The sequence below is a fragment of the Cyprinus carpio genome, chromosome B24 (genome assembly GCF_018340385.1).
Source record: "Cyprinus carpio isolate SPL01 chromosome B24, ASM1834038v1, whole genome shotgun sequence".
Lineage (NCBI taxonomy): Eukaryota > Metazoa > Chordata > Actinopteri > Cypriniformes > Cyprinidae > Cyprinus > Cyprinus carpio.
The window spans coordinates 21,632,824-21,777,002 of record NC_056620.1 but is presented as its reverse complement, the minus strand read 5'-3'; the positions used below and the strand labels follow the sequence as shown (position 1 = coordinate 21,777,002).

Below are 144,179 nucleotides of genomic sequence, written 5' to 3'. Positions count from 1 at the left end.
ATATAAATACTACTAAAATACAGCCTGTTTTTGGATGCAAGATTTGTCTCTCATGTGTCTGGCGCAGGGTCTGATCGGAGGAGTGCGTGTTCGAGAGCGCTGTACAAACTACACCTGAGAGGAGACTGATGAACTCTCGTTCAAAGCAGGTGATCATGAGCTTCTGCTGTTAAACTGTATATCTGTGTGCAGAGCTGTGGAGGTAACAGATGCAGTCTGTCTCACAGGGGAAGAGTTCCTCAAGGTGGAGGAAGAGGACGATCAGGGCTGGTGCTGGGGCGTGAAGGAGGGCGGAGTCGAGGGATTTTATCCTGCCAATTACGTGCTGCCTGTCAAATGATGTCATGAATCTGAGGCACAACAATTTCTATTCACATTTATGGAAAACATACAGTGGCCATAAAAAAATGAAATAAATGTGAATGTCATCGCATTAGAAATCGCTAAGAGCTAACTTTTTCACGTTTCTTTGACTTTTTTCAACAATATCTGTTGTTTTATCATTTAAAACCAGAATTTTTTTTTCTTTTTCTTAAAAAGTGTGTTCGAGTTTCATTTTAAGTGACACTTAGTTTGATATTTCATCTAAATGCAAGACATTCAGCTGTTTAAAGTGTCCAAATACTTTCGGTCCACCACATATCTTTTAGTAAAAACAGCTACAACTGGTGTTTCTACCGACCAAAAATGAAAATAAAACATTAACGCTCTTTCACAAATCAAAGACTTACCTCTTCATTTAATAGTAGGCCTATGGGATGTCATTCATTTTAAATAACACATTTTTTTTTCCTCCTATGCTTTTGGGAAAACTTCCAAGAAAGCCAGTGACTAGCAAATGATTCAAGCAGAGTCAAGAAATGCATCCTTTGTAATTTATATATGCTTAATGAGGGGTTGTTAGGAAAACCAGTAGGAGCTTGTTAGAAAGATTACGGGGCAAACTGGAGAAACAGCCTCCATTAAATCATCCGATCGCAAATCCATATTATTGATTTCACCTGGACTGAATGAATCTATAAATAACCTTTTCTGTGCACTGACCACTTGATCATCAGGCTCTGAAATACACAACACTGCAACACATCCAGGACCGAAGCGGCAAGGGAGGAAATTTTAACAGGTATCCAGATAAACAACAAGGAACCGGTGTGTAACTATGGCAACCAGTCATTAATCCAGGAATGACAGGGACCTCTCTGGTGGTGGATCTCTCAATCTGTTTTAAAAAATGCTGTTTTCCAGTCAAGAGATAAGACACAGAGCTTGTCTGTTTTTGCCTGTATGCATAATTTATTTTTTATTTTTTTTAATTGTGCATTTGAAATATTATAAATGCAGCTCAGTTACACTACTCATTTAAAGGCTTGTGGGTCATTACAATTGTTTTTTTTTTTTTTGTTATAATATATATTTGAATAAAAAAGTGTCTTAGTGTCTTAAACAGTAATATTCTGAAAATATATTACACTTCAAAATAACTTTGGTATTTGAATATATTTTAAAATTCAATTTATTCCTGGGATGCAAAACTGAATTTTTAATTACTAATTTCTCCGCGGGTCGTTGCTAGTGTCACATGATCCTTCAGAAAAACATTCCACGAAGTCCTGTAATGTCTTTACTCTCCACTTTTAGTCAAAAAATTGTAATGCATCCTTTGCTGAAATAAAGCATTGATTTCATCCAAAATAATTTTGAATATTCAAAAATCTTTTAAATTTTTAGTGTTTCAGGAATGTTCCACTCACTCTTCATGAAGATGCTAATTTACTTACTTTTTTACTTGTGTATAAATAAATTATTACTCTACCTAAGCCTAACTTGATAAAAAATCCACAATTCTCGTAGCATCATTCTGTTTTACTACAGACTGCTTTTAATTCGCAAATGTTATTCTGTAGCCATGCATAAAGTCTGAAGCCATTTTGTAAGTTAATGAGGCCCGTCCAATAACTGGATAATATTTTTGTCTGGCCTCACGTACTTGTTATTCGGGGTCTGATCTATGTTTTCTGGGGCCTTATATTAAAGTTAATACTGACTGGTAATGGTAAAGCTATTAAACAGTTTTCATCTGGATGAGCATTAGCATCTAGCCTAAAATCACATCTGATGCATAACTGTTACGTAAAATTTTCTTTAGAACTATTTGAAGCATCGATATGAACTTTTAACTTTCGACATACTATGATTTAAGAATAGCCTACATTCTAATCTTTGCATTTTGGACATGAAGTCCTGAAACTCTGGGACGTACCCTTATGAAAATTAACCATGGTTTTATTATAGTAAAATGTTTTTAACCGCATTGATTACCATTTGTATACCAAGGTTTTTACTACAAACCATGCTTAAACTATGGTTAGTGTAGCCACGACAGCAAAGACCATAGTAATTTTTGGTTGTTTATAGTAACCATGTTTTTTTTTTTAAAGTAAAACCATGGGCTAACTTTTCGTTAAAGGGAACGAACAAACTGTTTTGGTATTCAGTTTTCTGATATCATTTTATCACAACAATAATTTGTGCAAAAAATGGTTCGTGCAGAACAAGTTCTTGAGGTTATAATGGTTGATAATATCAGTGTCCAGCTAAGCGAAACATGTCCCATATGTAGCAGGCCATCGCGTCAGTATTAGTAACAGAAGCACATCGCGTTTCGCTGAGGCAGATACAGAGAACTCATTAACACCACAAACACAGTCCTCCACATAAACGCGCACACATACATACATGAGAACCCACATCGACAGCCTCAGAGAGAAGAAAACGCACACAATAGGCCTCAAGATATTGATGCACAAATGCATCGAAGTGAGGATCCACATACGCGCCGGACCGTGACATTGAAAACAGAAAGACCACCGCCACACGACAGCGTCTAAGACGTCAACAAAAACTGATGATACAGCTCAGTTTGGCCTTAAACGAGAGGGAGTGATATAGACTGCAGGAAACTTGGAGAGTCGTTTATTGTTTGTGTTTGTTTATATTTTGTGTGCGCGCGCGTCTGGGTGCGCGTTGTACGGAACGAGTGGAGGTGAGTGAAGGCAGAATATCCACTAGCACCACTGTGTGACATGATTCTTAATGGGAGGGGGGGGATGGAGAGAGAGATCCGAGAGAGAAGAGGTAGATGGCTTATCATTAAGTCATAATACATACTGGAGCACACAAGTGTGTGGTGACGCAGACAGAGTTTCAACACAGAAGCAGAGGAGAGATCAAACAGTCTCGCACGCTAATATGAACTAACTACCACAAGCATGTTCAACATGCAGGCCAAGCACCATTACGACAGCTAGATCTGTTCAAGACGGCCTGTTTATTCATGTATTCCTATACTGAGAGAGTCAGTATTACTAGTGGTCATCAGCCTTTACTAGGGACCGCAAAGATACCACCACCACCAGAAAAAAAAAAAAAAGAAGAAGAAGAAGAAATCTAACTGTGGTGCATTTTAAAATTAATTGGTGCTTAACACAGAGCTAAACATCAGCGTAAACTATTTGTGCATGTTTTTAGGCCTGCCTATATGAATTCAGATTATGCATTATGCATTCCTGGCTTCCCCCGGAATGTTTTTGTAAAAATAACTTTCATTAATAAACGTGAACATATATCATGCCCTCTAAAGATATAGTTCAGCCCAAAAAAATTAATTTGCTGAAAATATACTCACCCCTCATGGCCACCCGAGATGTAGGTGAGTTTGTTTTTTTTGATTTTCATCAGATTTGGATAAAAACATAGCAATAAACCACACTTGCTCATCCTCTGCAGTGAATGGGTGCCGTCAGAATGAGAGTCCAAACAGCTGATAAAAACATTGCAATAATCCACACCACTCCAGTCCATCAGTTATCGTCTTGAGAAGACAAAAGCTGCATGTTTGCAAGAGCTAAATCCATCAGTATGGTGTTTTGACTTTAAACCATCTCTTCTGGCTAAAATATGGATCTGTAATCCATAATAACACTTCAACCATTAAATCCACCCTCTGTTGTCCTCTACTCACATCCATATCCAAAAATGTATTTTTTTTTCAGAACTGTTTTGCGGCTTGTAAACTGTGCTTGATCTGTGCAGATTTCTCTCCTGAGTCAGATGAGATGCCTTTTTTTCACTGAAAAAAAAGAGAAGTATTATGGATAGAGGACGCATTTTAGACAGAAGCAACGGTTTAAAACTCTAAACACATCGTAATGATGGGATTGTTTCCTTACAAACAATTGATGGACTGGAGTTGTGTGGATGATTGTTATGTTTTTATCAGCTGTTTGGACTCTCATTCTGACGGCACCCATTCATTGCAGAGGATCCACTGGTAGGCAAGTGATGCAATGCTACATTTCTTCAAATCTGATGAAGAAACAAACTCACCTACATCTTGCATGACCATACATGTGATATGTTAAGAAATATACCCTATATAAAAGATATATGTATGTGTATATACTGTATAATGTCTGCCCACACGCAGGACCTTAGCGCACCACTGATTGAAAACCCTGGAGCTGAACTTCGAACAAACAACTTAAACGACTTACTGCATCATGCTGTCATCTCTGGCAAACATTTAGTGTGAGTTTTCTATTACAAACACATAGATATCAACATCTAATGATAACAACAAATATAAATGTTGTTTATATGTAGCTCAAGTTACAAAACTAGCAATTTAAACATCATTTAGATAAGTGCTTTTCAAAGGGTGTCTCATTATGGGGCCTAATTTTGTGGATGAAATTAATTTGTTTCATGTCAAAATGCTGTTACTTACTAAAGACATTTTGTGAACTAAATATTCATCCCATGAAAGCGATATTTATTTTGCCCTGTCTGAATCACAGAGTGAATTTGGTCCAAAAAATTTAATGGCGGGGGCACACAACAGTTAACAAAACCAGGAGCTACAACATGGTGGGTGCTAGCACACATCAAGGCTATGATTCAAGGCTATGATTATTTACTTAAGATAAGGTAATGATGTAATGTCCAGGGTGAACTCTGAACCACTGCTTTAGACAAACAGCATTACCATCTTAAATCTTTATGTTAAGCTTTAGTTGTGTATAATTAGGATCTCGAATCCACCTTAAATGATCTGAGTGTCATCCTGCAGATGAAAGCGAGGATGAATGCATGGACCGATGCACGGATTGATGTGTAAATGCATGGCTGTATGGAAACAGGCTTCAGCAGGTGTGTTTTGTGCATGTCTCAGTGGTCCGTTCTTCAGCGTTCTGGTCGCTGTATTCAGGACCGTCGCTACGGACTTTACGTAAGATATTGCGTTGGGTGCAGCATCCGTCCCTCTGTACGGCCACGACGCGCACGATCTGCCTGCATACACTTAGAAAAATGCGCCAGTAGGTTTGTACGCCTCATACACCGGATAAACAAATTACATTCGATTTTCACACTTTACGGCGAACGATTGCATCGTATTTGTTCCAGCAGTTTTATGATCTGTTAACTATATATTCACCGTTATTCACCGTGTCGGCGCGCACTGACGCGCTCCGGATCTGTGAGAGACACCAAATCAACGGGGGAAAAAAATCATTAGAAGAAGATCCGTCGTGGAGAAAGGAAAAGGTACGACATGCATTTGATCTGATGCAAGATATCAAATGCTGTGAATTGCATTTGATCATAGTTCATGCTGAATGATTGACGCGCATTGATTTGATTTAATAGGCTTCCACATGGTTATGATGTGTATGATTCATTAGAAGTGGATCCGGATGATGATGGATGCATGAGAGAAGAACGGTAAGATCTTTCATTCACTGTTCGTTTTATTTCTTTAATTAGCTAAGTTTATTTATTTCGATATTTATTTATAGAAATGCATCTGACCGTTTGGAATTACGGCGATTTGGCTGTTGGCGATGTAAATGACGGCTCGGCTTGATTTGCATTTTTCTTTCTTATTATCCGTGAATTACACAGACACCCGTGTGCCATTTTGTTGCGCGTCTTCGAGGGAGCGAGCGCGCCTGTGTGTGTGTGTGTGTGTGTGTGTGTGTGTGTGTGTCAGGGCCTCACTTGTGTATTTCACACGCGTACGACGGTCTCCGTTAAGACGCCGCAGTCACTAACGCATTCAGATGCACCGATTTTCTCTCATATAAGAGCAACAGACCCACTGCGGACGCGGTCTGTCATGATGGAGATCGCCGCGTATGACGTCCTATGAAGGTTAATTAACAATCAATATAAAGGCTTATGAAATAGATGTTTAATTTGTGCATTCGACTCGGTTTTTTTGGCCTGTGGCTGGTTTTAACGAAGCCGTAGTGCAAACAGAGCGCCGCCACCCAACCGGATTCCGACACCCAGCATCTGCAAATCAATTTAGCGTTGTCATGGTTACAGTGAAGCTGCACCACCGCACCTGTGACACACACACACACACACACACACACACACACACACACACACACACACACACACACACACACACACACACACACACAAGCGAGATGCGCCTGGACAAAGATGTTAAAGCCATATTAAGAGACCATCTTATTTAGAATTCTGTATGATTTTCTTTGTGTTTTTTTTAAATAGATTTTTCCTGATGTAAGACAACGAGCGCGTTTACACGCACAATCCTACTCTGGTTTTACTTAGTAAGTGTTCTTTTATCAGCTAAAGGTTGTTTTTTTACACAGTTTTTTTTCTCTCTCATTACCTCGATCTGCATGTAAATACCCTCACCGGTGTTCTGAAAGCTTTTCAGTATGCGCATGTGTTCTGCGCATGCCTGATTATGCTTTGATGTCAAAATGGATAAAAAAAAAAAAAAACATGATAATTTCAAATCTCACGTAAATATGTTTTTTCCTGTGCCTGGGGTTTGTAGTTTTTTTTTTTTTTTTGCACAATTTTGGTCATGTAAGGTGTTTTTTGTAATTTGATAAATGTCATAAATAGTTTAAAGAAAAAAGACATATATCTGTACACCTACATTTTTGCCTATTACCCCAATTTTGCATTGCATTGCAAAATTGCAAAAAAAAAAAAAAAAAAAAAAAAAAAAACCCTTTACTTGTGTTCCCAAATTTTTATTTTTACTGTTTGCATTATAAACGAGAAAAACTGAATAATTTCAAATATCATGTAAACATGTTTTTCTTGCTTTGCCAGGATTGTTGGATGAGTTTATTTTTTTATTGTAATCAGCATATTGTGGTAGATGTAAAGATGATATTTGGCTTAGAAAAATGACCAGTACCAGGTCTCACCCTATAATAAGGGTCTAATTGCCTACTTTACATCTAGATCTAGATCTTAACTTTTTTTCTTTGTAGAATTTAATAAAAAAGTGAGTAGAATTCAGGGAAAAAAACAGCATCATTTATTTAAATATAAGCAGTATTTACTGACATTCTTGCATATTTATCGTCTGTTAGAATATGCTAAAACAACATTCTGCCTAAATGTTTATTTGTAAGGCTGTTTATACAAACAAATTCTGCTGCTATTGCATTACTGTCATCCAACATTCGTCATGGGTCATTTGATATCAGCATTATTCTGTATTTATTCATAGTAAACATCAGTGTTCAGACATGAGAGTTGTTTTCCTCTTCAGTTGTAGAACTCATATGCACAGCGGTTGCATGCACAGATTTCTTTGTAATGAATGTCTGTTTCCTAGTAACAATGTAAATGCTGTGTTATTGTATATTAGCATTTTTCTCTCTAATAATCTATTTTTATATTTACAATACCACAAATCAATGCACATTTGATAAAGAAAACTTATTTGCAAATATGAAAACCTGTAGCCTTCAACCAGTCTGAACCACTAGTTAAATAAACATTAAAACCCAAGGCCAGACCAGTCCAAATCTGGAAGTTTTTTTGCATGGACGTGAAGAAATTAATACGTTTTGTGTTACAATTATGACTACCTATACTAAAATAAGCAGAAAAAAAAATAGTGGAAATTAACTGAAATTAAATTCTACTCCGGTTGGGCTAGAGGTCACAACATTTAATTGCACAGGTCAGAGTTTTAATTTGCTGATGTACTGACCCTCACACCCTTAGCTATATGAAATACGATAAGCTGTACATATATGCAGTTTTTGACCCCTCTCGTCCTTTTTCTCTCTCGTTCCCCCTCCAGTGTATTTTCTTTCAGTAAGCAAGACCAGTGCTGACTGTGATGATTCTGAGCAGAAGACTCCCGTAGCAGCATCCAGTTCTGTTGAAGACTGTGTGGATTACACTTTGATGCCACAAGATACCTGATTCCACAAGTTAATCGTAAAAAAAGTTAATTCTCTCTCTTGTTTTGTGGATGTCATTATTGAAAATACACATTCCATTTAAGAAGTTCTGAGGGTTTTTGGCACTCACTGTTTGCCTTTTTTTTTTGTTTTAGGAAAGGGGCAGGACATGACTCAGTTGCCATGCAGGCTGCTATTGTAACAGGCTTTTTCAGCCCCTCCCCCCTCATCTGGTTGGTCCAGCTTTTGTTGTGGCCACACCTCCTTGGACCTAGATTGGCCGAAGCCAGTCCTGCCTGCCCTTCTCCCTGTAGCTGTTCCAATCAAGCCAGTCGAGTGATCTGTACCAGAAAAGGCTTAAATGAAGTTCCACAGAGTATCTCGTCCAATACTCGATACCTCAACCTCCAGGAGAACTCCATACAGGTAACCTCCCTGATACCCTAAATAGGTCTATAGGACATTTTCTCCAAGAACTGGACATAAACGCATCCTTCTATCAAAAAACTACAACTGAAATTATATAGAAACAACCATGCAGCCACCATTTAATTGTTAGAAAAAGGGACTGATTAAAATTGAAAGAAAATCAATTATGGACCAGTTTACTCCCTAAAAAGTTGCTCCAAAAGATAACCATCTCATTGGTGTGCTGATCCTAAAACTTCTAACCAATCAACCAGGGGTGATAACGCAAGAACCCAAGATATTCACTGAACTGCCATATTTGCTATTTCTATTCAAAATGGAACACAAATTTAGCCCTTGTGCTAAAGATACTTGGTCAACGAGCTCTGTTAGTTAGCACTGTAAACCAGTCATCTTCAGTCGAACACAGAGTGACAGATGGTCATGCATACGCATATACTGAAATAGCAACAAAATAACAAAGATGCACCTTTCCTGTGTATGTATACTAACACAAAGGCATTCAGCAATCTTAATCGCTCATATTGCTGCAGAACAAGCAAACCTGTAGGAGTAGTGATGCAGTAACCCAGTTCATTAATTTGTAGGCTGTTATAACTTACTATATTCTCTTCCTCTCTTTTTCTGCAGGTGATCAGGTCAGACACCTTCAAGCACCTAAATCATCTGGAAATCTTACAGTTGTCTAAGAACCAGATTCGTCAGATAGAAGTGGGAGCTTTCAATGGCCTTCCCAATCTTATCACCCTGGAGCTTTTTGACAACAGACTACCACTGGTACCATCACAGGCGTTTGAGTACCTGAGCAAGTTGCGTGAACTCTGGCTAAGGAACAACCCCATAGAGACACTCCCGGCGTACGCCTTCCACCGCGTGCCGTCCCTGCGACGGTTAGACCTTGGCGAGCTGCGCAAACTCAGTTTCATCTCAGAGGCTGCGTTCGAAGGGTTGCTGAACCTACGTTTCCTGAATCTGGGCATGTGTGGGCTTAAGGATGTACCCAACTTAACGCCTCTCGTGAGGCTAGAGGAACTGGAGCTGTCCGGAAACCAGCTGGGAGTGGTGCGTCCCGGATCTTTCCAAGGCCTGGTGTCTCTACGCAAACTGTGGCTCATGCACTCTCGGATATCTGTCCTTGAGAGGAATGCCTTCGATGACCTCAAAAACCTAGAGGAGCTCAATCTGTCCCATAATTCTCTGCATTCGCTGCCCCACGATCTCTTCACTCCACTGCAGCAGTTAGAGCGTGTCCATCTGAACCACAATCCTTGGGTTTGCAACTGCGACGTTCTGTGGTTGAGCTGGTGGCTTAAAGAAACTGTGCCTGATAACTCCACTTGTTGTGCACGTTGCCATGCCCCACCAGGTACTAAGGGCAGGTACATTGGTGACCTCGACCAGCGAGACTTCACCTGCTACGCACCTGTGATCGTGGAGCCACCCACCGACCTGAACGTGACGGAGGGAATGGCAGCCGAGCTGAAATGCCGCACTGGGACATCCATGACTTCCGTTAACTGGCTGACCCCCAATGGAACCTTGATGACCCATGGAGCATACAAGGTCCGGATCTCGGTCCTTCATGATGGAACCCTGAATTTCACCAACGTGACCATGCAAGACACCGGGCCCTACACCTGTATGGTCACCAATTCTGCTGGCAACACCACAGCAACTGCTGTGTTGAACGTCTCTGCACCTGACTCAGGCAATGGCTACAGCTACTTCACAACTGTTACCGTTGAGACTGTAGAGACTGGGCAAGATGGCCACGGTTCGGCACGGCAGTTTGTCAATGAAACGTTTATTAGTTTTCCAGGCCCAACGGCTGCATCTGCATCAGTGGGTCCCACTGGCTCGATGCTGTCCTCCTTGTCGCCTCGAGCCACGCGTGCACCCGATCGCCCGTTCACGGTCTCCATCACGGACGTCGCCAACTTGTCGGGTCTTGAGGATGTAATGAAGACGACCAAGATTATCATCGGCTGCTTTGTGGCCATCACCTTCATGGCGGCAGTGATGTTGGTCGTCTTCTACAAGCTTCGCAAGCAGCACCAACTCCACAAACATCACGGCCCGGCTCGCGCCATCGAGATAATCAACGTCGAGGATGAGATCGGATCTGCCGGTGGAGCTAGCGGCATCACGGGAGGGAGCACCGTCCACATGGGAGCAGGATCTGGTGGAGGAAGTGGGCAGAGTCAGAGAAATCATGATCCTGAGATCATGACCCTGCCAAGCGTTGGGCAAGCAGACCACCTGAACCACTACTACAAACCGCACCACTTTAACAACAACGTGCTAGGCTTGAACATGCCCTCTGGAATGCTCAACAACAAACCCAACCCTTCCTCCCAAAACCAGGCTTCGACCATGAAAATGGGGACTTCCGGTGATCCCTCCAACCCTAGCTCGACCTCACCTCCCCTGCCAATTCGCATCCCAATGGCGATGACCATCCATGGAACTCTGAAAGGTCTTAGTCACGTTCCCAACATGCAGACTGAGCCACTGTTGCTATCGAATGGCTCCAAGGAGAGCGTTCAGGAGACCCAGATCTGATTACCCTCGCATACACGTGCACACGCAGGAAGGGAAGTAGACTGACTTTTAAGGCAGTGTGACTGTCGAGTCTCTGCGGTCTTTGACTTTTGGAACTCCATCCCTTTCCAACAGATTATATGGAATATTCCGTTCGATGGAGAGAGAGACAGGCTTTTACTAATGAAGTGGACAAGGCACTGTTGAGTACATACGTGCCAAAGCAAGCCTCTTTTTTGCAGTTCTTATGAGTTGTGTCCGCATATAAAAAAAAAAAAAAATAGTCTATATTGAAGTAGTGTAATTACTTAAGTGTTGGTTTACCACAGTCCAGCGACACCGAGTACACACACCGATGTACAGCAGCTAACGGACCTGTATAAAAGCATACACACATTTACACTTCCCAGAGGTTGACATCATTATACATTGTACTCACCTCGGTAGGTAGTGTACCTGTGTGTGTGTGTGTGTGTGTGTGTGTGTGTGTGTGTGTGTGTGTGTGTGTGTGTGTGTGTGTGTGTGTGTGTGTGTGTGTGTGTGTGCGCGTGTGTATGTGTGTGAGTGTGTGTGTGAGTGAGTGTGTGTGTAAAGGACAGTATTACCTGAGACTAATTCAGAAATAAAGACTTAAACTGCTGTGATCCAGAACACATGCTCATGTTCACTCTGCGTCATGATGACTTTCTGAATCTTGCACAAGTAAGGATCAGTTCATAAGCTCAGAACTCTAACGACACCAGTTTCAGGGTGACATACACTTTCATCATACCTAGAGGAGAGGGCAGAGAGAAGAAGCCTTTCCATGTGAACAATAAGAGTACTTGGCTGCTGTCCTCAGCAAAGGTACCACAGTACCTGCCGCAGTAGTGCAAACTCTTTGTGCATATCTGCGTTCGAAGAGATCTTGAGTGTCATATGTTTGTCTTTTCGCCTGAATTGAAGAGTAAAAGTGTGTAAGGGCTATTTTACTGGCATTTGATGTGTGCAGAACGTCTCTGGACTTAAAGTCAACATGAAACGCAACATTTAACTACTGTAGTATGAAACAGGATATTCAATGGACGCAGGGTGGGACTTGACTCTATTCTTCAGGAATTGATTGGATCGTGAAAAGCAGGCATACCGGAACGGAGTCAGGAGGGATTTGAGACGCTAGCCGAACCGGAAAGTCATTTCAGAGGTGGAGCAGGTTACATTTTGATAAAAGATTCTGAAGATATTTTTTTTTTACTTGGCATAACGTGCACAGATGACTCGTGCACAGTAAGAAATGTGCGTTAACGTAAACAGCGTCCATTTTGAGTTCATGTTGACTTTAAAATAAGCTGTATTAAAGCTTTGAAATATACTGGGATACGCAGCACAGGGGATTTCGCCGACATTAAAAATTTTAGATTTTTAACAGAGAGAGAATGAAAGACATTGTGAAAATGTCCAGATTTTTCTGATGAAAGATTTTGCAATATGACATGTAATCTAATGTAAAGATTTTCAAGTATACTGTTTATAGACCAAATCGCTGGGTTTGGGAATCAGGGTTCAGGGAATGGGAATAATACCGCTCTTGAGCCGCTTCAAATTTAACGTTAGTCAACCATTTGAGGAAAAACTTGTCTGCCTCACTTTCAGAGAGTATTTTCTTTGAAGAGATTCGTGGACTGACAGGTCCTTCGTGGGAGCCATGCGACAACTGCTGACTACATAAAGCGTTCTATTCATCCTTGAATGGTCTTGAAGAAGTTGTATAATAACAATGTGCAATGTGCCATTATTGGATTAAGTACAGTATACGTGTATTATTGTAACTGCTGCATTAAACTTTACTCGGTTTTTAATTTACAAATTCATTATCTTTTATCAGATTGTTGGTGTTAAAAATTGATTCATCCCTTTTCAAATGCTGGGAAAATTCTTAAATCAAACCGGGCAATTGTTTTCTGCTTTCATTTGATCACGTTTGATTAAGGACACAAGTGCTATACATAGTTTTTCCATTATATCCCACCAGTCCTTCAGATGTCTCCGCTGCTAGTCTTCATAATGGAATTATAGGGCGAACTATATTTTTTTTCTGCTGCTTTCATTGCTTTCCTATATTTCTCCCTACAGTATGAAAGCTGATTGTGAGTTTGTTGAATATCCAGTGGAGTTGCTTAGCAAACAACATAAACACGCTTAGCAGGAAATGCTCTTAAAAGCTTATTGTAGCACCTGACCCTCATCTGCTGATGCAGAACATAAGAACATAATAACTACATCATCAAAAAATAAAAAAAATAGTTAATTAAAGTAAGGAAAGCATTCTCCGTGCCTCGCTTTGTGTCCTCGACACCAGAAAAGACTGAAACGCGCATATCTTGAGGTGTACATATTTGCATTGACCTCGGATCGAATATTTGAACATTTAGGCTATTTAACGTTAGCAAATTGAATGATTTTGTCAAAACACATCCGTATAATTTTAAATGCAGTCCTAACGCTTCATGAACAACCGGTTTCTACAAACAAGTCTCAGTTTGCTACATGAGTAAGATTCTTATTCTAGAGTATTTTATTGCACATGAAACTGAGTGCAGTCGGTTCATTTTCCTGAAAGAGACTGTCTGAAGTTTTTTGTAAATGCATATGTACCTGATCATTTTGGAGATTTTTTTTTATAAGTACACCAGCATATAGCAAACATCCACTAAAAGCCACAAATGGAGTCTTTGCTTGAGTCCAGACTTGCATTTTGAGCCTTTCCATACCTCTTTTTTTATTATACAAGCAAACTTGTGAAACGTTAAATGTCCAAATGCTTACCTGCCCAAGATCATGAGGCAGTGAATCAGTACATCAACGTTCAGATGTGTGTCATCCCGTAGCAGGTTGTTCTCATCTATGCATCCTCTCTGTGGCCAGCAAAAACACATTACCCCTTATGGCTACTGAGAGACAATTCAGCTAAACCTTTCCCCATTTTCGGAAGCTGCTCTAAGCTGATTTCACTGGCTGTGAGATGAAGACACTGGGGCTGAGACCCGTGTTGAAGCTGTTTCTGAATCAGCACAGAAAGATTGTATTAGGAGTATTAAATGAAGCGGTGTCATCACTGTAGACTCTTAATGTGGTGGCTCTCTCGATCACCTTCTCACACTGACCATGTGTTCATCTATTGCCATGTATATAATCTAAAGATGTAAATATTCTCTATTTTTTGACTTGCCATTAGCAGAACATGTGTTCTTCAGGATTTGAAACAGAACAAAGCTTTTTGGAAACTGTCTGCATTTCTCTTTCCCTCTATTCATGTGTGAATCTCATGAAGAAGGGCCATATTTCACCACACAAGCATCTAATGAACAGAACTGTATTTTGCATATAGAAAAAGAATCCTTGTATTTGGACAATTAAGATTTTTTTTTTTGTTTGTTTGTTTTTTTTGTGACATTTCATTTTATGATAATCAAGGTAATTTTACCACTAGTGCAGTATGGATATTTTATTTGTAATTTTCAAATTGTATTGTAGATTCTCATTACTGTGTATAATACAGGAAAGTAATATAATTTTTAATATGTAAATTTGCATAAAAAACAGTGTGTACATCAAACAGTAACATTATATTACACTTTTTTTTTTTGCAATTTTGAGAATGATTTTCTTTTGTTGCAGTTTTTTTTTTTCTGATGAAATGTCACATTGCTAAAAAAAAAGAAGCTCAAAATAGGCTGAATAATAAAATTTTGTGGTGTAATTTCACCAGTTTTTAGCCATTTTTTTTGAGATTCACTCGTATGTTTCTCTGTATCTCTATCTTTAGGACAACACACTCCTCAAAAAAAATAAAAAAAATAAAAATAAAGTTCATCTTTTTGCATTAAGAAAAAAATATTCAATTACAGTACCGCTGATATCAGCTCTGTTCCAATTAGATCTGTTCTTCATCTGTTTACCTATTTATTTGTACTGAGTATTTTGAGTTCATTTGCTTTCTTTTCTCAGTTGATGCTGTGTGGTTTGGTTGTGGAGAGCTAGTTGATTGGTCAGCAGTTCCAGGTCAAAGGTTGTGGCAAATGCTTAATTGTGCGTGTGAGCCTCTGCACTATGCTATTCGCTACACAGATGCTCTTTATCAATAAAACATGGACATTTTTGGCTTTAGAACTCTGACTACGTGTCTTTATGTTCGCCTTTTTTATAAAGGTGTTGTAAATAAGATATTTTTGAAGTGTAAAAGATTCTGTGGCCTGTGCAGTTTTTTCATAGCCAATCAGTAACACTGTCTGCATGTGACACGTGTCTGTAGAAGGCGGGGTTTTGGAAAGGGGGTGTGGTCTAATTTAGCAATGGTCTTTTGGAAGTTTGGAAAATGGTAAAATTGCTTACAGCACTGTTGATATTCAATCTATCTGTCTGCAGAAGGATTAAATTAGTGGTACTCAAATGTTTAATAGCTAGATTATATGTCGGACACTGAGCTCAATTATTTATCATACAAGTAAAAATAAGCCCTTAAAAATCAACATTGATTTTTTTTTTTATATAAAAAACCTGCCTGAATAAGAAAATACTTTGCTATCCTAACTGTGCATGTTTATAGTGAGCATTTTATTATTTGCAAACAACTAATGTTCTCATGACCTTGTGCAAACCCAGCATTTGGGAACCCACATCAAGCTGTTTTGATTTTCACTCACTAACATAATGTACAGTCAGTCGCTCATTACAGCATAACACACCTGACAGGCTGATGTGGTCTTGTTTGTGATAATGACCGGATGAATGTACATCATCCCACTTATTGCAAAGCTACTAAAAGAAGTAAATAAATCTATATACAAAATCAGAAAACAAGTATGACCTGTAATGTATGGAATATATGACATACAGTATATTACAGGTCAAAAGTTTGGGATAGTTACGATTTATTTAATAAAAGAAGTCTCTTACACTCACCAAGGCTCCAGTTATTTAATCAAAAATACAAGAAAAATTGTGAAATATTTTTACAATTTGAAATAACTGTTTGCTTTGTGAATATATTGTCACATATTTTATTCCTGTGATAAATTTTCAGCATCATTACTCCAGTCTTCAGTGTCACATGATCTTCAGAAATCATTCTAATATGCTGATTTGCTGCTCAAGAAACATTTCTGATTATTATCAGTGCTGAAAAGAGTTGTGCTGCACAATATTTTTGTGGAAACTGATACATTTTATTTTTCAGGATTATTTGATCAATATAAGATTTTTTTTTTTAAACGGAATCTTTTGTAACAATATAAATGTCTTTACTGTCATGTTTGATCAATTTAATGCATCCTTATTGTTAACTATTTTATTGTTATTTATTTTATTAAATCTTACCTACCCCAAACTTTTAAGTGTTTCACCGTTTCCACAAAAATATTGGGCAGCACGAGTGTTTTAAACACTGATAATAATCAGGAATGTTTCTTGAGCAGCAAATCATCATATTACAATGATTTCTGAAGATCATGTGACACTGAAGACTGGAGTAATGATGCTGAAAATACAGCTTTGGTCACAGGAATAAATTACATTTTAACATATATTCACATAGAACAGAGTTATTTTAAATTGCAATAATATTACAGCTTTTACTGTATTTCTAATCAAACAAATGCAGCTGAGGTGAGCAGAAGAGGCTTTTCAGAATCACTAAAGATCAGCGTGTAGCCACTGAATATTCCTGAAAACTGTATGTGGGAAATCTTGGTTTGGTTGCGGCCTCACCTAAACGCCACACACTTCCTGCATACACTCCCTGTTCTGGTTGCAGCGTTTCCATAGCAACTGTGAAATGTGGGAAACCCTCTGTCCTTCAGAGAGGAGTGAGTGAGGGGGAGCTGCTAATCAAGCGATGTAGAACAACAACATATAGCTCTTTCTCTCTTAAAAAACATTCATCAACAACACCGGTCGCTGACTGACTGACTGTATGCCTTACTGTATTTTTCCACTTTCTCGTGTCCCACTGACAGACAGACAGACACGTTCGGCTGTGTCTCTTTACCATCTGTAGTGACTGCGTACTGTTTCCAGAGCTCTGAAGGTTCAGGTCACTGTCTTTATGTTGGCTTGTTATATTTGATATATATGGGATAGTTATCGGCAGTTGTTGTTAATCAGATTCGAGCATCTGTGAGCATTGAACGTCTGCATCAGTAGCGAGGCCTCTGTTTCCATGACAACCAGGGTCTGAAAATAGCCCCCTCTCTCTCTTTCTAACATGCATGTATTTATTGTCTCTGAAGACATGCCAGTGTTTTTTCCCCCTCCTTTTCCCTGCTGTCTGACTCTCCCCTCCGCTCCCCTCATTGGCTTTCCCCTCCCCTTTGCTTTCCAGAGCTCACCTCTCTGCTCCTCTCCTCCGCTCGTCTCCCCTGCATCTCGGCTGATATATAGTGGCTCAGTTGCCATGGAAACCTGCAGAAACTATGGTGATGGTCTTACAGCATTGCCTCAGCAGCACTGAGTGGCTGAGCACAACTGCATGCAATGATTTATGCAAATTAATACAGTAAATTGGCCAAGTCAAACTGAAAGGTTTGTTTTTATTATGATTATTATTATTATTATTTTTATTTATTTTTTTGCTGTCAATATTTGGATATTAAAATTCTAATTATTTATACATAGAACTTTAACAATTTTAACAACAGTGTCCAAAACACATATGTACATATATGTTTAATAACACACATATCTATCTATCTATCTATCTATCTATCTATCTATCTATCTATCTATCTATCTATCTATCTATCTATCTATCTATCTATCTATCTATCTATCTATCTATCTATCTAATAAATATGACCTGGGCTTTGTCAGACTCCAAAAATTTTAAAAACCATATCCCAATCAATACTAGGTGACAAAATCCTCATTTTCACATCATCACATTTTTAATAAAATACGTCTTGGCCATTAAAATGAATTGCCAATTAATATCTTCCAATCAGCATCATTTGGGTAAACTGTTTATATTATAAACCGATAATGCATCTATGATATTGTGTAGAATATGAAGTTTATGGGCTTTAGACATCGTTTGTGAAGACTAGTGGATCGAATGATTAGTAAATGGTGAAATATCCTCTTTAAGTGCTTCAGTGTGTGCTTTATCTTCACCTGCAGATGTGTTGTGAAATCGGTGATGGTGCAGTTGTCATAAAAGTAGTTTATTTTCTGCTGCACAACACAACAAATGCAGATACAGGTTACACATACAATGCAGTTTGGGCTGCAGATATTCTAGTAAAATGAAAGCATTAGGCAATTTGAGACAGCATTAAGGTATGTAACCAGTTCATATTAAATTCAATCACCTGTTTGAACCTTAAATCATTTATGAAGAGGAAATATGTCGACTACATGTTGAAAGGAAGGATCTGTGTTTTCAGTCCCTATTAAAGCCATTGTTTTTGAACATGCATAATTGTCCATAGCACAACGTCACCGGTTGCTATAGTTTTGATAAAAATACTTCTCACTGGGGCTTAATGCAGTCAACCGAGCGTTTATTCAAAGCCTTCAAAAGCTACAGTACAAAACCAGAGCGAGAGTTTAAGACCGTGTGAGCCGGCGTCACTTATTTCATTCACACGGAGAGCCTGGCAAACACAAATGACTTTAGAACATAAGTTTATGGTGGATCATACTCAGTCGATGTCATTTCTCATCCGTTTCATCTCTGCTGTTAACGCTGCTGTCATCTGTCCTAGTCCTTCTTCTCTATCGGTGCAGCTGCGATCAGGAGAGAGAGAATGTGTTTGTGAGAAGAGATGAGAGATGATATGCTGTGTATTTGTAGTACTCATAAAACAATAATCATATACAGTAATGATATACATCACAGTAGTATCTGTTGTACTCAATTTATGCTGATGTTAAGAGTATAATAAGAATGGATTTTTTTTTTTGCATTACCGTAATGAGAATTTGAGGGATAAATGTCCAAATGCAATGATAATAATGTAAAAAATACCCCAAAATAGGCTAAATATAATACATATTTAAATATTTTTATGGATAAATCTCCTTAAATGCCATGACAATAATGTAAAAATACCCAAAATAGGTTAAATATAATACATATTTAAATATTTTTTAGGCATAAATATACTTAAATGTCATGAATGTAAACATGCAACCAAATTAGCAATATATATTACATTTTTAAAAAAAAAAAAAGGCTTAAATGTCATAAAGACATTAAATGTCATAAAAGACTAAATAAAATACATACTTTTTTTTTTTTTTTTTTTTTGTTTTTTTTTTTAGGTATAAATGTTTTTAAGTACCATGAAAATAATGTACAAATTCCCAAAATAGGCTAAATATAATACACTTTTAAAAATTTTTAGGGATAAATATCTTTAAATATCATGAATGTAAAAAATGCCACAACATAAGCAAAACATATTACATATTAAAAAAAAAAAATAGGGATAAATATACTTAAATGTCATGAAAGACATGTAAAACATTTTAGGGATAAATGTTCTTAAATGGCATGAAAATAATGTAAGAATGCCCTAAAATAGGTTAAATATTATACATATTTAAATATTTTTAGGGATAAATGTCCTTAAATATCATGAAAGAAATATAAAAATGCCCTAAATAGGTTAAATATGACACATTTTGAGGAATAAATTACCTTAAATGTCAGGAAAATAATGTAAGAATGCCCAAAACAGGCTAATATAATATTTTTAAGTATTTTTATTGATAAATGTCCTTAAATATCATAAACAAAATGTAAAAAGCCCTAAAACAGGCATCTCAATCAATGCAAGGAGACAAGATTACATTTGAATGCATGTTGTCTTGACCATCAAAACAGGTCAGCTAATGTCTTTTATATCATCAATGCTGCTATGGCCTTCTGGGTAAACTACTATTATAAAAATATTAACGGATCTATGATAGTGCAGACAATATTACCAAGTTAGCTGGATTTGGATATCTAACTGTAAATTGTGAAGATTAGTGGATCGAATGAGCAGAAAATGCATAAAATCTACTTGATGTGTTCTGTGCACAGATAATGTGATAATGTGCTATGATCCAGTGGCATTAATACAAAGACAAATGTGAAATTAAGCATGACTTTCCTGCTTAAATTATCTTCCTGTAACATGTTGCACAGTTGGAAACAACCCATAAAGCATCTGGTTTTGCCTGTGTGTTGTCAGTATGACACATATACATTAAATCAACTTAAATGTATTAATCCTCCTCCGGCGATGATGTGCCTAAGAAGCAAACTTTGTTTGTTCACATTCTTTGCCTGTGACAAGTAACCAGGTTTTCCTGGTAATAGTGTTCAACTGGTGACACAAGCATATGACACAGCAGCAGTTTAATTAAAGAAACCGCTGTACTACATGCGCCCTCTAGTGAATCACTGAAGTACTGCGTTTAAAACAATCAATTCTTGTTCCCATATTTCCTAGCATCTAACCCTACCCATAATCCTTTAGATTTTTATTAAGTAATCACAAAGTGTTTATTATGCCGCTTGCCTCATAATGTTCCAAATACACTGTAACAGAGATTTGTAAATAAAGACTATGTTTTACGAGAAAATACTATTGAAGTTTTTCTATTTCAAAATTTCACACTTAATTCAGTGCATTACTTGCTGTTTCGATGTAATTAGTTGTGAAATGTGTTAGCAATTTCTGCTTGAAAATGGTTTCTACATCCGTTTCTTTTCAGTGTACTTGTAAATTACCTTTGATTTCCAGTTTGCACTCCACCACATCTTCTCCGAGATCATTCACAGCCTTGCAAGAGTACTTCCCGCTGTCGAAGGTGCTGGGTTTGCGGATGTTTAGAGTCAAAACTCCCTGGTTATTCTGCATCAGGAACTTTGGATCGTCACCTATTATCATCTTGTTCTTCATCCAGATGATCTTCGGCTGCACAGAAACACAGAGGTCAAATTGTTCTGCTCAGAAGTGAAATCTACTGTTTATTTATTAATTCAGTACATCTCGTGGCATTACAGCATTAAACTGGATATACATTAATTTTTCCACAGTGAATGATGGGGAGTATATGTGACCCTGGAACACAAAAACAGTCTTAGCAGGCTCAGTGGTAGAGCATTGCATTAGCAGAGCAAAAGGTTGTGGGTTCGATTCCCAGGGAACACGTGTTAGGTAAAAAAAAATAAGTAAATATTGTTATATACATGTTAGCCTATATATGCCCTGAATAGCTCTGTAAGGGATAAGTAAAAATCATTCTGCTAAATGCATAAATGTAATGTAATGTAGCAATAGCCAAAAATACGTTGTATGGGTCAAAATTATCGCCAAAAATCATTAGGATATTAAGTTAAGATCATGTTGCATGAAAATATTTTGTAAATATCCTACCATAAATATATATAAAAACTACATTTTTTTATTGGGGCAATGCATTGCCGAGAACTTCATTTGGGACAACTTTAAAGGTGATTTTCTCAATATTTTGAGTTTTTTGCACCCTCAGATTCCAAATTTTCAAATAATTGTATCTTGGCCAAAATATTGTCCTATTTGGAAAAATGTACACTTAAGACTGGTTTTGTGGTACATATGTTCCACTATGTTAAGGCAAGACATTTCTGGCAAAAATATTGGTCAGTCACTAGTCAGTTTTTAAGATTTTGGGGTATAACACACTTGTGTTGCATCTGTTGAAAAAAAAAAATCTATGTTTAAAGATCAAAATATGTTTTCTTTCTCCCTCCACTTCAGTAGCACTTACAGTACATCTACTAAACTTTTTTATTCCTATCTATATTCTGATGGTTTTTACAGAGGGGTTTGTTCATATATCTGATCTTATATAACATTTTATTCCTAAAAACATGTCGTAAATGTATACATATATTTTTTCTGTCTCTATTGACAGAATTTTCTGATAATTAAAAAATCCAAAATCCCTTCTTTATAAACCTTCGACTTTTGAATCTGGCTTTATCTGGTGTTCAGATTTACGTTTACAAGATTAATGCAAATTATTGCATATTTAACTAGATAATTCCTTGTATATCTATACATAATTAAATATATAACATTTCTATACTGTGATTAATAATGTGGGGAAATATGGTGATATCTGTAAGGTAAATGTTTTACACTGTTCACCTGTAGGGTTTGGCTTGAAACTAATAAAACAAAGACTTTGTCCTCATGTTCAGTAAAGTATGTTGACAGTAGGATCAGTGTCTCGTACCTTTGGCAAGCCTCTGACCGCGCAGCTGATGGCCATGCTGTAGCCGATGGTCACAGATCGATCGACGAGGGTTCGGTGAACTTCGGAGCACAGTTCATTGTCCTTCTCCTTGTAAGGAAGCTTGTTTATTTTCCAAACCGAGAGGCGAGTGACATTGAAAAAACTGACATCAAAAGTTGTTTTGCGGTACAAACATTGCTAGTTTGCCTCCTGTGCTAACACTCCGTATCTAGAGCAAAAATAATCCGAGACAATGCTAACATGTTTCTGCTATATATATGTTTCATATTTTGTATATAAGTGGGTGCAATCAATTATTATACGTATTAGCTTCATTTAAATAAACAAATATTTAGTTGACTATAATTTAACTTTATATAAATAGCTAAAATTAATTTGGTATCATTTTTATCTATCATCATTTTTCACAGTGTACCATATTATTATTATTATAATTATAGGGCCGCACGATTAAATTAAATTTCAACGGCTGGGAATTAAGTGAATAAATACATTGTCTGCATGTTCAGAATGAAGTGCTTAATTTAAAAGTTCAGTGTTTGTAAATTAAGAAATGAAGACATTAAGTGATCGATATTTATGAAATTTAATCATACATTTTAGTATTGTAATTTTACAGTTGTTATTTAATAACAAATTATTATATATTTTTCTTAAATACTCATTTTTTAATTTAACAGTGAAATATTGCAAGTAAATATTTCTAATTTAGTTTTTATTTAGTAGTTTTGCTTTGTAATTTTGTGATTTTAGTAATTTCCCAGAATTTCTTTAAGCAATTTATTAGTAATTTATATAGTATTAGCTGTAATTATATTATAGCCATATTCATATATAATCACAAAGTTGTAAATTCTTGATTTGTACAATTTTTTTGTATTTTACAGTGAAATTATTTTGAGTTTATTTATTCATTTTATATTTTTATTTAGTAATGAAATAATGTTTTATATATAAAAAAAGATTTTTGTTGTGTTTATATTGTTGTTGTCTGCTTTATGAAAAATTAGCTGCCATTTTTAGTTATCAGTTTTTTACAATTCCTATAAATATATATATATTTTTAGTTAGGCATTTTTTTGTGTTAATCTGCAATAACCCTAACTCCATTGAATTTTCCATTGATTCGTGCAGCTCTTAATAGTTAACAAATCAACAACAGTAACCATAGTTTATCTGCTCTCAATATTTTTTCTTTTTGCAGTGCAGTCGAACAGCTAAGCTTGTGGCATTTTCCGGACATGTGCATCACTCAGCACACTGACCGGTCTTGGCAACGATGGCGGTGTTCTTGCTCATGCAGGGATCTTCACTGAGACCGCAGAGGTTCCTCTCGCTGTAGACGCCACGACACATGTACTCGTTTCCGATGACCAGGTCAGAGACGGTGCAGTTAGTGCGGCGATTGTGCTCATACACCGTGAACCACTCCTACGGGTGACAGCGTTACACATGAGGAAGTGATGGATAAAGGGAGCCATTCACCCAAAAATAAATCATCATTCAATCACCCATCACCCTCATGGTGTTCCAAACACCCTACCGTAAATAGATGGATGCTGTTGAGGTCAAAAATGATGATAAATCACCAAAACAGTAGGCCATATATGACTCTATTACTAGTTTGAAGTCACGCTGAATGAAGTCAGAGAAAGATAGGATGGTAGAGTAACGATGACGACTGTTCTAGTGAAAGCAATCCGTGTAATGGGTGTTTTGGTGGATAAATTCGACTCAGGATCTCTCACCTGGGTTTTTTCTTGTCTGCTTTCTGGATCGTGTAGCCATTGATCTCACAGGTTCCGTCATCTTTGGGTCGTTTCCACCTCAACTATGCGTTGAAACCCCAGACGTCTGTGTCACATGCACTTGTGTCGGCGGGCCAGGTTTATCTGGGAAGAGAGTCAGAGTGTACAGGATTGAACCCTTGATGAATTGCTCCTCGGAGTGAATCAGGGGTCAGCATGAGAGCGATAAGACAGAGGGGAGATTTCAGGGCTGTTCCAGGGCTTAAGTTTCCTCAAAACTGGGATTCGTGAGGTTTGGGAGTGGATGCAAGCTAATTAGGCCATTCATAAAAAAATTAATACAATATCTTAAACAGCATTAATAACGATTAAAAATGCAAATTAAATCATTTATATTTCCACAAATAAAAACTCAAAATGTAAAATTCAAATAAATCAATTTTGGGGACAATTATTTTTATAGTTTACATAAGTAATGAAATAAACTTAATAAATGAATTATATAAATCCAAAAATGTAAAATGAAAGTTATTTAAAATGATTATACTGTTACATAATTAAAATAAACATAATATAATTAATAATAATTAAACATGTAAAATAATGAATTCAGTAAAATGATTGTAAAAAAAACCCTACATAAGAAAACAAGGATTAAATAAGTTTAGTGTCCCCTGCATGTCATGTGATCCATATTCCTACATAGCAAGCCAACCATAAACTTGCAATGTGTTATTGAATTATTAAATAAAATTAAAATTAAAGTGGGGGGTATTTAGGGGGGGGTGGTAATTAATCTTTTAACATCAATATATGCATTATTAATTATTGTACTTGTGAATTGGTATTAAAAAAAATAAAGCTATCATACGTCAGGCCACTATGATTATCTTATTACCAACATCAGGCATCAGCCAATTAAAAATTCCTTATTGGTCGAACACTATGTTTTTAATGATAGTCATTTTAAAAAAATGCAAAGATGAGTGACAAGTATCTACACATCTTCTAAAACCATTTTTAATTCTCGGCTTAAACCCTACAATCCGGCATGTCTATGTTAGCCGAGTCCTCCATGTTTTCAATTTTTAAAGATAGTGTTGTATTTTTCAGAGTGCTCTCTCTCAGCAGAACGTATTTAATCCGGATGGAGTCCGACGTTTGAGTTCCTGATGCCCACTTTCCATCCACCCACCCTCTCCCCCCCCCACACACCACGCAACAACACGCAGAGGCTTGCCCCTGAAAAAACAAACACATTTTGTTTATTTTGTGCAAGCGATGTGCTTTAATCATAGATGTATTTAACAATCGCAACAAACCTGGAAGGGGATGACAAGGTTGATTTTCCTCTCCGACTCTCTTGATGTACTTGGTTCTGAGTTCACGAGGCAGACGGATCTTAGGATGCTCTGAAACGAGAGGCAGAACATCACTGGTGAAGAAACAGTTTTTTTTTTTTGTTATCCGTGAATCTTGTTTGTCCTCCCTCACCTCATAATCTCTCTGACGGTGACGGGTGGCTCAAGCAGTGCTGGAGGGCTGCCGGCCGCCACCATTCACTGCAACCACACGGAAATTCATCTTTTCTCCAGTGGGAAGGTTCCTCACTGTGTAACTCTGCCGATCAACCAGATCCGTGTTAGCAGGGATGCAACTTCTCCCGTTTTCTGACATGCAGAGACAGAGATAGAAATTATAAAAAAAGATTATTGATCCTAATGGAAAACATTAAAACATATATTTATATTTACATATTTATAATGATTAAATACAATAATAATGAATTAAACATGACAAATGAATATTCAAAAATATATATTTTAAAACAAAAGATTAAATATTGATTTTTTTTTTTTAATAAATAATTTTATTAATTTAGTATTTTAAAAAAGGACTAGGTCCTGTGATTGAGCTGGCATGATATATGTTGAATATTCCTCCATTGTTTGGCAGTGATTTTAGCTATGCGATTGTTAATGAGATTAACTCGAGTGTTTTAAAAGACTTCCCATTTGAAATTCAGTGGGAAAAGTTGGTACAGTAAAGGTCCATTAAGTTATATTTTATACATGAGCTGATTCCAATCAATTTTAGTGTTTTAGTGTGCTGTGCTGTTTTCTGTGTTCTTTTAGTTCGTTTATATAATATAATATTATACACACATATTTATATATATATATAATGTATCTATATTATATTGTTACACAACACACACCACACACACCGCGCACTCACCTCATAATATTTGCTATTTGTAACTAGATATTGTTGACTAAAATAAAAATACTACATTAAGTGTTCATTTAATAAAACATTGGACTAGAATTTTTATTATTTTACTAAAATAGTCATTTAACATTCGGATTTATTGCACAAACAACTACTAGGAAGTTCAAATAATTACTCCAATTAAATGAAATCATTAGGCAAAAACATAAATATCAAATACATAGTGATGCATACTCAAAAAGTGCAATTACGTAACATTGACATTCTATGGAAAGTTTTAATTATTGAGATCAAGTTTTAGTAATTTTTTTTTGTGTGTGTGTTTGTCCCTTGATTATTTTATTTTATTATTTTTAAATGTCTGTTGTAGTTTATTACCTTTTTGCTTTAGATTCAATTATTGTAGTTTCTTTAAAGTAAAAGGGAAAATGTTGACTTGGACATTTAACAAGTATTGTTCCATAAGCTATATCAACCCAGCCCCTTTTCTTTATCTTGCATTATTTATTCACATATACCTTATCCACATATACTCTTGGAGGATCTTTGCCCAAGTGCACAATGGTGAAGTAGGTTTGCTTTCACTATGTAGTGTTCGGTTTAGGCACAGATGATTCCAGCAGATGACTCACCTCCTTCCTTGCAGAATTCAATGATGTATCCATCCAGCCCTCCAGCTCCGATCTTCTCAGGAGCCAACCACTTCAGTGAGCACGTAGTGTCCGTTACATCATCAACGATCAGCTTTGTGGGCTCGCTGGTGGGTGCTGCGAGAGAGAAAAATCAAAGGAGTTAAAGTGAGAGACGTCAAAAGTTCATAACAAAGCAATAGCACAGCCTTCTCACCGATTGGCATGAATGGTTTAGAGTTGAGACTGGGAGCCGAGATTCCGATGCCATTGACTGCGAAAACTCTCATCTCATACAGAATGCCTTCAATCATGCGCGCTTGGCCTCGTATGTTGTGTTCTCATAGACGCGCCAAAGTTAAGCTTTCTGTCCATCTAGATGATCCTTTCTTCTTCCTCCTCCATTAGATAGCCTAAGAAACAGAAGCAAAACAGATTCCCTGTTATGATGCAGTTACTTCTTCTAATTGTGTCAAATACTGTGCTAGTACCTAAGTGGGCATGGCTGAGTTATCTGTACTAGGTATTTACTAGAGATGCACCATTACGACATTTTTCAGCCAATACGATAGCCGATTATTCAGAATGATATCTGCCGATGCCAATAGTTTGGTTTTCTTAAGGGAAAAAAATGTCTCCCAACTAATGCTGCAAACTGTACAGGGAACCCTCTCATTTGGTACATAAGAGGTTAAAATGAACAACAACACTATTATATTCAATGCTATTTATTACAGATACAAAAATCACAATCAACAACATTTGTATACTCACTCAATTGCACATAGGTAGTTTTCATAAAAATACTTCTTAAAAAACTGTTCATGACAGATTTATTCAAACATGCATATGTAACAGTAAATAAGCTCCCTAGTGAGTGTTTTTACTTTAAGCTAACAACATACTGTTGTTTTTGGTGTGCATTTGTTAATTTTGTGCTATAACTTGTATTAAAGTGGAATTCTGTGCTATAACTTGTATTAAAGTGGAAGAGACTCGCGCTTGAACTGAAGTGCTACAGTAATCTAAGAGCGTCACATTAAGAGCATCAAATTTTATGTTAAGATGTACAGAATTTTAAAGAAAGAAAAACTTTCTCACTAGAAACACTGGTTTGAACTACGCGTGATTCATTGGAGGCACCATTACAAATAATGATTTATGAGGGGAAAACTTTAGACCTGGCAACCCTGGTTTGAATACGCATGTTTTATAGGGTAAATATAGCCTTCTATAAATATAGGGTTTTATAGCCTTCATAATTGTCATAAATTGCAGCCCTGATTATCCACTGTTTTTAAATATCTGTCGATAATCTGCCGATATTATCTGCCGATAATGCAGATAATAGCTTTTATCGGAAAATGATAACGACATTGGCATATACATCGGTGCATCCCTATTATTTACATGTTGTGAGTGTTAGACCTTAACAGTGTGTATACCCTTTAAAGTGCTCCTCCATCAAACTCGGAGGCTCCCAGATAATGTGGCCACAGTCTTCTCCTACTCCGGGACATTCAATTCTCGGAGGCAGGAACATCTGCAACACAGGCAGAGACTTCAGGAACATCTACCACGGCATGGGTTCGCATTCCAGGGGATTGCATGAGCTGCAATAAGTCTTGCCTGAATGCAGTGTACGTGACTTGGATAAAAGCTTTGGCCAATGATAATGTAAAAAGCTAATTGTGCATTTAGACCCTAAAGGTGCATTCAAACTCCAACAATGATTCAATCATTAAAGGTGCCATGTGTAAAATTGAGGTAAAAATATCAAAAAATGAACTACACGCATAAAAAGGAAATGAGAAAGGAACTAAGGGCGATGAATGTCATTAAAAAAATGTCAAGTTATAGTGCTGCAGAGCTTCCACCTTTAATTAGGCATTAGGCAGTACTAGACACGGCCCGACAGGGTGTCGTACTACCAGTTTCGGCCTGGGAGGCGAATATGAGGGCAACATAACCACCAGTCAACCTGCAATACACGGAATAAAACTCGCACGGCGTGTGGGCGTACGTGAACGCGATGTCAAGGCAAACCGCGCTCGGAATCACAAATCAATCGTATAATGAAAAAGGAGCCGAAAACAGACGTGATAACATAGGCACTGCTTTCACACGTGGACACAAAAACAAAAAAAAACTTGGGAAATGGACTTGAAAGCAATGCAGCTTCGACTCCGAACTTGAACAAATTCTTTTGGATCTGATTGGTCAGTAAGATGCGCCTACGTTCGGATTTCGCTCGGAAGTTTGTTGTATATGTTTGCGTATATTTTTCGGGAAGTTATAACATAGAAAATGTATCGAAGGGTGTTCGCTAATAAACGTTGCTAATGTTAGCGATTGGGGCTACCCGGTAGCTGCGTGTGATTAGTAAAGCTAGCTAGTAACTTACCCACAGATCCGATTCCGGTTTTTCACCTGTTATCTTACCAAAGCCCGTCTAGTATCCAAGCTGATGCTAAAATGTAACATTTACCCTAATGAAGCCTTAGAATATGTCTTCGATGATAATGAACCCGAGAGCGAGAGAGAGGGAGAGCGAGAGAGAGCGAGAGCCGCGTCCAGGCGGCAGCGCACCACTCACTATCTTCAGAGCGGGCAAGTTTTGAATGAAAGCTGTATGTGGAACAAGTAGTTCAATTGCGTGTGGTCTCAGGGTGAATGCTTTGAGGAGTTGGCAGCTCTGGTTCCGTTGGTATGGCGGCTATGCATGGTCAACAATCAGCTTGTCTGCTGTTGGACCAATGATGTTGACAGAATGCTGTCTGTCAAAATAATTTAATTCAAATAAGTGTTATATACAATTCAACATGTAATATGAAGCAAGAACGAATCTGCAGACATTCTCAATGGGTAAGGTGAAGGGGAGAGGACGTAGCTTGAAGATGTCATGTTTCAAAAATCACTGAATCACCCAACGTTCCCTTGGAGGCAAAACGTCCTTTAGGCTGGAGGCTAGGCTCTTGATGGTGTTGTGAAGGGCTGTAGGGGCGGAGGCCTATTAGAGACTATGCCGTTTCTCGTTGTTACTCTAGAGTAGACCAATCCTTTATTGAGGCATACGGCCCCCATCTGGTATGGAATGTGGAGTATATGACTTTGATTTTTTTGGCCAGACATTACACATGGCTCCTCCTTTAAAAGATCACTGTAGTGTTTGTAGCTTGCAGAACTACTTTTGTTTGCATGTCTTTGGAAATTGAAATTTGGTTCAGTTTCTGGTCAGAATCACAGTGCCATCTGCAGGAATAAAGAGGCAGTGCTGGAAACACACCCACGCATTTTGATGAATAGGTTGGCCTTGTCCTCTCCTGCAGGGTTGGTGACAGTGATGGTGTAGTTGCCCTCATCTTCTCGCTCTGCTCCTTCAATACGAAAACAGCTGAGGTCCTTCCTGTTTTCCACTCGCCACGTCCTCATGTCTATCCTTGCTGTGACACACAGGTACAGCCGTTTTATTTATTCATTTTAGCAAACATTAAACTTTAGTTTTTTTAGATTTTTAAAATACATTACAAACAAAGCATATTTTAATACATAATGCAAAATTTTGTTAGATGATTTAGTAGCCAATACATTATGTCAGACCAATACCAATAACATTAAAAAAGTCAAAGCAAAATATATTTATTAATTTCACATAAATACACCATAAACACACATAAATACCATTAAAAAGCTATGGACTGTAAGTCTCTTCTGCTCTCACTTTGATCAAACATACACAAAAATATTTATTTGATCAATAAACTAAATATACAAAATAAAATAAAATAAAATTCAATAAAATACAATAAATAAAATAAAAAAGAACTAAAATCCAATATGGTCGGTCAGTTCTTTTATCCATGGCATGCATGCATTATGCATTGTTTATTTGTGTATATTCAATTTTCTATTTAAAAACCCTGGCAATAAGCATGCATTTGATTTTAACTGCAGTCATACCTGTGTAAAAATATAAAAATAAATAAATTCAATTAAAAGCAGTCTTCCACTTTATATTAAGTCTGATGTCATTTGAAGTATGCAGAGATGAGTGTTATTTTAATATTTATATACTATTACAGTTTTATTAATATTTAGAATGATTATTTCTATGTAATTTTAATACTTTTTTTAACTTTTGCTCTGGTTTTGTCCTTTCTATTAGTTGATTCTTGTTTGTTTATTTGTTCTTAGTTAGTTTAATTTAGGTTTCATTTGTTTTTTATTTCAGTGTTAGTTTTAGTTTAGTTCAGTTTTAGTTTTTATTTATGTCCAGTTAATAATTTTAGTGCTTAAATATACACTTCAGTTAGTTGCCAAGGCAACATTTCCAGTTTTATTTTGTTTTAGGTTTTTCCTGTAATATTTAAAATTAATTTCAGCATAAATTAAATCAACAAAAAAGTTATAATTTAAAAAAAAGTTTTAGTAAACTGGTGGAGATTCTATATCAGTGCGTCCTAATTTGGGAGCGTGTATAACCCACTGCCAAATAACAAATTAAATTACATAATTATGATCACATACCGATTAATAGTCTTTATTTTGTATACGTACCTTGTCTCCCTTCATCCAGCAGACGGTGGGAGCGGGTTCTCCTGTGATCTCCACATCCAGACGCAGCTTGTTACCAGCAACAACAATGATGGTGTTCTGAGAAACCATGTTACCGCCACATCCAAAATGGATCTTAGGAGGATCTTAAAGGAGCAAGACAAAAACTGGATACAAGTGTGGTTCGAGAGAGCAAACTGTGTCGGTTTTCATAAACAGCTTCTATGTTAATACTATGTCTTCAGAACTAGTCAGGGCTGTCTTTCCCAAAAGCATCGTAAGCCTTAAATTGATCAGTAGCTCCATTGGTTCTCAATGGGTCTACAATGTACTTAAGCTTACGATGCTTTTGGGAAACGCAGCCCTGGCCAATTAGCAGTTAAAAAAGGTTAATCATTCATATTTTCAAATTAGTATGTTAGAATAAGAAATTAAAAAATCTGGCTTAGGGTTTGATTTTTGTCCTACCTTGTCTGGGAACATAGTCGATCTTGATTTCTGAAAGAAAAAGAATGATCTGTTTATGTACGGTCATAACAAATCTGAGATAGTTTTGCTGACTATAGAGTTTCCTTCTCACCCAGGAAGTTGAGTTTAGCAGAAAGTGAGAGCGCATAACCGTCTGGGACAAACGTGTAATCTCCAGCATCCCCTGGCTTGACGTCATCGATGGTTAAACGATGAATCCTGGAGTCACACGCACACATGTTTCAAACCCGTACAAATACATCTTCTCAAAGTGAACACGTGTCTGAATGCTGACCTGCCGACATGGGAAATCTTGATACGGTCACTGGCCTTAACCTCCACGCCATCCTTAAACCATTCCCCTGTGACTTTCTCATCAGACACCTCACACTTGAACATAGCCTGCTCTGCTGATTTGACCGTAAGATCTGCGATGCTCTGCAGCACCTCCAGTTCCTTCTCTGGGGTTGAGTTTGACAAAGAGAAGAACTTTTAGTCTGCAAAACCACTAATTAAAGAACTGGTGAGGGCTGTAAGTAGAGATCAGATTTTACCTTCAACGATGAGCTCTCCCTTCGACACTCCGTTGGTGTAAACAAAGTACATCCCACTGTCCTCTATGGTCGCTTCTTGAATAATAAGACAGTGGCGTTTCCCGTCCTTTTTAAAACGATACTTTGAATTTTTGTCATCTCGAGACAACTCCTGATCCTCAAACATCCTGCAGTTACACATACAGTCATGGCCGGTCAAAATTCTGGGATAAATATGATTTTTTTAATGTTTTTGAAAGAAGTCTCTTATGCTCACCAATTTATTTAATCTAAAAAAAAACTGTAATTTTGTGAAATTTTCTTACCATTTAAAATAACTCTTTCAATGTGAATATTTTCAGCACCATTACGCCAGTCTTCAGAAATATTTCTGATTTTTATCAATTTTTAACAATAGGCTGATTCCGATTTTATGTACATATATTACATTTGTTGGACTTTGAAGCCCAAAAAAAAAAAAAAAAAAAAACAGTCAATGGGTATATTGTACAATAGCCAAAATCCATTGTATGGTCAAAAAGTATTGATTTTTTCCTTTGATGCCATAGGAAACTAAAACCTATTGGCGATTTAAATAAATCATGTTCCATGTAAGATAGGTGTGTAAATTTAATACTGTAAATATACAAATTAATTTGATTAGTATATGCATGACTAAGAACGTCATGGGACAAAATTTAAAGGCGATTTTCTCAATATGTTAGATTTTTTTTTTTTGCACCTCAGATTTAACAGATTTTCCAGGATAGTGTATCTCAGCCAAATATGTTCTATCCTAACCCCCAAACCACACATCAATGGAAAGCTAATTTATTCCGCTTTCAGATGATGTATAAATCTCAATTTCAAAAAATGGACCCTGATGATTTTTTTTTTTTTGCTCCAGGGTCACATATATACATTATATATGGTCATACACCTCACATAGTGTTTATGTATCTTGATGATGTAAATTATTGCCTGTTTCTAGTTTGTTTACCAAATGACGTGTGCTCCCTCCTCAGACACTTCAATCTCAAACTCCACTCTTTCTCCTACCACCGACCTGGTAATCATCCAGCAGTTAGTGATGGTGACCGGAGGTTCTGTAATGCAATTTGATAAAGTGATTTTTTTAACACTGTACTAGATAAAGGCATTGTTGCATTGTATACGCTGGACTATAATAGTGTCTTCAGAATGCTAGAGGAGCTTACTGTTTTACACTCTCTTTTTACATTAGTTTGCAAAGCGATTCTTAGAGAAAAAATGTAATGCTAATTAACATATCTTGGATTTTTTTTTGATGATTTTGCAGAGGTCTATGTTAAGGAATGAAATGAAAGCACTGCAGCTCTCCAGATGAATTTGATTTAAAAAAAAAAAGGTAATTAACTCGCACACACCTTTAACAAAGACTTCCGTGAAGCATTTATCAGTCCCGACCACACACTCATACGCAGCATCATCTGCCAGACTGCATTTGTTAATCGTGAGGGTTCGAATGTTTCCATTAGACTCCATGATGTATCTGCCATACAAAGAGACAGTTCAATCACAGAAATATGTGATGCTTCTTTACAATAGTGACCGATTAGTGAAATGTCATTACTTTTTCCATTTTGTTTGGTGCATGAGAAAATTTTAACACATTTAAAGTTTAAAATACTAAAAAAATGGATCATCTTAGTAATGTTTTCTCTACATGAGCAAGTGAAAGTGCTTTTCTCACAAGAGTGTGTCTTTGAAATGTGTTTTCTAGATTCTCACTTCGCAGAGGGTTTGATCTCTTGGCCGCTCTTGAGCCATTTGGCCTCAGCATTAGGGTCAGTCACCTCCACAGACAGGACGATCTTCTTTCCCTTGTTAACAGAGCACGCCGACTCCAGTCGCCTCAGGAACGCCATGTGAAACATCCCACACACAAACACACAGTCACAAACAGAAGATCAGAGACTTGAGTTTTGACTGATCTTTCTTTCCGTGCATTCTCGCTAACTTTGGGCTCCACGACCTTCATCTTCTTGAGTCGCTTCAACATGCCACGCAGGTCAGTGATGCCGTACTGAAACGCGAATCTTCTCGTACTCGCTTGGGATGAGCGCTCTTCAGAAGCTCCCAAACGTCGATCTCCAGCTCAGGCTCAGGCTTCTTTTTCCTGAGAAAGAGAGTGATGTGATAAATAAGAGATGTGGTTATAAGAGATGGAGTGTGGTTTTAATAGACAGAGAGAACACTTACTTTTTAGCAGCTTTGAGAAGAGCACTGAAGTCCAGTTCACCCTCGTCCTCCCCAGCATCTCTGTACAAGAGTACATGTTGAATTCACAAAACTTAATATATGTATGTGTGTATATATATTCACTTATCTCAAAAAAGTATTTTTTTTCACTTAATTTACACGTCACACGTCATAACATTATCACATATCAAAAACATATATATGTAATACATATGTGTATATGTGTATTGTGTGAAATGTTTTTCAAATCAAATTAAAAACTATTTTTTGAGTTTTATATATGTACAGTGCCTTGTGAAAATATTCATACCCCTTCATTTTTTTTCCACATTTTTGTCTTGTGAATCATTTCTTAATCACAAATGTGCATTCATTTGTGTACCCAATTTTCATAAGTCATCATGACTCAAAATTTGTTCTTTTTACTCAATTCCGGAACACAAATAAACACCTCAATATAGGGATGCACGACTGGATTTTTGCCGATATCCGATATATGCTGATAATTGGTTTTACTACTATTTGGCCCAATATCCAATGCCCGATACTCGAATTTTTTTTTTTTTTAAAAAAACGTTCTTTGTTAGAACTTAAAGTAAACAGTAATTCAACGTTATTTTAAATGGACAGTACAACTTGACGATTTGCCAAATAACTTTACAACTAACCCTATATTAATGACTGTATTTCTTTCTCTTTTTTTCAGATAGAACGAACGTGGTAGCTTTAACATTTTAATTTTATGATTTAGCATTTGTACACTATATTGAGGCTCATATATTAGCTTAAAAAAGTATCCCATATTACACATTTATGAATAAATCAGTAGGTATATATAAAATTCTTTAATTTAATTTAATGTGAATTGTTATTATAATGTTTTGTTCCTTGTAAGCTATAGCTCCTGACCTTTAAAATCAAAAACATACTCAGTAATTTTATGGCTTCAGTTAACGGTGCTTTATATTTAATCAGAAAACACAAATCTAAATATTATTTGGGTATTTTTTGCTTTCTTTTCATGAGAAGTAGGGACAACAGCGCCCCATACAGAAGTTAAAACTCCATTACTACGCGGGCATTAGGACCTGGGGAAGGCTGTGTGCTGCGCTGTCAGGTGAAGTGTTTACTCTAATCATACACGGAATGAGTACATTGTTTTCCCTCAGTTTAAATGCCAGCAATCAAAAAAGTCAATCCAATCACCATTCAGGCAAAACCTTTGCTTCAAGAATGAGCCACAATCGCTGACGTGATCTAATTCGCTAGCCACAACCTCTTGAGCCACATGTGGAGTTAAATGTATTCCTCTTTAATTCGGCAAGACATATCAGCGTAATTTTTCATATCAGGCCGATGCCGAATTATTGTACATTTAAAAAGCTATTATCGGCCGTATTTGCGATTGTGTCTTGAGTAATATCCCTTACCCAGTATTAGTATTTAACAGACACTAACGGAACACGATGTGTTTTTTTAATGGTCGGTTCAAATTGCTCAATAATTGTACTTTAGGTCCCCTGTTACCATCCTAAATTGTGACTGCATACTTTGGTTGAAGAAAAGTGTATTTTCCGCTGAGTCCTGTCGCTGGCTCTCTCTGCTACTTCAGACTCACCTCTCTTTGAAGGCAGACAAAATATCTGCTTGCTCCTCTTGTTCAGCAGCTACCCCGAAAAGGAAGATGAGGATAAATATAGAAAAACAGTCATTCTACTAAGATGGTGCTTTAGTGTTATTTTTGGTTGTGAAAGAACAACACTAACCCCGCCACAGTGATCTCAAAGGTGCAAGCCTGTCACATTTGGGCTTTAGCAGACACTTCACACCTGTAGTCTCACCGGTGCGTCTCCTTGGACCACCTTTGAACATCTTCATCTCGTACGTTAGATCTGAGAGGGAACGAGTGAACAGAAATGGTGGATGTGTAAGGATGATGTGTACTAAAATACATGGTCACAAATTTATTTAAATTGATCAACTCTGTAAATAAAATCTATATTCTATATGTGTAGATAAAAAGGCCATTCAATATAGTACTAAGATAAAAGAATTTTAGAGGATTCTGTTGATATAATGAATACCATTAACATTTTCAGCTTGATTTATACAAAATGTATACAAGATTCCATTTTACAGAAAACCTGTTTCCAACACAAGATAAAAAATAAAGGTTTATATACTCTTGGTTTATAACTCCCCCACGTTTCCCATGAGGGAAAAAGTCAGAATTTCTAAGAGATAAACTCAGTATTCTGACCTTTTCCTAATCTTACCATTATCTTTCCTGGATGTGAAACTTACAATTCTGTGTTGTACATCTTGCAATTCTGACCTTTTTTTTTTTTTTTCTTTAATTCTAAGTTTACATCCCACAATTCTGCATGCTTTCTTTTCCACCACAGAATAATAGAAAATGGTAATTTTTCTCTCACAGTTCTGATTTAATTTCTTGCAATTGCAAGTTTATATCTCACAAGTCCGACTCTTATTCTCAAACTTGGTGTTTATATCTTGCAATTCTGAAATGTAGGCTATATCTCACGATTCTGACTTAAAATCTCGCAATTCTAAGAAAAATGTCTGAATTGTGGACATAATCAATTTTTTTACGTTTTGTTTTTTTTTTTTTTTCATCCCATGGCGGAACCAGGCTTTCATTCAATACACCATACAGGATCATCAAGACCTGGTAAAAATTGAAACGATTTCAGAAATCCTGTTATGCATGAATATTCTTTCATTAAATTGATTCTCAATACAACACAGTCCCTCTAACCTGACCCCTTCGTGTTCACTGTCAGTAGGTGACTCTTTTAACTGGATGGAGTTGTTCCCTGCTTTGCTGCCGAGGTCCATCCACTTCCTCCCTTTAACCACTTCATGGTGTGTTTGGTGTGAGTGTTGGTTGGTGGAGTCCACCTTAACCACCAATGTTGACCATCTGGAACCTGTTGTTTACTAAAAAAAAAAAAAAATCCTTATTTGCCCCAAGCCACATCATCCTTAAATGGGGGTTGTTTTAATTATGGCAACTATTTGAAGCTTTAATAATATGTTTTGCGTTTTTATACCCTGTGGATTGGTACCACACGTTTTGGCTTCTACACAAAAAGGTCCCTGTCAGCGCGGTTCGCCCTGCAAGGCATGATGACCAGGTATGTTATATAAAACACAAACATGCCCTGCACACCATGCAGACAGAATCGGATCTTCAGAGATAGGGAGCCGTTAAATAACAACTCATGGTGTCAAACAAGAAACACACTCTGTTTTCAATTTATAGTCTTCCTTGCAAATATTTAAAACATATTAATTCAAGCACTACAAACAATATACATTGGGGGTGTTTATTCTTAACAATGAAAGCGACATTAAATTAAGTAGTCACCCGGAAATAACTGACTTCCTCAGTTGCGCTTCATGCACCCAGGAAAGAGACAACCATCTCTTTCCTCTTCTTCACTTTGTTGGCAGTGCATTCATTTTATTATACATTCATTTTCAAAGTAGGGTAGGGCAATTGTATTAGCCTCACCACACACCTCCTAGCTGTAAATATAATAGGTATCCGTTGGCACAAATTTATCATACAGTGCCTTTCATACACACCAACTTAGAACTCTTGAAAGAAATTCATAAAGTGATTTATATAGTATAGTATGTGGTTTCCAAGTAATGCAAGGGAAGTTGCGTACACGAGTTTTCATAACCAATTTAGATTTAGTACCAGCCCTTCGTTCTTTTGAGCTTCTGCCGAGAATGCAATTAACAAGCGTTAAAACTATAAAGAAATCTTCTGTACTTCTTTGCTTTTTTTAATTGTTAAAAGGTCTTCTAATTTTGCGTATGGTCATGTCAAGTTAAATGGTGTCATTACACCTCTTGGCTTCAACCTCTGTGGGAAGCAATGACGACAAAAAAGTGACCATTAGACAACAGATATAAGTAAGCATATAATTAATGATATATTATCGCGCATATATTTAACATGTACAAACTGTACATCCAATAGATCTTACAAAAAATAATCTTTGTAGCAGTGAATTTTTATATATTTCAATTAACGGTCACACGGACCTGACAGAAGGCATTTTTTAGCCTAAAAATGACTTAAACATAAAAAATATGTGTATTCTACACAATACACTTAATTTCATATGTTCAAACTGCGGCCCCTGCCTGAGCCAAAAATCATGTTTCCGATGAATACCCCAGACTGATGACCTCTCGCTCCTAACGTTACTCATCGTAACCATTATGACATCATCTAGCCGCATGATAAATATATTCCAAGCTCTGTTAGTAGCGGATCATGCTATAGAATCCTCAGCCACACAGATTGCTCTACAATCCTATAACCATAATGACACCAGAAAAATATAGGTGGCATAAAGCTGACCTCACCGTTTTAGGGACTTTCTTCTGTATCTTTTTACCGCACATACCGTGTGCACCATAAGACCCTATGATCCAGAGTTTTGTCTTTTTCAGAATTGGAACACTAAGCCAAAAGTCTTATTAAAGGTGATGCCATCGTGTTTTGCTAAATCAAACATAGGTTAGAATCTATTGGTTAAAGGGTCTGTTTTTTATGCCACAAGAAGTGAATTTTGAAATAAAACTAAAAAGTAGAAAACTGTTTAATTTTCACGGTTTTCCCATCTTGTTTGCTAGTAAACTGAATACTCTCTCGCTCTCTCTCTCTCTCTCTATACAGTCAGTGTGTTGGGTGTGTGTGTGTGTGTGTGTGGATAAACATCATTGCATTAAATGTTGACATGCCACCGCAAAAAAAAATATTCATATTCAAATATCTAAACATACAGATAAGTCAAGGATACACTTTACTTGCCGACGCTAAATGAAGATTTTTTTCAAGAAAAATTTTGAGAAAATTTATGAAGTGAGGCGTATGCCTTAAACACAAGAACAAATATCTCTCCGAAACCTTTTTCCCTTTAAATTAAGTTGAACTTTTCTCAGCCAATTGGCAGGATTTGGTTTTCTTTCCTTCTTTTTACTCCTAAACTCACTTAATGTTAATACATTCTCAGGAAAACAAGACTATGTATGTCCAGGTTGCGTCTCATGTAAATTTATCTTGATTAAGAAATCTTTTAGGACATTTTCACTGGCCAAAACAAGACATATTACTGAGGAAAATGCTTATGTTCCTTTCAGAATGCATTGCTTTACTTTGGTCTTAACCTGCAGATACTCTGCCTATATATGGACCTAATTCAGCATCTTGCCGTTGAAAATACAATCGCAGCTGAGCACTAATTTCTTATGTTTTGGAGTGGGAGGTGTTCAATGCAAGCTTATCAAGAGGTTTTTCCACTATGGTGATGAGACGTCGTCTCTCTGATCATGTGCATCTGAAATAGTCAGCATGCCCTCGCCATCCTCCTCGTTCTCAGGAGGGGCACTTTTTGTTTGCCATGGCGCTTGTTAAAAGGCCACAGGTCAACATCGTAACTCTCTGGCTGTCAGGCCGGAATCGACCCCTTTCGGACCACACCGATCTCAAATAGCAAGAATCTCACAGTCAGGCTCTAGTAGCGGGTAAAAAGGCGGGTGCAAATAACCTGTCCACAATGACTGCGCTATTAAAGTATAGGGAACTGTAACCCCCACAGATATGCTGTGGTTTTATGGTTTTTGGTAACCAAGAGGATGTGCACACACGGCAGGTTTTGTGTGGTTGCACTGCAGATTGACGGTAAGTAGTAGTAGATGACTCATTCCCTGTTTAATTATGTTTTTTTTTCCAGTGGGCCACAAATCTTTTAAAAAGTAAAGTAGGACTGGCACAGGAAAGCTCTGCTGCCTTTTGGAAGGATGTCTGCTTACTCGTTTAGGTTCCTATAAATATGATCCGTAAAACCATGATATTATTCGTTCTGTATTGCACTGGAAATTACCTTGCAATGAAATATTAATTAACACACCTTTAAATTTTTATATTTGCTGTTATATACTTCAGTATTTTATAAAGTGTATTACTTTATTTAATTACTTAATAAATTATTTTGATTCTGCTAACATGTGCTAAGTTTGTGTGGCATACAATACTATTAGAATATTTTATTGTTCACTCCTGACACATCAAGCCTTATTTTTAAATGCGTTTTAGTTATGCACTTATTTTTATAATATATGTTTACAGTGTCTGTGCTTTGGCCCGTATTGTGTTGGTGTTTCCTTTGTTATTTTGCAAACAAGGTGTTAATAAACGATAAAACAAAATACATCGATTTTTCACGGCATCCCCACGAATTTGGCTATTAAATAATATAATGAACAGATGACTTTGATTTAGTTCAGATTTGAGACATGACGTCCATAAAATGAGACCATCTTCTGATCATGCTCCAATTCTGTTACGGTTTTCGGGGTGAAATTCCAATTTAATTCCTCATAACTTTCCACACTTCAACCTACTATAAATTGTAAGATTAATAAATCAATTATTTTGTCATAAGTAAGTGTAAAGGTGAAGTAAATTAGTAAATAACGCCCATGGGCGGGACGCAGTAACACATAAATGTTTTATATCTAGTGTTTATGGTTTATATTTGGTAATAATAACCAGCACACTGAACTTGTGTCTTCATGATTGACCCCTAACATTGTGTTCGTGTGTGTACGTGGCGTAGTATCACGTTTTGGGGACCAAGGTGCCCCCACAGGATAGTAATACCCGTAAAGTTTTTGACCTTGTGGGGACAATTTTGAGGGTCCCCCTGAGGAAACACGCTGTATACATCATACCGAATGAAAGTTTTTTACAACATTTTTTACCTTACGCCAATTGCAATGTCCCCATAAAACATGGAAACTACCAACGTGTGTGGGTGTGTGTGTGTGATGTGTGGATGTGTGTGTGTGTGTGTTTGTGTGTGTGTTGTCGTGCTGTCGTGTGTTTTCAGAGGGATTGAGGTAATACTTTACCAATGTACTACACATCTGGTTTAGCACATTAGGAAGGTAAGCTCCTGTCTTAGCACAAATTCACACACCACAACCACACACACACACACTATACAACCAGCAGATCCCGACATGATGCTGCTAAACCCCCATTCTATCAACTCAGGCCAGTTCAGATATAAATGCAAGATTAATGTTTTAAAAAGCAAACCCGTTCAAACTTGTACCAAATCAGTGAATCTGGTTGGACCAATCATGACAGCATATGGTATGGAGAACGTCGCCGAGGTGACTGTCTATATTTGTGGCTACTTCACATGACTGTATGCGGGCGTAGTGGGCTAAAGAGCCGCGGCACCCCACATCTGTCAGCATTGGGGCCCCTTAGCTAAGCACTTGATCCTGGTCAACTCCCGAGGCATTTATTACTAATCTTAATTTATGAAATATTGAGACTAGCTTCTAACCTAAGCAATTCGGACTAGATTAGACATTATACGTCCGTTAAAGTTTTAATACTCTTGATTTTGCTATGCATAGCTATACAAATAGTTTCATATTATTACAGTATTATGTTGGCATTCACGTGCGTATTTGGCATTTATTGCGTGCTGTTTCGTGACAATAATAATCTTTAAGTCGGTGGTGGTTCTTTATGTCACAGTAGACTTGTGACCTGTCAGGCAGATTGCTGATGGTAATATAATGTTCTGGCGAGCTTGCAGGTTCATAATAAAATAACTGGATTGATAACAGTATCTCAGTCATAGGCTGTTTGGGCAAATGCCACAAGTTCATCATGGCATGATTACCGTGACATGTTTATCTGTGCATTATCTTTATTTGTTAAAATAGCAATCAAAAAGTTATTGCCAGAGACAGCATTGAAATCGTGAATGGTTTCATGTAACACCTGGGAATGATTTTGTTTTGAGTTTTGTCAGTTGCGCTGATTAATATAGTCAGTGTTTGTTTTTGATTAAATGCAGAGAATAATTTCACCAGTTGTCTCAGGCTTTTTTTTTTTACTAGAAATTTAAAGAATGATTTTACATCTGCACTTTATGCAAGCCTATTTTCACTGGTTTTGGTATAGGCACATTGTCTTTGGACTTGGATGGCTACCATTGTGAATATATCTACTAGTATATACAGCTGAAAAGTCAGTAAAACTCTTTTTTTAAGAGAACATTAATTACTTTTTATTTGGATGGATGCATTAGAATGAAGTCAAAATTAGAATGATGTCATCACGGATTATAAAACAAATGCTGGTGCTTTTGAACTGTTATATTCATCAACAGATTCTGAACAATAAAATGTATACAGTTTCCACAAAAATACTTGGTCAACACAATGTTTTCAACATTGCTAATAATCAGGACATGGTTCTTGAGCAGCAAATCAGCATATAAGAATGATTCTGAATCTGCATTTGAACCCTGAAGACTGGCAGGAATGATGTGAAAATGTGTGCTACACAGTTATGAATTTACATTGTTAAATATATTCAACATATTAAAACAGCTTTTTGAAGTCTCTACTAATATTTTTCCCAATATAATAGTGTGTAATGTAGATCTTTTTAACCAAATAAATGCGCCCGTGGTGAGGTCAGAAGATAATTTTTTTTTTAATTGTAAAACAATATTTCCGCCCGCAGCCTCTGTCGTGTAAAATAGACATTTTGCATCCCTATTTAATTTCACATGAGAAAAAGTGTCCAATACAGGAGCTAAGATCTCACTTCTGTTTGGTCATTTTAAATAAATTAGCTTTAAATAAGCTTCATTATGAATCTCATCTGAAAACGTTATTCTGCGTTTCTGTGCGCAGCGTTATTTAATTAGAAACCCATAACTGCATTTTTAATAGAAAGTTGAGGTATGTTAACTTTGCCTTTCGATGGGGCAAAATACTATTAAATCAGCTTCTCCAGAGTGGTTATCTGTGAAACGAAAGTGACGATTATCAGCATCATGAATAATATTTTTAGAGCTTGCTTCTCCCCAGGCTTCTGTTGCACTTATCCATATCGGACCAACATCATCATTGAAGACCCATTCTAAGAGCTCCGCTTGGTGTAAATTCAACGTGCTGGCTGAACAGGCTGCTGATCGGATTTACTGCCATTCAGTGTCAAAAGGTTGGGCTAATAGAAGCCAAACGGTTAAACTGAGAACTGAACCGAGTCCAAGGGATTGACTTTCTGCAGATGAAAAGAGGACGTGATTGCTAATTCTTTTTTTCCTGCAGTAGCAGTCAATAATCTCTCCAAACGTCTGGCTTTCTCGTGTTGTTAGCCGGCTTTTTGACTCAAGCGATGATGAATTAAAGTTGTTCAATAACCTGTGATTTACAGAAACGAGGTGAGGTGAAAAATAGAAATGGCAAAAGGTAATCAGGAAATATTATATATTACTGTGGAGTGTGAAAGGGACCTCTCGAACAGAGGTTCACGAGCTTTAGATCTTCTTCAAATGTGTTTAGGTTTGTGGCATATGATATCAGTCTAGTCATGGGCCGTAGGTATGGATTTAGTGAAGGTCTCGAGGGTCAAACGCTTTTATTAGCAATCTGAACTGTTAATTGGATCCTAGTAGGGAACTTACACACTCGCTCTAAATGAAAGAGCGCAGATAAATTGTGGCTCCACCAAAGTGGCTCAAGGTTTTCAGATTCGCTCGTCCTTAAATTAGCATTGTCTTTTCCAGTATCCCTTAAAATCATTTTGACAAATGTGTAGGGTTTATCAACATCAATGATTTCTTTATATAGCGCAATTCTGATTTAGTATCTCAAAAATTCTGAATACTATTTTATACCTCAAAATTCTTAGTTTATATCTCACAATTCTGATATATCGCAATTCTGAGTTAATATCTCAAAATGCTAAGTTTATGCCTTGCAGTTCTGACTTAATATCTTGCAATTCTGTATTTATTTCTTGCAATTCTGAGTTTATATCTCGCAATTCTGACTTATATCGCAATTCTGAGTTAATATCTCAAAATTCTGATTTTATACCTTGCAATTCTGAGTTTATATCTCGCAATTCTGAGTTAAAATATCACACTTCTGAGTTTATACCTTGCAATTCTGACTTTCTCACAATTCTGAGTATATCTAGTAATTCTAAACTTCTCTCTTGCAATTCTGAATTTATATCTCGCAATTCTGACTTTTCCCATACAATTATATACGAGTATATCTTGCAATTCTGAGTTTATATGTATAAAATTCTGACTTCATATCTTGCAATTCTGAATTTATACCTCGCAATTTGTCTTTTTATTTCTGAATTTATAATTCTGAAAATAAAAATCACAAAAATATCTGAATAAATTATATCTCGCAAGTCTGACTAATTATCTCAGTTTTCAGAATTGTGAGGAAAAAAAATCTGAATTATGAGATATAAACACTTTATATTTTTTTCATCCCTTGACAGAACAAACTTCCCTAAAATATCACTTGTTCCAGATTTGAACCATATTCATACTTTTTAAACTGAATAAACTGTATTGTTTTCACAATGAACTGAATCTAAACATGCATTTGAAAATATGATTCTTTAAATAAATCAAATATTATTAGTTATGTCCAAAACTGTGCAAGCCAAATAGATGGAAATTGTATAGGCAATTCAAAATATTTTAAATATTAAGGCCGAACTGTTGTTTTTTTTTTAGTGCAAATTAAGCTTTTAAAGTTTCATATGACAGACTTGATGAAGTCGCTCTCAGGCTTTGTGTTCGTGAAATGATTCTGTAAGCCGTCTGTGGAGGAACTGTGCTAAGACCAGTAGATGTGCACCGGACACATTCACCCTATGCGCTTCATCTCGTCCCGTTCTCACACTGTCACACAGTTTCTCATCTTACACACTCAGTAGAACGGGATGGATAAAAAAGATAAACTGCTATGACAGGAGGAAGAAATATATTTTGTGACATTATACCTGCAAATCACAGTCTGTCTGACAGAGCATAAGGTTTTATGAAATTTAGCTTTCTAGTAAACTGTTAATGCATAGTTTAGATTGCAGACAGACAGTCGACATTATTTACATCAACATTTTTATGAAATGATGTTAAATTACATATACGATACATATTATCTATATTATCTTTCTATCTATCTATCTATCTTCATCTATCCTTATCTATCTATCTATCTATCTATCTATCTATCTATCTATCTATCATAAAGTTGTATGGGCATGGTAAAAAGACTTTACATTGCTAATGCCATTGGGAACATGAAGTACAGACAAGCCATTTATACAAAATAAAATAAACGTTACTAGCATGTTTTTTGCACGATTAGCAGATGTTACATGGTTTTCTAGAATGATTGTATGTTGTTAGCTTGGTTTCTAGGATGATTAGGGATGTAGTTTACATTTTGTGTATGATTAGCATGTTGCTAGCATGTTGATAGCAGGATTAGCATGCTGTTAATGTTTTTAACATGATTAACATGTTGCTAGCTTATGTCTAACATGTTTAGCATGTTTTTAGTCTGATAGCATGTCAAAATAATATTTTAGCATAGTACTAGTCTGATATTAGCATGTTTTTTTTTTTACATGAATTAAACGTGCTTGCTAGTATCTTATTCGCCAACACATGACATGTCTTCTAGCATGATTTAACATGAAAATGTTGTTAGCCTGATTTAGCACATTGCTAGCATGGCTTAGCATGTTGCAAGTGTGATTTACCATGTTCCTAACATGAATTTGCAGTTGTTGGTGGAGCTTTGGAGCTCGGAGTAAATAAACATCAAGGCATTGAACAGAAGACAGCATCACTTTAGGAACTGAGAAGAGGCTGTAAATCCTGGGGAAAATTTAATTTTACAAGTATCGATCTGTCTGTCTGTTTCTGCTCTGTCGTCTGTCTGTTTCTGTCTAGCTTCTACTATCCATATCTATCTATCTATCTATCTATCTAATCTGTGCATATGCAGTGAGAGTTATGCTATGCTATACTAATAAAAACATGTCAGAACTTCATCAATATAGTGCATGATAGCGACTTAGAACCTGCACAGCTTTCGTCTCCTACAGGTTTTTTGTTGACTTCATTCACGCTAACTTCAGAGCCGAGGCCGTCACTGGCGCAGTGTACTACTGTTTCTCCTTGCGCCTCAGGAAGCTTTTCATTTTTGCCATCTGTCCAACTTTAGTGCTTCCTTCTGCGCTTGACCCATGCATTGCTCTGCTCTTTCTCTTCACAGCTGCACGCCCCGTCCCCGAAAAGTGACTAGGCATAACAGCAACCAAGGTCGGCCCTCAATCCCCTGCTACAACGGGAAATGGAATCAAATCACGGAAAAATACAGGCGAACGTGGACAGAGTCACAAAACTACACAAGAGCCCGATGAGAAAGGCAAGATTCTCTATGGTGATGTGTGTGAAAGAGATGCCTGTCTGGCAGTGGTGCGACATGCCGCTTTGTGAGAGACTTCAGAAAGATTGCATACTAAAGAAAGCACAATAAAAATACTGTAAAAAAAACCAAAAAAAAAAAAATTTAGACGGCAATGACAAATAGTATAAACACAACACAAGATGAATCAAATTACAATATATCAGGCCTTTACCACTCTCAGAAAAAAGGTACAAAAAGCCGTCCACTGGGGCGGTACCTTGGCAAAGGGAACATCGTTTTACTTAAACGGTCCATTATTGGTACCATTAAAGATACATATTAGTAACCTAAAGTTGTACATATTGATTCCTAACCGGTACAAAAAGTGGAACCCTTTAGAAAAAAGGACCACCCCAGTGCCAGCTTTGTGTACCTTTTTTTTGAGAGTGTAAAAAAAATAAAAAATACAAATCAACGAAACCCAGTTTTGTTGAAAACAATTCACAACAATTCCTTATCTGAGATGCTGATGATGCAAAAAAACAAGAATACTGGTGAAAATAAACAAAAGCTCCATATCCAGGTCTAATAACGCAAAACAATAAAACTTTTTGCATCATTTCTAGTCTGTCATTGCTGTGTCGATTTTCTGTTATGGTCACCAAAACAATACTGGCACTACTAAACATACTAGGTCCTACTGCTAGTCAATTAAATTAGTAGAAGTAGCATAAATACTGAACCCCAAGGCTGAAGAAAATGGAGAGATGTACATTCTGTGGGCTCAGGCATAGCTGTTGCTGCGTCCTTTGCTTGTCTTCCTTCAACTGACAGCTTGTGTCACTTTTTTTGCTTTTTATTTCACAGTCCCTCAGTTATTCAAAGCGTTCAGGGAACTCAAATTACCCACCAAGCAAGGAGAGAGCTGGAAGGAGGGAGACAAACCAGGGGAAGAGAAGAGAGAAGCACTGACACTCGAAACCTATCTGGAATCTCCGAGTTTGAGAAGAAAGTTTGTAGAGATGGAGGGAGCGAAGAGCGAACGACGTGATTTGATGACAGACGTGGTTAAGGTGTTGTGTATATTGTCAGGTGTTATTTTTACACCAGCTAAACAGAATGCTGTGATGAAGCTCTTTCAACACCCTTTCTTAAAATCGCGTACCACAATTTTAAATCAATCTTCTCAGTTTCCTTTATACACAATCTACTTAGTTCTCATTATTTTGGGATGGTTGCTCATGCATTTGTACACACTGGTTTACACACATATACATTAATATTTACAAAAGAAGAAACATATACCAGTCATATTTTACAAAATAATAGTAACATACATATACCGGTGTTAATAAACAAAATAATGTTTTTTAATTTAACAATGATTTTAGTTTTCTTGAAATATGCTTATATATATTACTATAATATATTGTATAATATATTATACTGTGTACTATAATATATTATATAATATACACTGTGTATTTAAATTTGTATTTAAATAATAATATTTATAAAAAATGTTAAAAAATAAAATTTTATATTAAAAATTATTTTAAATATATAAATTATCAAAATAAACATTATATACATATTACTATAATATATTGTATAATATATTACACTGTGTACTTTAAGTACTATATTTATAATAATACTATATATATTTATATATATATATATATATCTATATATATCTAATAATTATAATTATACTTAATAATTTTTGAAAATAATTATAATCACAATATTTAGACATACATTTTATAATAAACATTTATTTTAAATATATAAATGATAATAATACATCATCATATTTAATTTATAAATATTTAGACATACATGTATATATTAATAATATATATGTTAATGTTTTAAATACCTATAAAGTATCATATATACTTTTATATACATATAAATATATCATAATATTTACATTTATTTATAAATATTTAAATATATATTAATATATCCAGACCCAGCTATGGAGTTTTTGCCCCTGCAGTGGACGTTACATTTTAATGAATTTCCCTAAGACCTCACATGTCACAGTTTAATTCTGCATAGGAAGTCCCTGTAAAGAGCACCTTAAGGACTTGTCATTTAAATATGAGTTAAATTCACCATTGTTGTCTAAATCAACCTCTCAGGAAAATGATGTTATTGGGTTTCAAAATTAAAAGAGGACTTCCTGTTATGACACAGTACTACATGTGGCATACATGGAGGGGAGGGGGGTGGGACACCAGGGACTAAAAGCAATGTTTGTTATGCATTTTGACAATTGTATTTTGTTAGATATTTTATAAAATATTATAAAATAATTCATAAAAATCCTTAAAGTTTGGTATAAAAAAAATCTAGACACCTAAAAATTGATTGGTGATTAAAAAAAAATCCCACTTTTTTTTTTTTATTAATTTATTTATTTATTGTCTTTTCATGTCTATTAATGTCATTTTATTTTTTTTTTCCCCACAGTCCTGGTGGCTTCCTTCAAGCTTATCTCTGGTCATTAAGTAAAATATAATTTTTCAAAAATGTTATTTTTCCATTTTTTCTTATGCTCTTAATAATGTAATGACACAAGAAAAAAACAAAACAAAAACTAATTCCTTCAAGCTTATCTCTGGTCATGAGGTTATATGTATATATGTATGTGTGTATATATTATTTATAAATATTAATATAATAAACTGTATAATATATTGATGTACTGTGCATTTTGCCAAACATTATTTTTTAAATATGTTAAATGTTTTAATTAATTATTTAAAATAATTAAAAATATATCATTTTAAATATATTAAATCTAAGAATATATCATAATATTTAAATGTATTTATAAATATTTGTGTAAAAGTGTTTGCAAATGTAAAAAAAAAACATTAAAATGTTTAAACATTTATATTTAACATGCTAATTATTTATTAAAACATTATTAAAATATATATTTTTTATTTTGCCAAGTTATTTATGTATCATCATTTATTTATAAATTAAACATTAAAAAAAATAAAAAACATTAATTTATAAAATAAATATAAAAATAAAACTCACTATAATAAAAAAAAATATAAACAATTTTTAATAAAATAAATATAAATAATTAAAACAAATAATAATAAAAAACGTATCAGTAATACGGTACGTTATGTTGACCAAATCGTTGATGGCAACCTTTTTAATTAAAGAAATCTCCTTCATGATTGAAAGTAAATATTTAATAACAAACGTATATATTTTATTACATTTAGAATTAATGGCGGTTATTATTATATATCATGACAAACATTTACTTATTAGCTATATCGATAAAAATTTATTAAAACTTAGAGTATCATTAGTACTTTATATTTATAATACTATTATTATATAAGTAGTTATATAAGCTAATATATTTGTATTTGTAACATGTATTTTAAATTTCCGACGTCCAGCACGGCTGACGCGTTAGCTCAGACCGGTTTTTCTAAACATGCCTCCATTAGTTTCTCAACAAAACTCACTCCGGTGGAGTTCAGACGGCCTCCAGTCTCTGCAGGAACTTCCTGTCTTTCGACGTCTAACTGTGTGCAAGATACTTAGTTTTAATCCTAATGAACTGATCTTTAAACCTACACATTTCTGACGTTGGTGCAGCTTTCATTCCTGTATATCCCCTCAGGAGTGTTGATACCCCACTCATATTGCCAGGCGCAAGCTGGTTGTTTAATAGAGTTCATCATCCAATATCTGGGTGTGTGCATCGGGGCTCACTGAAGGAGTGAAGAAGACCATCAATCCTGAAGCATCTGTCCTAATGACATCCCCGTCGTTCGGGTAGGTTGCTTGTACACACCAGTGTGAATCCTGAGAGAGTGCCAATAGTATCGAGTCGCAACAGGATTACCTGTGGTTATTTTTTATTATTTTCATTTACCTTACTGACTTAGATTACATCAACATGCAAGTTAGTTAAATGTAAGTGTCATTTATTCTTCATTTTATCATGAATTTTTATTAAAATAAGAATAAATACTTAATAATTGTTATTATATCATTACAATAGTATTAAAGACTGAAAGTGTTTGGGATTGCTAATTTTTTTTGCCTATGGAAAAATGTTTATACAATGTAAAAAAATTATTAAAAAAACACGATTTTGTGTATTAAAATCTTATAGCCCATTTTAAATCAGTAATTATAAATATGTCTGTGGAACTTCTAATTCAATAACAATTGGTAGAGACCTGAGAATGAAAAACCAAACAGAGTTTTTGTTCTTTGTCTTTGCTTTGAGTCTGTGTGCAAAGAGGTAACACACCGACTCACAGCCCACTTTTTATCAGTATGTCGTACATTGAAGGACCAGATTTAGGACCCTTTTGAGCCAAATCATGTTGCTCAGTGCACATCACCCAATAACTCAGTGAACATCTCATGCACATTACCTGGACGATGTTTGGTTACTCTCAAAAAAACTGGCCGAGTTCCCTGGTACTACCGTTTCCACCTTAAATGGTTGTTTTCTTAACCTATAAGCAGTTTCTATTTCTTGCGTTTCTATTTTTGTATTTACCTTTCCACCAAAAAAATTATGTGTTTGTGTTTGATTAAATGAATTTAAGGTTGTAATTAATATTTTAAATCATTTGTTTGAATTGTTTGGCTCCCTTTGTTGTGCTTTCTGATTCATAGACATCCAGTTTAGAATTAATACAAACATTCTATTAGTTTTTTTTTTACTTCAATATTTTCTTCAATATTTGTGTGACATTTCATCTCTCTCTCTCTCTCTCTCTCACACACACAGAACCACACCACACACACATTTTGTTAGTTGCAAGATTCGTTGTCATGGCATGTAAATTCCTTATGTTTTTACAATGGGTAACAAAATAGTTTCCCACACTCAAAAAGACTATTGTATATGCCTATTTGTATATTAACTTTTAACAGGTTTATTAGTTATTATTAATTATTTACTTATGGATTTTCACAGTTTTAATATTTCATCTTTTGAAAAAAGGTTGAAAAAAGTATTTCCAAAGAAAATATATTATTTTATGTTATTATTATTAGCCTATTATTAAATAAAAAATATAAAAAAATCAAAAACAATGATTATTTTTATTAAAATTATTATTATTATTATATTAATAATTAATAATACTATTATATTATTATTAATTATTACTATTCCTAAGAAAAATAGCTGATAATAATAAGCACTAACCTATTGTTTAATGGTTAGTATTATTGACCATATTGAACATCGAAAGATTGTTTAGCGCATTTTAAAATAGCTATCGCAATTTCGTCATTAAAACGCTTCCAACGAAAAATCCTGAAGAAGATAGTTTGGGCTAGAGCCTGGTTTACTAACTCGTTACTGAATCTCTGTTAATCGAACCGCAGTCCGCAGGACCTCGGGGCGCAACGGTTAGTAGCGGTCTGACTCCAGATCAGAAAGTTGGCGTGTTCCCAAAATCACGTCGGTGGTCAAAACTTTTCATCTTTTACCGCACTCCTTCAGGCTTATTAAGGTACTACACTTAATAGCAACCATATTATATTCCGAGTTATGTATTATGAAATTTTGTCACATGTTGGCAGTATGGCCTACATAATAATAACAACAATATAAAAACTTTCAATAATAATTATCTAGCATTAAAAATGTCCGAAAACAGATATTTGATCGTTTGACAGGGCCACGTTTACATGTTTATTCTATGGACAATGTTTTACAAATGCCAGAAAGACGTTAGAATGTAGACATTTAATATAAAATATAGACATGTAAGAATGTTTCAACCATAATGATTATAGTGTGTGAGAAATATTTTTAATTAGTTGAAATGCGGCCTGTATTAATTTAATTTTATTACATAGTATACTGTGTATTAATAATAACTTTTGAATGTTTGGTTCCTTTTGTTATACTGCTTGTCTACCATGAACCGCACTTTGTGCATTAAGCCAATATGTTTTGTTGTACAAATATATTATAACATAATTCTAAAGAGTATATCGTATTTATTGTATTAAGGTGATATTAGTTATAATAATTATTATATAATAATTATCCTTTATTTTATAAAACGTACATATTACTTTATTGTGTTTACAATGTTGTAACATTGTCACATTAGGACTTGCAGTGCAGATCACAGAAAGGCGCTGCAGCTGACATAAGCCACCAGCATTACTTCAACATCAGTCTAAAATACAAGTTTGCTTACACACTAAAATTAAACTTTTCCCACAATTAGCAAAACCTTACACTCAAGAAGCAAAACACAAGGCTAGATTTGCATAACTGTAAGCACAATGTCAGCTTCACACTATTTGCAAAACATTACACACAGTGATTTGCAAAACACTTAACACACTTCTATACATTAGACACAGAAATCTAACGTTATGTCACTTCTTTGCCATTTCAAGACACTTTCCAAAATGCTACACATATGAACATACAGCCATCTGGTGTGCAGACACTTAGGTGCTTACAGTTTTTCTCGGTCGCTTTGGTACATTTCTCGAATCATCCTTGACATTTGCAAAACAGTAATGGATTTGCAATAAACCATGGATTACCTGCAAAAGCCAGACTCTTGCTCAAAATCCTTAGTTTCATCTCTCAAAAATAAATATCTGTGTCAATCAACATGTCAGTGCCTTTAGAATGACAAGTCCTTGTGTCATTGTGTACGGAGAAGTCAGTCAAATTTCTTAGTCATGTTGTCAATATAACATGTAATGTAAACTATGGCAGGATGACAGTTACTGTATTGAACAGTATGCCATATGCTTATATATGCCATATATCCATTTCAAAAGTACCAATTTACACATTACTGTATGTGTGATATTGTGATGATTGATTGCAAAGAGACTGGATAGAATCAATAGTAACACGCTTTACTAGTGTTCCTGACAAAAAAAAAAAATAAATAAAAATAAACACCTTTACAATGTCATTGTGATATAAAAAGGATAAGGAAATATGGGCACAAAGATGAAAAAAAAAAAAAAAAAGTCCATTGTCAGAATTTGTAACTCTTGTGTTGTCCTCTGTCTATACAGTATATGCTTTCCAACTGAAGATTCATGAGATGAACCTTTGAGCTATTTTCAGAGAAAATGGTTTATCATTGGTTGGTCTACATTCTCTTCATTAGTCAAGATTCACTTGCACAATTCATGCCAAATTTACAAAAAAAGTCTAATAATAATGTGTAAAAAAAAAAAAAAAATTGAACTAACGACTAGATGTTTTGAGGGGTAAGACTATTGCACAAAAAACTATATAATACATTTTGAGCAACATGACCTTAGCAACTGATAATGTAGGAAACCACAGATAAATGTGCATAATCAATTGCATGAATGTACAAAAGCAATCACAACTTGTTTTATGATGTGTATAAATTACTAGATGATGTGGAGGTTGTACAAGTAGTTTTGTCATGATTCTTGATTTCTAATTTCGAGAAATAGCATATCTTGTAAGTGACTGAGAAAAACTGTAACTGTAAACTCAACAATCAAGGTTGATATTCCACTATAAAAGTTAACAGGTGAATTTTTGTCTTCAACAAAAATGAAAGGCAGTGGTGCAGGAAGAAGAATAGGGGAGAAACATCTTTGGCCAGAGAGCTCTTTTGAATGTCCCGGGTCACCGTGGTGGTAACATCACAATATATTCTGCAATCACGTAGAATGGGGTCCTCCACTGGCATGCCAAAATAGGTCCTTATAACACAGACCACATACGTTTTTAGACAGACTAAGCCGTGGACAGACTAGGCGTCTGGTTCCATTATTCCAATACCTCCCACAACACTCTCCCTTCCTTTCCTTTTCCCCTTCTGCATGGCAGTGGAAGGTTTATGATCTCTGACCCTATGTTACACCCCTCATTCAAAGCAATGGAGGAGGCCTGTGACCTAACAGATGCAGAGTCTGTGTAAGGATGAATGCTAATGAGGATATTGCTTGTGATGTTGATGAAATTCTCTGGCCAGATCCAGCTAGGCGAAGAGATAATGTATAGTATGTTTACTGTAGTATTTTCTGCACAATATTGTCAGTTTTTTCAGAATATTTTTTTATGTTTGGTGTTGTTTTTGTTATTTACTGTAATTGTAACCTGTACTGGATACAGTCTGCTTAGCTAACAGTGTTATTGTGCACACTACTGTAATATCATGACAGCTGGGACATGTTTTGTTGTGATTCTCCATGTTGACTGATTTGGGTATATGGAGAGAAATCAATGATATTTTCCTCAGTCTGCAGCACTGGTCTTGTGTAGTGTTTGGTGAACTATTGTATAGTTGCACTTTCTCTGTGTACTACATTTACAGTACTCTAATCACTGAGAATTAGACTTGCTAAAAGTGTTTTAGGTTAGCAGCAGCAGTGTGTAACTGGTTCAAAAAGATTAAAGTCATATGAAATGTGTGTGTTTCGTATGGTAATAAAATATTGTTTTTATAAACTTGTGTATAGTTTTGACAAAAGTGTTCAATTTTTGCAAATGATCTGAAGTGTTGTGCTACTTTGCTGGAGGGTTGTGTTAATTGTGGTGTGTGTTTTGACAAACCGGGCCCTGTTTTCAAAATTGTGCTTAAGCAATCGTAAAAAACTGTAACATGAGGTTGAACATTGAACCTGACACGCAGTAATATTAACAGACAGGAACAGCAGAATTAAATGCTATAGGATTATTCCTGAGACTCGAGCACAGACCTCGTGGCGCAACGGTAGCGCGTCTGACTCCAGATCAGAAGGTTGCGTGTTCAAATCACGTCGGGGTCAAATGTTTATTCTTGGCATTTAAATCCACAGACACACATTTATAAAACAATAAGTGCAGAGAACGTAAATAAGATGTTAGTTTGAAATCCAGAGGAACAAATGTGGGGCAATAAATATTCAATATTCAGTTGATGTTGCCGTGCCAAAGAGGTATTGTAGAGCACAAACATCAGCATTTTGGGTCTATTCTTTTTTTCCCGTTAATTTTATCTAAAATGTTTTTTTTTTTTTTTTTGTTTTTTTTTTTTGCACTTCTACTCTTGCAACATTATGCATCTTTCACTAGGGGGCAGTGTGTATTAGGCTTTTTGCACAGGACGACTAAACATGCCCTGCGTGCTGCGTCTCAATGTGCCTTCGCCCTTAAAGTATGTACTCATTTGGTGAAGAAAAAGTACACACTTTTGAGTGTGTAGTAGAAGAGTAGGCGAGCTTTGGGACATACTATCACGTCACACAGTCGTGTCTTTAAAGGATCGCTCTGTCGCACCTGTTACACGCACCCTGTCACTGTAAACCGACCTGTCAATCATCTCGTCACAGTCCACATTTAATTTAATTTAACTTCCAGCCGTACTGGAGAGAAAAGCAGTAGCTCGTTGATCTGCCAGTCGCGGGTCTTTCATGCGGAGAACTCTGCTCATTTTCTGCATAATGATGCATTTAAAAGTTAAACGACCAAATGGATGTTTATAAAAGTTCACATTGCTGTTGCAGAAGAAATATAACACGGATAACAATAAATAAATATATATTTTTTACCAGGTTAAATGTTGATTATTAGTAACTCAAGCCCCTTTTTGTAAAGCTCTCTACCTAACCGTAGATCGCGCACATCCGCCACATTTGTAGTTTTTCTAACGCGTTTTATTCGTGTTTGTAGTTCTGGACCGAATCCTTCAATGGATTGTGGGCAATTTTAGCCATTAGAGTGTGCATGTATCCACACTTCAAAAATCGACCTGAAATAGTAGACCTATACTATAGTACAGTAGATATGAAATAGTAGACCCCAGATACTATTTAGGATGGATAGTATGAACACTGAGACGCAGGGTTGAGCATAGATTTCAGTCACGTGACTGGCGCGGAGGGCAAAACATCCCTAGAACTGCAGCACAATCCTGTGTCATTTTATGATCTGTTTCAAACCACTGTTATTTAAAACACATTTAACAAGAAGAAAATCGAAGATATGTGAACAAATGGCAAGTTTTGGGCACTTTCGGTCCATGCACATCATCGCCATCTTCATATGTGCATGTATTTTCTTGGATTAAAATAAATATGTGGATGGCAAAATATATTTTTAAATGCTTTAAAAATATATTTGTATTCTTAAAATACAATTTTAAACTATAATTTTTTTTAATAGCCAATGACCTTTAATGGCCTTTTTATTTACCATTTTGAAATGTCAGATGGGACAAAAACTGGTTTCAATTTAAAGTGTTCATGCTGGCTTTATGTTTTAGGTTTAGAGAGGCTTACGTGTAAGTTGTGTTTGTGTCTGACGTGTGAGGCTGTGGAGCAGGTGATGCTCGTGTCCTTGACTCTCACACATGCTCTCCGCTCAGCACCTGATTTCAAAGGCAGGTGTCACTGCATTACACACCGAACACAAGCACGCTAGCCATGTGCTAGAGATTGACCTCATTTAGACTGGCACAGCTATACATTGGAGAGGGCAAGATCTATTGCTTCAAACACTCCATATACTGCAAGCAAAGCATCGCATCCATAGCACTGTCGATGGGTCTAATGATTCATATTAATGCGTTGTCTTGTATATAAAGTGCTTGAATTACAGTAGGTCATGCCACAACATCTGAATTAAAGAGAAATTACTTGTTTGATAGTCTAAAAAATAATTGTAAATACTCCAAACATCTGAGAGGAGAGTTTCTGCTAGGTGGGCTGCATGATTTGGGTAAAAATCTTATTGTAATTTTTCTGGGGAAAAAAAGAAGTGAAAGCAATAAAAGGATTATATATCAATATGGCTATAAAATAAAATAATAATAAATTATTATGATCATTATTTAGCGGTTTGTATATTTTTATTTAGTAATAATAATAATAATAACAATAATAATAAAAAAATGAATAATAATTAAATATTCCTGTACTAAATAACACTATAAAAATGGCTAAATCAAAACAAAATAAGAAATATTACTATTGTAATATTTCACTGAAAAATAAAAGTATTTTTTATATATTTTAATAATAATGATGATGATTATATTTGTTATTAATATTAAATAGTATTATTATTAAATAGATTTATACATTTACAAAATAAAAAACTATATTAGAATAGTATTTTAAAATATACATTAACAACATTATTATTGTGAATTATTATTATTAAATAAAAATATAAAATAAGTAATAATTTTACATGAATTTTAAACCGTAAAATTACAGTACTAATATCCAATACTGTCTTGAGCAGATAATGTGCTGCTTGTGTGTAAAAGGACATAGACAGTGCCACGCCTCACTCTGAAACATGCAGCGCATTTACTCTTTTAATTAAATACGTCTTTGCTAATTTACTAATTACACATCAACATTTCGATTTTTATTAACTTTAAACATTAATCATGCAGCCGTAATGCTAGGTCTTTTTTTATTTCTTTTTTTTTTTTTGGTCAGATATGTTCAGAATAGCATGCTACCATATTACTACTATTATTCTTGCAGTGTACAGAATATCATATATATAGCATGTGAATGCCTGCATGAATAAGATACCTAGCTAGTACTCACTCCACACATTTGTTGTAGGATAATGTTTGTGGTTGCACATACTATTTTTAAACTATAGGAGGCAGTGCAGCGTTTCATTCTGAACATAGTGATCTTGTTTTTGATTTTGTCTTGGCACATGTATTTAATGACAAGATGTATACTTTGGCTGTCCCAGCTTTTAGGAAGGCCCAGTATTTCACATTTAATCCTATACATTCTCATGTTCAAATCAATTGTTATAACTATTTTGAGCCCACACTTTGTCCAGTAAACAAAACACTAGATATAAACAGCACATTTAATTGTATATTATTAAAAAGCATTTTCTTATATAATGTAAATAAATCAGCAAGTACCAGTAATGTAATTTATTGGTACTTTTTGGTAAGTTCCCATAGTTGAGAAACTCAAAGATTCGATTCAACTGAACCAGTTGTTTCGTAAAATGATTCACTGTTTCGACATGTAAAAGTGTAGACCCTGAATATAAGATGACCCCATTTAAGATAGATAGATAATTCTGTCACTACTGTACACACACACACACTAAGTAGGTTAGAGAAGGTCATTTTAGCTTCAAGACACACACACACACACACACACACACACACACACACACACACTGAGAGAAACACACACCAGACACATGCATGAAGGATTTATGTGCTGTCAGATGGCTGTTCTGTTTCAGTAATGACAGCTCAATGACAGCCATAGACATACCAAACCACACACACACACACACACACACACACACACAAACTGTACTGCATCTCACTTCTGTCTACTCGTGAAGTTCTACGTATTTATATTTTTAGAAAAGACTGGCAGTCTGGCACAATCATGACACCTCACACACCCTAAAAACTGAAAAATCATTAATAATAAGTATGAATTAAATCAACCAACGAAAGCCAAATCAACAACACTTAATAATAAAATGGTTTGAATACATAAAAGAATATCTGTGTAATTTTGTTATGTGAGTGAAGTATGAAACAAAGATATTATTCACAAATAAATCTCGAGCTGACAAATAAATAAAGAAGGTAATCTGGAAGGATGGAAATGCACATTTAGAGAATTTAGTAGAAATGTTCATTGGTCAGAGCTGCAGAAAACACACTGTTTATCTATAACACGCTAAAAACAGAAGGAGAACAGCTTGGTTTGATGATCCCGACTGTCATAAACATCATAAACGTGTTTCCCTCCTGTCTTCTGATTGAGAGAGGAAAACCCTGGCGTCTCATCAGCAGGAGTATCACTATCATGTCAGTAGATCAAAGGTGAACACACTGCAAAGTGACCAGTAATAATGCAGTTATATATCAAACACACATCCTATTAGTTATAATACAAAACTGTTGACTGGCTGCAGCTAAGCGTTGGTTGTTTTTGAAAAAGACTGCCAAGTTACAAGTCATTCATCATTACAAGACATTAAAAATCAAACTAGCTTTTGGAAAAAGTAACCAAAAAAAAAAAAAGAGTATCATGTAGGTAAAACGCAAATATTATTATGTAGTAAAAAAACTCTTCTACAAAAAAAATACAATAAAATAAAATCAAACAAACAATTTATAAATATTTGTCATTTAAAAATAATTTAGAAAATAATTATTAATTATAAAAAAGAATAATTTATAATAATTGTGTGTATATATCTATATATATAAATATATATCACATAAATATAGAATAATTAAATTTTGCATATATACATAATGTAATTTTGATTATTAGATTCATAGTTAGATCAATACTTTTGATTATTATATTATTTTTTTTTTATATAATAGACAGCACTATCATTCCATAATTATAGTAAACTTACAACGACACAAGTAAAAAAAAAAAGAAAAAAAAGAAAGAAAGAAAGAAAGAAAGAAAGAAAGAAAGAAAATTAGAGCTCCAGTGTGTTCCATATTTATATTATTGGCTGGATTTATTTACCATTTTTACTATCCACGATTTACTGTCACCATCCACGGATGTTGACTAAATGTGTCCCTGGAGCACAAAAGCAGTCTTAAGTCTCTGGGGTATATTTGTAGCAATAGCCAAAAATACATTGTATGGGTCAAAATTATAGATTTTTCTTTTATGCCAAAAATCATTAGGATATTAAGTAAAGATCATGTTCCATGAAGATATTTTGTAAATTTCCTACCGTAAATATATTCAAAACTTACTTTTTTATTAGTAATATGCATAGATAAGAACTTCCTTTGGACAATTTTAAAGATGATTTTCTCAATATTTTGATTTTTTTGCACCCGCAGATTCCAGATTTTCAAATAGTTGTATCTCAGCCAAATATTGTCCTCCTAACAAACCGCACATCAATGGAAAGTTTATTTATTAACCTTTCAGATGATGTATAAATCTCAATTTCGAAAAATTGACCCTTATGACTGGTTTTGTGGACCAGGGTCACAAACTCACAATTTACATTAGGACGCTGTGTGAAGGATAAGTGCTCTGCGGGCGGTTAAGGTTTCAGAGGAGACATCACATGCATTCTGTGCCATGCATGCATGTATTTTAGACCTGCTAATCTCTGGATCATATATCTTATAAAAGTGTTAGAGTGGAATTTAATCTGTCAATTCTGAAATGTAATACACATTTGTGCCAGCTGCATCACACACACATACAGTATACACACACATACTCCTTTGTTTTCTTTTACACCACCACGTTTACTTTCTCAATGTCCACTTTGTCATTAGAAACATTCACATGCGGTGTGCAGCTTCAGTGATTTGTTTCCTCAGGTGGGCAACAATCCACACAATGAATATAGACTAATAACATTTTATGGAATATACATAAAGGATTCTGTGAAGGTTAGGTTTAGAGGATAGACAATATTGTTAGCTTGGTACAAAACATGAATAGACAGTTCTCACCATGATAAAAACAACCACATCTGTGTATCTAACCAAGTCAAAATACAAAGCAAGCAATAAATAAACAAAATAAATAGATTGATAAATATTTTAGAATTTAATTAAATTATTATATAATTTATTATACATTTCACATACTATTCTAGATTTTATTACTATTTTGATTTTTTTTATATATTTTGATAGTTTTTTTATTTCAGTTTTTTTTTTTTTTTTTTTTTTTTTTTTCTTAGTTTTTTAATAATTTTGTGTTTCTGTTATTATTACATTAAGTGGAACCGTGGTTCATAAGTTTTTTTATCTCTCTCTCTCTTCTATGCAAAAACAAAATGATTTTGGGTTAGGTAGGTTTGGGAATCTTTACTAATTAACATACTGATACTCAATTAATTTATATAAATAAATAAATTATTTAATTTAAGAATATTTTATAGCAAACAGTGTTTTTTAGTATCATTTAGATATTACAGGTTTATTCATTTTGATTTAATTTAAATTTTTGTGTTTAATTTTAAAGTTTTAGTAATTTTCTTGTGTGCTTAATAAATGTATTTTCAAATGTATGTATATAGTTTTTCATTTTATTTCTGTCTTAGCTTTAGCAATTTTTAGTACATTAAGTGGAAATGTGGTTCATATTTCTATTTTACATTTTCAACTTTTTTATTTGAAGTGATATATTTTTTGTAATATGGTTTAATTTACTGTAACTATAATAACCCTGATGGCAGCTTCCATTTACATCTGCAGGTATCTCTGTGTGTGTGTGTGGTGTGTGTGTGTGTGTGTGTGTGTGTGTGTGTGTGTGTGTGAGTTTTCCAGTCTCAGAGTCGTTTATAGAGATAGTGTGTGTGTGTGTGTGATTTGACCCCAGTTTGTGGTCCGTTACATCACTCCAGTGATGTGTCTGTCTGTGCATTTGTGTTTCTGATGTGCTGCCTTTATTTGGCCAAACCGTGACATTGGAAACGCCCTCCTTATGGTTTCTAGTGGCCATGTGCCCATCTCTCTGCACTATATGTCGGCTATAAAAGAGCCACTGCACCTTACACACGACGTGGTAAGGTGCATATCCAGACACATTACATACAGACAAACTCAAACTCAATCATCAAAATGCCTTCAAGCACAAGAATTATGGCGCCTCAAATCAAGAAGACAGGTAAGCATTACTATCATAATTAAGAACTAACCCCACAAATAAATCTCAGAAAGTATCTTCTGTAGTCAAATGAGGTTGTAATGTACAGGTTCTATTTTTATGCAAACATTTTAAATGTATATTTTGTGTGTGTGTGTTTGTTACATTGTTATTTGTTACATTATTTAGCTGTAAAATTATAGGCATCGTACAGAAAAAGCAAATGTAGCCTACTAAAAAACTGAATTAGTACAGATAGTAAATAATTAATATTTAAAATATTAAATACATATAGAATGTTACAAAGCAACTGAGTTCAGTCTGAAACTTCTTAAAATAAAATTAAAGAAAATCCTTAAAATAAAATTAAACTTGTTTTATTTCAGTTACCAACATTTCTCATTTTCATGAAGTTTGAGTTCTAAAACAACTATAAATAAACTAACACTAAAAACTGAAACTTAATTAAATGAAATGAAAATAGCAAAGTAAAATCTTATTGAAAATATTAAAAGCTACAAAGCTGTAAATAAAACAAAGATTTTTGGAGTGAGAAAAAACTTCAGTCTTTCTAGTTTCACGCTTCAAAATGTCATGTTTAATTCAATGCAGTTATATCATGTTTAATTTCTATGTCATTATTTGTGAAAAGTACTAGCAATTTCTACAAAAAATATAATAGTATATGTATAAAATGTATATTAGTATATCAGTGACTCTAAATCTAAATCTAAGTAACAAGCAACAGTTTCAAAGGTGTGCATGAGGCCATTATGTCAAGTTTATTTATTATCAAATCAATGCATGCGATTTAATTATAGCAAATGTGTCGAGAATGTCAATGCAACAGGGAGTACAATAACATGATGGATAATTAAACTGAAGCATGATGTCAATTATCCAAATGCAGATGCATCAGTTTTGGGGTCGGGTGTATCATTCAGCTGTACTGTAGGTATCAGGTTGCCACATTATCAGAAGTCTGAACAAGTGTTATAAATCATTTCACACTGCTATTGGGTCAGTGGGTTACTTTCACACACACTCATACACACAGTACATTGCCACATGTCTGAAACGGGTGCCAAAGATCATGTGTCTTCAGTGGCTTAACTATAGACTCATATCAGAGAGACACAGACTGAACTTGACAAGAGGTCATATAACGTTACCCATTTATAAAGTTCATCTATTGGTACAAACAAGGCCGTAGCCATGCCTTGATTTTTATAAAGCACAAATAAATGGAATACTGAAGTTAAATTTTAGATGGTAAAATAATTTTGAACTACTTGCAAATAATAATGTAAAACGTTCATGTCTCGTCACATTTAGTTAGGATTTACATGAATGACGAAATTGATACCGCATTTTCAATTCAAAACTGCCATATTTGAGAACAAAGTTGAGTAGATTGTATCCCTGGATATTACTGTCGGTCGTTTAACATTTCTGTCGTAAATCAGCTGACAAATATAAAATGTTTTGCTAGTACTATCGTCTTACCTTGCTCTCTTTCAACGTTTGACGCTTCGCGCTCTGCTTGCGTGAGCTGTAAACCCCGCCTACAAGCACTGCGATGAGGAAGATACAGCAAAAATTTACCATTTAAAACATTTTGTCACCCTAACAACAAACAGAGAACTGCATAATAGAAAGAATATGTGCCTGTATTAAACTACTGGTTTTTTATTTCTTCCAGGAAGGAAAATCAAAGCCGGAAATACTCCTGCTGGTATGATGAATTCAACCTCTGTCTGCATGATAATGATAAGTATTATTAACTTTATACGGAAATCTAAATCTAAACTGATATTTCTCATATCTTTAGAAAAACTTCCAATTTATGAGCCAAACATCCCAGAACCGACGTCCCGAGAGGAGCTGCTCAAATGTGAGTCACACTCACAGACAATCAAACTCTAGTTAAATCAGTAAACTAATTACCTGTTCCTTTGGTCTTAGACTGGCTCAATATTTCATTGGACGAACGAACTGCCAATAAAGTGCTGTGGTTGACTGAGGGCGGGGCTAAAGTGTCCCGCATGACAGATGAGGTGTGTCCTTACCTGGACAGGCCAGAGAGATTTGACCACAGTCCTCAGGTAAACACACACACACGCATGTTTGTTTTTGTGGGGACATCCCATAGGCGTAATGGTTTTTATACTGTACAAACTGTATATTCTATCGTCCTACACCAACCCTGCACCTAACCCTACCCCTTACAGGAAATTTTGTGCATTTTTACTTTCTCAAAAAAACTAATTCTGTATGGTTTATAAACGTTTTGAAAAATGGGGACACACACACACACACACACACACACACACACACACACACACACACACACCTACTTAGCAGAAAGACCTCTGTGAAAGACACTTAATTGTTGATTGTTGTTAATAATAAAAATAATTATAATTCACAGTGCATTGGTTATTCAATTAATAATTTGTCCAGCAGAAGTTTAACTTAATTAAATAAAAACACATACATATTATACATACACATACATATTATACATACACATACATATTATACATACATACATACATACATACATACATACATATAATACATACATACATACATACATACATACATATATATATATATATATATATATATATATATCTATATATATATAATATATATATATTATATATATATATTTAATGTTTGCATAATTTCTGATAATCAATTGATCATTAAATAATTTAATAACTTTTAATTTAGTGAGCAACAACCATAAAAGAATCTAATATTAATGATAATGTATACAATTATAATAATAATAGTAACAATTATTTATCATTATTATTAGTTTCATTATTATCATAATTATTATTACTTACAGCATAATAAAACTTTCACAAAATGAATGCATTGCATTTTTTATTATTAACATTGATAAACTTATAACATTTAATAACTTTTAAAATAGTAAGCAACAGCCATAAAATGTACTCAATAATAATAATAATAATAATAAAAATTCAATATTATAAGTAATTACTATAATTATAATTATTATTATTATTATTATTATTATTATTATTATTATTATTACTTGCCAGTATAGAAAAACCTTCACAAAATGAATGCCTTGTTAATTATTATTTGTATTATTATTAATAATAACTAATAATTTACAGTGCATTAATTTAGTGAGGGTCTTTCTGCTAAGTGAGATGATACAATGTCAACTATCATCAAAATATTTAAAATGAACAAAACATATCTGGAAACCATATGTTTTGAGTTGTGGCCGATTCAGCATTTAAGAATGCATAAAAACACACATACAAGATCTCTCTCATGCATTATTTACAAAATAGTTTCTATCTTCATCTTTCTCATGCATTATTTACAAAATAATAACGAGCAGTCCTCTGTGTGTGTGTGTGTGTGTGTGTGTGTGTGTGTGTGTGTGTGTGTGTGTGTGTGTGTGTGTGTGTGTACAGGTGCTATGTAAGGAGTCTGTCTGGGCGTCGCGCTGTTATTGGGAGGTGCTGTACTCTGGCTGGGTGGTTATAGGAGCAGCATATGAGGGTGCTGGGAGGAAGGCAGGCGACGGTCCCTGTGGCCTCGGGGAGAACGAGGAGTCGTGGGGTCTGGGTTGGGCCGGATCCTGCTATGAAGCCTGGCATAAAGGAACCAGCAGCAGAGTGTCAGACGTGCCTCAGTGCTGCACTATAGGGGTGTATGTGGATCAGCCCGCAGGTCTGCTCTGCTTCTACACCGTGGAGACAGATGAAGATTCAAAGAAAAAAGAAGTAAAACTTCTTCACAGGTTTAAAAATCCTATAAAGGAGAAAATTCTGCCAGGTTTCTGGGTGGGAAGACAGTCCTCTTGCTTAATACTCAAGAAAGAGGAATGAGGTAGAGGAGGAGACATGTAATACTGTGGCTTGTATTATATTTTACACTGTAAAACCTCGTATCATCACTTTATATTTGAAATTACTTTTTCTGTTTGAAATTAAGATACTGTTTGAAATCTGTTTTTCATTATATAGTCTGCTAATGCCTTTTTTAAATTATGCATTTTCAGGTTCACAAATTTGATTTTAAAAATGCATCATGCATATCATCATTCTAGAATTCTAGAATTCATTTATGAATTAATTCTGAATCATTTTGCACATTTCTTTGCCTCGAACCCAGGCATGCAGCTGCCCTGTCCAGGTTTTTGCTCTTGTCGGCTCCTAAAAATTGCTTCCTTCGCTTCCTGTGCACTTCACCCCCCCCCCCTTTTCTCACCTTGATGCCAGCCTCTGTGACTCTGGGATAGAAAAAATTATAAAATAAAATAAAAATATTCACAATAACACAGCAAAAAGCGTATTTTCATTCATTTGTTACTGCTGTGCCAACTCTTAGTAATACTGTCACTTTTTTTGATCAGCAAAAACACAAGCAGATCACTGTTTAATCTGTACATAAATGCATTTCATACAAGTGCTTCGAGTCAGTATGAAGTGAAAATGAAAATTTTCTTTCAGCTGCTGTTAATGGATTGTAATAGTTAAGAACAGCTGTGTTTAGCAGTAAATGTGAACTGAAGCTCTTGGGGTTTGAACATGGTCTCTGGAGACGGAGCTGCTCTATTCTGAGACGATCAGAATCACTAAAGCTGTCAATGCAAATCTGATTTTCAGCTCAAACTCACAGTTTCACTGTTTGATCGGTTCAACGCTCTGAACTGGATCAGTTTCACTTCTGCTCATGGAGTGATGAGACAGTTATGAAGATTGAGTGGTAGTTTCATAAGATTTTTATAGCTCATGAATGAACTGTAATGTAATGTAATGAACTGTAATGAAGAATGGAGTCTTTTTGCTGTAAGATGATGAATAAACTATTCAAGCAGCAACACCTTTATATCCTGCTGATGCTCTTTGGAATAAAAATGTATAATTAGAAATAAGAAAGAAATTATGCATTAGAAAAATACATAATCAAAAATGTCTTTGATTGAAAAATGAGTGAGTTGATAGTAGAAGAGATAATCCATAAAAGTTCTGGGGAAAAAAAGATCATTACTGTATATCCAAATAATTGTAATAATCTTTAAAATATAATGATGGACCTCAACAAAATTGATATTAAGATCATATTTGTTTCTTCTCTGTTGAGTGTGTGATAGTGTTTGATCAGCTGCAGCATCAGTTCAGTCACTGTGACTCTGACTGACCGAGGTTTTTGTACCACTCTTTATCACTGTGTGAACACTGGACCACTGTGGTAACTCAGACAGTAATAATGTCCAGCATCTTCAGTCTGGACTCCACTGATGGTCAGAGTGAAATCAGTTCCAGATCCACTGCCACTGAATCTAGATGGAGTTCCTGACTGACGGCTTTTAGTCCAATAAATCAGGAGTTTAGGAGCTTCTCCAGGTTTCTGTAAGTACCAATACACACAGGGTGGGCTGCAGGGTGGAGCAGTACTAAATTTACAGCTCATCACAACATTTTCTCGTGGTGTGACAGTTTTCACTGAAGGAGTCTGAGTGACTGTGATCTGAGCTTTACACCCTGAAAAAAAAAAAAACATATTAGTCTATAAAACGTATTAGTCTATAAAAATATATTATTTGACATATAAAATTATTTAATATAGTCTTTTTTCAAATATATACTATTCACCTTGTAGTATAAAGCAGTATGAAAGTGTCCAGATGAAGATGATGATGAAGGTCATGTTGATGAAGATTGTTGTGTGTGTCAGTGATGAAGTGTTAAACTCAGCACTATAAACACTCTCAGAGCACTGAAGCATCTGATCAATATGCAAACACACTCCACATCATTTACCTGAAGACAGAGATGCATAATTTTGCCATTTTATTTTTGCTTATAAATTTAACATTTTGAGAAACAGACATTTATAATGTTCTTCATGTTATTTAGGGTCAAGCTTCTCTCTCCAAACACTGTTTAATGTTTCATTCAGACTTTGATGCTGAGAGCATTTAATATCTGTTGTGCAGATTTAATATCATCTATGATAGTGTATAACAGGTCAAATGTAATCCAATAGGGAATGACCAGCTAAATCTTGCTAAAGATTTCATTATAGAGCAGGTAAATAAAATTAGCAGTTTAAAATAACATACATTCTATTAATGCGTTTTGAGAGTAATTATGAAACAAATGATTTCAGACTTCATACAATAACAAGTATTTATTTAAAGATGAACATTTTGAGCTGCTTTTTATAATAATCCATCGCTGCTGTTGAGTCTGATATCAGTGTGTGAGTCTCTTCTCTCTTTCTCTGCTGGAGTTTGTGTTTATTTGAGTGTGACGGAGGTTTTTGTACGACGCTTTCACGAGAATGAAGCACTGTGGTACACTTTTGGTGGAGGAACTAAACTGACGATCAGAAGTAAGTCTTTCTTAAATTATCTAATAAAAATGTATGATGTCTGTGTTTTTTAAAGAGGTTTGAGGTTATGTAAGAATGTTTGGAAACAATACTGTTAATTTATTACAAAAATTTATTATTGAAAAGCTTTACTTACATTTCACATTTTTTATTTTAAATTTAATTGTATTCTATTTTATTCATTTATTTGACCAATTGATGTGTGTATGTGATACATTTTGTGTCCTATATTATGAATGTGTCATATTTGGTGATATTCCATGTTTTCTTGATTTCAAGCCATTCGTACTTAATGTTTTCCATTAGTAATTTCACACCTAATGTATGCTAACCGTTTATGGTATTTTAATGAATTCCAGTATTGTTTGATATTTTCAGTTATACCTTAATGTATGTAATTTTGTGCATTTTGAAATCAAAGTGGGATAATATAGACAAAATAAATGAAATTTCATTGTCATCATCAGGCAAAAAGAAATTCAGTTGATAAACATGATAAAATACAAAATAATATTGAATTCATAAATTAAATTTGTTTCCTAAATTTAACAAGAAACATCACAATAAAATAATCTGCAACGGACAGAGACTTCTATTTAAAACAGTTTCAAGCAACATTTTGCTTAATTCAGAACAGAACAAATTAGCATACATTTTCAATAATGTTTGCTTTAGAGAACTATATATATATATATATATATATATATATATATATATATATATCTTTTACTTCATACATTGTAAAGTAAAAAAAAAAAAATCTATAAAATTTACATTAAAAAACAGCATCTGTTATTCACAGACTTGTCCTTTTTTTCTTCCAAAAAATTTGTAACAGTATTTTCTGTCAAATTACATGAAATGTCCATTACAATAATTGCAGTTACCGTTACTTACCGTTAACCAATTAACAAGTTTTTACTGTAGTATTTTTTTACAGTCTTTTACCATTAAAATTACAATTATTTTACAGTGAATATCTCTTAATAGTACTTATTAATTCAGCTAATGGAGAATATTTTCAAATTCAACTCTTAACTCGTAGCTGCAGATGTGAAGAAGTGAGTTTTGTGTGTTTGTGTGTTTCAGCTGGTCCCGCAGTGAAGCCCTCCGTGTCTCTGCTGCCTCCCTCTTCTCTGCAGATCTCTGGAGACTCAGCCGCACTGCTCTGCCTGCTCAGCTCTTACTCTCCACAGGGGGCGCAGGTGAGCTGGATGCTGGACGGGTCAGAGGTCACCGAGGGGGTTCAGACCAGCGCAGAGAGCGAGCGGGGGACGGACGCTACAGCCGCAGCAGCGTCCTGAGCCTCAGCAAAGCACGCTGGGAAGCCGGCGAGCGCTTCGTCTGCAGAGTAAACATGACGGAGCTGATCACGAGACCTCGTTCCTCAAGAGCTCCGAGTGCTGATGTTTCTCCAGTGAAGAGCAGCAGGATTCACAGCAGTCTCCTGATTTACAGCTCAATACTCAAGCAGTCTTTCAATGTGCTGCCATTGCTGTTCATTCAATAAAGCTTCTGAACTCCTTACATTTGTGTTCGACTGCATCATTGATCAGTGTGTCCTTCCTTCACTAAAGTTTCAGCTGCTGTTGATGGATTGTAATAGTTGAGAACAGCTGGTGTTTAGCAGTAAATGTGAACTGAAGCTCTTGGGGTTTGAACATGGTCTCTGGAGACGGAGCTGCTCTATTCTGAGACGATCAGAATCACTAAAGCTGTCAATGCAAATCTGATTTTCAGCTCAAACTCAGTTTCACTGTTTGATTGGTTCAACGCTCTGAACTAGAACAGTTTCACTTCTGCTCATGAGAAATGAGTCATGAATATTAAATTCATCATCAGCTTGAGATGAAGGAGCTACTTGAGAAACATCTTTGTTACTGGTGATTCACAATGACTTTACTGTATGACTTAAAATGGTATATGAGTGTAGTTTAATGAACAAAATTTAAAACAACAAAACAACCTGTGGCACCATTGTCATTTGATTACACCCTGTGTTTTCTCTGATTCTGAACATAGTTGAGTCAAACATCTGTCACAGGACAGATCTCAGTCTAATAGAGCCGATTTGACTCCTAACTCAGTTCTGAGCTCATGTGTAGTTCTGTGTTTGGTCTCTGTGTGTCAGTAGTGAGTGATAGTGTTTGATCAGCTGCAGCATCAGTTCAGTCACTGTGACTCTGACTGACCGAGGTTTTTGTACCACTCTTTATCACTGTGTGAACACATTACCACTGTTGATGACATGTTCACTCATACAGTAATAATGTCCAGCATCTTCAGTCTGGACTCCACTGATGGTCAGAGTGAAATCACTGTTAGATCCACTGCCACTGAATCTAGATGGAGTTCCTGACTGGAGGGTGTTTGTTAAATAAATCAGGAGTTTAGGAGCTTCTCCAGGTTTCTGTAAGTACCAGTTCAAAGCATATACCCCCTCATGACTGAATACATCTGTGCTGGTTCTACAGTTGATCTTCACTGTTTCTTCTGGTTGAGCTGCTGTCGTTGAGGGACTCTGAGTGACGCTGATCTGTCCTCTACACTCTGAAACACACAACAAGAAGAAAATCAACTCAAAATGTAATATTATACTTGAGAAAATTAATTCATATCAAACTTGTGCTCCACAAACCTTGAACAAACGCTGTGAGAGTCCAGATGAAGATGATGATGAAGGTCATGTTGATGAAGATTGTGTTGTGTGTGTCAGTGATGAAGTGTTAAACTCACAGCACTATAAACACTCTCAGAGCACTGAAGCATCTGATCAATATGCAAACACACTCCACATCATTTACCTGAAGACAGATGTTCATTAACAGACACAATAAACAATTACTGAAATGAGAAAATGTAAACTTTTTCCATAATATTTGATCTTCTAATTGCCAGTCTGTTATAAATTGTATCAGATCATTCACCTTCTGAATTCATCCAAGACTAACTTTAGTATATGATCCTGACTCTCTCCTGTGAGAATATTTTTGGCTGTAGTTGAATAAAACCATGTCAATTCCTACATTTCATGCCAAATCCATGGATGTTCTTCAGGTTTTTACAGACATGAGGATCATTACACGTGTCTCTGTCAAGAATCAACTGAGATTTATTGTGAGTCACAACACACGATATAAATAAAACCGTTAATTTTTTTTCATAAAGACAGTTTTCATGTTTTAGTAATAACACAGACTGCATAAAGCAGATGAAGTAAATGCAGGTGATGTCTGCTGTGAGTGATGTGTTTGTTGGAGACTCAGTTGATGTGGTGTTTGTTCAGTTAGTGAAGCGTTCAGGAGGTTTTTGTTCAGCTGCTCTATTAGTTTGTATCTCTGTGGGTCACTTTCGGCAGCGGCACCAAACTGGATGTTGGCAGTAAGTCAATCATTATTTAATATTATTAATACAACAACTGACTGTTTAACACTTTGCTGCTCTATAGAAATGATGCACTTTTCCACTTATTTATATATTTAAATTTTATTTTTAGTTCACACTGAATGTTTGCCAGTCAATATTGTAAATGTGGCTTTCATTGCCATGGCATCTTTGTTTTCATCTGGTGAACTACTGTATAATAATTTTGGTCATTTCTTAATAATTTGATTTTATGAGTTTTCAGAGCCTCAGTTCTTTTTTTCCCTTTTTTTTTTTTTTACTCAAATTGTTATAAAAATGTGCACTGAAATAAAATAAAATAATAGAAATAGTTTGTCATTTTGGCACCACTTTGATTTTACTTGAAAATTTAAGGCAGTAATTAAACTTAAATTTTCAGATTAGTGTGTTGATTTTTTATTAAATCTTTCAGATACTTTCAAATTGGAAATTATGGTTGCTTAAATGTGTTTATATATATATATTATATATATATATATATATATATATATATATATATAAAGGTTCATATTTTATAGTAGACATGACATACAAAAGTTTTATTTTCTATTTTTTAAAACTAAATTTTGTACCCGATTTTCACATGCTGTCATCACAAATGGTAATGAATTCCTGCTTTATTATGTTATTATGCACATCTGATCTTTGATGCTTTTTATAAAAGTGACTAACATTGAAGTTGATAATGAAAATAACTCTTCAAATCAATACAATTTCATTGTTTTGCTGATCACAGGCTTTGAAAAAATTCATTCAGGTGACTTTAAGTTTAATGTATTACAGTTTAATCACTGTATTAATTGTTGATATGTTTTTTATGAAGCTGAAAGGAGAGAAATGCTTTCTTCTTGACTGAGTTGACTGTTGTGTGTTTGTCAGGCGTCACTCGTCCTAAAGTAAGCGTCCTGCCGCCCTCCAGTGCAGAGATCTCCTCAAAGAAGACAGCGACACTGGTGTGTGTGGCCAGCGAGGGCTTCCCGTCAGACTGGAGCCTGAGGTGGACGGGAGCAGCAGGTCTCAGGAGAGCAGCGCTGGGCTCCTGGAGAAGGACGGTCTGTACAGCTGGAGCAGCAGCCTGACTCTCTCTGAGCAGGAGGTGGATGGAGAGCGTCTCAGTGAGCTGTGAGGCCACACCGAGCGGCCAGCCTGCGCTCACTGGACACGTGACGAGACAGCAGTGTTCAGAGTAGATCTGCTGCTCTTCTCACTCATGTCTCACATGGAGACTAACAGCACATGAGTGACTCCTTCATTCTCCACATCCAGCTTCAGTCGCTCGCATCTGCATCTGCTCTGCTTTGTGTGCTTCATACAAGACTATATGTGTGCTTTAACATTCAATCTGATTTAATTACAGTTTAGTCAATAAATAAAATACAATTGTAACTTTATGCCTTTGTGTTCTTTTTTGTCATTTTTGTTTCAGGTCTTTCTTTGGATCAGGGCTTTAGCTCGCAAAAAAAAAAAAAAAAAAAAAAAAAAAACGTAAATGGACCATGAAAAAAATCCTGCAGATACATCTTGAAACAACATGAATCACACAAATATAGTGATAGATAAAGTGTGCTGAAGATAAAGAGTGTTAGATTAGCACATTTATAGCAAGTGGAAACTTGAATAAATGCTTTATATTTCATTTAATATAACTCAAAACTTCACAGTTTGATCGGTTACACGCTCTGAACTGGAACAGTTTCACTTCTGCTCATGGACTGATGAGACAGTTATCAAGTGTAGTATTTTTATCAGATTTATACAACTTATGAATTAACTTTAATGAGATATGGAGACTTTTGACTGCAAGATGATGAATAAACCTCTTCAAGCAGCAACATTTTTATATCCTGCAGATGCTTTTCGGAATATGAATGAATATGAAAAAAATGATAATTATATAAAAATAATTTTAATAATTATCAAAAATAATGATGGACCTCAACAAAATTGATATTAAGATCATATTTTTGTTTCTTCTCTGTAGAGTGTGTGATAGTGTTTGAGCAGCTGCAGCATCAGTTCAGTCACTGTGACTCTGACTGAAAGAGGTTTTTGTACGACTCTTTATCACTGTGTGAACACATAGTTACCACTGATAGAGTGTCGACTCTGACAGTAATAATGTACAGCATCTTCAGTCTGGACTCCACTGATGGTCAGAGTGAAATCAGTCCCTCCATATGCTCCATTCCCACTGAATCGACTGAAACTGTTACCATAGCGATCGTTTACTCCACTAATGACGAGTTTAGGAGTTTCTCCAGGTTTCTGCTGATACCAAGCTAAGCCCCAGCCATCTATTCCAGCATCAGTTTTACACTCTATAGTGACGTCTCGTCCTTCAGAAACAGTCAGAACTTCAGACTGAGTCACACAAAATTAATGCAATCGATGGGAGAAACTGAGACACACAATATGGCGGGTTTTAAATCAACATTAAAGAGTCAAAAGTTAGCATCTTTCTCTTCTGTTACCTGGAATAAAAGCTGCCAGAATCCAGATGAAGTTGCTGAAGAGATTCATTGTGTTTGTTGTTTTTGTACCGTGGTAAACAGCAGTGTGTTATAAAGTGTTTGAGTCTGAAACTCTATAAACACTCGGAGCGCTGAAGCATGTGCCGATGCAAAGTGACTCTCTCGGTGGAAAAACCCTCCTTCAGTCAGTCGAGTCGACTAATTTCTTCATAATACTCTTATCATGGAGACATTATACAGAGAAAAACACAAACACACAAAAGCTCATTGGGAATCACTGGACTGCAGCTGTTTTATGATGATGTTGAGTTTGTTTAACAGTCATGAGTTTTATAAGCTTTCAGACTGTTAACCAGCATTTAAAACCTGAAGATTCACTAAAAGTGCATTGACATGACAATATCATAACATGACCACTCGTTTAAATGTATTTGGTGAAATTTATCACTCAGAAATGAAAATTCCCACATGGAGATTTTTTTTTTTTTTTTTTTTTTTTTGTGGTCTCCATACTAAAATGATGACATGTTTTTTTTCTCAGTTTGTCACTGGATCAGAAAAATCACTTTCATACAAGGATTTTTGATGATGCTGATGGTTTTCTATTTTGAATAAATATTGCTCTTTTTAACTGTTTATTCATCAAAGAATCCAGAAAAAAAAGTATCACAGGTTTCAAAAGATATTAAGCAGCACAACAGTTTCCAGCACTGATAATAAATCAGCATATTAGAATGATTTCTGAAGGATCATGTGACACTGAAGACTGGAGTAATGATGCTGATAATTCAGCTTTGCATCACAGGAATAAATTAGATTTTAATGTATATTAAAATAAAAATATATATATTTTTTACATTGTAATAATATTTCACAATATAAATTTTTTTCCTGTATTTTTGATCAAATAAATGCTGCACTGATGAGCATAAGAAACTCCTTTAAAAAAACATACAAAATCTTACTGATCCCAAAAATTTGACCGGAAGTGTTTATATTTCCTTATATAATAATATTTTTAAAAAAAAATGGGTGGGGGGGGGGGGGGGGGGTTCGTCCGTGCTGGACACTGTTTTGAGCACTTGTGTAGTTCTGTGTTTGGTCTCTGTGTGTCAGTAGTGAGTGATAGTGTTTGATCAGCTGCAGCATCAGTTCAGTCACTGTGACTCTGACTGACCGAGGTTTTTGTACGACTCTTTATCACTGTGTAAACACATCATCACTGTGTACATTCATACAGTAATAATGTCCAGCATCTTCAGTCTGGACTCCACTGATGGTCAGAGCGAAATCTCTCTCAGATGATTTACTGCCACTGAATCTAGATGGAGTTCCTGACTGACGGCTGCTTGTATAATAAATCAGGAGTTTAGGAGCTTCTCCAGGTTTCTGTAAGTACCAACTCACAGCAGGATTTCCATTACTAGTACAGCAGGAATCACTGCTAAATGTACAGGTAACGGTGACTGATTGTCCAGTTTGAGCGAGCAGCACTGAGGGAGTTTGAGTCACTGTCACCTGCCCAATAGATTCTGTCCAATGAGAAAGATCAGAAATCACAAACACTTTTACAAACATATATCTTCTCAACATAAAAATAACAAGTTAATAACACAATTAATCCTTCCAGACACAAACCTCTACATAATACTGTCAGCGTCCAGATCAATATGGTGATGAAAGTCATTTCTGTTGGTTGTAGGTTCAGTTCTAGTGAGAAACAGTTGTTGATCATGTTTGATGTTTGTCAGAGTTATAAACACATGCAGAGCACTGAAGTGTGTGTCGCTCATGTAAAACACACTCTCTATGCAAACACTTCAGGAGAATGTCTACAAGCAGAGGCAGACTCAGTGATTTGGGAGCCCTAAGCAAATTTTAGGTATGGTTCCCCAACACAATAACTATATGCTCTTTTACACATAACCCTTATTTTGCTCGCTCTGTCTCTCTCTCTCTCTCATAGGTTTTTAGCAATAACTAGTTTATTTACCCCTTCACAGCGTAGTTTTGGTTGAACATTGGAGGGGTTTGACGAGTGAGCTGTTTTAGTAGAGTCCCCCCGGGTCACGCCCCTCATTCATAAGGTTTATTTATTTGTTTTGCTTATATATTTATTTTTGTGAAATGGTATTTTGTGCTTTCATCTATGCAAAGTTGGTGCAATAAGGCAACATCATAGTTAACAGTTACTTGTTTACATAGGATATAGGCCATATATGTAATGTATTTTATATTATTTAGGCACTTATAGACTCTAGTTTGGACAGAATGTTCTAATTCAACATGGCATGGGAAGTCAATATAGCTTAACATTTTCTTATATTGATAATGTTTATTTCTTACTCCATAACAGTTCATCAGGCTCTGAATGATTTAATCTTTGCTATCTTTTGGAATATCTTAAGGCCCATATAACATAGTTTTAACCATTTTTGTTATAATAAGAATAGCCTATTAATCATTACAAGGCCAATAATGACTTTTTTTTTAATTAATCATTATACAGTAGCATTTGTTATAAAGAAACAACCGCCTGCATATTTAGAACCAATATCTACAACATGCCACAGTTGTAATATAAATTAAATCTATAGGGAAAAATCTATTCCTTTAACAGATTATCTAATATAAATTCTACAACAAGTTAGACTAAATTTTACACAGTAAATAAGCCTACAATAAAACATGATATATTCTAGTAAAGGTGATCAAGTTTAAAACATTTGATGTTATTCCTGGTTCAAAAAAAATAAAAACGAATTGCATTTAATGTAATATATTTGAAATCAAAAACAAATAATGTGCATTTAGGTGGTCGAAAACACACTTAAGTGTGAATTTAATTCACACTTAAGTGTACTGTTAACTGACATTTAAGTATATTTTAGTTAACATTAATTGCTTGTCAGTACATTAGTAGTACACTTTAACCATATTCTAAAGAAGCAATTATGAAAGTACATATAAAGATGTACTACAAAGTCCAACTTGAGTAGTTTAAAAAAATCACTCAATAGTTCAACTAATTGCATTTAATATAACTTTAAAAAATGTGATACATTTGAAATTAATTAAAAATACAATGTACTTAAGCAACGAAAAACATTACATTTAATTTGCCCTTACGTGTGTTCTTTTAAAATATATTTTTTATGCAATAAGTACACTTCGTAAAAGTATACTTAAGTGCACTTCTTTTTTTACAAGGGTAAGCAGCACTCATTACACCTTCCCAGCGTCAATTCTTTTGGCATGCCTCCACCTCCCCATCTCCTCCTCTATTTCTGTTATATCTCCTCTAAGGTACGCAATGAACTGGATGGACAGACGAACTCATGAAACTCAGTTCTGAGCTCATGTGTAGTTCTGTGTTTGGTCTCTGTGGTGTCAGTAGTGTGTGATAGTGTTTGATCAGCTGCAGCATCAGTTCAGTCACTGTGACTCTGACTGACCGAGGTTTTTGTACGACTCTTTATCACTGTGTGAACACACAGCTACTAGGACAGTGTACTCCCAGACAGTAATAATGTCCAGCATCTTCAGTCTGGACTCCACTGATGGTCAGAGTGAAATCAGACTTAGATCCACTGCCACTGAATCTAGATGGAGTTCCTGACTGGAGGACATTTGCTTTATAAATCAGGAGTTTAGGAGCTTCTCCAGGTTTCTGTAAGTACCAGGATAGAGGCTGATAATCCCAACCCTGGTAAACTTCAGGACTGGTTTTACAGGACATAGTAACTGTGTCTCCTGGTTGAACAGGTTTCTCTGCAGGGTTCTGAGTGACATGTCAATTCACCTCTTGATTCTATATTGAGAAAAATGAATAAAACGTTCATAATTAAATATCTGTTGGAGGACAGTATTTTTAGCACAGATGATCAGTTAGAATAGAGTATGTTTATTTCCTCACCTGTGAAACAGTAGCTAGTGAAGATCCAGATGAAGATGGTGATGAAGTTCATGGTTGCTGTTGGTTCAGATTCTCAGAGTTCAAACTCACAGAGCTATAAAAACTGCTGAAGCTTGTGCTGGCAATGCAAATCATCTCTATTTAAATCTGTGTACGAGTTACAGATGACGATGCATGCAAACATAACAGTGTTTATTTTCTCTTATGCGTATGACGTTTAAAAACTCTTATTCACGTCTGAAGCTACAAACTTTCTGATGGTTCAAATGATTTGAAAAGGAAGGGAACGTAGTTGTCACTGAGGGCAAAGGTCATTCCAGAGGGTGACAGGTCAACAAAAACAAAACTGCTTTGATGATTAAAAAATGAATTGGAGGAATGCATGATCATTTATGAAAACTCAACATTTGGATGTCTAATGAAAATGTGATTAATGCATTTTTTTTTGTTTATATGTTAAGAATGAATTACAAGTTTTCACTGCATCAAGAGACATTTAGAATTATGAGAAATGATTTTTGTAAAAGTCACTTGGTTAGATGTTGAGAAGAGCTGCTGTTGTGTCTGATATCAGTGTGTGAGTCTCTTCTCTCTCTTCTCTGCTGGAGTTTATGTTTATTTGAGTGTGACGGAGGATTTTGTGTACGATGCTTTTCACTAGAATGCAGCACTGTGGTACACTTTTGGTGAAGGGAAAAAAATGATGATCAATAAGATCAGTAAATTCTATCATGGAAATGTAAGATATTTGAATTTGCTTTATTTAATTAAGCAAACATTTGGCAACAATTATTAGAAATTAAGTTAAAGTTAAATAAAAATAAATTAGAATGGTTTATTCATTAATTGCATTTCATGATTAGTTTAATCGATTCATAGTTAAAAGTAGATTTGTTTGCTAATTAACAACTATGTATTAATATCAGTGATATTTCATGACATTTCTTTTTTCCATTTAAATTCATATTTCATCTTTACATTAATAATTTCACATCTTATTATTGCTAAAATTCAATTCAATTTAAATCCATTGATTTAAATATTTTGATATAATTTCAATTATTCTGTAATAACTGAGCCCATAATTCAGATAGATAAAGTTGAACAAAAATGATTTATTAATAAATTTAGTTACTGAACTTTTTACAAATTAATATTTAAACATACATCTCCATATAATTTTGATTGTGAGTGTCTGAGATGATCTTTTAAAATACAATTCATTTGATATTTAATTCGTTTTTCTTCTTCTTTTTTTATAATCATGAATTTTGCATATGGGCAAATATTTTAAAATCAGTTTGTAGAAATAATTAAATGTAACTCAATTTAGAAAATAGATCATTCTTATAATGTTTTAGTGTTTGATCAGCTGCAGCATCAGTTCAGTCCCTGTGACTCTGACTGACAGAGGTTTTTGTCCCACTCTTTATCACTGGTGTGAGCACTGACCACTGTACACTCTGACAGTAATAATGTCCCGCATCTTCAGTCTGGACTCCACTGATGGTCAGAGTGAAATCACTGTTAGATCCACTGCGCACTGAATCTAGATGGAGTTCCTGACTGGAGGCTGTTTGTTTCATCAATCAGGAGTTTAGGAGCTTCTCCAGGTTTCTGTAAGTACCAGGACACACAGGGTGGGCTGCAGGCTGGAGCAGTACTGAGTTTACAGCTCATCACAACATTTTCTCCTGGTGTGACAGTTTTCACTGAAGGAGTCTGAGTGACTATGATTCGAGCTTTACAACCTGAAAAAACAAACATTTATTATCCAATTTTTTTATTATTATTATTTGACATGTACTACAATAATTTTTATTATTATGTTTATTTTTAATATGCACTATTCACCTTGTAGTATGAAGCAGTATGAAGTGTCCCAGATGAAGATGATGATGAAGGTCATGTTGATGAAGATTGTTGTGTGCGTCAGTGGTGGAAGTGTTAAACTCACAGCACTATAAACACTCTCAGCGCACTGAAACATCTGATCATATGCACAAACACACTCCACATCATTTTACCTGAAGACAGTAGATTCACCAACGCTATCTCACGACCAATTCGTACGTATTTTACGAGGTGGCTAAGTCGTACGAATTTGTATGTCCTTACTCGTACGATTTTATACGATTTGTATAAACCCCAGTGTCGGTTAGGTTTAGGGGCAGGGTTAGGTATAGGTCATTCGTACAAATTCATATAAATTCTGCAACTCGTAAAGTACGCACGATTTTGCAAAAATCGTATGAATTTGTACGAGTGTGGTCGTACAAATTCGTACGATTAGCCACTTTGTCAAATATGTACGAATTGCCGTGAGATCGGGCTGGATTCACCATTGCCATTTTATTTGTTCCGAATTTTATAAAATTCTATTAATAAAATTCTATTTAATTATTTTTAGAACCAGACATTTTATAATTTGTTTTCATGTTATTTAGGGTCAAGCTTCTCCCTCCAAACACTGTTTAATGTTTGATTCTGACTTTGATGCTGAGAGCATTTAATATCTGTTGTGCCTCTTTTAGCTATATCATCTATTATACTGAATAAACAGGTCAAAGTTTATCTAATAGGGACTGACCAGCTTAATCTTGCTAAAAAATTTAATTATAAAGCAAGTAAATGGAATTAGCAGAAATTAAAATCGCATGTGTACCAAAAATGCAATGAATGATTTCAACCTTCATGCAATAATACTTTTTTTTTTGAGATTTTTAATCCATGTGTGATATTGAGTCTGATATCAGTGTGTGCGTCTCTTCTCTCTTTCTCTGCTGGAGTTTGTGTTTATTTGAGTGTGAAGGAGGTTTTTGTACGACGCTTTCACTAGAATGAAGCACTGTGGTGGACTTTTGGTGGAGGAACTGAACTGGTGCTCAAAAGTAAGTCTTTCTTAAATTATTTAATAAAACTTTATGATGTTTTTGTTTTTTAAACTGAGGTTTAAGATTATTTAAGAACATTTGGCAACAAAAATCTGAAGTTATTACAAAAAAATTATTATTGAAAAGCTTAACTCTTATTATATTCAGTTTTTATTCTGTTTTATTAATTGATATCACCAGTTTATGTATTTAATTACTTCATTTTGTCTGCTATATTATCAGTGTGTCATATTTGATGATGTTCTGTTTTTTTACTTTTCAAGCCACATTTCATATTAAATTGCATTTTTTGTTTTACATTATTTCACACCTAATGTTTAAATTAATTCCGATATTTATAATATTTTCAGTTATTTCTTAATATATTTAATTTTGTGCATAACACTAAAGTTGAAGAGTGTAGACCTTAATACATTTAATTTAATCTGTGTCATAACCACGACAAAAAAAATCAACAGATAAACATTATTAAAAATTAATCATTTAACACATTTTTTGTTTGTGAGCAATTGAACTAATCAAAGATTATTTTTAAAATAACATATTAAATTTGTTTTCTAAATCAGAATGGAACATATTATAATTTTGAATGTGTTTCATGTTTTCTCATCAAACACTGTAAAAAACACTGTCAAATTTAACAGTAAAAAAGGACAACTGTGATTGCCAAACTTGTTCCTTTCTAGTTCCAGAAACTTTAACAGAGTTTTACTGTAAAAATTACATAAAACGCCCTGTTATATATACAGTATTACTATATATAAGGGAACTTACTGTTAACTTGATTAACAGGTTTTTACCATAGCACTTTTGCAGTCTTTTACTATTAAAATTACAGTCCTTTTTTACATTTTACATTTCATAATAGCAAATATAAATTTAGCTAATGGAGAATATTTTCAAACTTAACTCATGATAGTGTTTATGTGGTATATGAATGGAAGCAGTGATGTGGAATTACAGTAAAATGATGAACTGATTGTGATTTTTCCTGCGTTATCATGTCTGAAACTATGATCTACAGTCAGAATGCTAAGAGAGCTGGAGTGTGAGTTTGTGTTGTGTGTGTTTGTGTGTTTCAGCTGGTCCCGCAGTGAAGCCCTCCGTGTCTCTGCTGCCTCCCCTCTTCTCTGCAGATCTCTGTAGACTCAGCCGCACTGCTGCTCTGCCTGCTCAGCTCTTACTCTCCACAGGGGGCGCAGGTGAGCTGGACGCTGGACGGGTCAGAGGTCACCGAGGGGGTTCAGACCAGCGCAGAGAGCGAGCGGGACGGACGCTACAGCCGCAGCAGCGTCCTGAGCCTCAGCAAAGCACGCTGGGAAGCCGGCGAGCGCTTCGTCTGCAGAGTAACACATGACGGAGCTGATCACGAGACCTCGTTCCTCAAGAGCTCCGAGTGCTGATGTTTCTCCAGTGAAGAGCAGCAGGATTCACAGCAGTCTCCTGATTTACCAGCTCAATACTCAAGCAGTCTTTCAATGTGCTGCCATTGCTGTTCATTCAATAAAGCTTCTGAACGCCTTACATTTGTGTTCGACTGCATCATTGATCAGTGTGTCCTTCCTTCACTAAAGTCTCAGCTGCTGTTGATGGATTGTAATAGTTGAGAACAGCTGTGTTTAGCAGTAAATGTGAACTGAAGCTCTTGGGGTTTGAACATGGTCTCTGGAGACGGAGCTGCTCTATTCTGAAACGATCAGAATCACTAAAGCTGTCAATGCAAATCTGATTTTCAGCTCAAACTCACAGTTTCACTGTTTGATTGGTTCAACGCTCTGAACTAGAACAGTTTCACTTCTGCTCATGAGAAATGAGTCATGAATAATAAATTCATCATCAGCTTGAGATGAAGGAGCTACTTGAGAAACTGCTAAAAAACATCTTTGTTACTGGTGATTCACAATGACTTTACTGTATGACTTAAAAATGGGATATGAGTGTAGTTTAATGAACAAAATTTAAAACAACAAAACAACCTGTGGCACCATTGTCATTTGATTACACCCTGTGTTTTCTCTGATTCTGAACATAGTTGAGTCAAACATCTGTCACAGGACAGATCACAGTCTAATAGAGCTGATTTGACTCCTAACTCAGTTCTGAGCTCATGTGTAGTTCTGTGTTTGGTCTCTGTGTGTCAGTAGTGAGTGATAGTGTTTGATCAGCTGCAGCATCAGTTCAGTCACTGTGACTCTGACTGACCGAGGTTTTTGTACCACTCTTTATCACTGTGTGAACACAGCATTACTGTTGATGGCATGTAAACTCTGACAGTAATAATGTCCAGCATCTTCAGTCTGGACTCCACTGATGGTCAGAGTGAAATCACTGTTAGATCCACTGCCACATAAACTAGAAGTTCAGGAGTTTCTCCAGGTTTCTGTAAGTACAACATAAATAAAGAACCCTATCAACCCATACATAAACACCAGTTCAAAGCATATACCCCCTCATGACTGATTACATCTGTGCTGGTTCTACAGTTGATTTTGACTGTTTCTCCTGGTTGAGCTGCTGTCGTTGAGGGACTCTGAGTGACGCTGATCTGTCCTTCTACACTCTGAAACACACAACAAGAAGAAAATCAACTCAAAATGTAATATTATACTTGAGAAAATTAATTCATATCAAACTTGTGCTCCACAAACCTTGAACAAACGCTGTGAGAGTCCAGATGAAGATGATGATGAAGGTCATGTTGATGAAGATTGTTGTGTGTGTCAGTGATGAAGTGTTAAACTCACAGCACTATAAACACTCTCAGAGCACTGAAGCATCTGATCAATATGCAAACACACTCCACATCATTTACCTGAAGACAGACGTTCATTAACAGACACAATAAACAATTACTGAAATGAGAAAATGTAAACTTTTTCCATAATATTTGATCTTCTAATTGCCAGTCTGTTATAAATTGTATCAGATCATTCACTTCTGAATTCATCCAAGACTAACTTTAGTATATGATCCTGACTCTCTCCTGTGAGAATATTTTTGGCTGTAGTTGAATAAAAACATGTCAATTCCTACATTTCATGCCAAATCCATGGATGTTCTTCAGGTTTTTACAGACATGAGGATCATTACACGTGTCTCTGTCAAGAATCAACTGAGATTTATTGTGAGTCACAACACACGATATAAATAAAACGTTAATTTTTTTTCATAAAGACAGTTTCATGTTTTAGTAATAACACAGACTGCATAAAGCAGATGAAGTAAATGCAGGTGATGTCTGCTGTGAGTGATGTGTTTGTTGGAGACTCAGTTGATGTGTGTTTGTTCAGTTAGTGAAGCGTTCAGGAGGTTTTTGTTCAGCTGCTCTATTAGTTTGTATCTCTGTGGGTCACTTTCGGCAGCGGCACCAAACTGGATGTTGGCAGTAAGTCAATCATTATTTAATATTATTAATACAACAACTGACTGTTTACACTTTGCTGCTCTATAGAAATGATGCACTTTTCCACTTTTTTATATATTTAAATTTTATTTTAGTTCACACTGAATGTTTGCCAGTAAAATATTGTAAATGTGGCTTTCATTGCCATGGCATCTTTGTTTTTCATCTGGTGAACTACTGTATAATAATTTTGGTCATTTCTTAATAATTTGATTTTATGAGTTTTCAGAGCCTCAGTTCTTTTTTTTTTCCCCTTTTTTTTTTTTTTTTACTCAAATTGTTATAAAAATATGCACTGAAATAAAATAAAATAATAGAAATAGTTTGTCATTTTGGCACCACTTTGATTTTATTTGAAAATTTAAGACAGTAATTATACTTACATTTTTAGATTAGTGTGTTGATTTTTTAATAAATCTTTCAGATACTTTTCAAATTGGAAATTATGGTTGCTTAAATGTGTTTATATATATATATATATATATATATATATATATATATATTATATATATATATATATATATATATATATATATTTATATATATTATATATATATATATATATATATATATATATATATATATATATATAAAGGTTCATATTTTATAGTAGACATGACATACAAAAGTTTTATTTTCTATTTTTTAAAACTAAATTTTGTACCCGATTTTCACATGCTGTCATCACAAATGGTAATGAATTCCTGCTATTATTATGTTATTATGCACATCTGATCTTTGATGCTTTTTATAAAAGTGACTAACATTGAAGTTGATAATGAAAATAACTCTTCAAATCAATACAAATTTCATTGTTTTGCTGATCACAGGCTTTGAAAAAATTCATTCAGGTGACTTTAAGTTTAATGTATTACAGTTTAATCACTGTATTAATTGTTGATATGTTTTTTATGAAGCTGAAAGGAGAGAAATGCTTTCTTCTTGACTGAGTTGACTGTTGTGTGTTTGTCAGGCGTCACTCGTCCTAAAGTAAGCGTCCTGCCGCCCTCCAGTGCAGAGATCTCCTCAAAGAAGACAGCGACACTGGTGTGTGTGGCCAGCGAGGGCTTCCCGTCAGACTGGAGCCTGAGCTGGAAGGTGGACGGGAGCAGCAGGTCTCAGGAGAGCAGCGCTGGGCTCCTGGAGAAGGACGGTCTGTACAGCTGGAGCAGCAGCCTGACTCTCTCTGAGCAGGAGTGGATGGAGAGCGTCTCAGTGAGCTGTGAGGCCACACGGAGCGGCCAGCCTGCGCTTACTGGACACGTGACGAGACAGCAGTGTGTTCAGAGTAGATCTGCTGCTCTTCTCACTCATGTCTCACATGGAGACTAACAGCACATGAGCGATTCCTTCATTCTCCACATGCAGCTTCAGTCGCTCGCATCTGCATCTGCTCTGCTTTGTGTGCTTCATACAAGACTATATGTGTGCTTTATCATTCAGTTATGATTTCATTACAGTTCAGTCAATAAATAAAATACAGTTGTAACTTTATGCCTTTGTGTTCTTTTTTGTCATTTTTGTTTCAGCTCTTTCTTTGGATCAGGGCTTTAGCTCGCAAAAAAAAAAAAAAAAAAAAAAAAAACGTAAATTGACCATGAAAAAATCCTGCAGATACATCTTGAAACAACATGAATCACACAAATATAGTGATAGATAAAGTGTGCTGAAGATAAAGAGTGTTAGATTAGCACATTTATAGCAAGTGGAAACTTGAATAAATGCTTTATATTCATTTAATATAACTCAAAACTTCACAGTTTGATCGGTTACACGCTCTGAACTGGAACAGTTTCACTTCTGCTCATGGACTGATGAGACAGTTATCAAGTGTGGTATTTTATAAGATTTATACAACTTATGAATTAACTTTAATGAGAGATGGAGACTTTTGACTGCAAGATGATGAATAAACTCTTCAAGCAGCAACATTTTTATATCCTGCAGATGCTTTTCGGATATGAATGAATATGAAAAAAATGATAATTATATAAAAATAATTTTAATAATTATCAAAAATAATGATGGACCTCAACAAAATTGATATTAAGATCATATTTGTGTTTTCTTCTCTGTTGAGTGTGTGATAGTGGTTTGAGCAGCTGCAGCATCAGTTCAGTCACTGTGACTCTGACTGAAGGAGGTTTTTGTATGACTCTTTATCACTGTGTGAACACATAGTTACCACTGATAGAGTGTCGACTCTGACAGTAATAATGTACAGCATCTTCAGTCTGGACTCCACTGATGGTCAGAGTGAAATCAGTCCCTCCATATGCTCCATTCCCACTGAATCGACTGAAACTGTTACCATAGCGACTGTTTACTCCACTAATGATGAGTTTAGGAGTTTCTCCAGGTTTCTGCTGATACCAAGCTAAGCCCCAGCCATCTATTCCAGCATCAGTTTTACACTCTATAGTGACGTCTCGTCCTTCAGAAACAGTCAGAACTTCAGGCTGAGTCACAGTGATTCCTCTGGATGCTGCTGACAACAACATTATATGTGTTTCATCAAATTAAATCAACATTAAAGACTCAAAAATGAGCATCTTTCACTTCTGTTACCTGGAATAAAAGCTGCCAGAATCCAGATGAAGTTGCTGAAGAGATTCATTGTGTTTGTTGTTTTTGTACCGTGGTAAACAGCAGTGTGTTATAAAGTGTTTGAGTCTGAACTCTATAAACACTCGGAGCGCTGAAGCATGTGCCGATGCAAAGTGACTCTCTCGGTGGAAAAACCCTCCTTCAGTCAGTCGAGTCAACTAAATATTTATTTCTTCATAAGACTCTTATCATGGACACATTAAACAGAGAAAAACACAAACACACAAAAGCTCATTGGGAATCACTGGACTGCAGCTGTTTTTATGATGTTGAGTTTGTTTAACAGTCATGAGTTTTATAAGCTTTCAGACTGTTAACCAGCATTTAAAACCTGAAGATTCAGTAAACGTGCAGTGGTTTGACATGTTGATAGCATGATCTGCTCATTTAAATGTATTTGGTGAAATTTATCACTCAGAAATTAAAATTCCCACATGGAGATGAAAACATGACATGTTTTTACTTTTTACTAATGATTCTTGAGAAAGTGTCATTATTCTTTCTCAATTTGTCACTGGATCAGAAAAATCACAATCACTTTCATAGAAGGATTTTTGATGATGCTGCTGATTTTTGAAGGTGGTGGACATTATTAGGTTTAATTTTATCTATGTACACTACCAGTCAAAAGTTTGAGATCAGTAAGACTTGTAATGTTTTTTAAAGAAGTCTCTTATGCTCATCAAGGCTGCATTTATTTGCCCAAAAATACAGATAAAAAAAAAAAAAAAAAAAAAAAAACAGTAATCTTGCAAAATGTCAAAATGTTATTACAATATAAAATAATGGTTTCTATTTCAATATACTTTAAAATATGATTTATTTCTGTGAAACATTGAATTTCTATCAGCCATTAGTCCAGTATAAAGTTTCACATGATCCTTCAGAAATCATTCTAATATGCTGATTTATTATTAGAATTATTACTGTTGGCAACAGTTGTGCTGCCAAAAATTTTTTTTGGAAACTGCACTACTTTTTAGGATTCTCTGATGAATAAAAAGGTTGTTAAAAAAAAAAAAAAAAAAAAAAAAAAAAGTATTTTATTCAAAATATGAATATTTTCTAACACTTTGCTATCACTTCTTATCAATTTAACACATCCGTGCTGAATAAAAGTTTTAATTTCTTTCAAAAAAAGAAAGAATAAAATGTACTGACCCCAAACTTTTGAACAGTATAGTGTATATTGTTAGAAAAGTTTTCTATTTTGAATAAATGTTGATCTATTTAACTGTTTATTCATCAAAGAATCCTGAAAAAAAGTATCACAGGTTTCAAAAGATATTAAGCAGCACAACAGGTTCCCAGCACTGATAATAAATCAGCATATTAGAATGATTTCTGAAGGATCATGTGACACTGAAGACTGGAGTAATTATGCTGAAAATTCAGCTTTGCATCACAGGAATAAATTAGATTTTAACATATAAAAATAGAAAAATTATGTTTTACATTGTAATAATATTTCACAATATTTTCTGTGCATTTTTTGATCAAATAAATGCAGCCTTGATGAGCATAAAGAAACTCATTTAAAAAAAACATTAAAAATCTTACTGATCCCAAACTTTTGACCCGTAGTGTTTATATTTATTTATATATTTATTTATTTATTTATATTTTTCGCTGGACACTGTTTTGAGCTCATGTGTAGTTCTGTGTTTGGTCTCTGTGTGTCAGTAGTGAGTGATAGTGTTTGAGCAGCTGCAGCATCAGTTCAGTCACTGTGACTCTGACTGACCGAGGTTTTTGTACCACTCTTTATCACTGTGTGAACACACGTTGACTGTTGATCCAGTGGTAACTCTGACAGTAATAATGTCCAGCATCTTCAGTCTGGACTCCACTGATGGTCAGAGTGAAATCAGTCCCAGATCCACTGCCACTGAATCTAGATGGAGTTCCTGACTGGAGGGTGCTTGTTAAATAAATGAGGAGTTTAGGAGCTTCTCCAGGTTTCTGTAAGTACCAGGACACACAGGGTGGGCTGCAGGCTGGAGCAGAACTAAACTTACAGCTCATCTCAACATTTTCTCCTGGTGTGACAGTTTTCACTGAAGGAGTCTGAGTGACTGTGATCTGAGCTCTACACCCTGAAAAACAAACATTTATTAGTCCATAAAAATATATTGCTTGGCATATAATAAAATAATTTAATTAATATTATTTAAAATATAAACTATTCACCTTGTAGTATAAAGCAGTATGAAAGTGTCCAGATGAAGATGATGATGAAGGTCATGTTGATGAAGATTGTTGTGTGTGTCAGTGATGAAGTGTTAAACTCACAGCACTATAAACACTCTCAGAGCACTGAAGCATCTGATCAGTATGCAAACACACTCCACATCATTTACCTGAAGACTGTCACTCAGTCATAGGCCTGTAATACTGAGGTGAGAGCATCTATCTATCTATATTATTGTAGTTGGACTGACATGTTTCTGCAGGTTTTTACCAGATATGAAGATCATCACACACATCTCAGTCATCACTGAATAACTGAATCATTGTGAATTGCATCACACATGATATAAAACATCACTTTTGTATATTCAGTTTGATATTTAGTAATGACGCAGACTGCATAAATCACGTAAAGTAAGTGAACTTCTGCTGTGAGTGATGTGTTTGTTGGAGATTTAGTTGATGTGTGTTTGTTCAGTTAGTGAAGCGTTCAGGAGGTTTTTGTTCAGCTGCTCTATTAGTTTGTATCACTGTGGGTTACTTTCGGCAGCGGCACCATACTGGATGTTGGCAGTAAGTCAATCATCATTTAATATTATTAATACAAACAACTGACTGTTAAAATGCATTGTTTCTCTATAGGAAGGATTGCCTTTTTCCACTTATTATATATTTTAATTTTATTTTTAGTTTACACTGAATGTTTGGCAGTCAATATTGTAATGGCATTTTTGTTTCATGCAGTGAACAAGAATCATTTCTATTATTTCTTAATAACATGATTTTAGGAGTTTTCAGTGCTTCAGCTCTTTTTTCCTCATTGATAATTAAATTCTAAAAGATTAAATATGTGCTCTGAAATCAAATTTACATTCAGTTGTCATTTTTGCACCACTTTGATTTTACTAGTAAATTTAAGACAGTAATTAAACTTAAATTTTAAGATTAATATGTTGATTTTTTTTTAAGTAAAACCTGCAGATATTGTCAAAATGGAAATTCTCAATGTTTGATTGTACACTGCTCAAAAAAATTTAAGGAACACTTTTTAATCAGAGTATAGCATCAATAGTAAATTAAACTTCTGGGATATTGATCTGGTCAGTTACGTAGCAGAGGGGGCTGTTAATTAATTTCAGCTGCTTTGGTGTTAATAAAATTAACAACGGGTGCACTAGATGGGCAATCATTAGAAAACCCCCAAAACAGGAATGGTTTTACAAGTGGAGAACACTGACATTTTTTCCCCTACTCATCTTTTCTGATTGTTTTTCACTAGTTTTGCATTTGGCTAGGGTCAGAGTCACTACTGGTAGCATGAGGCGATACCTGGACCCTACAAAGGTTGCACAGGCAGTCCAACTCCTCTAAGACGGCACATCAATATGTTGTTGTTTGCTGTGTCTCCCAGCACATTCTCAAGAGCATGTAGGAGATTCCAGGAGACAGGCAGTTACTCTAGGAGAGCTGGACAGGGCAGCAGAAGGTCCTTAACCCATCAGCAGGACCTGCATCTGCTCCTTTGTGTGCAAGGAGGAACAGGATGAGCACTGCCAGAGCCCTACAAAATGACCTCCAGCAGGCCACTGGTGTGAATGCCTCTGAGAAAACAATTAGAAACAGACTTCATGAGGGTGGCCTGAGGGCCTGACCTCCTCTAGTGGGCTCTGTGCTCATTGCCTGGCACCGTGTAGCTTCATTGGCATTTGCCACTGAACACCAGCATTGGCAGGTCCGCCTCTGGCACTCTGTGCTTTTCACAGATGAGAGCAGGTTCATCCTGAGCACGTGTGACAGATGTAAAAGGTTCTGGAAAAGCAGTGGGAGAATGTTATGCTGCCTGTAACATTGTTCAGCATGACCGGTTTGGTGGTGGGTCAGTGATGGTCTGGGAAGGCATATCCATGGGAGGAACACAGAGACCTCTACAGGCTAGACAATGGCACATTTACTGCTATTAGGTATCGGGATGGAATCCTTGGACCCATTGTCAGACCCTGTGCTGGTGCATTGGGTCCTTGTTCCTCCTGGTGCACGACAATGCCCGGCCTCATGTGGCGAGAGTATGCAGACAGTTCCAGGAGGATGAAGGAATTGATACCATTGAATGTCCTCCATGCTCGCCTGAGCTTAATCTAATAGAACACCTCTGGGACATTATGTTTCGGTCCATCTGATGTCACCAGGTTGCACCTCATAATGTCCAGGAGCTCAGTGATGCCCTGGTCCAGATCTGGGAGGGAATACCCCAGGAAACCATCCTTTGTCTCATTAGGAGCGTGCCCTGATGTTGTCAGGCATGCATACAAGCACGTGGGGGCCATACAAACTACTGAGTACCATTTTGAGTTGCTGCAATGAAATTTCAGCTTAATGGACTAGCCTGCTGAATCCTTTTTTCACTTTAATTTTGAGTGTCTTTGAATTCAGCCCTCTGTAGGTTGATAATTTCATTTCCATTAAACAATGTGGCATCTTTTCATTCCTAATAAAATTACCCAGTCCATATCACTATAGATATCCTGCATGATATTTTTCCCCATTGAGATCCGATGTGTTTTCAAAGTGTTCCTTTAATTTTTTTGAGCAGTGTATATTTGTTACTAGTTGTATAAGTTATCATTTATTTTTTAAGCTATAGATATGCCAGGCAAAAGTTATATGTTCTATTTTTTAAAACAAATGACACATTTTCTCATGCTGTCACCAAAAATTGTAATGAAGTCCTGCAGTTATGATGTTTATTTATATCTGATATTTTATGTCTTTAAAGGGTTAGTTCACCCGAAAATGAAAATTCTGTCATTAATTACTCACCCCCATGTCGTTCCAAACCTCTAAGACCTTTGTTCATCTTCAGAACACAAATTAAATATTTTTGGCTCTCAGACCCTCCACAGACAGCAACACAACTGAAATGTTCCCAGTCCCAGAAACATAGCAAGTTGCGAAGCTACGAGTATACTTTTTGTGCGCAAAGAAAACAAAAATAACAAAATACGATAATACTTTTTGTGCAAAAAAAAAACAATAATAACAAAATACATAACACAATTCTGGTCCCCAGCGTTTGCGTTCAGTGGATAGTCTCCAAAATGGCAAAAAACGGTAACTCAGGGACAAGAATTGTTGAATAAATTTTTATTTTTGTTTTCTTTGTGCACAAAGTATTCTCGATAGTTTTGCAAAATTTGAGTTGAGCCACTGACATCACGTTTTACCGATGTCCTTGCTAAATTTCTGAACATGGGAACATTTCAGTGTGTGTGCTGTCTATGGAGGGTCTGAGAGCTCTCAGAATTGATCAAAAATATCTTAATTTTGTGTTCCAAAGATGAACAAAGGTCTTCTGGGGTGAGTAATTAATGACAGAATTTTCATTTTTGGGGGTGAACTAACCCTTTAATCAAAGTGACTTACATTGAAGTTGATATTGAAAATGACTCTTCAAATCAATATATTTCACTAAATTGCTTTGCTGATCTGAGGCTTTAAAAAAAATCATTCAGGTGACTTGCAGTTTAATGTTGCTAAAATGTTAACTGTTCATATATTTTTCTGAACCTGAAAGGAGAGAAATGGAAGCGTCGAGTTCTACCAGGAAGACTTAATGCCACGTCACGTATTACAATTAGAGCTAGCCAATCGGCACTCAACACGAAGAATATAAAAGCCCGCTACTCACCCTTCATTGTGTTTGCAGATACTGCTGTGACGTTTCTTGCTCAAACTGTCGCTTGACTTATTGCCTGACTTTCCATGGGTTACTTGCATATAGTTAAGTTCGTCTCCTGCAAACTATTGCGAGTTTGACATTCCTCTCAAGATGCACACTAGATCGCTGGCATTGCTCTGGTGTCGCGGTGAACGTTTACGGTTGTTTGGTAGAGTTGGATGATATACAGGCTTCAGAGGATGTGAAACAGTTCCGAGTGCTTTCCAGGGTTGCCAGGTTTTCTCAAAACCGCCAATTGCTACTCAAAACAAGCCCAATCACGTTTCGAGAGGGGTTTCCCAGTAAAATTCACATTCCAGGTGCTACATATCACATTATTGGGGTCGCTTCAACCCGCGGACATGAAAAGTGGACACCCGCAGCAACAGTGTTAAAATAGTCCAATTCCGCGGAAAAAAACAAGCTGTTTCCGGTGCTTTCCAAGCTGTCGCGTCGGCGCTGCTTAGGTCTATATCAACCATAGACTTTATAAAAATATGGACGTAGTGTCTGTGACGTCACCCATAGACTCCCGAAGAGCGGTTTTGAAGCTCAAAGTGTGCAGAGCGAGCCATCGCCATCTTGGCAGCGCGTCACCGCTCGACTCTCCCGGATAATCGAAAATGGGCAAAAAGGCGGGAGCTGGTTGCTGAAGCCACGCCCACCTAGTGCGACGCAGTGTCAGCAGTGGCAATCCACCTGTCACTCAAGTGGCCATGCCCTTAATTATGCAGAACTTTAAGGCTTAATATAAATTAAACGGATGAGTAATAAAAAAAATTCACCCCCCTCACAGTTGTCATGAAGGGCAAAATTAGCTCTATAGACCAAAATCATTTTTTGAACCAGGCTGTAAACATGTTTTTTTCTGCTGTAAAGTTGGGCATTTTAACATGGGGAGTCTATGGGACTGACTCCCTTTTGCAGCCAGCCTCAAGCAGCCAGTCGATGAATTACAGTTTTAGTCACTTCATTGTTGGCTTCACGAGAGAGAGCGGTGCCGCTCGATATCAACAAAATATTTCATCTGTACGCTCACGTGAACCTGCACGCATGAAGTCTCTCTGGGCCTGCAGTCGGAAACAAGGCTGCCGGTCTCCTTCGGCATCTCGTCTTTATCACTTCTTCAGCCTACACCATTATATTAAAAGTATAATTTTTGTTTTCTGCACTTGTGGCGCTTGGGCATAAATGTTATTCTCTGCAAGGTTATTTACTCACACGTTTAAGATAAAGCGCTTGGTGTTGCGTGATTGTTTGTTTATCTAGCAGACTAGCACTGCATAATTAAGATGTTGATCAAACTAATACATTCAATGTTTGGAACAACTTTTGTACTGAGGCTCGTTATTAAAGGCTTACAATCTTTATACTGATAAAGATTGTTGCTCGCACTATTCCTTTCTGTAAAATATGCTATGTCTAGCACACTGTAAGGTATTTGTTGTCTTAATCATATGCTTTTGTCTTTGTTTATTCAGTCATTGTTTCATTTTCGCCTACGTACAACAATTCTTGAATGCCTTGTACTGGAATGGGGTAAGTATTACAACTTAAGTCTCTCCTGTTGGGTAGACCATTTCTGCAAAGAGGTCTTCGCTGTCTATTTCTCCACGAGCGTCCTCTGAATAAGGGCATGAACGTAAATGGACACGTTTATTGCTATGCTCAAACACTAAAGTTTTCCCAATACACAATATATTGACTAACTAAGCATTTCATCATACTTTCGTCTAATCTGTTATTATTTTACTATTCTCAGGACATATTTAAGGCGATTAGCTCTAGCTTAGCTATGTGGCATTAGTCTGCTCTATTAAATAACTAGCTGGCGCTCTTTCTGTGTGGTGAGCATTAAAGTATTCTGTCTTGGAACTTGTACTCGTCAAGGCTTTCTATAGTCTAATACATTTATGTAAATCAAATCTATACACCACTACCTCAACGTACTTCACACTAAACTTCGTCAATGTTTGGACTTGGAGGTTATAATTACTACAGTTCTGTTAATTTAGTTTGTGCCCCGTGACTTTAATGTCCTGGACAGTGTATGCTCACTCATAACATCTGCTTTAAAGTTCTGCAAAAATCTTTGTGTAAGGAACAGGATTCGATGCTTTTACAGGGTTCAATAGGTATTGAAGTTTAATTAGCTAGCAAGGCATCGTTGTTAAATGTAAAGCGTTCTTATCCTTCTGCAAGGGTAATGTATCAAGAATTATTTTTCTATCTTTGTCCTAGTTCCATACATTACTAATATTTCTTTAACTTGTATTTCATGCGATCTGGTTTCTTTTAAGGATCACTAGTCGGCTTCCCATGGTTAAATGGAGTCAAGTGATATCAAGCTTTTGTGGGAGTTAAGCCAGAGAATAGTTCTGTTTTACAGTTCCGATATTTATGCTTGTGTGATTTTACGCTTTCTGCGTAAAACTTAATTACCTTATTTGATCATTTTACTAACCTTGGAATTTCATTACAATGCAATCATTTAGATTCCATGGCTGCAGATGCAGAGAACTGTGACTCTCACCATCTTTACACAGCTCACTCTTTGGACTGGCGCTATTATGAACACAGGCTCTATCAAGCTGATGTATACGTGGTCCTATTACATTTGAGTTCTAGGTAAGATTCGGCTCAATGCTCTGCAGTCATCTTTAAAGTCCACTTGAACCAGAAGTTGCTGCCGACTTTATTTCAGTAAAGTGACGTATTTCCAGCTGAAACGGGATATTGAATAGAGGGCATGGTTTTGTTTGCACTCCTGGTCTCTGTCTCTCACTCATAGCAAACTAACGGCTGGACGCATGTGTTTAAGATTATTCTTCCCAAGCCGTCAAACTGACGTCATCGGAAAAGAAATGCCATTCCAGAGCGGAAGTAAATGTTCAGATTTTGATTAAAGATTACGAAGACAAACAATTTGATAAATAGTTTACATCAAGACTAGCAATGTGCGCTAGTAAAGTCAATTTGGATTTCATGCAGACTTTAAGTTATAATCAAGGCTTGTTTATCTGTGCATCTACTGGTGTTGGTTCATTCCGTTTCCTCATACCTATTGACTTCAGTCTTACTTGGCTGTTGCGGCCTTCACATTACATGGACTATTGCGCCACTTTGCATAACTCTGCTATGGTGGTCATCAGGTAAGTTTGTCAATTACGGTTTATGAAGTTTGACCTATCGTGGCCTTCACATATCACAGCTCATCGGGGACTTCACTTAACATTGAGTTTCTCTTCTTTTTATGGTCATGTTGATCTGGCTCATTTTTGATTTTTTGGGGGGAATAGGTTTCCTCAGTGGGTTCTGGTAGTTAGATGGAGTTCTATCAAGTGTGTGCAGGAGTCTAGCCTAAATGTTTATGTATCGGTGTACAATACTACCTCTATCATTTAACCTAAACTAATGGCCTCTCTTTCTTAATGCGGTGGTTTAGAATCCCCATAATCCGCCATCAAATTGCTATGTACATGATTGTCCTCATTGGATTTCCGTCAAGATTAGACTCTAAACTATTTCACATAAAACTCAAGGTACAGTATAATACACTTAGCAAACTACTGGTGGTGGTTCTTTCTCACATGCTCCTTATTTCCAGTTTATCACGGTTTTTTCACATACAATGGCCTATCGTGGTCATCTACACACGAGGCTTTCACATCACATAGTTTATAGAAACGTATGCAGGCTATCAATGTAATTGCAGCCCATTGGGCCTTCACTTTACATGGCCTAACGAGGCTTCACATTACTCACCCTATAGCGGCTTTGCTCATTTTGGCCTATTGTAACCTTCAGGTAAGTGACCATTATTGTTTACCTAACTGTCTATTATTGTCCTTCGCAAAATTGGCCTGTGATGGTTTTTCTCATTACATGAACTATGCTGTCTTTGTGTTAAATGGCATAATGTGATCTGTCATTAGATAGCTCATACATTCATTCGCTTGTAATATGTATGCATTTTGCTAAAATGTAATGCTGTAAGTTTAAGGTAAATTAAGCAAATACTGGTGGTGGTGGTGTCATACTTATTCATTACATCTACTCTTTCACCGCCTCTCGCGGCCTTCCGTCACGGCCTTAGCGGCTTTACTCTCTACAGACTCTTGTAGCCTTTCTCTCATGGCCTATTGGGGGCCTTTCTCTCTGCGGCTGGTTCAGATCTATTTAGTCACCTTTAGAAGCTGCGGTCTGTCACCGCTTCTATATACCGGCCACTACTGCTGTTGAATTTGGAATTCAAACATCAGCTATCAAGCTACTGGCGAAGACGGTCATCCTCCGCATTCGAATCCTACATTAGACCTGAACCACAAACCATCTCTATATCAAGCTGTCCTCAAGGTAATCTATATGCAATTACTGGTGGTGGTACAATACATATTCATATTACTCCCAACAACCTCTATGGTTTACTGCGGCTTAACTCTGCCTTTCTTTCTGTGCCCTGTTTTTCATGGCCTTCCCCTCTGTTACCCATCTCATGGCGTTTCCCTTCGTGGTCTATTTACATGGCCTTCCTCACTGTGCCTACTGATACATTTAATTCTACAGGCTCTTGGCTTTCTCACTATGGCCCATCTGGGCATCTCCATCTGTGGCCTAGCTAGGCTTTTTCTCTGCAGCCATTGTGGCTTTTCTTTAAGGCCTGCCGGGGCCGTTCCATCTTCTGTGGCCCGCCGGGGCTGTTCCCACTGTGGCCTATCGTGGCCTTACTCTCAGTATGGCCTATCCGGCCTCTATCACTGTCCGGCCTGTCGCCCATCTCCTCTACTTTATAAGCTAATACTTTAAGCTATAATCTGATAGATTCCTAAATGCTTTTATAATCACTTTAATTATGACTAATTAAATCTTATCTTTTCTTTTTCTTTTGTCCGTATGATCTAGGATCTTGTAAGAAGTACTTTGTCTGGTGGGTATTAATCTTCTTTCTTTTGGGGTATGCTCCGCCCTGCCTTCGTCTTCGGCAGGATTATCTGGAATCTACAACGTCTGATTCAAGCTACAGATGGGGCCTACGCCAATACTTTCACAACAAACAGCCAAGTGAATAACATTCTCAAAAAAATACTCCTGTCATTATCTAAATCTACAAATAAAATAAGACATAAAAGCTTTCTTCTTGACTGGGTTGACTGTTGTGTGTTTGTCAGGCGTCACTCGTCCTAAAGTGAGCGTCCTGCCGCCCTCCAGTGCAGAGATCTCCTCAAAGAAGACAGCGACACTGGTGTGTGTGGCCATCAAGGGCTTCCCGTCAGACTGGAGCCTGAGCTGGAAGGTGGACGGGAGCAGCAGGTCTCAGGAGAGCAGCGCTGGGCTCCTGGAGAAGGACGGTCTGTACAGCTGGAGCAGCAGCCTGACTCTCTCTGAGCAGGAGTGGATGGAGAGCGTCTCAGTGAGCTGTGAGGCCACACGGAGCGGCCAGCCTGCGCTCACTGGACACGTGACGAGACAGCAGTGTTCAGAGTAGATCTGCTGCTCTTCTCACTCATGTCTCACATGGAGACTAACAGCACATGAGCGACTCCTTCATTCTCCACATCCAGCTTCAGTCGCTCGCATCTGCATCTGCTCTGCTTTGTGTGCTTCATACAAGAATATATGTGTGCTTTATCATTCAGTTATGATTTTATAACAATTCAGTCAATAAATAAAATACAACTGTAACTTTAAGTCTTTGTGTTCTTTGTGTTCTTTTTTGTTATTTTTGTTGTGGGTCTTTCTTTGGATCAGGGCTTTAACTCACATTTAAAAACAAAAAATTGGAAACTTAACTCAATGGACCATGAAAAAAACACCTGCAGATACACGATGAAACAACATGAAACTTCACAAATATAGACACACATTTAATAAGATTAAGTGGGTTAGATTAACATTTAGCAAGTGTAAAAACTGAATAAATTCTTTATATATTTTATTTAATATCCATTAAAATTCAAACTCACAGTTTCACTGTTTGATTGGTTCAACGCTCTGAACTGAAACAGTTTCACTTCTGCTCATGCAGTGATGTGAGACAGTTATGAAGATTGAGTGATAGTTTTATAAGACTTACACAACTTGTGAATGAACTGTTTAGAGATGGAGACTTTTTGACTGGAAGATGATGAATAAACTATTTAGCAGCAACATCTTTATGTCCTGCTGATTCTTTTTGGAATATGAATCTATAATTAGAAAGAAGAAAGAAATTATGCATTATAAAAATGAGTGAGTAGAAAAAAAAAAAAAAAAAACAAAATAAAACTAAAAAATTTTTTTATCAAATTAAAAAAAAAAAAAATAATAATAATGATGGACCTCAACAAAATTTTTTGTTTTTCTTCTCTGTTGAGTGAGTGATAGTGTTTGATCAGCTGCAGCATCAGTTCAGTCACTGTGACTCTGACTGACCGAGGTTTTTTACACCACTCTTTATCACTGTGTGAACACATACTCACTGATATGTACAATTCATACAGTAATAATGTCCAGCATCTTCAGTCTGGACTCCACTGATGGTCAGAGTGAAATCTGTTCCATAATTTGCTCCATTGCCACTGAATCTAGATGAAGTTCCTGACTGTCTTGATCTAATGTAATAAATGAGGAGTTTAGGAGCTTCTCCAGGTTTCTGCAGATACCAGGCGAGACAGGAACCACAACCCTGTGACCGATCTCCAATTCCTCTGCTAGTCTGACAGTTTATAGTAACTGTTTCTCCTGCTTGAACAGCTGCTACTGAGGGAGTCTGAGTCACAGAAAACTTGTCCTGTAGTTCCTGTGAATGACATTTCATCAGATAATAATTGACAGTTATTATCTGTATCCTGAACAAAATCAGTTTTACTATCAAACACGTGCATATAAATCACATTCTGAGTTATAAATTAACCTTGAACACAAAGAATGAGTGTCCAGATACAGACGCCGATGATCATCATCTTCTTGTTGGTTGCTCTTTCAGTTAAAATTTAGAAAAGCTCTATGTTGAAGTGTTAAACTCACAGCACTATAAACACTCGCAGAGCACTGAAGCATCTGATCAATATGCAAACACACTCCACATCATTTACCTGAAGACTGCAGAAACCCATTTTTTTCCATTTTGTTTGTACAACAGCTCTGCTAGTGAGCACTAGGTGCTTATGACTTGTTGCGTCATTTTGAACTCAGCTAAATTTTAATAAAACTTAGATTCTGAAAATGGTTTTGTTTAATTGTAATAGTTGAGAACAGCTGTGTTTAGCAGTAAATGTGAACTGAAGCTCTTGGGGTTTGAACATGGTCTCTGGAGACGGAGCTGCTCTATTCTGAGACGATCAGAATCACTAAAGCTGTCAATGCAAACCTGATTTTCAGCTCAAACTCACAGTTTCACTGTTTGATTGGTTCAACGCTCTGAACTGGATCAGTTTCACTTCTGCTCATGCAGTGATGAGACAGTTATGAAGTTTGAGAGGTAGTTTTATTACACAAGTTTATCAGGGATACATTCATAAGGTATGATTGTACAATCTGCAAAAACTTTGTTTGATTATAAATAAACTAAAAAAACATCATAATTAATTAAAAAATAATAAATAATTGAAGTTAAACCATAACTGAGTTAAACCCGTCTGTCACATGATAGATCACAGTCTAATAGAGCTGATTTGACTCCTAACTCAGTTCTGAGCCTCATGTGTAGTTTCTGTGTTTGGTCTCTGTGTGTCAGTAGTGAGTGATAGTGTTTGATCAGCTGCAGCATCAGTTCAGTCACTGTGACTCTGCCTGACCGAGGTTTTTGTACCACTCTTTATCACTGTGTGAATACCCAGCTACTGCTGATATAGTGTGCACTCTGACAGTAATAATGTCCAGCATCTTCAGTCTGGACTCCACTGATGGTCAGAGTGAAATCAGTCCCCAGATCCACTGCCCACTGAATCTAGATGGAGTTCCTGACTGACGGCTGCTTGTTCCATAAATCCGGAGTTTAGGAGCTTCTCCAGGTTTCTGTAAGTACCAGGACACACAGGGTGGGCTGCAGGCTGGAGCAGTACTAAATTTACAGCTCATCACAACATTTTCTCCTGGTGTGACAGTTTTCACTGAAGGAGTCTGAGTGACATCTATCCTTTACACACACAAAAACAAAAAATAAACCACTTATTATTGCATACAAATATATTATATGATATATTCTAAAATTATTTCAATAATATTGTTTATTTTAAATATAGACCATTTACCTTGTAGTATGGAAGCAGTATGAAAGTGTCCAGATGAAGATGATGATGAAGGTCATGTTGATGAAGATTGTTGTGTGTGTCAGTGATGAAGTGTTAAACTCACAGCACTATAAACACTCTCAGAGCACTGAAGCATCTGATCAATATGCAAACACACTCCTCATCATTTACCTGAAGACAGTCTGTCAGTCTCAGTCATAGGCCTAGAATAAAAAAACAATTACTGAAGTGAGAACATCTAGTAAAAAATCAGCCAATCTTCTGTTAGCCAAACTATTAAAAAACTGTATCATTCAATTAATTCTGAAAACATCTTTAAGACCAAACAGAGTTCAAGGATCCCTGATACAGACCGATTTGCTTTTCAGAGACAGTTTGAAAATGCTCCTTTCAGCCGAGTCCTCCAGATTCTGAAGTTGAGAGTGAGATAAAGGTGGATGCAGAATTCAAGAGACAGAGCCGTGGACGAAAGTATAGCGCTACCACCGTCTGCTGACTAGCTGAGAGACCTCAGGGGAAGAGAGCTTCACCAGTGAATACTTCAGCACATCAAAACATATTTTCAGCAGAAGTAATAATTTGGTATTTTTTATTTTTGTTAATTTTTAGTATTTTTTTATATTTGTATAGATAATATATAGTCACTTTCAGAGTGTTAAATTAGCTGTATTAACCTGAATTGAATGTATTCTATTTTGTATTTAATAAATCCATTGATTTGAAATCCCTTTGACTACTGTACATTTTTGACAATACAGACATTAGTTATGGGGAAACTGCATCCATTACAGATGTATAATAACTGTTTTTCCCAAAGACTTATAGTAGCTGAAAAGTATCTACAAAGGAACACATTTATTGTTGTAGATTAATAGTGTGGGCCTAGTGAGGGCTTCCTGGGGGTTAAGTGAGGGCTGCCCGTGTAGGGTCAGTGCTGAAGGGCCAATGTTTTGCCAATGAACAAAAATCTCAGAGGCCCGGCACTGGCAGCCCCGCTGGGGCCCTTAGGCTAGCCCCTTAATGGGCCCATAAAGGGCCCACTGCAGGCTTGTTTGCTACTGCTCAAGAACAGCTTTATGTTGCTATATAATAAGATATGAGTGTAGTGTACAAAAGAAAAAAAAAAACATATTGCACCATATGTTTGTTTGATTTTATATCACTTTACGCACTTTAGGTTTTTCTCTGATTCTAAGCATAATTGTGTCAAACCTGTCTGTCACAGGACAGATCACAGTCTAATAGAGCTGATTTTGACTCCTAACTCAGTTCTGAGCTCATGTGTAGTTCTGTGTTTGGTCTCTGTCTTACAGAACACACACACATTGATTCATAAGCTGCAGCATCAGTTCAGTCGCACTGTGACTCTGACTGACCGAGGTTTTTGTGTACCACGCTTTATCACTGTGTGAACACATAACCACCACTGACACTGTGTACATTCTGACAGTAATAATGTCCAGCATCTTCAGTCTGGACTCCACTGATGGTCAGAGTGAAATCTCTCTTAGATGATTTACTGCCACTGAATCTAGATGGAGTTCCTGACTGGCGGCTGCTTGTATAATAAATCAGGAGTTTAGGAGCTTCTCCAGGTTTCTGTAAGTACCAACTCACAGCAGGATTTCCATCCTAGTCACAGCAGGAATCACTGCTAAATGTACAGGTTACAGTGACTGATTGTCCAGTTTGAGCGAGCAGCGCTGAGGGAGTTTGAGTCACTGTCACCTGCCCAAGATTCTGTCAAATGAGAAAGATAAGAAATCACAAACACTTTTACAAAACATATATCTTCACAACATAAAAATAACAAGTTAATAACACAATTAATCCTTCCAGACACAAACCTCTACATAATACTGTCAGCGTCCAGATCAATATGGTGGATGAAAGTCATTTCTGTTGGTTGTAGGTTCAGTTCTAGTGAGAAACCAGTTGTTGATCATGTTTGATGTTTGTCAGAGTTATAAACACACATGCAGAGCACTGAAAGTGTGTGTCGCTCATGTTAAACACACTCTCTAGGGCCAAAACACTTCAGGGAGAATGTCTACAAGCAGAGGCAGACTCAGTGTGATTGGGGAGCCTAAGCAAATTTTAGGTATGGTTCCCCAAACACAATAACTATATGCTCTTTTTTACACATAACCATTATTTTGCTCGCTCTGTCTCTCTCTCTCTCATAGGTTTTAGCTAATAACTAGTTTATTTTCCCCTTCACAGCGTAGTTTTTGGTGTTGAACATTGGAGGGGTTGAAGAGTGAGCTGTTTTAGTAGAGTCCCCGGGTCACGCTCATTCATAAGGTTTATTTATTTGTTTGCTTATATATTTATTTTTGTGAAATGGTATTTTGTGCTGTCCTATATGCAAACGAGGGTTGCAATAAGGCAACATCATAGTTTAACAGTTACTTGTTTTACATAGGATATAGGCCTATATGTAATGTATTTTATATTATTTAGGCACTTATAGACTCTACGTTGGACCCAGAATGTTCTAATTCAACATGGGGCATGGGAAGTCAACTATAGCTTAAACATTTGTCTTATATTGATAATGTTATTATAGTCTTACTCCATAACAGTTCATCCAGGCTCTGATGATTTATCTTTGCTATCTTTTGGAATAAGTCTGAAGGCCATATAACATAGTTTTCTACCATTTTTTGTTATAACAAGAATCGCCTATTAATCATTACACGGCCAATACTGAATTTTTTTTAAAAATTTTTAATTAATCATTTATTACAGTAGCATTTGTTATTAAAGAAACAAAAAACGCCTGCATATTTAGAACCAATATCTACAACATGCCACAGTCGTACTGATAAATGAAAATCGATATGGAAAAATCTATTCCTTTAACAGATTATCTAATATAAATTCCTACAACAAAGTTGGACTAAATTTAAACATTAAATTAAGCCTACAATTAAACGTTGATAGATTCTAGTAAAGGTGATCAAGTTTAACACACATTTGATGTCTATTCCTGCGTCAAAAAAAAATAAAAACGAACTTGCATTTAATGTATATAGGTGAAATCAAACACAACAAATAATGTTTCATTTAGGTGGTTCGAAAACATTACATTTAATTCACACTTAAGTGTACTGTTAACTGATCAATTTAAATAATGTTACTAGTTTAACACTTAATTGCTTGTCAATACATTAGTAGTACACTTTAACCATATCTAAAGACAGCAATTATGAAAGTACATATAAAAGATGTACTACAAAGTCCAACTTAAAAAGTAGTTTAGAAAAATCATCAAATAGTTCAACTATATTGCAATTTAATATAACTTTTAAAAATGTGATTTATTTGAAAATTAATTAAAAATAAATTGTCCTTAGGCACGCAACTAAACATTACATTATATTTGCCCTTACGTGTGGTCTCTTAAATATGATTTTTACTGCCATAAGTACCACCTTCGTAAAAGTATACTTAAGTGCACTTCTGTTTACAAGGGTAAGGCAGCACTCATTTACACCTCTCCAGCGTCAATCCTTTTTGGCATTGCTCCACCTCCCCATATCTTTCCTCTACCTTTCTGTTATTCTTCTCCTCTAGGTACGCAATGGCCTGGATGGGACAGACGAACTCATGAAAATAAGTGTTTGAGCCATCATGTGTAGTTTCTGTGGTTGGTCTCTGTGTGTCAGTAGTGTGTGATAGGGGTTGATCAGATTGCAGCATCAGTTCAGTCACTTTGACGCCTGTACTGACCAGGTTTTTGTACACACTCTCTTATTTCACTGTGTGAACACTACAGCAACTAGGGACAAGTGGTAAACCTCTGACATAAATAATGTCCAGCATCTTCAGTCTGGCTACACTGTGATGGTCAGAGTGAAATAATGTTAGATCCATTCCACTGAATTAGATGGAAGTTCCTGGACTGGGTACGTTTGCTTTATAAATCAGGAGGTTTCGGGCTTCCAGGTTCGTTAAGAACCCAGGCTAGAGGCTGATGAAACCCCCAAACTCTGGTAAACTTAGGACTGGTTTTACAGGACATTGTAACTGTGTCTCCTGGTGAAACCAGGTTTCACGCAGGCGTTGAGTGATGTCACTTTCACCTCTGATTCTCTATTTGAATAAACATCAATAATTACAATATATCTGTTGGAGGACTGGGATTTGTTCTGCCATGATGATCAGTACAAATAGAATTATTGTGATTATTTTTAAAGCTCCATCACCTGGTGAAACAGAATCTGAGTGAAGCGACTGAAGACTGTTGATTGAGGCTCATAGAGCACGGGGCCTAATGTGGGGGTTATTTGTTGGATTTTTTTCAGGAGCTTCTCCCAGAGTTCACACGATACAAGTTCTATAAAAAAAACCTGCTGGTGATTGAGCTCCAGGCCAAAATCATCCTCTCGTGTACATCTATTTAGTGACGTTTACGTCCCACGATGCATTCAAAAAAGTGCAATATAAATGTTAGAATTATCTTTCCTATTTTCCCCTTTCATTCCCATCATTCATTCAGAGACAAACAACACTTATTTTTTATATTCCGTGTTTATCCGGCCCACCTTTTTTTATCCTTTCAAAGTCTAAACAAGCAATATGAGTCTTTTGACGGTTCAGATGATTTTGAAGGATCGTTTTTGGTCAGCTCTGGTTCAAGGCAACCATATCCAGCTGTCCACAGGTCAGAGCCAAATAAAGCTGCTTTTGAAGGATTCATTCTGATTGCTGAGAAGTGCATGATTTTCGTTTGGTGGCTCAACGTGTGGATGTAGTGAGTGAAGTCGTTTGAGTAAAATGCAACGCATCATTCGTCACTTTGGATCTGACTGACCGTGCGGCTTTTTGAGTGAACTCTTAGTCACTGTGTGAACGTTGGGACCACGGGTGTGCACTGTGACACATAAAATAAGTGTTCCAGTTTCGTCAGTCTGGACTCCACTGTTGTCAGAGTGTGGTTAGTCTCATGATCCAATGCATGAGTGTAGATCAACTTCTTAGAAATTGAGAAGGCTCTTGTTCTATAAATTCATTCGTGTAGGAGCGTCTCCCGGTTCTGATGATACCACTGAAAATATGTCCATTCGATAACTCAACACATCTGTCTGGTTCTACAGTCTGAAATGAGAGGGCCTGTTTCATTCAGATGTCACTGCTGTCGTTGAGCGGACGCTGTTTGGAAACTGATCTGTCCTTCTACCACGCGACACAACACATACAGCTCTAAAATCAACTCAAAACTTCCTGCATCTACTTCTCTGTAAATGTATCAATATAGAGACCTTCATCAAACACAACTGACACCATCATTAAGATCTAGTTTATTTCACTATGAGATGATAAAGCAACACAGAGACATGTCCACACAGCGCTGCGTTCAAAATCAGGTGATTGTGAGTTACACTGCCTGCTGATTTTGATCGATTTCAGTTGTTGGGATTTACTTCTCTTTTTTATTATTTGTATGAGTTTATCTTGAGTGTGAAAGAAGGTTGCGTGCTCTCGCGCTTTCACTAATTACCGTAAACACATCTTCTGACGTCATACGTAGGTTCTAGGTGAAATTGGTGATCAGAATCGGACCAGGTTGCCAAGCTTTAGTATTTTGTCTGCATAAAGATTTGGCACCTTGTGGGACTACCCTAGCAAAGTTTTTTTTTTTTTTTTTTTTCAAAAGGCCCTGGCAACAATATTTCTTAATTTTATTCAAATGTTCTATGGCAACTTTTTAAAAGTGACCTCAATGATCCAAAAGCCCTGCATTTTAAAGGTGTAACCACACATGATTGTTGGCCCAATGAAATACACCTTAGTTATTAGTTTGTACTAGAATTGTTATCATTTAGGTACACTGTTTGAGCCATATTATCTCAATGTTCTATCTATCTATCATATCTATCTATCGCTCATCTATTCCAGCGATCTAATGAAATCTGTGACTTTCCCTCCCAATGTATGTCTAGCAATGCACGATTTTCATGCATTGCGAATAATTTAAATTTGTGCAACTTGTCAGAAACCGGTCGTAATGTAGCGGTAAATCCTGGCATCACGTGCGTGCTTTCCAGGACAGCATTTATACACAGAGCATTTGTTTCACGACAGACTGCACAAGACCACTGTTCAAATACAGTCATGGCCAAAAGTTTTACTAACAGTTAGGCATACAGTCTTTGTGCTTTGCAAATTGTCTTGCTGCTCTAAGCGATAATGTTGTGTTTTAGATATCCCTACATTAGTGCTGTTTTTTAGACTTATTGTGCAGTTAGTTATCAGCCACGCTTCATATACAGTTAAAATTTGCAGTGAGCTGCTAGACTTCAAAAAATACTTTTCACACTCAACACAAAAATATTTCACTGTATTTTGATCGCTTGACACAAAATGAACCAGCTAACAGTCCTGTTAATCATATCAGAGCACAGTGAAAAGTTGAATGAGTCCTAAAGTACTAAGAGATTGTGAGAGCAGACTGATTGCTATAAACAGGAGGGAAGAAAGAACTTTACAGTCAATTCTGTTCCTGTTAGCAATGTTTACCTCCAAAGAAAATACATGCATTCATCATTGCTGGAGCACAAATCGCTCAACAGGCATTCAGGATACTGCTACAAGCGTAAATGACACCAGTTGAAGAACCATTTGGAGTTACAATCATAAGTGAAAGTGAAGAGGTGAGTGGAACTTCATGAATAAGTCTTCAGGCCCTCATCAAGTGCCAGAATCCGTGCTCCTCCTTTAACCATCCAACGTTGCACCCACACACAGAGCAGTGACAGTGCACCAGCGTGCACACTGTGCAGGGCGCACCCGTTGTGGTGAAGAGCATCGCATTTTACGCACATGGCGGCCACGAACAGCAGTGGGGTGGTTCGAAGGACAGCAAAGGGCCAACTTCTCGTGGTAAGTAAAAGATCAAGGACGAGAATGAAATCTGCAGGAAGTACACGGATTGGCTAGGGGCAGAAGACTGTTTCAGCAAGTTTATTTTCCTCTGTATGAAGCTCCCTTCGAAGCCTGTTTGCTGCATATCTGAAAAATCGATTGTTCGGAGAGACCATGTGCACGCTACCATGCGAGTCCTGTGACGGCCAAGAGTGAAGCATTCCTGAGACCTATTGTGTGGGGTCAACTAAGGGAGTGGGTCGCTCTAATCTGCATAATTTCTGCCCAGCTCTTACTCTCCATGAAATAAAGATGGTGATCTGGCCGATGCAATATCCTTACGCACAGAGGTGAAACAGAGGGGGTCCAATGATCCATGACAGATTTGCAGTGCAGATCCGTGCTTTTCCAGCATGATGGAGCGATCCTGAGCCTCAGCCAAAGCCACTGAGTGAAGCCGGAGAAGCGCTTCGTCTGAAGATTCATTAAATACGGAATTGATCATCACGAGACCGTGGCCAGCAGAGCTCCGAGTGCTGGATCTCACTCCCAGTGAAGATAAACCGGCAGGATTCATCCCAAACGGCGAGTGGACAGCAGAAAGCCCACACATTGTATCAACTCTGGCAGCCACTAAAAGTTCATGAATGGATTGACCGAAACAGCCTACAGTGACTATCCTGGCCCATAGATCAGCTATATCAGCATGCACTAGAGCCGACATTGCGACGGTTTAATGCAAGAACAATAGTTGCAACCCGCTGGTCAGCAGCTACTGTGAACGTCAGCTCTTATTTTTTTTTGCCAAAGAATCAGTTAAAACATATGAGCATATGCTTATACATTGTCGATTTATCTTATGTCATAACCTCTGAACTAGATAATACAAATAGGTTAAGAAGTCAGCACAGACGTGCAAAACACAAAATTTATGATCACTGCAAACTCTGGGTCATGAATGTTCAACGCTCTGTGATAATCAGCTTCATTGGCAGGATTTGCATCACTATCATGCAGTGATGAGACAATGTTAATGAGTTTTTACACCAGTAAGTCTCACACAATACTTTATGTTTATCATGGAGCATCTGAGCATGGTTATATAGGTGTTTGTGCACTTTCGTGCTGTTTGCACTTGAATCCGTGGTTAATTGTTAAAACTGGGTCTCATGGGATCTTCCAGCTGCTTTCTGAAAGATGATGAATACCATTCAGGACAGATCATAGTCGAATAGACGCTGGTGATTCATCTCCTAACATCAGTTCTGAAATACGATGAAATACAACGAAAAGTTGATATTAGGTCATATCTGTGTTTCTGCACTGTTGTGTGAGTGAGATGTGGTTTGCAGTCCGCGGCAAGCATCTGTTTCATTCACTGCGACTCTGACTGAAACCGAGGGTTTTGTACGAACTCTTTATCACTGGGTGAACCCATCGGTTACTGTTGATTTCATGTAACTGCTGACAGTAATAATGTCCAGCATCTTCAGTTGGACTCCACTGATGGTCAGAGTGAAATCACTAGGTTAGATCCACCTATTCCACTGACAATTCTAGGATGGAGTTCCTGACTGGAGGGTGGTTTACACTAAATAAATCTGGAGTTTCGGAGCTTCATCCCAGGCTGTTTCTGGAAGTACCGAGACAACGCAAGTATCGCTTGATAAGAAATCACATGGTAGGAAACCCAATCGTTACAGATAGGTCTTATCCAGTATCTGGATGTTATTGACATTTTCTCGAAATCAACTGATATTTATACATAGAAAGGAGTGGAGCGTGGGGGCTGCTCTGCCTGTACCCCCCCAAAATAGGGCGCGACTTGTAGTTGACCTGAATAAATCAGATTATTGACTGACTTATTGTCCCCTTATTTGTTCACTATTATTAACATTACACTACGGGAAATTGCATTATGAAGCCTTATGAAAAGAGACCAGTTGTGGTGGACTCTTGAAAGGCCAGCCCGAGACAGAACACACTCGATTTGTGATGTAACCTAAACGTGCAAGGGTGCTTGCGAGCTCTATGTGTAGTTCTCCAAGTGAAGTGGGGGCTCTGTGTGTCATAGGAAGAGTGAGTGACAATAGTGTTTGGATCCGTACTAATCCTCATCACTGGATTTCAGAAGTTCTCCGGATAATTCATCGGGGCGAATGGAAGACCATATTGACTGAGCATGTTTAGTCGTGTTTGGAGCCAACTCCGAAGTCCAATGGTCAACGGCGAAGCATGGCCGCCTAGGCTATGTGTGGAAAATAAATCATGCATCTCTTCTGCATAAAAGCTGCTAATTATTAAAACCGCAACATATTTGTGTTTCCAGAGTCATGGGTTTTTGGGAGTGACATAAGGGGATAAAATAAAAAATTATTACTTGAACTGTCACTCCTCCCACCATTCTACCCTTTTTCATATGGAAATCACCAGATTACGCCAATTACCTCAAATGCCAAGAGACTTTTTGTTAGATTTACATTAACTTTAACCATACCTCCAATCCAAACTAATTGTCAATCATTTTTGGTCGATATGCAGACAGCTTTCTAAATGAAGTGCATTTATAAAACAATAACAACCCTGTGGCACCATTGTTTTTGATTTACACTCTGTTTTCTGATTCTGAGCATAGTTAGTGTATTTGATTATGTCAAAAATAGCTCTAACTAGAGCACTTGACTCTAACTCAGTTCTGAGCTCATGTGTAGTTCTGTGTTTTGGTCTCTGTGTGTCAGTAGTGAGTGATAGTGTTTGATCAGCTGCAGCATCAGTTCAGTCACTGTGACTCTGACTGACAGAGGTTTTTGTACCACTCTTTATCACTGTGTGAACACATTAACACTGTTGATGTAGTGCCAACTCTGACAGTAATAATGTCCAGCATCTTCAGTCTGGACTCCACTGATGGTCAGAGTGAAATCACTGTTAGATCCACTGCCACTGAATCTAGATGGAGTTCCTGACTGGGGGGTGCTTGTATAATAAATCAGGAGTTTAGGAGCTTCTCCAGGTTTCTGTAAGTACCAGGATAAAAACATATAATAACCCATGACTGTACACATCTCTGCTGGTTTTACAGCTGATTTTGACTGTTTCTCCTGGTTGAGCTGCTGTCGTTGAGGGACTCTGAGTGACGCTGATCTGTCCTCTACACTCTGAAACACACAACAAGAAGAAAAACAACTCAAAATGTAACATTATACTTGAAGAGATGAATTGATATCAAACTTGTGCTCCACAAACCTTGAGCAAACGCTGTGAGAGGTCCAGATGAAGATGATGATGAAGGTCATGTTAATGAATATTGTTGTGTGTGTCAGTGATGAAGTGTTAAACTCACAGCACTATAAACACTCTCAGAGCACTGAAGCATCTGATCAATATGCAAACACACTCCACATCATTTACCTGAAGACAGCAGAGATGCACAATTTTTCCATTTTATTTCTACAATATCTTTGCTAATACATTTTTATTTTCCGTTTTCAGAAACAGGCATTTATAATGTTCTTCATGTTATTTTGGTCATCAAGCTTCTCCCTCCAAACACTGTTTTAATGATGCCTTCATTTAGACTTTGATGCTGAGAGCATTTTAATACTTGTTGTGCAGACTTTGATATCATCCATGATACTGTATAACAGGTCAAAGGTCATTCAATAGGGAATGAATCTAAATCTGGTTAAAGATTTCATTATAGATATAGATAAATAGAATTAGCAGAGTTTAAAATCATGTGCACTGAAAATCAGATGAAATACAATTTGGGACTGATTATGAAACAAATGATTCAAATCTTTTTGCAATAACAGTTTAGATTATTATTTTTAAAGATTAATGTTTTGTGCCATTTTTCCATGATTAGTCCATCTCTGCTGTTGAGTCTGATATCAGTGTGCGTGTGTCTTCTGCTGCTGGAGTTTGTGTTTATTTGAGTGTGACGGAGGTTTTTGTACGACGCTTTCACGAGAATGAAGCACTGTACTGCAATTTTGGTGGAGGAACTAAACTGACCATCGGTAAGTCTCTTCAATTCTATCATTAAAATGTTTGATAGTTTATTTTAATTTACTTAATTTTATTAAGCAAACATTTGGCAAAAGTTATTATAAATTACTGAAATTAAGAATAACGTTAGAAAGGTTTATTCATAAATTGCAACATTTCATGATTAATTTAATTGATTCATAGCTATTTTTTTCTGTTATTTTACAACTATGTATTAACATTCAGTGATATTTCATGACATTTGTTTTTTCATTTAAATTCATATTTCATATCTTTTCAATTTTCATGTATAATTTCACATCTTACTGCTAACATTTAACTGCATTTTAACTCATTGATTGAAATAGTTATTATATATATTAAATTATTTTGTAATATAATTACGTTCATAATTCTTGATAAAGTTATCAAATAAGAGTTTTTGAAATGCAAGAAGCAAAAGTTTGATAATACAAACAAAATAAATCTAATTTTGTAGGCATCATCATCAGACAAAATTAATTTGCATATGGAAATTCTTTGAAATGTAAATGTACATTTCCATATAATTATGATCGTGAGTTTCTGATATTATCTTTAAAAATATAATTCAAACTTAAATTATAATATATATATTTATTCTAAATATAATCATGAATTTGTATGTGGACATTGTTTTTAAAAATCAGTTTGACAGTAATTTAATTACTAATTTAGAAAATATCTAATTGTTATAATTTTTCACAGTATATTATTTCTGCTTCAGAAACTATATTTAATATTAAGATGTACATAATACATTCAGTAATGTTAAACATTTATTTAAAAGAGATTTAAATGTAGATAAAAGTGTCATATTGTGGCATCTGAATGAAAGCAGTGAGGTGAAATTACAGTAACAATGAAATGATTGTACTTTTCCCTGCATTATCATGTCTGAAACTATGATCTACAGTCAGAGTGTAAGTTAAGAGAGCTGGAGTGTGAGTTTTTGTGTTGTTTGTGTTTGTGTGTTTCAGCTGGTCCCGCAGTGAAGCCCTCCGTGTCTCTGCTGCCTCCCTCTTTCTCTGCAGATCTCTGGAGACTCAGCCGCACTGCTTCTGCCTGCTCAGCTCTTACTCTCCACAGGGGGGGCGCAGGTGAGCTGGACGCTGGACGGGTCAGAGGTCACCGAGGGGTTCAGACCAGCGCAGAGAGAGCGAGCGGGACGGACGCTACAGCCGCAGCAGCGTCCTGAGCCTCAGCAAAGCACGCTGGGAAGACACAAAGCACTTCGTCTGCAGAGTAACACATGACGGAGCTGATCACGAGACCTCGTTCCTCAAGAGCTCTGAGTGCTGATGTTTCTCCAGTGAAGAGCAGCAGGATTCACAGCAGTCTCCTGATTTACAGCTCAATACTCAAGCAGTCTTTCAATGTGCTGCCATTGCTGTTCATTCAATAAAGCTTCTGAACGCCTTACATTTGTGTTCGACTGCATCATTGATCAGTGTGTCCTTCCTTCACTAAAGTTTCAGCTGCTGTTGATGGATTGTAATAGTTGAGAACAGCTGTGTTTAGCAGTAAATGTGAACTGAAGCTCTTGGGGTTTGAACATGGTCTCTGGAGACGGAGCTGCTCTATTCTGAGACGATCAGAATCACTAAAGCTGTCAATGCAAATCTGATTTTCAGCTCAAACTCACAGTTTCACTGTTTGATGGGTTCAACGCTCTGAACTGAAAGTTTCACTTCTGCTCATGAGAAATGAGTCATGAATAATAAATTGATCATCAGCTTGAGATGAAGGAGCTACTTGAGAAACTGTTAAAAACATCTTTATGTTGCTGGTGATTCACACATGACTTTACTATATTAATTACATCAACTTACACCCTGTTTTCCCTCTGTGTGTCAGTAGTGAGTGATAGTGTTTGATCACGGGACAGTTCACAGTCTAATAGAGCTGATTTGACTCCTAACTCAGTTCTGACCTCATGTGTAGTTCTGTGTTTGGTCTCTGTGTGTCAGTAGTGAGTGATAGTGTTTGATCAGGTCACTGTGAACCTTCTGACTGACCGAGGTTTTTTGTACCACTCTTTATCACTGGTGAACACCCAGCTACTACTGATAGAGTAAGCCTCTGACAGTAATAATGTCTCAGCATCTTCATCTGGACTCCACTGTTGGGTCCGAGCTGAAAATCAGTTCCAGATCCACTGCACACTGCATCTAGGAGGGAGTTTCCTGACTGGAGAGTTGTTTGTATACATAAATCAAGGAGTTTAGGAGCTTTCTCCATGTTTTCTTTACGTACCAGGACACATAGGATGGAGCAGAACGAAATTGAACAGTTCCTCACAATCATTTTCCTCACTGGTGTGACAGTTTTCTCTGGAATCCTGGCGTGACTGTGATCTGAGCTGTACAACTGACCAACAAACAGTTATTAGTCCATAAAAATATTACATTTGACATATAAATAAAATTAATTAATATGATTTCAACTATACACTATTCACCTTGTAGTATAAAGCAGTATAAAAGAGTCCAGGTGAAGATGATGATGAAGGTCATGTTGATTGAAGATTGTTGTCCGTGTGTGTCAGTGATGAAGTGTTTAAAACTCACAGCACTATAAACACTCTCAAGAGCACTGAAGCATCTGATCAATATTTCAAACACACTCCACATCATTTACCTGAAGACAGTCACTCAGTCTCAGTCATAGGCCTAGAATAAAAAACAATTCCTGAAGTGAGAAAATCTAGAAAAAAAAAACAGTCAATCTATTAGCCAAACTATTAAAAACTGTATCATTCAATTTAATTCTGAAAACATCTTCAAGACCAACTTTAGTATATTAACATTACGCTTGCCTGTGAGACTTTGAGAATATTTGTTAGTTGGATTGACACGTTAATCCCAATTTTTATGTCAAATCCATGGATGTTCTGCAGGTTTTTACAGACATGAGGATCATCACACACTCTGTCAATCACTGAATCAACTGAGTTTGATTTTGTTGCGTCACACTTGATATAAAAATTCCGGTTCATGTTCTTTAACATTGAGGTTCATGTTTTAGTAATAACACATAAAGCAGATGAAGTAAATGCAGGTGATGTCTGCTGTGAGTGATGTGTTTGTTGGAGACTCAGTTGATGTGTGTTTGTTCAGTTAGTGAAGCGTTCAGGAGGTTTTTGTTCAGCTGCTCTATTAGTTTGTGTCACTGTGGGTCACTTTCGGCAGCGGCACCAAACTGGATGTTGGCAGTAAGTCAATCATCATTTAATATTATTAATACAACAACTGACTGTTAAACACTTTGTTGCTCTATATAAATGATGCATGCTTGTTTATGTATTTTTATATTTATGTGTATATATTTTTAATTTTTAGTTCACATTGAATGTTTAGCAGTCAACATTGTAAAGATGGTTTTGATTGTCACTGCATTTTTTATTTCATCCAGTGAACTAATCATTTCTGTTAACTTGATATTTATTGATAGTTACATTTTAAATGCACTGAAATAAAATTTACATTAGGTTATCATTTTGATTTTACTAAGTGATGATTAAAAAAATAATTAATAAGAATAATTAAAAAAGTAAATAACTTAAATTTTTTGATTAGTGTGTTGATTTTTAAAACTGGAAATTGCTTAATTTGTATGTAAGTGTTTTTTTTTTGTGTTAACGATAATATTTGAATAAGTTATTTTTAAAGTTATAGTACACATCCCAGACATTTTGTTTTATTGTCTATTTTTAAAGCACAGTTTTGTACACAATTTTCTCATGCTGTCATCAAAAATTGTAATGAATTTCTGCAGGTCTATTTTTTTTTTACATCTGATCTTTCATGCTTTTAATCAAAGCAACAAAAAATTACACAATAAAAATTACTCTTCAGTATATCAATATATTTCACAAAACATGACATACGTTTGCTTGGCTGATCACAGGCTTTGTAAAAATTAATTCAGGTGACTTATAGTTTAATGTTGCTAAAATTACTAATACAATTATCTTTGTATTAATTGTTCATATATTTTTTTCTGAATCTGAAAGGAGGGAAATGCTTTCTTCTTGACCTGAGTTGACTGTTGTGTGTTTGTCAGGCGTCACTCGTCCTAAAGTGAGCGTCCTGCCGCCCTCCAGTGCAGAGATCTCCTCAAAGAAGACAGCGACGCTGGTGTGTGTGGCCAGCGAGGGCTTCCCGTCAGACTGGAGGCCTGAGCTGGAAGGTGGACGGGAGCAGCAGGTCTCAGGAGAGCAGCGCTGGGCTCCTGGAGAAGGACGGTCTGTACAGCTGGAGCAGCAGCCTGACTCTCTCTGAGCAGGAGTGGATGGAGAGCGTCTCAGTGAGCTGTGAGGCCACACGGAGCGGCCAGCCTGCGCTCACTGGACACGTGACGAGACAGCAGTGTTTCAGAGTAGATCTGCTGCTCTTCTCACTCATGTCTCACATGGAGACTAACAGCACATGAGCGACTCCTTCATTCTCCACATCCAGCTTCAGTCGCTCGCATCTGCATCTGCTCTGCTTTGTGTGTTTCATTTAATCCTGTATGTGTGATTTTATTAAAAATTCAGTCATTAAATAAAATATAATTGTGACTTTGTGTCCCTTTTTTGTCATTCTTATTTAAGGTCTTTCATTGAATCAGGGGTTAAGCTCACGTATTAGCTATAAATAAACTTAAGTCAGTGGACCATGAAAACACCTGCATATACAGTACATGATGGAACAACATCTTCTCTATTCTCAGAGGAACACAATCACGAATGCAAATATGAGTTTAACATTCAGTTTTCACAGTTTTGAGTCATTATTCTGTGACAATAAGTTTGACTAATAGAGAGAAAAGCTTGCCATCTAAAATTTATAAAAATGTGTAAAAACTCAAACCCAAAAGAGCCTGCGTCCTGTGTATAATAATTATACATTCTATAAGTCTTGTGAAATAAAGCAGAAATAAAGCAAGAAAACATAAAGTTCATATAAAAATAGAAATAATGACATATATTTGAGAAAAATTAACATTTAGTAAATGTGCTGTGTCTCCCTCTGTGGTCAGGAACCGTATTTTAGTTTCTCTGAAAAAGCTTGTTAGTGCTTTCCAACCTTCGAAGACTGACAATAGCGCGAACCAATAGAATAATTAAGTGTGGGCTGTGAAAGGATAATTTCATTGGTTGGACCTAGTGAATGAACACGCCCCCTTTGCTGACGAGTCAGTTTGTTTTAATCTGAAGGCGGAGCGGCACTGAATGAATCATCTCGAACATGCAGAAGGAGTCACTTAACGAATCAGTGAAGGACTCTGAAAGAATCTCTTTAGTGAACAGATTCGAAAGGGGTTCGAGTCACCGAGATGAATCAAAACAGTTCTGACTCATGAGTTTATTGAAAATCTCAAATCAGAGTTTGTTTAATCAGAATGTCACTCTTGCTCACAGCGATAATTTGTTTGATATATGTTTAAAATCACTAGGAGCTTTTAACAATTTCAGTGTGTTCCTCACACATGGCTTCAGAAAGTAAATGTACTGAACTTTTTTAAGTTCTGGACCATGACAGGCCTAACCAGTGGCGGTTTTATGAAAAAGGAGCAGCTTGGACATTCTGCTAAATGTGTTTTGTGCTCCACAGAAGGCAAAGGCAAGGCAAGTTTATTTATATAGCACATTTAGTACACAATGGTAATTCAAAGTGCTTTACATAAAAGAAAGTTAAATATCATGAAGAAAAATAATTAAAAAACAAGAAAAACCAAGCAATTTTAAAACTTTGAAAATGATTTTAAAAAAAAATTCTTCTACAGAAGAAAATAAAATCATATATATGGGTCTGGAGCAGCATGAGAGTGAGTAAATGATGACGAAACTTGCTATTTTTAACCTTAAAATTTTAAAGTCTAACAAAGAAACCTAAAAACCCTAAACACTAACAGTTTTAGATTTTACAATCTTAGCATAGTGACTCTCTGGGGTTTGCTGTTGTTAAATACAATAATAATGGATTATACAGGTATCAAAACATGAGATAATTTAACAACAAAAATAGCATCATCACACAACATTGCAATGAAGCACACAGTTCTTTTAATAAATCACTTCTAATATTATTATGACTTTTGCCGTGTGCAAAATTTTCCTGGATCAACAACTTTTATTTGCTTTTCATTGGACCAGTATTTCTGTAAGGAAACAGACTCAGATCTTTAACTAGAGGCAAATGATAACCTTAAAATTTTAAAGTCTAACAAAGATGTTTGATGATCCCGGAACATGTCAAACTTGCAAAATCACAGAACGCTATTAAAAAGCCACAGACGTGGTTTTACATTATGAGACTATCATTGGTCAAACAAATCACAAAGCTGAAATCTGATTAATGCACATGTAGAAATGTAAGTAATACAGTGTTTCCAGGTCAATTATTAATAACCTTCAGAGTTTGTACGCAGTTAGAGGTATTATCTTAGTAGTCAAAGAAATGTAGTGTGCATGTATAAAAATGATGAATTCTTCTCATGACAGTTGCTAAAATGACACACAAAATGACCACAGTGTTTAATCAGCACAAATGTGACCCAATATAGTTTTCTTCATAGTTTATGAGTTTCACATGAAATATAGTTTTCTTCATCCCTAATCATCAGACAGGATCTACACACACAGATAATCATCAGCATATAATCATATTCCATTAAGGATCTGGAACTAAGCTTTTCTGAAGGAAATGGGATTCAATTCCATATTTAATACTTTTTATCTTACCATTTACTTTCTATCCACTTAAGATATTCCAACTCTTATCTCTTTTTTGTGTCTTATTGCCTCTTTCACTTCTGCAGGCTCTCTCTAGTCTACAGGCTGGTGCTGACCATGGTTATCCGCGGCCGACAGTCCTGGACATGATGGTTTATTACTGAGCTTTTCATTAAAGAGCTGTAAAATTTCTGCTTTTTCCCTCTCTTGCACGTAACATCACTTCCTGCTTGACTTTTCTCTGTATTTGTTGTACTGTACTCCCCATTGACCTCAGTGTGAGACGGTCCAGACTCGTTTTACTGCGAGGTTTAATGGTTCGTGTTTTCATCTCCACTGGTTTGCTTCTTCTGATTCTCTTCAATATCTGCCAATCTTGGTGAACTAAACTGGATTTCCTCATAAATGCATAGCTCTGGTTTGGATTGGTCAGAAGTGGGTGTCAGTTGATTGTCAGACGATGCGATTGGTTGAGTGTCTGGTGATGGATTGGGCATTTCTTTTATTCTATCAGCTTGTGCCATTTTAGATGATGTTTTGGGACTTTGGGCTCCACCCACAGTCTCCTCCCGCTGGTATATCAAGCGTTTGATTGGCTCCCTGGTCTGGTTGTTTGATTTTCCACTGGAGGTTGAGATTCATGAGGTTTTGTGTCATGAACGTAGACCGGGACTAACTCACCACTGTCGGTTATTTGACAGAAAAACACTCCGATTTCACGTTAGTGGATACTGAATACTTTTGTCGGTCAGAACTTCTGTTCTTTTTATGAGGTTTGTGTGTTTGATTGTTTCCCTGATGTCCCTTAAACACCGTAAGAGTTGAAATATGATTGATGGAGTGGCTTTCTATGACGATGATGTCATTGCGAGATGATTGTTGTGATGTTTTGTCCTTGAATTCATTGTGCGCTTTTGCATCACCACATTGTGACTTTATTGGGTTGGCCGACTCATTGCTGTGGCTTTTAAATTTGCATCTATCACCGCTGTAGCCGTTACTCAAGTTTACAACAGCAGAATCTGGAGAAGAAGAGAAACATGGCAGAACTGTATTATAATACAATTACTGATACATAGATACACTCATTACATGTCTATGCATTGAGGTGAAATTTTTTTTTTGTGTCCTCTGCCAGTTTTGATGCAGGTGATACTGAAGAGATGCAGAAATGACTACAAATAGTGTTTAAAATAGTTAAACGGCTGAACACATAAATCATACAGCTGTATTAATTAGAGTTTTCCTTGTGCATTTTGTTTCATCAAATTAATTAATACCTGAAAAAAAAATCCATTTGAATGTTTCATAGTAGTAAAATTAGTATGCATGACTTAATACTCAGCAAATGCATGTACCTGCTGTGTACTTCTCTGTCTCTTTCTCACTGGCTGTAATGAGTTTTCAAGGGATGAATGTCGTCTATGAAGTGCTCTCTGGAGGCACTGAATGAAGAGAATGAGTAATTTTTCAGAAGAATGTACAGTATATCAACAAGGGAGAAACAGAATGTTTGAGACTGAACAACAGTAGAAAGAATAAGTTATTCAGCTAAATGAAAACAAAACTCAGACTGAATTAAAATGTGGTGTTTTCTCAAAGCAATTAAGGCATAAAGCTAGAGATTTATAGACGTGCACAAGAAAATAACATGCATGACATATCGTGCACAGAGAAATAAAAAATTGAGTGCAACATTGAAACCATGCAGGATATCTCAATTCATGCAAATATATCTTTTATTAATGTCAATTTTAATTTTAAGCATGTATAGGGTATTTGTATTCATGCAAATGTATATTTTATTATGGTAAATGTAACTTTTTTTTACATATTGATTGAATTGTCTATAGTTGTGAAAAATGTGATCCATACCTCATGCTTCTGTCTCTTTTATCTGTTTGTCTTGGTTTAGTTTGGTGTTTCTGAGAGCTCATACCAGCAGCGTCGCAGTCAGACTCAGAGTTTGTAAGACACAAGGCTCCAGGCTCGAGCTGTAACATGCATTCATGCACACATGCACATAGTCATCCATGTTTATACTGATTGAACTCTGGGTCATCTTTTGTTTGCAATTTAACTACATTTCCCAGCAGGCTCTAGGTTATTCTGGGTTATATCTCTTTCCACATGGTGGTGCATCAACAATTTAATGACCTTTGGTTCAAATTCTGATGTTCAATAAAGACCGCATTAAATTTAAAAATAAAAATTATTACAACTTAAAATAAACTGTATTCTATGTGAATATATTTTAAAATGTAATTTATTACAGTGATGCAAAGTTGAATTTTTTCGGCATCATTACTCCAGTTTTTCAGTGTCACATGATCTTTCAGAAATCATTCTCACCTCTTGCTGACGGTGTGTCCAGACCTTTCTGTCAGCCAGTGCCTTCTCTCTGACACTGCTGCTGTGATTTTGAGCTGGTTTCTTTTGTTGCATCTCTTCCGGTCCATCAGCCCAGTGTAAGTGTCTGTTTTTTGTCAGTCGTCTCATGCAGAGTTCTGCTCGGTTTCTTTGCTGCTCTCCTCTGGCTGTTCCTCAGTCCTGACTGTAGATTGATTTGTTCAGGCGGTTCAGGATAGGGGTCGTCCACAAAAAATGCGCTCTGCAATTAGTGACGTCGGAAGTGTAGATGTCACAACACGTGTCAGATGCAGTGGTTCATGTGAGGAGTCATGCTCAGCACTCATCCTGCTGTCATTGGCAGGACTCTCTCTTGGCTCCATTCTTGTAACTCTGGTAAATCTTCATGTACTCCTGCTGCTCCGCTTCGGGGGTCACACAACTCATTTTACATGAGAGAAAAAGAAATTTTATCTTTAAATCAAACTTTTTAATGCTAAGGACCCCTAAATATGATGAACCCTTTGTGAGGGACCCCTTTCCTATAATATAGTGGTAAATTATTAATATATTATCTGTTACTATTTACTTTCCAAGTTGACAGCTGTTGTTGGTTTTTTTCTACCCACTTTTAGCATTAATGTTGGATTTTAAACCTGGAAAGAAACATTTCCAATGCAATAGAAAGTAAAGAACTTTAGCATAGTATTTCTAATTTTTTTTCAGTCTTTAGAAATCAGAATGAGACCATGTTAAATGTGTTAAATTATTATTAATTTAATATTTATTCAAATTAATACATTCAAGCTAATACAATTTTATTTTTATTTATTTATTTACTTATTGCTTAAATCTTTAATGGACTTCTGCTGTCGGTTAAAATGCTCATAGTTAATGAAATTGTTTTTGGCAATTACCAGCCCAACTGCTGAAGTGGTTAAAGACTTTTTTTTTTTATTTCTATTTGTGACTTTAACCGCAAGTTGCTCCATAGGAATTTGGTATCAATTTAGCAGTAATGTGTTGTGCTAGTTAAGACTCAGAGCTGGTAAGCAGAAGTTTTCCTGGTTCAATTAAAAAATGGCAATGATTAAGCTACTGAGGTCACATGAATTTCAACTTTCTGAAAATGTAGTGGAGTGCATATTATATTTACCATGTTGAGACCTCCTAACTCGCCCTCAAAGTAGGAAGCAGGTTTTGGCTGAGGAGCTGTAGGATAGAAAGAGAAAATTATTTACGTATGCATGCTTAAATGAATGCACTTTGACACAGATTGATACATTTACTCACCACCCTGCCTCTGTAGACCCAATAAAGCCATAAAGCGGTTCTTGTTCACCCTCAAACCGCATAAGATATCCTCCATCATCCAGAGCTGCCTCTGTGCCTGAATCTGCTCCTGTGTGTGGTTGAGGAGTTTGGATTGAAACATCTTTAAATAGTCATTTAGCAGATGCATTTATCTAAAAATGTAATCCCAAACTCTTTAACCACACTATGCAACACTATTTCAAACAGTTATAGTAAAGAAATTACAGTATTGATGTATCTGTATGTTGATGGTTGCACCCAAAGGAACAGTAAGAGAAGCAGAGCATCAGGTGATCTGTCCAAACATCACATTAAGTGTTTGTGTGTATTACCTGTGGCGTCCCGAAGTGAAGGATGTGTTGGAGATGAGAATGGAAAACAAACAGCTCACTCTCCATTCGTTCATAATCACTCCACAATTTGTCCATCTCCTGAAGAAGAGAGGCATTGCTTTAATAGGTCTGATTCATGCATTAATATGTATGAAATGATGCATATTTATTATGTGTCGACCAATTTTGATCAATTTGAATCCATCAACATATTGGCTAAAAAGGCAAATATAACAAACTGATAAAACACCTGAATTCTAAAATCTCTGTTGCATAAGTCAACATTTTTCTCTGGCTAAAATTATTAAATACTTGCCAAAACAAAATTAAATCTGTACAAAATGTATGCAGGGGCTTGACAATAAGCACACATTAGGGCTGCACAAATTGAGGAGAAGAATCTAATTGCAATTTTTCTGCTAAAATGTTTATAATTGTTTTTGCTTGTTTGTAGGTCTGTAATATTTTGCGTTCATTGCGTTCCTAAATGTATGTTAAAAGTTACCCAAGCTCAGAGCTGAAAAACACTGGTGGATCATGAGCTGCTGGCGGTGTAAATGAACACAGTCCTAGCTTCACTTTGAAACACACAGCCTTTGCAATTTATTTCAATAAGCCATATTTCGATGCAACCCTAGCACACACATACACACAGTACTGTACCGATGGACAAATCACATATTCTGGCTCTGAGTGTAACCAGCTCCTCCTGAAGCAAAGCCTTCTGGGATACTTCCAGCTCTCCAGGAAGTCCGTCTTCCATCCCCAGCCATTTGATTTCTAAAGTATACTCAATGCTTTTCTAAAAAAAAAAGGAGAGGGCAGGCAGGAATATATGTCAGGTGTGTTTTTATCTACAGTACATGTTTTCAGTGTATGTGAACTGACCTTATCTGCCTGTAACTGAGCCAGCTGCATAGAGACGGACTGCAGCAGTTTATCACAGCCACACAGACGAGTGAGAACCACCTGAACAACAGGAAGAGGAAGAGGCAACTTACAAAAGAACATAATACTTATAATAAACAAAAAAAACTAAAAAAATACATTCATTGATGTAAAATGAAAAAGAAACCAAATGCATTATTTTTTTCTGTTAGTAGCTTTGGCATTTCTTATTTTCATTAAGTTATAGTTTAAGTACTAAAATTAATAAAACTGCAATAACATTTTTATCAAATTAATACAATTTAAAGTTAAAAGTTAAAAAAACTAAAAAAATGACAAAAACAAAAAAAATTACTAAAACTTTAAAAAAATAAAATTTAAAAATAAAACCGAATTCAAAATTGTAATACAAACTATAATAGAATGTTAAGGATACTAAACTAACATACTGGTTCTTGAGTCAAAAGTACACTTATGTTGTAAAAAGCTTTTCTTGAGTTAATAGTCAGTTTCAACTGTTCTAAAATCACTAAGACAGTTTAAGAAGAATTACTGAAAAGATTGTTCTTAAAATCATTGCATAAATATAATCTTAACCTCAAACATGACTATTTAAAGCCCCAAAGGTGTACAAATATTCTTAACTCTATTATGAATTCTCACAAGCAGACACATTCCAGTGCACTCACATCTGTATCGTTTTCCAGATCTCTGATTGGTTGTATTTCTCTCTCTATGACAATGTCTGATTTACCTGCCTGGAGCAAAAGGAAGTAAATAATGGTGTAAAATGGTGTAGAAACAATATATATATACTCAGAAATCACTAGTAAATTTTACAAACAATTACAAAGAAAGGGCAAGTAACACATTGACATTTTGAAATGTTAAATTGTATTAAATGAAGTGAACAGTTAAACAAAATAGTATTTTCTTGTAAAACATGCTCCAGTAATCTTGTTTTGAAAAACTTCAAAATCATGCAATGTAGAAACTTTTTCAGCAAAGAGATGAAAATGTGTTGAGTGTTGAAAATTCACTTTGAACGATTCATAACATGAAGATATTATCACAGATTTGTCTTACTTTGCACACTGCCATGTGTTCGGCCGTGTGGTAGTTGGAACAGTAGCACACAGAACATGGAAACTCTGGCTGAAAACACAGATGGACAGTTAAAGAAACTGTTTTTTTTGCACCATATCAGCAAATTTGTGTATGTTCTTGATTCTCACCTTGTCGAGCAGATGTCCTCTCTCTGTGTAGATGCAGGGTGACATTGGAGCACTCGAGCAGTTATCTGAGGGCCAAACGTCTGCTCTGCCCATATTACCGTGACACGGAGACCCATACTGATCTCTGGGAAATGAAGGTTGCTTGAAGGTTGCATTCGGATGTAGGAAGGAAAGAGGTTCCTCATCTGCGTTCAGCAAACTCTGAGAATACTCAGTAGCTTCAGGTGCGCTGACAGAGAAAAAATGGTCATCTAAAGGTAAATGATTGGCTGTTTTAGCACAAGAAACCTTGATTAACTTTGACTTAAATTTATGGGTCCTTTATATTTAAATAAAAAAGGCCATCAAGACCTTTTTAAGTCCTTCATTCTGTATCATTCTGAAGCATGTCAGATCATTTACATTGGTCTGCCCTCATGTCTTCCTCTCAGCTCTGGTGTCTTCATTTTAATTCCCATCATGTCTTGATCTAGTAGAGTCGGTTCTGTCTGCACCCTGCTCAGTTTTGTTGCTGTCTGGGCATTTCTTTCTGGAAGCATTGCTGTGTGCTGGACCTCCATGGTTTCAGTGTTATCTCCCATCTGAGTGAAGTCCTGAAAACTTGCACAGCGTCTAAAAAACGAAAAGAGACATTAAAGTAAATAGCAGATTTCATACAAGTAGAGCGATTTAAGATTTAGAGCTCAGGTTCACCTGTTGATGATGTCATCAGCCTCCATGCTTGCTGATTGGCTGAGAGCCCTGACCCAACCCAACATGTCCTCCTGGGTTTCAGCGCTCATGATGTAGGGCCGCATCCCCTGATGAACACAACCTACAGGCGCAAGTGTGTACAATGAGACCGTATGAACATTTAGATTTCAGGAGCTCCAAAAGACATTGGCTCTCACCTTGAATGCATATTTCCGGTTCCTGCACTCTCTAGCGGAGCAGTAGAGAATCCTGTAGCTGGGAAGAGGAATACTGCCCAGAACAGAGTCCTCTCGGCTGTCTGGAGAGACAGGTTTAGAGAGGGATTTCAGTATCTTAAGTAAAAACTGTCCGTTCATTCTGTTTGAAATGGAAATTGACTGCACTTTAAAACTTTTAATTTTAAGTAAATGCTGTATAAGACAATCATGTAGAACTGGTTTTACCTTTATAATAATACAGACAGTAATTGGAGAGAACAAACCATCTTCTTTTCCACAATTTCAGTGCAGAGCTGTCCTACAGAAAAAGACATTTATGATTACTTTTTTTTTATTTTTCATGAAAATAGTAACATTTTATGTTTAGAATTTTTTTATGTTTAGAATAAAAAAGAAAAAGATAGGTTGAAATGACATGACATAAAATGGGAAATTACATCACAGAGGAGACCCCTGCAAACCTTAAAGACTGTGAAGGTCAGTAAATCTCTCAAAAATATTTTAGATCATTTATATATGCTAAAATATGTGTTATTTTAGTATTTATATAGTATTTATTAATATTTTAAATTAGCTTTTTTACTTCCAGTTTTCATTTAATTTGTAGTAAATTTGTAATGTGCTTATGTATTTTTATTTTATTTATTTATTTATTTATTTATTTGTATTTCTGTATAGAACTTATTTATCTCTAATTTCCAAAATGTTTTTCATCTAATGTTTGTAATGCATTTATTTCAGTTTTAGTTTACAATTACATTTACTAAAATGCCTTTATCTTGAAAATGTTACGTATTTCAAATGTAATGTTATATTTACGCTCACATGTATTCAAGGTGAATACATTCTATAAAAATTATTTGAAAAATTGAATAAATGTTTTTCATATGAAACCACTCTAAAAACAAATATAAAATATATTAATAACTGTACGGTATTATTTAGAGATCTTTATTTGTCATGATTTGGTGATGCTGCTACAGGTAGAGACACACAGAGGGTCAGTATTGTGCTCTGTTCCTTACCCTCTTGTACAGCCATCCTCTGATCACCACAGGACAGTTAGGGTCTCTCTTCGCCGCTTGACATCTCTTTCCAAACGCCTGCACTTTTTCATGACACTGCATGTATATAATCACACAGACTCTTGTTAGTAGGTTTGAAATATGTAGTCATGTTTGTTTGTCCATATGGGTATGTGATTCACCTTGTCTCTTATCGGCAGAAAGGACACTGTTGCGCTGCTGGAGGCCTGACTGACCCTGTCCTGGTCCTCCATCCTAGACAGACAACAGCAATAGAACCAGAATGAAGCATCAGTAACCATCAAGCTGCTCAGGTTAGCTGACTTTTGAGTTTTGATTCATTGAGATATTAGTGCTGTCAGTCCATCATTAGCTCAGTAACAGGTTTAGGAAGGCTTGCCAACATTGCAGGGCTTCTGGGATGCACTCTAGTTCTTCGTTTAGAGCTGCTATACATGCCACGTTTTCCATTTTAAATAACTGCACTGGTAATGATGGCCTGTCCATTAGATCTGTTTTAAATTGTAAGTAATAAAAATATCTATTCTGTTTTGTGAAATATTTATTCAGCAGTAGTTTATTTTTGTGATGATTCGAGAGTTTTCTACTTAATACTGATCTTCAGCTGCTTGTTGGAGGTTATAAAGCACTTTTAAAACAGTAAAACTGTTTTGGAATCCCCTGTACAAATAAATATGATTTAAATGGCAATGATAGAAAATAATTATTTTGTTTATTTTGGCTTTAGTGCAGTGTTACAAAAGCCTATTATTTAATTAAAGATTTTTTTATATTTTTATAAATTATAATTGTTATATGTGTGTTTATGTGTAATATTTTTCTCCAAAAGTATAAATACAAAAAAATAATGCAAGTTAAATTCAAAAATTAGGAGATTTCAGGGGTACAAAGCATCCAAAAAATGCTAAAATATTGTTTTTAAGTTATTAATTGAGCAACTACGGTTGACATCATCATTTAGGTAACCCACTTCTGCTTCTGTTAATCAGTTGATCATTATTTCAAAACATTCAATTAAATACTAAGTCATGTTTGACCCTACTGACCACAGTTGCTCAATAAGTTTAGTGAAACATGCTTCACCTCTCTTCCACTCTGTAGTGTGTGTTCTCTAGCTGCTGTGCTGTGGTCTGTGTGTACATACTGACAGCCTCAGTCCTCTCAGTCCTCTCTGAAAACCACTGCTGCCAGCACTGTACACTGATTGTTGGAAAAGATTGTTGCATTTTTTATTCACATCATTCCTTTATTCCCACTGACATTCTTGAGTCATTTATCAGAATAACAGAGCTATTGTACTGATGCAAACTTGATGCAAAAGTCGTGGATGTTTCGGACCCCATTTATAGAAAATGTGAGTGGTGGCTTTCCTTTTAATGACTAACTCTAAAGTCCCCCAAGCAATAGACTTCACAAAGTATAAAAAAGTTACTCATGCAAAAATGAAACATAGTAAGTCACAACACTTGTGAATGGTGTTATTTCAGAAAATGCTCACTACATGCACAAGTCTCATGCAAGAACATGAAGTCACAAACCAAGCTCACTACATGCACAAGTCTCAGATGGATTTCATATAGTAAAGGGCTCCAGATTTGATCGAGTTTCTTAAAAACTAAATAAAAACAGCTCAAGTGTTGCAGGAGTCTGTCTTTCGTGCTATTCTGGGTGCTGCTGACACATAACTTTAGAGTGACACATAACAGCTGTTTAGCTTTGATCACTGGATGGGTTCATAAAGTATGTGAATGAGAGAGAGTAGAATTAGAAGAATGAATGGTCACAGTTGCAGCTGGTCAGTACAGTTGTGATTGCCAGAAATTCACTTAAAAAATATGGCATGTTTCAGGCAAAATGGGAGGCATTTTGGTCATTTAAAACAGTCAAATGTACATAACCGATAAAAAAATTTAAATTTATAAGAAACTTATTATATTATAAAAATGTGATATTTCATCTAAACAATGTTCTGTGAAAATACATGCATCGTCTTGTTAAATGTAATGTAATTATCAACATAAATTATAAAATAATTCATACTTTACCAAAAAAGTGCTTCACTCAATATTTTACAGTAAAATATATTGTATTAGTAAATCTAATATTATTTTTCACCATTTGACAATGTCCAGTAACTAACTTTAAAAATTAACAGGTTTTTACTGTAGCATTTTTATTGTATTTTCTATATATATTTTGTACAGTAAAGCAAGAATGCATGAATACTTGTGGACATTGAGTATTCGATGTGTGGGAATGTGTGTGAGAGTCAGAGAAATGGTTGCATAATGTCTGTTGTGCAGAGCACATTCAAACAGAGCCAGAGCAAAACAAAGCATGAACTGTTAGAGCCACATGAACAAAACAACAGTCACTTATTGAGCAATGCTCACTGATGACCTTTCAGCTTGTGTGTGAAGACAGAGTTCTTCAGAAAGGTTGTGGTAATGATTATTGTTGCACAAATCATGAAAAATGTGAGAACCACCAGATGCACTGTGATAATTTTCCAGCAAAGTAATAGCAAATATTGCTCAATGTCAAGTCAAGGAAAGTTTATTTGATGTTTAATATACAGTTAGAGAGGGATTTTCTTAAAAGTCTCTTATGCTCACCAAGGCTGCATTTATTTGACAAAAAACAGCAAAATATTGCAATGTAAAAAAATTATATCATAATATGTTTTAAAAATATATTATTTCTGTGATCAAAGCTGAATTTTCAGCATCATTACTCCAGAATCCTTCAGAAATCATTCTAATATGCTGATTTGCTGCTCAGGAAACATTTCTGATTATTATCAATTTCATTTAATTTTCATAATTTGTGGAAGCCATTATACATTTATTTTTTATTTTTTTATTTATTTTTTTTTTTTTGATTAATAGAAAGTTCTTTGTTATATAAAGTTGTTTGATATATAAAACTTTTCTAACAATATAAATGCCTTTAATGACATTTCTGATAAATTCTAATCCATCCTAGCTGAATAAAAGTAATAATATATTAAAAACTGTACTGACCCCAAAAGCAAATGCAAACAACCAATACCATACACCACAATAAAATAAAATAAAATCCTTCTGATTTAGAGCCATAAAGACTGCTGTACAGTGTTAAATAAGACTGTATTCTCATTAACAGTGGTTAAAGCAGAACATGAGCATACCCCAACAAAAAAAAAAACTACACACTATGCAAAGAAACCCAGTATCATGAATGAAAATAATAAACTGATTTCTTGTACCTGGTCTGTTTTCGGTAGCCAACAGCAACTTCCAGCTCCATGGTGCATTCAGCATCTCTCTCTCTGAGAGACAAACGCTCAACACAGTCACACAGACTCCGCAGCGGAGGCTCAATCCCTCTTTCATCCCTTTAACACTGAATCCTCTGTTTCCCGCGGTTCACTCTCAGCTCACACTTTCTTTTTTTGCTTCTGATGTCTGTAAGTGGCATTTAGCTTCATGTCTGACGGTAGGACAGAAAAATCACAAACCAAAATGACTCTAACGACTAATTCTTCTGAACCGCAGTGGAGAGCAAATGGAGACTCATTACAAAGTGCAAAGCTTCTTTTTTCAAAAAACAAATACAAAAATATGTCTCTTCTAGTTTCAGAGGTGCTTGTAAAAATGTCTCGAAGTGAGACTATGAAAGAGTGACTGTTGAGCATTTCAATTTTCAATTTCATCTGGGTATTTGAAATAAAACTAAAATAAAACCTGATTGATTTGATGAGTATAATGAGTAACTAAAGGGAACATTATTGGAAAGTGTTATGATTAAAACTGATGTCAATGTACAATGAAAGTGAAATGCTATTGCTGTTTCATTTACAGTTGACCTTCTAGCATTTTTGCAGTCCTGTGGCGTGTTATTTCATAGTATAAATACAAGTACACATGATTAATATAGTATCTCATTAAATTAACCCTTAACTGCGAACTACAAACTGCATGCAGTGTCACTGCAGGACACACCAACTTCCCTTTTACAGGTGACTTAAGAAGCAACCATCTAGGAGACAAACAACTACACCGAAGTGATCTTCTCTCATACAAGACCTGCTGATCATCGTAAGTATTCTTAGCTCCAACATAAGTCTCTAAAAATGATTGAACACATTTAGTAGTTATAAACTGTTGTAATTTAATATTAAAATCAATGTAGTAGTGAAGAATTAATGGATTTTCTTTTGACCTTTTTCCTTCAGACTTACAGCAAGATGTTGGCACCAGTGGTTTTATTTCTCTGTCTGCTGTCTCTGAAACCAGCAGCTGCTGAAGGTACCACATTTTTTCAATTAACAGATTACACACACACACACACACACACACACTGTATATATATATATATATTGTGTGTGTGTGAGTAGGATTTTGCTACTCTATTGTAAAAGATGGATTTATATATTTTTTTTCTGTTTTATTTTGGTTTTGTCTTGCAGTGGGCCTCAGTGGTAAAGCCCTTCTGTTTCCAACCAAGACTGCTACCAGCTTTGTTAAACTCACTCCTGAAAAGCCACTGAGGCTTTCAGCATTTACTCTCTGCATGCGTGTTGCGACAGAGCTCCGGGGCGAGAGGGAGATCATTCTGTTCACTTACCGCACACCCGAATTTGATGAACTCAACGTGTGGAGAGAGAAGGATGGTCGTGTGTCCTTGTATATTCAGTCTAGTGATGCTGCAGCATTTTTCAGTCTGCCTCCTCTCTCCACCTTCCAGACTCATCTGTGTGTCACCTGGAACTCTGCGACTGGTCTCACTGCCTTCTGGGTGGATGGACGTCGCAGTTTGTTCCAGATCTATAGAAAAGGTCTCTCAATCCGTCCTGGTGGCACCGTCCTGCTCGGCCAAGATGCTGATAAATATTTGAGCAACTTTGATGCGGAGCAGAGCTTTGTAGGAGAAGTTACTGATGTGCAAATGTGGGATCATGTTCTCTCTGGCAGTGAGATTAGAGCAGTTTATTCAAACCAGGAACCATATGTGCCAAAGGGAAACGTGTTTGACTGGAACACCATCAAATATGACATTACTGGAAATGTGCTAGTGGTGCAAGATAACTGATTCTGATCAGGTGTAACATCACTCATTTTTGTCAGTCTATATAATCTGTTCATCTGTTTTAATGACTTGCAAAGCTGTAAGGGCTAACAAATAAATTTTTCTCAGCATCACAACTGCAGTGTCTGTGCATAATTTGAAAAAAAGAGTTGTTTGAAAAATTTTCTAAATCACTAAATTCAGTCTAGTAACTGTTTTCTCACAAAAAGTATTATATAATTTTCCCCCCAAAGTTTACTTAACAGAAAAAGCAGTTTGAAGTGAAAATCCCATTTGATTTCTTCATTAAAGAATTAATTTTTAAGTCTAGCCTGTAAAGACATCTAGCCTGAGTCTATTACGAGCTCTGGTGTTATTTATCAGTTCTGTTGAAGCCATCAGTCTGTATTACTTTAAAAAAAACATAATTCCTGGTGAAGAACTACACTAATCCTGCAGAGAAATATCCACCAATCAGTGAATTGGAGCTCCGCAGGGACCGCCCACTCCCACAGAGAGTGATGCATTCAAGTCTGTCCGTATATTAGCCTAGTTATAAATCTTTATTGGTATTAATTAAACTCTAAATGCTTATAACCAGGTGTAAGAAGGTATCTCTGCTTTAAAATGTTCTAGTCGGTTCTTTCTTGGTATCAAAACTATCTGCTTTTTATTTCCTAAACAATGGTGCACACTGTGTGATTATGAAATGCATCATACTATTTTTACGAAACTTTGGCTAAAACTGCACCCATTCTCCAGACCAGCAATAAACGTGCATATGGCCTGTAAACAGAGACAAAGACAAATTTCTCCCGGCCATTATGGCCATTCCACCAAAGATGGGTGTGATTGAGCACCATCGAAATATCCCTATCTGAACTCTCCATGCTGAGTCTTCTCCTTGAGACACATGCCTTCTGACCATTCTGGCACTTTATTTCTGAATTAACTTCATTTGAATTACCTGCTGACCAAATCCTCCTGAAAGACCCGCAAGGGACTGCGCCAGCAAGCCACGTTGAACTCAGCCTTTCCTACAGTGCCTGAGAGAGCTCAACACGCTACAAATAGAGAAAACACCTGCCAATTAAGAAAACAACTTCATCAATTTGACAACACATGCACTGCAGATGCTCACAACACAAAACAAATAAAGAAACGCACTGCAAATAAAATTCTTTATTTGGTTGTGTTGTGAGCATTTGCAACACGTGTTGTCAAACTGATGAAGATGTTTTCTTGATTCTCAGGTGGTTTTTCTATTTGAATATGTTTTCTGAAGTTGCAGCACACTGAGCTCTCTCAGCCACCATACTTTCCTGACTTTTCAGACTCTCGTTCCACATCAAAACCAATGCAAGTAACCTAGTAACTGATAGATGCACTGTAAGTTTAACCCATTTTTAAATGGTGATTTTGGTTCCTTGCTGGCTCTTAGGGTTGGGAATGTGTAAAGCTTGCCATTCTGTGTCTCTCTCTGTCTCTGTCTCTCAGTTCAATTCAAGTTGGCATGACTTGCCACAGTATTGCCAAAGCATTGACCATTGCATGAATAAAGAACTCTCTCTCTCTCTCTCTCTCTCTCTCACTCACTCAACTTTACCTTTTTGTAATCCTACATATATGCTTAGTTTAGCCGTGCTATACCTAGTCCCATTTATTCTCTTGATTGTCTCTGTGTTCACTGCTCGTGAATCAAGGTCACTTAAACATTTGATTTTGTTACATGCTCTTGTGTTGTTTAGTATTAACAGTGAGAAAGCTTTCCTTCTTGGCCAGGAGAATAACCTTTGAGTTGATAAAAGATGGTGCTATCAGTTCAGTGGTTGAACAGATCAGTCGACTGTAAAAATTAATTATGCAACAGTTAATCCTAAAGCTGATATGAACTATATATGAACTATATGAACTATAACAAGTTATGAGTAATTATTAATATTTCCCCCTTTGAGATAATTTGCTACATTAAAAGGTCAAAAACATCACAGATTTTAGGTGAAAGGTAAAGAGCAATTTAGTTCAATCATCAAATTTAAGGCCATAAAAAGTCTTAAATGGTACAAGGAAGTCTTGATTATGATTTCAAGAGGTCATAAATTTGGGGACAGAAAGACAAGAATTGCAATATGATTTTATTGAATAAAAATATGAATGTTGCATGTTTCAAAGTCTGCTGGGCTGCTTTGTGTACAGCTGTTTCCTGGAGCTATATTTCTGCTGTTCCCAAAGCGTCACTTGCTGGCAGAGAATGAATCTGCATTTTCAATAAGCCCAACTGCTGTTTTTGTTCAGACCGATGTGGAAATCAACTCATGTTTTTACGCTTCAAACACAGAGTTGTAAATGTGAACTGGTAGATCGTCGAGAAAATAATGCATTATAAAAAATTTAAACAATGAAGACAGTAAAATATATTTGTACGTAATTTAATATGATAATTGCTTGATAATTGTTAAAATTTATCGCACAATATTTAATGCGCATCTCGTCAGTAAAGCCGGTTCTGTAATCAGCGGTAAATCTCTACACGTGCGTGCTTTCACGTGGAGCAGCATAGAGCCATTGTTCACTGACAAGCTGCGCAAAACCACGATCATATTTTGCGCATGTTTTTACAACAATTCTTAAGATATTAAGATTACTAATGATAGTCTTCATAATATATCAGATATAAGTCATTTCAAATGTTTGTGAGATTACTAATGATAGTCTTCATAATGGTTAGGATTTAAAAGATGTGCCATGATTTTCAAATCTTGTAGTGCGTGCATGTTTGAGTTTTGAGAGAAGACAATCTATAAAGCTTCCCATTATTCTCCAGATTTCCTAATTGGTTAGGATTTAAAAGCTCCTGAGTCTGTTTTAAGATTTTATCAGAAAAAGCCTCGTATTACCAGATAATCTGAGACAAATATTGGAGCCGACCGAGGTCCTGGACAAGATTTTTTCTCAGATTGTAAATCAGGAATAAACGAGTCTATGCATCTCTGTACAGACTCAGCGTCAGGAGGTGGATGGCTTAGTTTTAATGTTTTTCCAGATTTAGTCAGAGAATATCTAATATCTGAGAACTTCGTAAGAACATTCTTATGAACATCTTATCTTCTATCATAAAAAGATATTTGTAAATCCGACACCAGACTCACTGTTAATTTCCAGCTAAGTAAGAGCAAATATTGCTCAATGGCACAAAGCCAAAGTCATTTATTTGTACAAAACATAATATTCTGAAATATATTTACAATTTAAAACAACTGTTTTTTGTTTGAATATATATTTTGAATCATGCCGTGATCAATTCAGAAATCATTCTAATATGTTGATTTGCAGCTCAAGAAACATTTTATCGATGTTGAAAACAGTGCTACAAATTATTTTGTGGAAACTGGGATATTTTTTCAGTATTCCTTGCACAGAAAGTTCAAAAGAATAGCAATTATTTGACATTAGAAATCTTTTGTAACTTAAATTGAGCTGAGTTGTGACAATACCTGATCCAGTATCTTGTGGATGGGTGTTGAGTCTATTGACACGAGTTGCCAGTTTTTTTTAAACAAGTGAACTGGTTCATCAAGCTAATGAAAAAAAAAAAAATGAAAAAATTCATGAACCAGACATCACCAACTACCATAGAATCGGATAACATCTGACCTTTTTTCTTAATAAAATATTTGTGAATCCGACACCAGATGCACTGTGATAATTTTCCAACAAAGTACTTTTCCACTCTTATGGCATAAAACCAAGGCAAAAAGTTTATTCGAGGTTTAATATACAGTAATGTAGAGACAGATTTTAGACCAAGAAGACTGCTTTATTGTGGAAAAGATCTCTCATATAATATGAACAGCTGAGGTTTGCTACAGAAATTAGCTTTTACAATTTCTATGCTGCTACCAAAATAAAACTGCATGCTAATACTGTTCAGGTACTTATATGATAAGGCAGTCTATTAGCGCCCCCTACTGGACTGATCCACACTTTCCTTTCCAACAACACACCCCGTATCAGTATAGAATGAGTTCTGAACGATCATGTGACACTGAAGACTGGAGTAATGATGCTGAAGATGTAATTTATTCCTGTGATCAAAGCTACATTTTAAAATATGCAATGATATCTATACACTACCAGTTAAACAATTTTTGAACAGTAAGATTTTCAGTGTTTTTTTAAAGAATTTTCTTCTGCTCACCAAGCCTGCATTTATTTCATCCAAAGTTGCCTACAGCAAAAGCAGTAATATTGTGAAATATTTTTACTATTTAAAATAACTGCTTTCTATTTGAATATATTTTAAAATGTAATTTACTCCTGTGATCAAACTGTTTTTTTTAGCATCATTACTCCAGTCTTCAGTGTCACATGATCCTTCAGAAATCATAATATGCCAGTTTGCTTATTATTATTATTATTATTATTATTATTATTATTATTATTATTATTATTATTATTATTATTATTATTATTATTATTATTATTATCAATGTCGCCCCCTCATTCAAGTACATCTGCTATCATAGTATCAGTGTTGTTAACTTGAGTATTGATCCAGTAACTTGTGGATCAGTGTTGATGCGAGTCTCCTGTTGTTTTAAACAAGTGAACTGGTTCATCAAGTTGATGAAAAGATGAACATTCATGAACCGGACATCGTGCAAACAGATAAGACGAAAGCGATTTTCTTCCTAGGAAAAAATATTCTCAAGAAAATATTTGAGAACCTCTTAAGACTATCTTATATTCTGTGAAACAGACACCATGCACAGTGATAATTTTCCAGCAAAGTAATTTGTCCATCAACATTCTGCAAATATTGCTCAATGGCACAAAACCAAAGTCAATAAAGTTTATTTGATGTTTAATGTACAGTATGTGGAGATGGATTTTAGACCAAGAAGATTCCACTGTCACTTTATTGTGCCATGTGTGGATAAGTGGAAAAGCTATAATCTGAACACCTTAGGTTTGCCACAGAAATTCATTTTCATGATTTCTATGCTACAGCTGATATCCTTCTCTTTTTTTTTTTTTTAAACAAGACTGCATTCTCATTGACAGTGTTTTAACAAGTACAGTGGTTAAATAAGTATATCATTCACAAACCGCATACAATCAGATAACACCTTATAGGGATAGATTTTAAAATTACCCCATGATTTCCTCACCCTCAAGCCATCCTAGGTGTATATGACTTTCTTTTTCGAGATGAATACAATTGGAGTTATATTAAAAATGTCCTGGCTCTTCCGAGCTTTGTAATGGCAGTGAATGGGGTTTAAGATTTTGAAGTTTAATAAAAGTGCATATAAGTCCATCGATTTCGATATAGGCCAAGAGGAGACTGGTTTTCCTTTGCTGTAAACAAAACTTGGTTCTCGCGAGACATGCATATTTTCACCTGAGCTTACGCTACGCCTACGTCATCTGCTGGAACGCCACTCTCTTGTGACACGTGTTCGACAGTTATAGCAGAAGCTAGAGATTAGGGTTTTTAAAGTTTTAAATAATGTTTTTTTTTTTACCAAAACACATGGATTCACTTCAGAAAGCCTTCATTAACCCCACAGAGCCGTGTGGAGCACTTTTTATGATGGATTTATGTACTTTTATTGGACTTCAAAATCTTAAACCCCATTCACTGCCATGACTGTGTTGACACGTAGACCTTCTATCAGTTTGCTCGAGACAGAACAGCCTTTGTTGCCCTTATGCATCGATGAGCCTTGGATGCCCTACACACTGACACCAATTTGTGCTTTGTCCTCCCTTGAATCACTGTTTCTAAGACTTTTTCTGAAGTGTGTTTCTTTTTTTTTCCTCAGGAAAATATACGTATGGATTATTTGTATTTATTTATTTATTTATTTATTTTTGTTTGAGACATTGAGATTTGAAAAAAAATTCAAATCTAAATGAATTTTATATCTATATATGCTATGATGTCATTTTTCACACATGACTGTATTGATCTGTTGTGGATGAGTCATTATCAGAAATATTATCATTATAACAGCAAAGCTAAGATTTTAGGTTAAAAATGTATGTGAGTGTACAAAGAAAGTGTGTATTTCTGAAATGCGATCTGTTTTTATCATTTAAATGATATTATTTATCTTGTGTGTCAGTTCTGCTGTGTGTTATTTTATAGTATGAATCTCATTGAATTAATCCGTAACTGCATTTTGCATTCATCCGCTGCATAACAATGCAGGACACGTCAGCTTCCCTTTTACAGGTTAAACTAAAACAAATTAATTATTAACAAAAAGATGACTGGGATGCTCGTACCTGAAGCTGGGCTCAACCCATTCTGCTAATAAATACTCGAGACACTCCTGATCATCACGACTATCTAGGAGACAAACAGCTGACCTGAAGTCATCTTCTCTCTGACAGCAATTGTTGAACATTGTAAGTATTCTTATTGTGAACCGTTTGTTTCTTTGTCTCTAAAAAGTGATTTAACACTTAAGATGCAGTGAAGAACGGATTTTCTTTTGTATTTTTAGCCCTCAGACCTGCAGCAAGATGTTGGGTTTATTTTTCTGTCTGCTCTTTCTGACACCAGCGGCTACTAAAGGTACCACATTCTTCATTTAAAGATCACATGGATTGTTGTGAGGGGGATTTCACTTTGTCTATTGTAAAAACTGCATATATAGGTATATTTATGGTTTCATTTGGTTTTGTCTTGCAGTGGGCCTCAGTGGTAAAGCACTTCTGTTTCCAACCAAGACTAACAGCAGCTTTGTTAAACTCACTCCTGAAAAGCCGCTGAGGCTTTCAGCGTTTACTCTCTGCATGCGTGTTGCGATGGAGCTCCAGGGCGGGAGGGAGATCATTCTGTTCACTTACCGCACACCTGAGTTTGATGAACTCAACGTGTGGAGAGAGAAAGATGGTCGCATGGCCTTGTATATTCAGTCTAGTGGTGTTGCAGCATTTTTCCATCTGCCTCCTCTCTCCACCTTCCAGACTCACTTGTGTGTCACCTGGAACTCTGCGACTGGTCTCACTGCCTTCTGGGTGGATGGACGTCGCAGTTTGTTCCAGATCTATAGAAAAGGTCTCTCAATCCGTCCTGGCGGCACCGTTATGCTCGGCCAAGACGCTGATAAATATTTGAGTGACTTTGATGCAGAGCAGAGTTTTGTAGGAGAAATTACTGATGTGCAAATGTGGGATCATGTTCTTTCTGGCAGTCAGATTAGAGAGGTTTATTCAAACCAGGAACCATATGTGCCAAATGGAAACGTGTTTGACTGGTGCACCATCAAATATGAGATTAAGGGAGACGTGGTGGTGGCTCAAAATAACTGATTCTGATCAGGTGTAACGTCACACAGTTGTGTCAATCTCTATATGTTCATCTGTGTTGATGACTTGCAAAGCTGTAAGGGCTAACAAATAAATTTTTATCAGCATTACAACTTCACTGTCTGTGCATAATTTGAAAAAAGTTTCAAAAATGTTCATTTAATTTCAGTCTAGTGAGTATGTTTTCTCACAAAAAAATATGATGATATAGGCCTAATATTTTCCCCAAAGTTTCCTTGACAGAAAAAGAGGTGTGAGTGAAAATTTACAGACAAGTTAAATGGTCATTAAAGTGGTGAAACATTTTGAAGAAATGTGACTTTGTGAACATAAATTTTAACCTAAAATCTTGATGTTACAAATATATTTTAAATAGGTTTCATGCATCTTCTGCCTTTTGCTTGTGCTTCTGCAAAGGTAATGACAAACAGTCCTTACATTCCATCACTTGAAACACAAAAAAAAAAAAAAAAACCTATGTCTTCACAGGACCGTCCACTTGGAGCAAATATTTTTCATCTGAAAATTTCTTATAAACAGTACAATATCCAGTTGTTGAAATATTATAAGGGTGCAAAAATAAATCAATAATTATTATTATTAGATTTTAAACAACATTTTTTGTGTGTGTGTGAAAATAGTTCATAAACAGAGTTGACCCTTTAAGTAACAGAATTGTAAAGTAACAGAATTGACAGAATTGTCTGATAGACTGTCAAAAGTTTTTCAAAAACTGCACTTGCTAGCATAAATGCTAAGAGCACATGGCACTACTGAAATCATGATTAAAAGACTTTTAAATAACACAAAGTGTGATCAGTGAAAAATATCTGTTTCCTTTTGATATTGTGGTAACAGATTTGACACTTTATAAAATAACTCTTGGTGTAAGAACTTTTTAGATTTTTTTTTTTTTTTTTTATTGAGAGCACATAGACTTTTCAGTGCTTCAGATCTTAACAGTGAGGGAAAGTGACATCATTTCCTGTATCTTACATAGTTGTGGGAGATAATTCCACTCATTTAAAGGCAAAGTATGGTATGGTAACAGAGCTGACAGATTTACGGACACAGTTTTATAAGAAAAAAGTAGAATTACGTAAAGGACTCTTTAGGGCTTTTATAAGTAAAATGAATGAAATATTACCAGAAGAAAAGTACAATAAAATATTTTGATTACACAATGATACGTGATGGAAAAAATGTACTGACTAATTCGGACAACAAGAAATCATGATTTCCAAATATTCACTATTAACAGCAATTATGCAGTCAAACTTATAGCAAATGTGGTAGTTCTGTATGTTGTCTCTGGGTTAGCATCATCTGAGGTCCTCTGAGGGGCTGGCATCATCTCTTCTCAGGTGTTCTGGATCCAGACTGGAGCTTGTGTAAATCCTAGTTACCACGGGATGTAAATAATGCACGGGATGTAAATCCCGTGGTAAAACAGAGAAACAAATAGAGACATAATTAGCGTAGCTGCTGTTCCAGCCAAGAAAAAAATTAGTTTAACCCAAGCTAAAGAATAATAATGCGCATTTGATCAGCAGGTCCAAAATTATGAGATGCATTATTTGAATGCTTGGCCAAAGAGGTGTGTTTTTAATCTAGATTTAAACAGAGAAAGTGTCTGAACATTATCAGGAAGGATATTCCAGAGTTTGGGAGCCAAATGCGAAAAAGCTCTACCTCCTTTAGTGGACTTAGCTATCCTAGGTACTATCAAAAGTCCAGCGTTTTGTGACCTTAGGGAGCTTGATGGGTTGTAGCGTGGTAGAAGACTAGTTAGGTACGCAGGAGCTAAGCCATTAAGGGCCTTGTAGGTAAGTAATACCATTTTGTAACTGATACGAAACTTAACAGGTAGCCAGTGCAGAGACTAAAAAATTGGGGTAATATGATCATATTTTCTTGACCTGGTAAGGACTCTAGCCACTGTATTTTTGGACTACCTGTAGCTTGTTTATTGAGGATGCAGGACAACCACCTAGAAGTGCATTACAATAGTCCAGTCTAGAGGTCATGAACGCATGAACTAGCGTTTCTGCATCAGAAAACAGGTAACATGTTTTCGTAGCTTGGCAATGTTTCTAAGATGGAAGAATGCTGTTTTTGTAACATGGGAAATATGATTTTCAAAAGTCAAGTTACTGTCTAATATAACATTTTTGACAGTAGAGGAAGTAACAGTACATCCGTCTAATTGCAAATTGTAATCTGCAAGATTCTGTGTGAGATGACTCCCCATTTAAATAAACAAAGTGGTAGCGATCGGACAGGTAGGATCTAAACCATCTTAAAGCCTGCCCTTGGATACCTGTATAGTTTTGTAATCTATCTACGAGTATGTCGTGATCTATGGTGTCGAACGCAGCACTAAGATCAAGTAAAACTAGCAATGAGATGCAGCCTTGGTCTGATGTAAGAAGCAAGTCATTTGTAATTTTAACAAGCACAGTTTCTGTGCTATGATGGGGCCTGAAACCCGACTGAAATTCTTCATAGAGATCATTTCATTGAGCAGACACAACTTTTTTTAAAATTTTAGACATAAATGGAAGATTTGAAATGGGTCTGTAATTTGCCAGTTCACCAGGATCTAGTTGTGGTTTCTTAATAAGAGGCTTAATAACGCCAGCTTGAATGGTTTTGGGACGTGACCTAAAGATAACGACGAGTTAATAATATTGAGAAGCGGTTCTTCTGCTACAGGTACCAACTCTTTCAGTAATTTAGTGGGTACAGGATCTAATAAACATGTTGTTGGTTTAGATGCAGTGAAGTTTATTTAGCTCTTCCTAAATAAAAATAAAAATTTTGCCTCTGCTTTCATTCATTCATGATATCTTGCCACAATACTGAGCATATGTGTCAAAGTCATTATCGTATTTACACATTCACATGTCTGAAACAACTCACTTTTTTCAGACATGAAACAGCTCAAATATGTGAATTTGGAAACAATAAAGGATACTACTTTTTGTTTATGATATACAGTCATGGTGTGAATGATGAATAGCAGTTTTTTAATGTTTGGGTTTGGTAAGGTGTTTAAAGGTGTTTTCCCTGTGGTGAAAATCAGGGTTTTAACATTGTTTACATGTCTGTCTTTGGTTTTCAATATGATTATAGAATTCATTAGTCAAAACCATTGCTGAGCATTTTCTCCTTAAAAACACGGTTATAAGATGGTTTCATAAGATGCAGTCATAAGTTGCATAAGTTGAATGAGTTTATTTCTCGATTTTAGATTGAAAGATCAGAACTCACCCACAGACCCTCTGAAAGAAATCAGGAAAGTGGTCACAAGTGATGGATTAAAAAAGCAGGTGTAAATCATAAATGTGATCCAATCGACCAAAACTCATCTTAATACTAAATGTATACAGGACCTTTGCCTCTAAAAAGTGATTGAACACTTAAGATGCAGTGAATAGCTTGTCTGCTAAAAGAAGTAACGTTTTTCTTGCACGTTTTTTTCTTTCAGACCTGCAGCAAGATGTTGGGTTTATTTTTCTGTCTCGTCTTTTTGACACCAGCGGCTACTAAAGGTACCACATTTTTCATTTTTAGATAAAAAACATCATATATAGTTATATTCATCTTTTCAAAAAAAAAAACTCAATACATACTTACAGCACCGTCCTTCTGATCAGGTGTAAAGTCACACAGTTGTGTCAGTCTCTGCTCGGGCCAGGGCCCCTTATGCATATGTGAGCACATTTGACGCAGACTAGAGTTTTGTAGGAGACATTACAGATGTGAAAATGTGGGGACTATGTTCTCTCTTGCTGTCATATTAGGGCGGTTTAATCAAACCAGGAAAACGTATGTGCCGAAGGGAAATGTGTTTGACTGGAACACCATCAAATATAACCGTCCTTCTGATCAGGTTTAAAGACACACAAATCTTTCTGATCAGGTGTAAAGTCACACAGTTGTGTCAGTCTCTGCAATCTGTTCATCTGTTTTAATGACTTGCCAAGCTGTAAGGGCTAACAAAAAAAAAAAAAATTCTCACCATTACAACTTCAGTGTCTGTGA

At 36.0% G+C, this 144,179-nt stretch overlaps 7 protein-coding genes, 2 long non-coding RNA genes, 1 other non-coding gene, 7 pseudogenes and 7 gene segments (V, D, J or C); 12 read left to right on the top strand and 12 right to left on the bottom strand.

Moving 5' to 3' along the window:
• LOC122142271 overlaps window positions 1–444 on the top strand; it is an 8,153-nt pseudogene extending 7,709 nt beyond the window's left edge.
• Window positions 445–5,027: 4,583 nt separating this feature from the next.
• LOC109088576 (leucine-rich repeat-containing protein 4B-like) lies at window positions 5,028–11,870 on the top strand. 4 transcript variants are annotated; one of them, XM_042752290.1, is made up of 6 exons: window positions 5,028–5,604; window positions 5,707–5,781; window positions 6,583–6,644; window positions 8,150–8,289; window positions 8,408–8,678; window positions 9,312–11,870. In XM_042752290.1, the coding sequence occupies exons 5-6, from the start codon at window positions 8,436–8,438 to the stop codon at window positions 11,241–11,243; spliced, it is 2,175 nt and encodes a 724-aa protein (XP_042608224.1). In that variant the 5' UTR covers window positions 5,028–5,604; window positions 5,707–5,781; window positions 6,583–6,644; window positions 8,150–8,289; window positions 8,408–8,435; the 3' UTR covers window positions 11,244–11,870. The 4 variants fall into 4 exon arrangements, with proteins under 4 accessions (XP_042608224.1, XP_042608225.1, XP_018958289.1 ...); XM_042752291.1 differs by lacking the exon at window positions 6,583–6,644 and having other exon boundaries at window positions 8,150–8,282; XM_019102744.2 differs by lacking the exon at window positions 6,583–6,644.
• Window positions 11,871–18,397: 6,527 nt separating this feature from the next.
• On the bottom strand, window positions 18,398–39,344 carry LOC122142270 (annotated as a pseudogene).
• Window positions 39,345–55,952: 16,608 nt separating this feature from the next.
• trnaw-cca lies at window positions 55,953–56,024 on the top strand. The gene has a single exon. It is a non-coding gene; the product is annotated as a tRNA-Trp (tRNA).
• A 6,743-nt stretch (window positions 56,025–62,767) lies between these two features.
• LOC122142283 (tripartite motif-containing protein 16) lies at window positions 62,768–67,759 on the top strand. The gene is made up of 5 exons (XM_042752319.1): window positions 62,768–62,858; window positions 64,540–64,572; window positions 64,669–64,731; window positions 64,803–64,942; window positions 66,305–67,759. Exons 1-5 carry the CDS (start codon window positions 62,813–62,815, stop codon window positions 66,719–66,721), a joined length of 699 nt encoding a protein of 232 aa, XP_042608253.1. The 5' UTR covers window positions 62,768–62,812; the 3' UTR covers window positions 66,722–67,759.
• Window positions 67,760–68,060: 301 nt separating this feature from the next.
• Window positions 68,061–68,615, bottom strand: LOC122142285. The segment is given in 2 exon segments: window positions 68,061–68,380; window positions 68,492–68,615. Coding segments are annotated over 2 exon segments (375 nt in total).
• Window positions 68,616–68,849: 234 nt separating this feature from the next.
• LOC109068064 (immunoglobulin lambda-like polypeptide 5) lies at window positions 68,850–70,760 on the top strand. Its single transcript, XM_042752228.1, has 4 exons — window positions 68,850–68,866; window positions 68,913–68,929; window positions 69,132–69,230; window positions 70,323–70,760. Exons 1-4 carry the CDS (start codon window positions 68,850–68,852, stop codon window positions 70,535–70,537), a joined length of 348 nt encoding a protein of 115 aa, XP_042608162.1. The 3' UTR covers window positions 70,538–70,760.
• A 514-nt stretch (window positions 70,761–71,274) lies between these two features.
• On the bottom strand, window positions 71,275–71,926 carry LOC109096070. The segment is given in 2 exon segments: window positions 71,275–71,783; window positions 71,872–71,926. Coding segments are annotated over 2 exon segments (384 nt in total).
• A 536-nt stretch (window positions 71,927–72,462) lies between these two features.
• LOC109070764 lies at window positions 72,463–74,018 on the top strand (annotated as a pseudogene).
• A 2,276-nt stretch (window positions 74,019–76,294) lies between these two features.
• On the bottom strand, window positions 76,295–76,925 carry LOC122142287. The segment is given in 2 exon segments: window positions 76,295–76,641; window positions 76,748–76,925. Coding segments are annotated over 2 exon segments (429 nt in total).
• Window positions 76,926–78,421: 1,496 nt separating this feature from the next.
• Window positions 78,422–80,934, bottom strand: LOC109049778 (annotated as a pseudogene).
• A 708-nt stretch (window positions 80,935–81,642) lies between these two features.
• Window positions 81,643–83,443, top strand: LOC109059614. Its single transcript, XR_006158500.1, has 2 exons — window positions 81,643–81,916; window positions 83,002–83,443. It is a non-coding gene; the product is annotated as an uncharacterized LOC109059614 (long non-coding RNA).
• Window positions 83,444–85,153: 1,710 nt separating this feature from the next.
• On the top strand, window positions 85,154–86,816 carry LOC109059605. The segment is given in 3 exon segments: window positions 85,154–85,162; window positions 85,253–85,304; window positions 86,296–86,816. Coding segments are annotated over 3 exon segments (420 nt in total).
• A 625-nt stretch (window positions 86,817–87,441) lies between these two features.
• LOC122142290 lies at window positions 87,442–88,015 on the bottom strand. The segment is given in 2 exon segments: window positions 87,442–87,810; window positions 87,891–88,015. Coding segments are annotated over 2 exon segments (375 nt in total).
• A 1,681-nt stretch (window positions 88,016–89,696) lies between these two features.
• On the bottom strand, window positions 89,697–90,260 carry LOC109065203. The segment is given in 2 exon segments: window positions 89,697–90,025; window positions 90,120–90,260. Coding segments are annotated over 2 exon segments (384 nt in total).
• Window positions 90,261–90,370: 110 nt separating this feature from the next.
• On the top strand, window positions 90,371–99,522 carry LOC122142269. The segment is given in 3 exon segments: window positions 90,371–90,382; window positions 90,641–90,692; window positions 99,003–99,522. Coding segments are annotated over 3 exon segments (381 nt in total).
• Window positions 99,523–101,632: 2,110 nt separating this feature from the next.
• LOC122142268 lies at window positions 101,633–102,121 on the bottom strand (annotated as a pseudogene).
• Window positions 102,122–111,712: 9,591 nt separating this feature from the next.
• Window positions 111,713–115,480, bottom strand: LOC122142292 (annotated as a pseudogene).
• Window positions 115,481–116,027: 547 nt separating this feature from the next.
• On the top strand, window positions 116,028–117,528 carry LOC122142267 (annotated as a pseudogene).
• Window positions 117,529–120,393: 2,865 nt separating this feature from the next.
• On the bottom strand, window positions 120,394–122,169 carry LOC122142298. The gene is made up of 4 exons (XR_006158503.1): window positions 122,038–122,169; window positions 121,561–121,679; window positions 121,044–121,130; window positions 120,394–120,707 (listed from the first exon to the last, which is right to left on the bottom strand). It is a non-coding gene; the product is annotated as an uncharacterized LOC122142298 (long non-coding RNA).
• A 933-nt stretch (window positions 122,170–123,102) lies between these two features.
• On the bottom strand, window positions 123,103–126,607 carry LOC109089215. Its single transcript, XM_019103347.2, has 10 exons — window positions 126,497–126,607; window positions 126,206–126,415; window positions 125,804–126,032; window positions 125,655–125,723; window positions 125,258–125,326; window positions 124,569–124,649; window positions 124,344–124,482; window positions 123,681–123,779; window positions 123,328–123,436; window positions 123,103–123,246 (listed from the first exon to the last, which is right to left on the bottom strand). The coding sequence occupies exons 1-8, from the start codon at window positions 126,598–126,600 to the stop codon at window positions 123,757–123,759; spliced, it is 924 nt and encodes a 307-aa protein (XP_018958892.2). The 5' UTR covers window positions 126,601–126,607; the 3' UTR covers window positions 123,103–123,246; window positions 123,328–123,436; window positions 123,681–123,756.
• Window positions 126,608–126,663: 56 nt separating this feature from the next.
• Window positions 126,664–131,171, bottom strand: LOC122142266 (pleckstrin homology domain-containing family A member 4-like). The gene is made up of 5 exons (XM_042752226.1): window positions 131,008–131,171; window positions 127,922–127,994; window positions 127,740–127,835; window positions 126,940–127,012; window positions 126,664–126,794 (listed from the first exon to the last, which is right to left on the bottom strand). The coding sequence occupies exons 1-5, from the start codon at window positions 131,046–131,048 to the stop codon at window positions 126,664–126,666; spliced, it is 414 nt and encodes a 137-aa protein (XP_042608160.1). The 5' UTR covers window positions 131,049–131,171.
• A 531-nt stretch (window positions 131,172–131,702) lies between these two features.
• On the top strand, window positions 131,703–132,946 carry LOC109089216 (pentraxin fusion protein). The gene is made up of 3 exons (XM_019103348.2): window positions 131,703–131,839; window positions 131,977–132,049; window positions 132,211–132,946. The coding sequence occupies exons 2-3, from the start codon at window positions 131,989–131,991 to the stop codon at window positions 132,831–132,833; spliced, it is 684 nt and encodes a 227-aa protein (XP_018958893.1). The 5' UTR covers window positions 131,703–131,839; window positions 131,977–131,988; the 3' UTR covers window positions 132,834–132,946.
• Window positions 132,947–138,995: 6,049 nt separating this feature from the next.
• On the top strand, window positions 138,996–140,201 carry LOC109089207 (pentraxin fusion protein-like). Its single transcript, XM_042752320.1, has 3 exons — window positions 138,996–139,226; window positions 139,325–139,395; window positions 139,513–140,201. Exons 2-3 carry the CDS (start codon window positions 139,344–139,346, stop codon window positions 140,133–140,135), a joined length of 675 nt encoding a protein of 224 aa, XP_042608254.1. The 5' UTR covers window positions 138,996–139,226; window positions 139,325–139,343; the 3' UTR covers window positions 140,136–140,201.
• The last annotated feature ends 3,978 nt before the right edge of the window (window positions 140,202–144,179 follow it).

Coding starts and splice junctions, on each gene's coding strand:
- LOC109088576 (XM_042752291.1), top strand. CDS start 8,436: ATGCAGGCTGCTATTGTAACAGGCTTTTTCAGCCCCTCCCCCCTCATC. Junction 8,679..9,311: donor TCCAGGAGAACTCCATACAG/GTAACCTCCCTG, acceptor CTTTTTCTGCAG/GTGATCAGGTCAGACACCTT.
- LOC122142283 (XM_042752319.1), top strand. CDS start 62,813: ATGCCTTCAAGCACAAGAATTATGGCGCCTCAAATCAAGAAGACAG. Junction 62,859..64,539: donor GCCTCAAATCAAGAAGACAG/GTAAGCATTACT, acceptor TATTTCTTCCAG/GAAGGAAAATCAAAGCCGGA. Junction 64,732..64,802: donor CCGAGAGGAGCTGCTCAAAT/GTGAGTCACACT, acceptor CTTTGGTCTTAG/ACTGGCTCAATATTTCATTG.
- LOC109068064 (XM_042752228.1), top strand. Junction 69,231..70,322: donor AGGAACTAAACTGACGATCA/GAAGTAAGTCTT, acceptor TGTGTGTTTCAG/CTGGTCCCGCAGTGAAGCCC.
- LOC109089215 (XM_019103347.2), bottom strand. CDS start 126,600: ATGCGGCCCTACATCATGAGCGCTGAAACCCAGGAGGACATGTTGGGT. Junction 126,416..126,496: donor GCTGATGACATCATCAACAG/GTGAACCTGAGC, acceptor TTCGTTTTTTAG/ACGCTGTGCAAGTTTTCAGG. Junction 125,724..125,803: donor GAGGACATCTGCTCGACAAG/GTGAGAATCAAG, acceptor CTGTGTTTTCAG/CCAGAGTTTCCATGTTCTGT.
- LOC122142266 (XM_042752226.1), bottom strand. CDS start 131,048: ATGGAGCTGGAAGTTGCTGTTGGCTACCGAAAACAGACCAG. Junction 127,995..131,007: donor GGCTACCGAAAACAGACCAG/GTACAAGAAATC, acceptor TTGTCTGTCTAG/GATGGAGGACCAGGACAGGG. Junction 126,795..126,939: donor CTGTCTGTATTATTATAAAG/GTAAAACCAGTT, acceptor CTGTCTCTCCAG/ACAGCCGAGAGGACTCTGTT.
- LOC109089216 (XM_019103348.2), top strand. CDS start 131,989: ATGTTGGCACCAGTGGTTTTATTTCTCTGTCTGCTGTCTCTGAAACCA. Junction 132,050..132,210: donor GAAACCAGCAGCTGCTGAAG/GTACCACATTTT, acceptor TTTGTCTTGCAG/TGGGCCTCAGTGGTAAAGCC.
- LOC109089207 (XM_042752320.1), top strand. CDS start 139,344: ATGTTGGGTTTATTTTTCTGTCTGCTCTTTCTGACACCAGCGGCTACT. Junction 139,396..139,512: donor GACACCAGCGGCTACTAAAG/GTACCACATTCT, acceptor TTTGTCTTGCAG/TGGGCCTCAGTGGTAAAGCA.